This window comes from Carassius auratus, chromosome 1 (genome assembly GCF_003368295.1).
Source record: "Carassius auratus strain Wakin chromosome 1, ASM336829v1, whole genome shotgun sequence".
Classification (NCBI taxonomy): Eukaryota; Metazoa; Chordata; class Actinopteri; order Cypriniformes; family Cyprinidae; genus Carassius; species Carassius auratus.
This window is the reverse complement of record NC_039243.1, coordinates 28,643,871-28,782,759: the sequence shown is the minus strand read 5'-3', so window position 1 is coordinate 28,782,759 and position 138,889 is coordinate 28,643,871. Positions and strand designations below refer to the sequence as shown.

The window sequence follows — 138,889 nt, the reverse complement described above, 5'->3', positions numbered from 1 at the left end:
TGCCTCTTTCACTCTGTCATGCGAGCTGCTGTAATGAGTGGGCTTCACAAGGGAGATCCCAGGGTGTTAACGAGACGCCCGTCCTCCTCCCTACTGGGTTTTATGAAGTAGAGAAGCTTCCTGGTGTTGTGGCAGCTGTGCTGTCAGCAATTTGGATCAAGTGTTTTTATTTTATTTGTATACAGGTTATTCGCAATGGCTTGGTTTAGCAGGCAGAGCTGACATCATGTTTGGAGGCAGGATTCCAAGACAGGAAGGCATCAAGGCACGTTCGAATCCAAATTCTGCTTCACCTCCTGTCTCCGGAGGTACCTTCTTCTAAACGAGTTTTGAAGGCAGCATACACTAACCTGCCACACTCTACACCTGTTTAATTGCTTAGAAACAAAAACTGCTAATCAGCCAATCACATGGCAGCAACTCAATGCATTTAGGAATCCAGATGTGGTGAAGACGACTTGGAGAAGTTCAAACCAAGCGTCAGAATGGGGAAGAAAGGGGATTTAAGAGACTCTGAACATGGAATGGTTGTTGGTGCCAGATGTGCTGGTCTGAGTATTTCAAAAACTGCTGATCTACTGGTATTTTCTCGCACAACCATCTCTAGGGTTTACAGAGAATGGTCCGAAAAAGAGAAAATATCCAGTTTGCGGCAGTTGCCTTGTTGATGTCAGAGGAGAATGGGCAGATTGGATAGAGATGTTAGAAAGGCAAAAGTAACTCAAATAACCACTTGTTACAATCAAGGTATGCAGAATACCATCTCTTAATGCACAACACGTTGAACCCTGAAGCAGATGGGGGGACTACAGCAGCAGAAGACCACACCAGGTGCAGCTACTGTCAGCTAAGAACAGGAAAAGTCTCGATTTCTGCTGCAGCATTCAGATGGTAGGGTCAGAATTTGGCATAAAGAACATGAACGCATGGATCCATCATGCCTTGTCTTAACTGTTCAGGCTTCTGGTGTAATGCCTGAGCCAGTGTAATGGTTTGGGGGATATTTTCTTGGCACACTTTGGGCCCCTTAGTACCAATTGAGCACAGTTTAAACACCACAGCCTACCTGAGTATCATCGCTGACCTTTATGACTACAGTGCACCCATCTTCTGATGGCTACTTCCAGCAGGATAAAGCACCATGTCACAAAGGTCAAATCATCTCAGAATGGTTGTGCTAAAAAAAAAGAAAAAGAAAAAAAACATGGCGTCTAAAAGTTGCATTTGATGTGTACTGTATAATTCTGACTAACTGTTTTGCACTTTGATGTTAGTTCTAGCGAGAAATCAATATCATATTAAATATTTAGTTATCACAAAAACTCTTTTTATTTTCTTGTAGATTGTTGCGCTCATTCAGAAGTCCAAAATCAGTTTCACGAGGTGCATTTGTGCACAAACGCTGCCTACAAAGTCATTGCCTCATACGGCAGCAAGTCAGCTGCTTACGTTTTTGGATGCAGCCTGTGGGTGTGACTCAATCAGCTCTCTAGCTCCCTAGCTAGTAAGTGAATCAGTGCACTGTGTACTGTAGATGAATTTGGACCCTGACTCACTACACGTTAGCTCTGTCTCAAAACCCACACTTGCAATCTTTGACCACATGTCAAATCATATGACTTGTTTCCTGTACTTGGATCAACATAGTGTTGTAAAAATGCAAATAAACTAAGCTTTATTTACACATTTTGATGTTCAATGCTTTGCACTTTAATGAACTTCTAAATGTCTGTTCAATAGTGCCTGTTTAACAGATGACTGAATTTAATAGTCGTGCTACTAATTAAATTATAAAAAGCAGTTGTGCACCAATTTTTAATTAAATACCAAATTATAAGTATTATCTAATTAATTTAATTTGTGCTGAAATGGTTTCCTTGAAATCGTGTGATTCCACGCCAGAACATGAAGAGTGGTGTTTTTTTTTTTTTTTTTTTTTTTTTTTTGTTGAGGTTTTTGACATTTTTCAGACCCGACACAGTTTGGCACACTTGCTCCCTGTCACATGAACATGCTCTCAAGTTGGCAAGAATGCATGCAACCCCGCATCCTAATATTCATACTATTTAGAGTGAAAGTAGTCATAAAACAGTAGGCAAAAAGTACCCAGATGACTTATTACTTCCAGCGAGAGTCTGAGGTATGCATCCAGTGGACACTTTTTTTATTTCCCATGAGGCCACGGGACAGGATTGGAGAATGACAGTGAAATTCTGCAACTGACGTCACAGGTCACATGACAGTGATAACAATGTAGTACATCCAATGATAATGCACACATTCATATTGCATTTTCAAACCAAATGTATTTACTAGTCATTATCCGATTCTGGACATTCAGGCCTCCCAATCCTCTCCTATGGCCTCATGGGATAGAATCGGGACTTTTTACCTAATGTTTTGTGAATACTATGAATTCAAACATAATACTCTTTCTTTGCTTTTTGTTTTTTGCACACTATATAGTAGGGAAGTAAGCATATTAAGATAAAGTGCAATTATTGTCTGAATGGAAGAAATAAATCATTTGGCCGGGCTGGTGCTCCAGGTGGTTGAACCACACACCTTTACATTTAGGAAGTGAGGTGTCACTCCTAAAAATGTCTGCATCAGTCCTTGAACATAAAAAAATAGCTGTCTGTGATGTCTTTGCAGTTTCCTTACAGCTGTGAGTTTCTATGTGTGCTAAGTGTGTGTACGTCAGCAAAATAGTGTGTGTGTGTGTGTGTGTAGCATTGGCAGTTGGTGTGTGTGTACCAAAGAAGAGTAGTGCTGGTGTGGGGCCCTCTTTTTTTTCCTGCAGCCTTATTGAATGGTATTTCCCATACCCCCTTCTGTTTCAGTGCCTTGGTTGTTGAGGAGCCCAGCTCGTAAATATGGAGTGTAGGGAGATCCTCACAGTTTATTTAGGCTTAGTAGGAGAGCACGAGGTAGGTTGATTTTGTCATTTCCCTTTTTTTCTTTAGCATTAGGAAACAACTTGTTAATATGCCTTAACTTTTTTTATTGTGTTATTTTTGGAAAACTGATGATGTCAGTCCACAAATGAGTCAGATTTACCCAGGAGCAAACAATCCATTTCACATTGCCCAAAACTGATATTCAGTAAACAATAAAAATAAACTGCTTTTCTTCTTAAACAGGTCGGAATGAAGAAACTAGTCGACACCTGGCAGGAGAAACCAAGTGATAATTAGGATAAAATCAAAATGGAATAAGTAAGATGAAATAGGAAGAGATTTCATCATCGACACTTTGATTTATTTATATTGATCAAGTATAAATGGAATCTTGGCACTGGCACGAGAAAACTTATTTTGTGCTAAATTTAGACGTTGTCTGCTCAAAAAGGTCTATAAGGCCTGACAGTGAATCCTTGTCGTCTCAGTTTAATAGCTCTGCTGACATCTGCTGGGCATTAAAGCCATTACAGAAGTATATTTGGGGTTTCCCCAAGTGACCAGTTACTGTCTAACTAATGGATGCAATATTAACCATAATGTCTAGGTTTAATTTACCCAAGTCATCTCAGATCATAGAGTCTGCAGATCACTGACATAGTGAAGCCTGGACTTCATAAAGAACTAGACTTTATCTGAAAACATTGCTGTCAGAAACTCACAAAGTATTTAAAATCACTGGGAAGAGCTCCATGTTGATTATGTGGAACTGTATCTCCTTTGTACAAACTTCCAGTCTAGCCGTGTTACGAAACAACAGATTATGGATGTCATATTGTTGTATTGCACGAAGAGATTGAAACATTTGGAAATGACTGATTACATTCCACTTAACTAAAATACAACACAAATTACTGTATTACATTTATTTTCACTCAGTTACCATGGAACCATGATAAACATGCCTGTTTTGTTTTTCATAAGCCATGTTCATGTGCAGCTATACAGACATTTATAAATATATATCTAAAGCCAAAGAGCAAACCAAAGTCAACTGTGGAAAGGAAAAAAAACTCCACAAGATGTTTAGGTAGTGGAAGGAAAAAAAAGTGAAAGGAAGCAGATTTAGCTGGAGGAGCTTGTCCTTTTCTTTCATTACAGTGAATGCACATATGCTAAGCATTATCTAGTTAGGAGTAATACAATCATCTGTTCATTCAATGCAATAAAATGATTTCGTTTTCAATGTGCTAGTGTTCTAGAGAAAGTACAAACTGTAAGCATAAATGGTTCAATTGCAAAACGTTTTTTTGTTCATAAAATCTGTTCTAGACCACAGGAATGCAAACAGATAAAAATATAAAAGGCTTTACACTGTATGCACTGACTGTCACATTTAACAGAAGAGGATGATACCATGGCGAAGCTAATAACACAGACTTATTAATAAGAAGATGGATAGCTGAGATTGAAGCAGATGAGTGGGTACTTCAGTGATTGACGAGGAACTTAACTGAATCATTAAGAGTCCCACAGACTCCGCTCAGGTGGGCATGGCTGAACAACAGGCCGACTTGCTGGTTTAGATGAAGAACAGACTGAAGACTGGGGTGAAGAGAAGTTGTGCATAGGTGAGAACGTAAATCATTTACAACATAAATCAACAGTTCTTAGGTGCAGAAGATCCAGTAATCCTAGCAAAAACAATACCAGACAGAGGATGAGCGTTCGGTGCCTGTTTTATAGAGGATCTGAGAAGGTTGATGGCAAACAGGTGTGAAGACTGAGCTGAGTCTGTGATTTATGGCCAGGGAGGATTATGGTTAAATGTATTATTCTGCAGTGTCAGGCGTGGTGAATGGAGAAGACACTGACATAGCATTTGCAGATTTCACATAAATTATATATGTCTTCATTTTACTTTGCCTACAGTCTTTATGTTTTGTTCAAAATGTAACATAAAAAAAAATCTGTGGAAAAATCATTTCAATACTCCACTGTGCCTAATATTACATAGATCGCATCCTATCTGTCATATTCAGCTCCTTATAGATGCCATGATGAAAGCAGCATCAATAATCACCAGGCTGAATTATTTAGAACAGAAGCCTGTTTGCATTTTCTTGTGGCATTTAGTTATTTTGTTTTTAATTATAATTGATTTGAATCAATCCAGGCGGCTAAATGACTGGGTTGGACTAAAAGAATACTGTTATCTGTCCTCCACACCACACCTGGTTTTATCCATTAGAGGGTAGACAGTAAGCTGGGTTGTGATCTGGATAATAATTCAGATTCATGGCTCATGTTTACTGCTACAACTGATAGTTTTGCAAGATCCACCAACCTATTGTATTTAGATCCTTGACATTGTCTGGAATTTCCATCAGAAATATATTTATTATTATTATTATTATTATTATTATTATTATTATTATTATTATTATTATTATTATTATTATTATTATAATAAAATAATAGCTTGTTATAAAATATGTTATGGAAAATAGCATCATTAATCTATTTTGCAGTATAGTGCATGTTCCAACTGACCAACAGATGGGGTAGTAGTTCAGTTATTGCCATTGAATACTAACGCGACAAATACCGTATTGGAACAACAACAAAAAAGTGTAGCTTAAAAAAGAATATATAATAAAATTATATAATTTAAAATTCTTTGGGGGAATAGGTATAGTGGCTCTGGCAAATTAACTCCCACTGTTACATACAATCAATCACTTTCGAATATATTTGTTAGTTAACCTGTTTTACATTAACATTTACCTTAGCTATTGAAAAAAAAAACTGTAAATATGAAACATATGACAGTATATCAGTATTTTAGAAATAATTTTGTGTATATCAGACTAGTGAATAACTAATTCGTTAGCATTCTTTGTGTTTATGTAAAGAACATCCACTGTCCAGATACGCTTGTCAAAGCCTGCCCTGTTAAGACCGAGCTGGACTTAAGCATTTAACACCATAACTATATCACAGACACAATGATCAGCCTAAATCTGTTAGTTGCAGCTAAATAGTAAGTTGCTGTGACTAATTTAAGGATGAGAGTTTGATGAGATGACTGTGAACGGTGAAGGGTGCGAGAGTTGAATGATGAAAGTCACATATGAGATCTATGTTGGAGAGTCACTCACTGGCGGTGTGTTACATAATAACTGCAGTGCTACTGAAGTGTGAGGGAGAAATAGCAGGCACATATTGCAGTCTGATACCAGGGTATGGTCATTCATGGATTTACTGTCAATACTCTCACCTGGTTCCTTTAAAATGGAAATTCCATTGTTGGATAATACATATGATCAAAGTTATTATTATATAAAAGTCCTGATCATATTTGATATATAAATATGAAACATATATTCACAATTGAAAACACCTGTGGACTAGTGCATATACAGTAGGTTCGAGCACATGTGCATAGGTTTGAGTCTCACAGTAGACCATTATTGATTTTGGATCAATTGCTGTGATTCATTTTTTGATCAATTGCAATTAAAAGGAAGAGTCAGCTATTGGCAGTCTGCAGTCATTACTGCTGCATCTCCCATCTGCCTTTTGTCTACTGCTGACCTGAGATCAGTGCAGCGTCTCTCCCTTGCAATACTTCAAACTGCCCTCCGCAGCTTGTTTTAGTTGAATACTGTGGAAACATGGAAACTGTGGAATGGGAAGGCATGGTTTTTGAAAAGTATTTAGGGGATTGTAAAAAGCATATGCAATAATGATGATCATGTGAAGAATGCTTTATTTAGCACTACTAGACGCACTGATGGTGCTGTGTTTGTGTATGCAGTTTGGGGAAGGTTTTCATTCCCAGTATTTCTTATATTTTTAGATGCATTTAGGATATGTTTTATACATTTAGGATATTCTCTCTCTCTCTGTCTCTCTCTGTCTCTCCTCCTGTGATCAGAGACCTCCTGCGGGGCTGGCAGGGTGTGGCTCCCACTAGCTCAGAATGATTTTGCTAGGCATCATATCACACACATTTTTTTTTTTTTTGTAACACAAGCTACAAAGTTCTTTTGGTCCGGACTAATTAATTAAACTGATCCATTTAAGGCAGCCTTTTCAGGGGTCTCGGTCTGCTTGTTTGGTGAGCACCAAGGTTCGAATGGCAGTGTTCACATTTATTCAAATGAATTGTAATAATCAAACCAAATCTACCACGTGTAAACCCACCCTAAGAGTGAGTACGTTCATTTTTCACTGGAATGTGTTATGCTTTTGTTTACTAATTTAGTTGTGTGAACTTAGCACTGTATATAATGGATATTGTTATCTCTGTGAGAGACTGCTAATAGTCCTCTTTTGTAAGTCACTTTGGAAAGAAGCTTATGCTAAATGCATTAATGTAATCATAAACAAGACGCTTGATAGCGCAACAGTTTATTGCACTTGGTTATTCTTCTAGTCATTTATCTAGTGGCTAATGAATCAGAAGTCTCACTTCTTCACAGGAAGTACCTTACTTAAAAAAATATGGTGGATAGTATGGAATATAGTAGGGAAGCCTAGTTAAATTAGTTGTACATGATATGCAGGCCTACGTATATAATGTCAGGCAATTTAAAGGGATACTCCGCCCCTCAGGACACTTCTGTCATCGTTTGCTCACCTTCATGTGGTCACCGATATGATTTTCTTTTCTTTGTAGAAACTTGAAAGAAGATATCTTGCAGAGTGTTGGGAAACAATCAACACTGGAGCCCACTGACTGTCCCTGTGAACATCAGCTAACTTAATCTTTGTTAAAACGTTTATGAAGTGAATATGTGCATGTTACATGATTGGCTGATGCAAAAGCATTTTAAATCTGTTAGCAATAAGCCGGTTCTTAATGCTATGGCTTCGTTTCATACAGTGGTCTGACTTGTGCTGGGATGTTTTATGACTCTGTATGTGCTAAAACTGTTTCAGTGGCAGTTTTATTCGTGAACATAGATTGGACTGCTGGTGGAAGGAGGTGGAACTTGGAAGGCAGGAGTTTTGTGTGTGTGTGTTACAAGGCAACAGCAGAGGTGACATAGTTTAATTACTGTCAGTCTGAACGCACATTAATCTTTTGTCAGATCAATAGTGCTTCCTCCAAACAATCAAATACAGGCCCTTTCCTATAATGCACTGGGTGATTTTGGTGAAATGTTCCTTATATACTGTAAGTGTGGTGTTTCCCACTGATATGAAAACTTTGGTGTATTAATGTCATATTATGTCAACAGAAATACACATAAATGTATCCAAATACTGAGTTACAAGTTATGCAGTGAGATCCATATATGCACTGAAATCAAAATGAGATAGCAATTGCATTATGAAAAAGACATAGTTTTGGCTAGAGTTATGAATGAGTTGTGGTTTGCGTGTATTCAATTAGCCTGACACATTAAGATGACAAATAGATCCTACCACATATGCATAATTCATTACCTCTATTTAAATGCCTTATGCTGACCTGGCCAATGCTGTTCTTGCAGCACAAGCTACACAGATATGATCAAAATACTGTAAGCCAATGATATCATTTTTTACATTCATTATTTTGCAGATGCTTTTATATTTAGATCTACATTCAAAAAGAGGGTGACATCATGTTTAGTCTGGTTTCTTGAAACAAATATGTAGTCCACTTAAAAAAAAAAAAAAACTCTGCTTCAGTGTATAACCTAATTCCTGTGACATCTATTTTTAGCAAGGAACAATTTTAGATTTTTTTTGGAACACCAATAAAAGAAACATCTTGTCATCTCATATCTCTGTCTCACTGAAGGTGTTTTCAACCTAGCGTGTTAATTATAAACATTTGCATAACGACAGAGAGTGAAACGACTTTACAGTCAACCACAATTCCACTAGTGAGAGAAAATAGATGTGGCACTTGAGAAACATAAATAAATTCGCAATAACCACTTACAGGGGGGAAACAAGCTAGTGCACAACGAGCATTTGTTATTAAAATTATTAAAATGTAAAAAAAAAAAAAGAAAAATACAGAAATACATAAACATCTTGGATGAAATTGGGTGAGTAAATTATCAGGATTAGGGTTAGGGTTCTGGAAGAAAACTAGCCTAAGGGCAGAGATGTCTTTATTTTATTTTATTTTACTTTTTAGATATTTTTCCTTTTTCACTTTAATATTATAAGTGTGCAGATCTTCATCTTTATAACATGTTATATGGATATCAGCACCCACTGAACTAAAAAAACAAAACAAAAAGTATATCCACTTTTGTAGTTCATTTGAGGGGGTTGACGACTGATGTGAGTCTCTCTCCGTTCCTCTCCAGTGAGTTTGGGGGGTGGGGGGGGGGGGCTGTTACATTTAGTCTAGTGAGGCGTTATAATGGCAGACTGATTCTTGCTGGAACACTGGGATCTTGAATCACTGTGTGCTGAGGAAATGTTAGTCTGAATTATTGAACAAGGCCTCTCTGAAATTACGGCGCTGAGCATCACGCAAGTTCCATACAACAGCATCTTTCTGTCCCAAAATAAAGAAGGAGACAGCATGACTGTGTAAAAATGAATCAAAGCACCTACAAAACCTTCAGAGTGTGGCACCAGACAAGGTTGTGTGTGACTGACCAACTGCTCAGTAGAGTTCAGTTAAATTAGTTAAGTGAATTTGTTAAATTCATTTAGACCATTGGTGAGCCTGCAGTTTAATTTGTTGGAAATGGGTTACTTTATATATATATATATATATATATATATATATATATATATATATATATATATATATAGATATATAGATATAGATATATATATATATATGTGTGTGTGTGTGTGTGTGTGTGTGTGTGTGTGTGTGTGTGTGTGTGTGTGTGTGTGTGTGTGTGTGTGCTTCCTTGAGATGTTATATTTATTTAGTTTTACTGAATAATTCAACAGCAGCTGACATTTGCAGACACTTCCAGAAGAACCACAGGCTCACAGTACAGCATTGCATTGTACGCTATGATGGTACAGTGAAGAATATTGCATTGCTTGCATTTACATTTGACTTGGGGTTGTGAGTGCACTGGTGGTAACCTGCAATGATAGCTATGTCTGATTTAACCCATACAAAGTGATATAAATTTAAGTATTTAGGTTGATTCAGTGATATTTAATTTTGATGTTTTTTTGTTGTTTGTTTTTTGTTTTTGTTTGTTTTTTTTGACACATAAAACCATTGAATTAAAATGTTACCATTTTTAAATTACCTTTTTTATAACAAATGTATAACAAATTGGAGATTTCAAAGATTGTAATAGGGACAAATTTTGAGTTTATGGTTTGATTTTTGATTTTGAAGAAGCCACGTTTAATATTCCTTTTCATAATCTTTCAAAGTGCATAATTTATGTGAATAAAATAAATAAAAACATATTAACCCTATGTCAAATCCAAATGGACCCTGTTAACATTTTCAATGCTCCTGTTTGATCATTTTGTGAAGTATTGTACAGTATGTGCATGCTATTCAGAAAGAAAACAAAATCACAACCTCACTGGAAGCTTCCTTTCATACTAACATCACTTGGCATCAGCCCACGTGGACTATTGTGTCATGTAAACTTCTGATCCAGTCAATCAATTATAGATTAAAGGAAACCATGCTCTGCCTTTATTTACTCTGGAATATATCACATTGCAGATATTAAATGGGGGGCAAATCACATTGATTTTAGATTGCAAATACATTTGTAATATTATGATATTTTTCAAGAGAGGTGAGTCTTTGGACAATTTGTTTGAATAAAATATGAGGAAAAAGGTAAAGTTATATTTGTTTGCAGTATTATTGTAATTGAATGTTCATGGAAAAGCATTTTCATTTTCATAATTCTCATTAGTTAGCTTCTGTCAGCTGCAGAAGAAATGTGTGCCATGCACACACACTCAGTGTGTATTGATGGACGAGGGGAGTGTCACTGATGCATAATGGAAGGGGTTAAACAGTCTATATTAACACCAGTTACCCGTGAGGGAGGTTTTTTTTTTCACTAAAGGTTATGTGGATGATGATCTAAGAATATTTTGCTAACGTATACCCATTAAGTTATGAAAAACATTATTTCTGATGTTCCATTCAAAATTCACTTTTTCTTGATTATGCAAGAACATTCCATTTTATCATTTTACAAACAATAGGACAATGTTACCATATGACTTCTGAAGGTTCTGAAATAAGTAGTAAGTATTAAAAAAAAAGAAAGAAAATAAAACTGTATTAATGGTGTATCAAAAATGTTTTAGCGCAGATGTTTTCAGAACATTATTAAAGACCTTGCCAAGAGAGAACGTTCAGAGTTCTCTCAGAAGAATGTTGTATTTTAGTTGTACGTATATTACAATACGCAATATTTTTTTCTTCACTTCATGCATCTCAATTTGCAGTAGAACATTAGAAACTCAGCAGCTGCAAAGATAGAAACAGAAAAAAAGAGCTGAAAAAAATCAAGAATTAATTTCTCCAATAATGTCTCAATTACAGACTGTAGCTGTGTTGATTTATGTTGTGAAAGACAGCAGCTGAACTCTTTGGGGTGTCGTTTTACTTGTATGTCAGCAAAGACCTACTGCAGGGAGTGTTTAAGGACGACTGGCAGAACACAACTTTACAGGCCTGGCGTTGATCCATTACAGTTCATTTAATACACAACCAACTACAGTAGGGTATCCCAAAGTATATTACAAATGCATCATCCTATATACATCCAGTTCTCTTAATAACCTCATTTGATCCTTTATCTGATATTTCATTGAATTCATTTAACCATTTCATTAGATTTGCTGTGACTGTGAGGGTAAAGCTCAGCTGTGGACTCAGATGTATGTTTAGAGAGCTCTGGGGTGTATCACGGGAAAACCCTCCCCTGAGATCCTTTTGTCACAAACTACTTTTCTCTGCTTTCTAGACTACTAATGATCACTAGCTTCCTGTAGGACACAATAGCATAGAAAGGGCCTCATTTTAGAAACACAGGAGTGCAGAATGTACTAAAATTGCTTGTTATTTTAAACAAATAAAGACTGAATTTTAGTTTTAATCTATTCCTTTATATCAGACTGGGCTTCACAACCCAAACTGCAGGGGATTTGTGAGCTGACTGCATGGTAATAATTAAAACACAATTAAAATGTAACCAAAAAAAAAAAAAAAAAATGTATTATGATAAAATAAAATAAATAAATAAAAATAAAACAATTACTGAAAAAGTTTAAATATTTTGTTTACCTGTATGTCAAGATCAGAGAACCACGAATACAGGAATGTGTTGTTAACATTGCTGGCATATTAAAATTTCAGGGGTACTTCTAGTAAATATTTCAGGTAAAAGGAATCCAGCTGACAAAAAGTTTGTGATTCCCTGCTTTATATCACAAACATGTTTGACTATAGAAGTTAGTGCACATGCTTTGAATCATGGTCTTATTTATTGTAGGTAATGCTAGTTTGAACCTGGCTTGTGACATTTCCTGATCAAATTACCCCTCTCCGTCCTTTTCCATAACATTCCTTTCCATTTAACATTATTTGCAGAAATGTATAAATGGAAAAAAAGATAAAAAAGTCATAATGTATTTTTACTTTAGCTTAGTTTTTCAGTGAATAATAATAAAAAAAAGAAAGAAAAAAAATTGTTTTCTCACATGCACAGATGAGCACTCAGGGGGTCACTGAGCTCTAAGAAGACACACTGCAGAAGTGGCATTGGCTTTGCACAACAAACAGGCGCATACTTCTAATGTCCCAATACACTGTTTATTATAGTCAGCCTATTGATTTTCTCACTGCTGTCCGTCGCTAGTGTTGACTCACCACCAAAAAAACTCAGACTTTCCTGACCCCAGCACATTTGTTTGTGTGTGTGTGTGTGTGTGTGTGTGTGTGTGTGTGTGTGGACTGGCAATTTAATCATGCTTCAAGTCCTTGACATGTCATTAAGAAATCAGGGCAGGTGGTTCAGACTGGAGACAGGCTTCTGAACAGCTGTGTGTGTGTGTGTGTGTGTGTGTGTGTGTGTGTGTGTGTGTGTGTGTGTGTGTGTGTTGCTCTACAAATCATACCCCCACCATTAAGCTCCAGAGATGCTGCTTAAAGCCAGACCATCTGACCTCTGTCCGCTTCTGAAAACAGGGATCATCTTAAACAATGAAAAGAGCATCACCATTTATTCACTCAGTAATCTTTAGTCTTTCCATTCATGTTGTTTCTTATATCTTAGAATTTGGGGAACTATTAAATGTTACGTTATACGTAAAAAATTAACAAAAGTAGCATATAAATAAACACCTGCTTTGTCAATACAACTGTATTTATTTATTTTGTTTACTTATTTATCCATCCAAATAGCAAGGTGTTTTTTTTTTTTTTTCATCACAATGAGACATAATAGAGAAATATTCATGAAAAGCTCTTTAAATGTCATCTGTTTAGATTTTGGCAGAATCATTTGAATAGTGTGACAGTTGTCTGTAATGTAGTCTGATTTGAAAGAAAATGTCATGAAATATCTTCTTCTTCTTTTTCAAAATATTTCAAATCGACATCATTTGAACGTAATACTTGCCTTTGAAATTACATTTCTACAAGCTTTGAAAATAATGCCATTGGCTCTGGTGACACTTCTTATTTGCCTGTGGACAGAAAACAGAGAAGAGAATCCAGATCTTGGGTGAAAATGTTTTGTTACAAGTCAAATACAAAAACATTCTGAAAATGAGTAATCAAGCATAAGTACAGTATATGGGGAAGTTGTGGCCTAATGGTTAGAGAGTCGGACTCCCAATCGAAAGGTTGTGAGTTTGAGTCCTGAGCCGGCAGGAATTGTGGGTGGGTGGTGGGGAGTGCATGTACAGTTCTCTCTCCACCTTCAAAACCACGACTTAGGACATTGAACCCCCAACTGCTCCCTGGGCGCCGCAGCATAAATGGCTGCCCACTCCTCCAGGTGTGTGTTCACAGTGTGTGTGTGTGTGTGTGCACTTCGGATGGGTTAAAGGCAGAGCACAAATTCTGAGTATGGGTCACCTGAATGTCATGTCACTTTCACTTTATAAGAAATGACTGAAAGTGCCTTGCCACAGTCAGTAATGTAATTTTCATTAACAAATGGTATTATCAGGGGGCATTTCCTGTTCACCAATTCAACTCGCTGATTAATTATATCATAAATGCATCGCTGGCAAAACAAACCAGCTAGTCACAACAGTTTCTCAAAACCATTATTTGTGGTTATTTTTTTTAAGTCAATTTGCTTTAATTGATGTTTGATTCATCACTGGTTCCCACTTACTCTCATACTCCATTGTTTCTTTATGCATTTATGTACATGTATGTACACTCTAAAAAACATTGATTGATTGGTTAAACATTAAAACATGTAAAAATGTGAAAATGTGATTGTTCACATGCTGAATAAAAAAGACTGAAACATAAAATGTTTCCCCCAAATGGAATCAAATATATAGATTGGCTGCCTGTTATCTTCCTTATTGTGCCCAAGCACATGATCTCTGTAAGTCTATCATACTAACAAGAAACAATGCCTCTAAACACAGGATCACAGAATGAGGCTGAAGTTCAGCATCATAACTTTGTGGTGCCGTTTGTGAATTTGTTGGAACTTTTAAAATATTGAACTTTGTCGGTAACAATAGACCATGGCTGGATAACCATGCCTTTAGGAAACACACTCCAGGTCAGATGTGGAAATATCATGTCTCTTTGGAAAGAATCATAACAAATAATAATCCTGCTCACCACTAAAAAAAAAAAACGTGTCTGCTTCTGTGAAGAACCGGGGTGTTCTTAGATTAAAACTGTTAAAGAAGAAGCACTTTCTCATATGAGAGAAAACATTTGCATTTGAATACACAAATCAGCAAACACTTCAAGTTCCACTGGCATTTTATTGACAATGGCATTATAAGATTGTTTCCTACTTTGCTAGCCTCTGCTTTGGGGAGCTCGGAAGTCTTAGAGCTGTATATTGCTTATTTAATTACGTCTGGTTGTGAAGAAGGTTGCTGGGCTAATCAATGGCTGTTTATGTTCACAAACAATTCTCTCAGCAGCCCTTCGACTGTTGCCAGCTGATCAGCATTGGTGGTGAAGGCGACCTGGTGGGTGTGTGAAAGACAGTGTGATACTAGAACCGCTGAGTGTGAGTGTAGTTGTGTGTGAGTGTAGTTGTGTGTGTGTGTGTGTGTGTGTGTGGGTCAGCTTTAACCAATATTTGGTTCAAACAAAACCTAGAATCACCTGCATGGACGTGCCAGTGGTCCCCTCAAGAATAAAAACAAATGCTTCTCTGAAATGTTTTGCTATGATCCAGAACCCAGTCTAGTTTAGCTAAAGGCAGCATTATATTAATCTTTTACTGAGAAGTATCTCAAAACTTGCACAAATAAATTCAAAATTCTTCATCTTAACAAAGCAAACCTGGAATATGTGATTTGGCATATGAGTATATATATATATATATATATATATATATATATATATATATATATATATATATATATATATATATATATATATGTATGCATGTATGTATATATATATTTATTTATTTATTTATTTATTTTCATAATGTACAAATCTTTTTTAGGATGAAAGTGTATAATGAAACCTGGTGTTGGTGAAATAATATGTGTAATTTGTGTAAGAAATCCAAAATAATAATAATGCAAAGAGCCTTATATGTAATGGAAAGGTTCCATGGATGTTAAAGGATCCTTATGGTGCTGTACCATCAATGCCAATAAAGAAGCTTTCTTTTTAAGAGTGTATATTATGCCTCATATCATAAAAAAATCATAATTTACTCTATAACATTTATGAGCTTACCAAAGTTGTGTTGATTTACTACAGCCATTTGTAAAACAGTCTCATTAATCATGTGTTTAAGCATCGTGGGATGTGTCTGTATATCAGCCACTAAAGGAGACACTCCAAATGTGTTTACTATGCAAACTTGAAAAGTCACATTGTGATTGAGTGAATATTTATAATACACAGGGTCACACATGATAACAACATCCATCATTTTTATTTCTCCCACTGGTTTAAATAGAATGTGACATGTCTGTGTGTCATGTTAAAGCAATAGATGTGATGTAACATTTCTCCAAATCCATGAGGAAACAAACTTATCTACTGTACTGTACTGACCTGTTCCTTTAACATAACATACTGCCCACACACAGTAAATATCCACTGCAGCAAATCAAATGTGAAGGATTCATGTGTGTCTGTGTGCACCTGTGTGTCAGTAGTGCCGCTCTCCCCTTCTTCTCCTCTCCTCCATGTATGCATCAGGGTGTGTGCTAACCCTCTCTGCCCTGCTCCCTTCACGCATCACATCACATCCCCTCTCCACACACACACACACACACACACACATTTCACAGGGTGTGGCACTCCAACACTTTTAACCCCCCTTTACAATTTCAATCTCCTGCTCCTGTTCCTGTCTAGTCCGTGTTGCTTTCCCCCACCTTATCTTTGTCTCTGCCACAGTCTCATTTTCTCACCTTTTCAGAATTCAGACACAGTCCTTACATCATAAAATATGCATACAATGCATAGAATGTAAACAAATGGCCCTTCACCTCTCGTTCACTTATTAATTAGTTTTAGATAGTTAAATTCCAACAATCCATTCTTTTAGTCTGGTGCTTTTGTCATGTTCTGGAATTGTGAATGTGTCAAAACACTTTAGGCTTATCTCTTAGCTGAGCCTGGATGATTTTTGACCCGCCTTTGACCTTTGTGTCTGTGTGTGTATGGGTGTGCATATTCATGTGCTGATTTGTGTTGTTGATTTTGGTTTCATCAGATCGCACAACTACTGCGCGTATCACATTGTGACTATTGCTGTCGGGGGGTTAGAGGATGTGGGGCCGAGCTGCACCACCCAAACAACCATCCTGACTGTTTTCAAATCTAACACTTATTTAAATACACTGAAGATAATAATAACAATAATAATTTTAACCTAAAATGATAACATCTATATTAACAGGTTTTATTCAAGTCAAAAAAACGAATTTGTATGGGTTAAATCAAGTAACTTTGTAAGGCAACCAACAGTGTCATTTTAATACTAATTCTATAATTCTATATTATAATTATGTGTATTAGTATTAGTTTAATTTAGCTCCTTTTTTGTTCATTTCAGTTTAATTTTTTAGTAGTTTTGTATTGTGCTTTTGTAGATTTTAAAAAATGATAATAATAATATTTATTTATAATTGCATTTTATATATATATATATATATTATTAATAAATCTATTAATATAATAATACATTATACTGTATTATATATTATTTCTTGTAAAGCAGTCCACAAAAATGTCAAAGATGTGCTTGAAGGACTTTTTGGTGGGAGACATTTGCATTTATAATTTCAATCTGACATTCAACGCTGCAACATTTGCGAACAACAGAAATTCTACTTCACATTCATCTGCAATTCTACAGAGATTTGCAAGTTTTCTCTTCTGTATCCAAACTATTCTAGTTTTGTTTTGTTGAAACAAGCCTTTGACAGTCAAATCTTTTAGATAACGGCTTTCAAAGGCCTGTGCCTGTTCAGAGGAGGCTCATTATTTCGGCTGCAGTGGCACCAGACACCAGCCTTTTCCTCTGAGACTTCTCCTCAAATGCACTACGGTTGATGGGTGCATCCTTTAGTGAGAACAGTCACTCACAACAGATGGGCTCCATATCCCCGAGCTGCATATATTTTAAGCTATAGAGAAAGTTCACACCTCTACTTCTGCAAATAGCATCTTGCAAGTAGGTGACAATGAACCAGAGAAAGCTACGGTAAAATAAATAAATTAATTAAAGAAATAAATATTGCAAGAACAGTTTTAGACTGTTGACACTGACTCAAACTGACATGTTGCACTGCAGAATCAGGAGTCATTCTCTCTTGTCCTGAATGGTAGTGTCCAAAACCTAAGGCATGTGATGACTTTACAGACTGCATTTCAGTCTGAAGACACTGCTAAAGGAAACCAGTTTCAGACATGCTTCCAAGGCACCATAATGTCATGCCTGATGATCCAGAACAATTTCAAGTGAAGTTTAGATGATAAAATGGAAAGCAACAAACATAATTTTCAAGATCATGGAATATGAAGAACACAACTTTACAATAATGTTCTATTTGAATTACTGCAATAGCTTACATTAAATAACTAGTGTTATTATATTATTAGACTTATTAATTATATATGTATATATATATATATATATATATATATATATATATATATATATATATATATATATATATATATATATATATATATATATATATATATATTATAACAAAACTACTAGAAAATTATACATGAGATAAATTGTGATTCATTTTACTAATTTATTTATTAATACAAAATTATATCATTTACTCCAACAGTGATACAGAATGTGGGTTAGAGTGTGTGTGTGTGTGTGTGTGTGCGTTTGTAAAGTATTTTTGAGGCATCCAGTCGACTGGTGTCAGTGTCTCTCTACAATCGCTATGTCTGTCTCACTCTGTTGTGTCTGTCTGTTCTATTTTTAGCCCAGTTTCTCTCCCGCGAACACACACACACATACACATAAAACCAATCCAGAAAAACTTTTCTCCCAAAGCACAGTACACAGAGGATCAGATTTCCGACACGTTTTCTTCATTACTCCCAGTAACAGTGAATTATAGCCATGCATCTTATCTGTTTTCTCAGTGCTTTTATATACAACAGATATTTCTGTTCAAGAACTCTCATTCCCTCTCTCCCCAGGACACCCATAAGCTGATGACTCACGGTAGACTCTATACACTCGCATTATTTCCCTCAGGAAAGCCCTGCAGGTTACTAATGCTGATGAGAACTTCATTCAGCTGCATCATGGGGCCTGTAATCTTTATCATCCACATATATATATATATATATATATATATATATATATATATATATACCGCTGGTTGGTCAGACTACTTCTTAGCGGCTATGTTAAGGCAACTGGACCATAGTCAAAAATGACTGGCCTACAAAAATATTGCTAATATATTTCTTGTTATGCCATATTGCCAAATATGAGATTTAATCTCTTTGGCAACTTGTTTTCTTTCAGCTAGCACAGGTTTTGTATCGCTCATGACTAGTGACTAGTAAGAAATACGAAACCTGTGCTAACTGCAAGAAGTTGACAAAAACATTGAATCCAAGATTTGGTAATAATATAGCATATTCGGTAAAGGATTTCCAGCACAGAATAAGGTCTAGCTGGACTTGATCTGAATAGATGTTTAATGTACAATAATAGCAATAATATCCACTCTGTGGTCGACAGACAATGGCTTGTAGGAGTAAAACACCTCAGTTTCCTTCACTCTTTATTTAAGACCCATTTCTAACCACATTTGAAACTGTTTTTCGGGGTGACACTGGAACCCATCACTGGAAGCCCTTTAAGTGACTATGATGTACTTGTTTAGGACAACTGAAAGTCTTATTCTGGGCAGAACTTCAGGCTGTTCTTTCATATTAACCAGTTTTCTCTTGATCACAGATTACGGTGTCTGTAGGGTGGGCTTGTGAAGTGTGCGTGCGGCTTCCCACAAGCATCTCTCACTGCTGCAAGGGAACAGTGGGTTGGGGCTTGGCAACAGTATCCATGGCAACAGTTGCTGCAGCAGGCCGGTTAACACTTTACTGACAGGTAACTCAACAGCCTTGTGCTCATCACTGACCTACTGTTTCATCTCTCGGTCATTTTGAGGGACATTTGTAATGATAAAATTGACTGGTTCATTGAGCCTGAGGGCATGACTGAAGATCTGATAAAGTCAATGCTTGTTAATGACTGATGTTTTAGATTGTGTCTTAGCAAATAGATAGTTACTTTTTGTATGTGTGTGTGGTAATTAGGTGGCATCTGCTGTACTGTTATCAGCATGATTGCCATTATCTGTTAATAAAATCTCTTTTGTTTGAGAAAATGGTTCTGGCCATGTGCAAGATGACTAGCCTCTGATAGGAGAAGGTCGTGGTGAGGACACCGGTGAGATTTGTCCTCTGTTGCCTCATCCAGTCATTGTCCGTCCACCAGCACAAACACACCAGGAGAAAAAAAACATGAATAAGTCATGGGCATCTGTGTGCATATTCATACTTGAAGGGATAGTTCATTCAAACTGTAAAAAAACAAAACAGTTTTTACTCACAATTATGTTGTTCAAAACCTGTACAAAGTTCATTTTTTTTCTGTGGAACACAGAAAGAATACATTTTAAGGAATATTCATGACATTCCAAACATTCATGTTATTTTCTGTGGAACACAGAAAAGTTTTTTTGTTTATCGTCCAAAATGTTCTCACTCAGTGATGGTTGACAAAGGATAAAAAAGCACCATAATAGAAATACTTTTATACCACTTTTGCGTAATTGAATAAGGTGCAGATTGGACATCAAATGTATTTGGTTTTCAAGTGGCTTGTGGTAAAGAGTTGCTATTTTTATTTCATTAGAAAGTGAGGAACCTTTAGATTTTGATGCCAGGTATACAGATGGGAATTCAGGTGTTGCTAATTTTTAATAAATCCTTTCTTTATTTCAGTAATGTATTACATGCTCCACAGTGAAAGCGAGTTATTTGATGGACTTCAGTTGCTGTTTTAATAAAAATTGTCTTATCAAATTACTTTGAGTTGGGCTTTGTTTTATAATTAAACACAACAAATACAAGAATCCAAAAATTCACATTAATTGTCATGCACCTCCTTAATTTACCTTTAAACAACAGCATTCTCTTTTTTATACAAAACTAAACATTTCCATTAGACAGTTTAAGTGTAGGTAATAAAACCTGAGCTAATCATATGTTTCATACTAAACACATGCATTCATACAATGTCAAAGGGAGCGTCTCTTACTCATCTTAAATGCCTGGCTGCTCATGTTAACCTGGTCCTTACAGGATAGTTGAACAGTTCATTTAGAGTCTATGTGCACTGAAATGTGGATAATACATCCAAGTAACCAAGTAAGTCCATTTCTACTTTATGTCTGTCACAGAAAAGAACAAAATAAAGAATGGTGAACAAGAAAAACAGTTTTATAGGCTATAGTGTGTGTATGTCTGAGAGACGTGCTGACACTGAACAGTAGGAAGTTAAGCATCAATAGTGAAAGTGAAAAAGTGAAAGTGACGTGACATACAGCCAAGTATGTTGAACCATACTAGGAATTTGTCCTCTGCATTAACCCATCCAAAGTGCACACACACAGCAGTGAACACACACACACACACACTGTGAACACACACCCGGAGCAGTGGGCAGCCATTTATGCTGCAGCACCCGGGGAGCAGTTGGGTGCCTTGCTCAATTGCACCTCAGTTGTGGCATTGAGGGTGGAGAGAGCACACCGTACATTCACTTCCATACCTGCAATCCCTGCTGGCCCGAGACTCAAACTCACAACCTCTGGATTTCGAGACCGAATCTCTAACCATTAGGCCACGATTTCCCCACATTGACAGTCTCTGATGATGTTAGTGAGATGGAGACAGATGTACCAGATGATGCAGAGAATGGCAATGGAATATGAGCTAAATAAAGTCTCTGTTTAGGCTGTTAGGCTGGTTTCTGTGTGTCCTTTGTACTATCAAATTGTTTATAATTATTTTATAATTCATTTTAACACAACATTGTCCTTGTCCTCTTGACTTCTCTTCCCTAAAGACTCGCATAAACTAGAACATGATGGATTATGGGGTCGCTGATTCCCAACAGTCACAGAGTTGAAGGTGGGCTTCCTGCTGTGTTCTGATACTCTATCAAAAAAAAAAAAAAAAAAAAAAATCTATGTAATAAAAATAACAAAAACACAAAAAAAACACTTTTTTTTATTTATTTTTTTACCAAAATTAAAATGGAATCCGAAAATCTAAAAATATAATATCTCAATGGTACAAAAACAGCACTGCTATAGGCTCACTAAACACTGGGCAAATGAGTTTTACATCAAAACCTCTCATTAATTATTGCACTTCGGACTGTTAGCATCCCTCATCCACTCTATAATTATTAGCTGAAAAGATAAGCCATAATCCAGACATAAACATTTAATAAGGTCTGGAAATCAAGCTGAGTATCACGCTTTGCCTTAACTGCTGGCTAAATCAATAAAATTACTTCATCCACACATTGAAAATAGTGATAACCTGCAATTGTTGATACTAAATACTACTTTTTGACTTGAATACAAACAATTAATATAGATTTTTTTTAGTGCACTTAGGTCAAGAAATGTAAGACAGTAATATCTCGTCACCTTTCAGGTAGACTGGAAAGTTGACAGAATTAATTATTTCCCATATTTCAAGTGGCTGACCGTAATATAATAGATATGCATCAGCAGTTTAGTTTTAAACCACACAGTAATATAATGGATATTGACACTTAATGTATTGAGTGCAAAAGTTAATTCATTTTCATAATGCTTGATACAGAAAACAATATCTGTCATCAATTCTGTAACAGTTTCACTAGCCATTTCCTTCGAGCTTTAAGAAATCACATTCAATTTAACAAGGACAGACACATCAAGGTGGGCTTCATAACGTCAAGTCTTTATTGGACATGTGCCATACAGCAGTAGATAATGACTAAATAGAAATTACATCAACTACATTCAGCTTCTAAAGTTTTCAGTCATCGAGTACACAGTGGCCCCTAGACATTAGATAAAGTCACATCCTTAGCAGAAATAACAGGTTAATGCACACCTTGCCAGATTCAGAAAGCTGCTGGTGGCTTAAGGCATTTTGTTTTTAACCGAGAGCGTTCATACATAAATAGTAGCATGTTTTAGACAGATTGTTATTGGTGTAATTGTGGGTTGCCTTTTTTATTGAGGGATGTTGATTGCAAAAGTGTGGCAGTGCAGTTTGAAATTCTCCTTCAGACTACATTGTGTCACTATGATTTCTGCAATCTCCTTTCGCTCTCCCAAAAATAGCAGAGCAAATCCCAAAATGTTCAGATTTTCATGACAAGGTTACCAGGCCTAAGGAGCGTCTGTGAGAATGTAAAAACAAATTTCTAGATTTGCCCTGACATTCCCTTTGCAGCTAAGAAAAACTGATTCCAATAGAGACAGAATTCCATTTACTTTGGTTCCCATCATACAGTCCTTAAAGTGAATTAAGCCCAACTATATCCAACTGTTCAAAGTGTCTACAGAAAGAGTGCAGCAAGTCAGGCTTAACCAAAGTCATGACATAGAGGCAAGTGGTATTAAAACCTGGCAGTGTAGCAGAAGTGTTCTGAAATTATTTCACAAAAATTGTATAAATTTACCAAAGAGATTCATTGTTGACCCATAGTTAATGGAGGTTTGCTGTGACAGTGACTTCTTTGTATGAAAGTACAATAGATTGAAGTATGAAGTATAGGTGTTTGAGATGCATTGTGAAACGTTGTGTTAGTAACTGTGTTTCCATACTGTAAATGTGTTTCAGGCATCCACAAATATACAAGTAAAATGTTGAAATGTTAATGCATTTTCTAAATTCTAAATATAGACTTACTTTCCCTAATAAATTCATAATATTTGTATCATCCGGCCAAACACAACCAATTCTGGATTCAAACTATCTTTATTCTATTATTTCTATCACAATATCTTCCTATTTTCCACCATACCCCTTCATTCTGAAAACTGATATGAATGAGATGCTGTTTACATACATTTAAGTGCCCTGACGTGATTGACTATAAAGTGTTTGTCAGAATTTGTATTAATCACAAGCATTTAGCGCAGGCTTCAGCAGTACTGTGTAATATTTTGTTCTCAGAGTTGGCTGGTGAACTAATGCAGCCTTACGTAAGCACACCGCTATGAATGTGTAGGTAAACTTCTGTAGGACCCACATACTGTACAGTCACCATATAAAGAGCAGATACACCTCATGCAGTGAGGACTCGCTATTAGGCTCAAATCCTTGTCACTTTAAAGGGCAAGTGGGTGAGATACTGTATGTTTAAAATGGAATCGAGAGCAGTCTTGGAGAGGAATTTGATGTATGGAGTGTTTCCAAAACTATGCATGTATAGTTCTGGATTCCTATTTTTACTTGTTTATTTTACTTTTTTGTATTTTTTAGCATTATGAACATACCGAGAAGATAATTGGAGTCAAGAAACTGATGCAATTCTGATGCGATGATATTCCAAGATGCCATTTTTACTAGGGCTGGCATGATGCAAAGACAACAAGCTTATATTGCAAGACAGAAAATATTATTGCAAGTCAAGTTTTGTGCTGTTTTTTTTGGAAAAAATGCAGCACAATAAGCTAAATTCACCTAAGCTAACCACATAGACATTTCCTTAATGCAATGTGCTGAGAAAAGCCTGTTATAGTACAGTTAAATGTGACGATAGAAACAGAGAATATATGCATCAAACAGTCTGTATTGAGTATTTAGTGGTTTGCTACAGAAGAAATGCTGCACCGTGACTGAGTGGGAAGTGAATTAGTGGAGAATAAGTTGAAATTCCTCTCTGAGACCCCCTTTGTGGAGGGGGGTTGCTTGGGAAAAGGAAAAAGAGGGTAATGGAGAAGGCAGAGGGAGGAGAGGAAGAGAGAAAGAGGGTTGAGACATTTAGTTTTTCTGGTTGGTGGGGTTCACATCTCCAGAGTCGATTGTGTCACTCTTCATGGAGTCGTCAGACTGGGAGGAGCCTTTGCCGGGTTTGTTGCTCTGCTGATGTTTGTCGTCATCATCCTTGACCTCCTTCTTTCCACTAGTGCTAGTGCTGCTGTACATACGGGACAGGTAGCTGTAGCTGGACACTGAGGCAGGGGTGGGGTAGGGGATCCCAGTGCTGATACGTGTCTCCTCCCCTTCCAACAGTTTCCTGAGATGGATGAACAAAGAATGAGAAGGTGAACAAAGAAACGGTGGTGAGGAAGGGAGTGGTGGATGTATAGTGTTATACACAATGAAGAGAGAACAATGGAATACAGCTTTTGTTTAATAACATTAAAGCAATCCTCTTGATTTTTAATTCTAGGTCACATGTTGATAAAGAATGGACAGAATACAGATTTCACTATGCATTCACATTCACATATCAATAACAAGTATTGCTTATTACCTGTAAGCAGCTATCTCTATGTCAAGCGCCATCTTGACATTCAGCAGGTCTTGGTACTCCCTGAGGTGACGGGCCATCTCACTCTTAGTGCTCCTCAGATCATTCTCCAGCTGCCCAACTGTATCCTGGATGATGTGACATGATACAGTTATAATACAAAAACTGCTACATTTATACTGAATTCCTTGATTTGACAATAGAAATGTTTCCATACACTTAAAAAAAAAAATAAAGGTTCCAAAGGGAAATTAGCTATGCAACAGAAGAACCATTCTCTGTTCCCCAAAGTTCTTACATCATTTTTCTTTGTGTGAAAAACAAAACATTCTAAAAAAAATTCTAAAAAAAAAAATTCTAAAAAAATTCTACTATTAAGAACCTTTTATGGAATGGAAAGGCTTCATAGATGTTAAAGGCTCTTTATGAAACCAATGATTTCAATAAAGAATCATTAATTTTGAGACTCTGCACATCCATTGCAGAAAGAAAGAAAGAAAGATGCTTGTGGAAAAGTTTTTTTTTTATGGCCTAAAGCACTTATATTAATTATTTAGTGACATTTTGTCATCATTATTGGATGATAATAGTAAATAATTTATATCCGATATAGGCTGTTCGTTTAATTTAGTCTGATAACTGTCTGAAGTCATTTTAGCACCATGGACAGAGAACCAAAGTCAATTGCTTTGGTCACGCCCATTTCACTGGGATCTTTTGTCTGCAGTATAGTTCACAGAAGCATATATGTTTCAAAATATGATGATTATTCGATTTTAAAACAAAATATATAACTATTGGTTGTTTTAAGAGAAGATTAATATTCGCAGCGTTTTTAATGATTAAAAAAAGTGAAAATATTTACCGATATGCGTGAAAGTTAAAATTGATGAAACCAACCTGGAAGCCCATGACCTCAGCGTTGTGCCTGTCCTCCATCTCATGAATCTGTCTTTCCAGCGATTCATTGGTGCCCTTCAGGCTTTCGATCTCGATGGTCTTTGACTGCAGCTGTCTCCTGAACTCGTTGAGCTCTTCCCTGCTAGCACGAATGACCTCGTTGCTCTTGTTGGCCTTTTCGCTGAGGTCGGTGAACTTGGACTTGTACCACTCTTCAGCGGAATGCAAGTTCTTATTCGCCATAGCCTCGTACTGGCCGCGAATCTCCTTGAGGGCGGAGGTGAGGTCGGGTTTGGCCACTTCCATCTCCACGGACACCTGGGCAGCCTGGATCATGTTCATGAGTTCAGTAACCTCCTCGTCGTGCACATTTCTCATAAAGTTGATCTCGTCCAGAAGGGATTCGACCTTTTTCTCCAGGTCTAGGCGCACCATGGTGGCGTTGTCCACGTCCTTCTTGAAAGCTCTAAGCGTTTGCTCAGCCTCCTCGCGCATTCTCATCTCCTCCTCGAACTTCTCCTGGAGTTTCTGAATGTCCTCCTCAATGCTGTCGCGCTCGAACATCATCTGGTTCTTCTCCGCGTTAAGTTCCTCGAGTTGGGAGCGCAGCTCTCGGATCTCCTGCTGGTAAAGTTCGGCCAGACGGGACGGCTCTGTCTGGCGCTGTCGCAGGGTCACGAGCTCGGTTTCTAACACTTTGTTGTGCTGCTCCAAATTGCGAACTTTATCGATGAACATCGCGAAACGGTCATTGAGTCCTTGCATCTGCTCCTTCTCATTGGTACGGATGATTTTGAACTCATTATTAAGTGCTGTGCTCTGGGTGAAGTCGAAGCTTTCCAGAGTCAAAGATGAAGATGGGAAGGCAGATCGGGTGCTGCGCTTGTAGGTGCTGGGGATGCTGGTGCGGGTCGCGGACTGAGACTTAAAGCCGCTCCGGGAGCTGCTCAGCCGGGATGGAGAGGCTGAGAAGCGGGTAGAGTCTCCGAAGATCTTCCGATAGGAAGAGGCAGAGTAGATGTCGGATCCGTAGCTCATCTTGGCGTCTTGAAGACAATGAGCAGAACCCAGGCGGAGTTTCGTTTTTATAGCAGGACCGGCCCAATCAATAATTTACCCGTGCTGCTCCTCGCATTCAACCTTCCCTCCTGCAGATGTTTCAGATGGACAGACTCCGAAAAATACGACAAATAAGCTGATCTGTAGGTTATTTTTAACTTTTAAAGGCACAAAGAGTGATTTTTGTTTGCCAGAGGAAGGTGTGATCAGTGAAAACAATGTCGGCAGCAGCGAGCGGGTGGAACTGTCCTTTTTGGCGCAGTGCTGATGTCACACAAAATAACACACACCCTAAGACATGCCATTATGATAAATTTTGTGTATTATGATTATCATCATCATCATCATCATCATATGATCATTATTATTATATTCTTATTTAGAGTAAAAATAAAAAACAGTATAGGCTAATAAAAGCAGAAATAAAGTGATGGTGTTACAAGCATTACGCATCGCAAATATATTCCAATTATGCACATGTAATTAAAGTGTGTTAATGTATATATTTGTTAAATTCGCTATGAAGATCACTTCATAAAATCGGTTTGTGTGGAATTCCAAATAGGCTCTAATGACGAGTTCATTGAGTTCAACTGCTATAGGTGCAGGGAATTCTGGGAATGCCCCTTTTTCTGTAGTAAAAGTAAAGCGATGATTAAACATCTATTTTAATGGCCAGTGGGTTAATATATATAGCTTTCTCTGTAAATTTGTAGGTAATTCAAACTTTGTACTATACTGCGTTATTATTATAAAAAAAATATATTATTATTATATAATAAAAAAAAAAATATATATATATATATAGCATGTGTACATTGTAGATTAGAGTAAGAATAGTTTACTTTTGACTGTTTTGATCTGTTTTGGCATATAAATGAACGAATTTATCGTCTACACAAACGTCGTGATTATAGGCTATAGATCTTCACATATTAAAGAAAAATCACAAACAGCCTATCGCAGATTTACCCTTTCAATAGTCCCAGAATTCAGCAATAATATGTTATTAATTTGACACTATACTGTAAAATATAGGGCTACAGTACACAGTAAATACTCAAGCAGACAGCAGTTATACAGTGCTGCCACCTGTCTGCCGCTTCGAGATCTCAATAGATTCAAGGCAAACAAACAAGGCAAGGCTTGGCAAACTTTCCAGGACTTGTGTGGCCTTCAGTTGTAGACAGAATTTGACAGTTATTCCTTTTTTTTACTTTTTACTCTCCATAGGAAAGACATTATTCTAAAAAATCCAATATATCTATTCAGTGTGTTTTCAAAAGGTGCACTGAATATGTGACATGGGCTTTGTGTTAAATGAGTTACCATTACAGTAGCCTAGATGTTCTCACTGTGCCATATGACTGAGCTGAGAAGCCTTAATCTGGGCATCTCTGATAAATCTGGACACACATTCATTGATTGTTTCCCCTCCCTTCTACACAGTCTGTCGTGTTGTATGTTCACAAATTGCAAATGTCTCTCTCTCTCTCTCTCTCTCTCTCTCTCTCTCTCTGACTCTCTTTCTATCACACACACACACACACACTTTGAACACTGTGGTTTTCATCTGAGAATTTATCATATTTGGTTATCCATTTCTGAGTTAGTTCTATTCAGAATCTAGAAATAATCATTGATCAACAGTTAAGGTCAGATAGTTTAAATGAAACATATGCTTTAGAGAAGAGACGCAAATGGTACATTTGATAGTAATAGCATTATGAAAGTAATAAAAAATTAATGTAGTTGAAAATAAAATGATATTGATGTTGTGTTTTGCACTAACAATTAAAAATATGCTAACAATTTTGAAAAGAGTGCATTTCTGCATATGTTAAAATAGTAGCTACTTAGATTTGAAGATGTACCACTTGCTTGTGAAAATTATAGGCCTATAAAAAGTTACATTTTCATTAACTAGCATTAACAAAGATGAACAAATTGCTCATTGATAGTTCATGTTAGCTAAAGCATTAACCATTGTTGACAACTGAGACCAAAATTTGTTGAAAAGTGTTACCGAAATTAGTTAGGCTAGTTCTTAAATTAGTCATTAACTAATCAGGAACAATAATTAGTATACAATTTAAATAAAACATTTTATTTCCAAACAGTTGATGGGTAACTTCATCCTAATTTATGCAGAATCTGCGCTATGTATTTTGTTCATGGTGATTTAATTTGATTGTTAATAGCCAACATGGTTTTTCCTCGGATTGAATTTATTGATTCAATTTAAGAATCTGACAAAAGAGGACACATTTAGGCTATGACAATAAATGCTCAGTGTAATTTCAGGGTTTTGATCGCTCAACTGAGAGAACACATCCTGGGCTGTCTTTACCTAAAGCTTTGTAAGCCTAAGAAGTTTGTAAAAATGTTTCCCAAAAGCATTGTAACTTAAAGGGGTCAGTCATATGATGCTACTAAAAAGAACATTATATTGTGTATTTGGTGTAATGCAATGTGTGTATGCGGTTTAAGGTTCAAAAAGCACATTATTTTCCACATACTGTACATTATTGTTTCTCCTCTATGCCCCGCCTTTCTAAAAGAGTCGTGTTTTTACAAAGCTCATCGGTCTGAAAAGTGAGGTGTGCACTGATTGGCCAGCTTTCCAGTGCTTTGTGATTGGCCGAATGCCTCACGCATGTAACGGAAACGTTAAACCCCTTACCATACTTTCTCTCGGTTAGAACACAGAGTGACAAGACAAAAACAATAAATCCCCTTACAAATGAGGCATTTGTTGCATCCAGTGGGGACATAATTACTGATTATAATGACTTATATATATCAAAGCTAAGCCTTCTTTCTTTGCATGAACATTTAGGGGGAGTTGGTCGTGATATATCTTTGTGTTTGAGACTTTAGTCTTTGAAACTTTACAGATCTTTTTATGCACCAAGAGCTTGTAACACTCCAAAGAGAAAGGAAAACTTGACATCACATCATATGACCCCTTTAAGTAGCACTTGAAAATCATTGTAGATTTACGAGTGCTTTGGAATAATCGTGAATCCCTAGTTGCATCGTAAAAAGACAGATTTATGCAGTCACCTGCAGGACAATTGGCAGCTGTACCTTTAACTTTATTCGGAGGGGGGATCTGTCAATGACTTGCATGAAACCGGCAACAGGAAATAACGTCTCTATATAGATATTATACACTATTATATGGATCATACTACAGAAACGTCCACTTTTGGTATGGCAAAATGTCTTAAAATGTATTTATTTTACTAACATATAAACTTAGACCACATTATTAGATTACCTTTTGACTTTATGAATGCATATAAATGACACTTGAAGGATTTTGCTTTTTGTTTTTTTGCAGTTATTTCAAGACCACATGTACCATTTTTTTTTTTTTTTTTTTTTTTACTGGTGTTACCTTCATCAATCTTAAAAGATTTTATCAACTATTTTTTCTAGTTTTTTTTTTTTTTCTGCAAATGTATTTAGAGTCAGAAAAATAATGAAAATGCGAGAAATAAGGAGAATATGTTTTATTTATTTAATGCATAAAAACAGTACAGTAACACAAATCCCCAATTGTGATATACTTTGTATTGTGATAGATCTTTAGAAAACAGGAAGGAGGAAGTAAAATTATGTCATCGGTGTGATTTTTATTTAAAAATAACAGATTTTTGTCAAACAGTAACACTCGTGACACAACTTCAGGGGACCACTGTTTTCATTATATATTTTATAATATTTATTCAGCATTTCGTTTATTATGCCATTTATATCATATATTTGATATTTACGAATAAAATATAATATAAATTGGAAGCCTAATGTGTTTTTCAATTTTAATACTTCTGTAAAGGCTAGGGACAGAAAAATTGACGTTTCTGTAGAATGACCCATATATATATATATATATATATATATATATATATATATATATATATATATATATATATATATTCTAAGGTGACATTTCAGCACTTAGCTAACGTATAGCAATTGCTAGCAATAGTAGCACTTAAAGCCAGTGATGGGCAGTAGCGTCACTAGTTACGTTAGTGACGCTAGTTTAATTACATTTCTCAGTAGTGCTGGTCAAAAACTTCGTATTTAAAGGAGCTGTATATGTAAGAACTCTATTTCAATTAATCATAAAATGGCCCTGATGTGTCAATAGACATTAAGAAATCATGTTCATTTCAAATACTTATATCACTGACAATAGTAGTCCGGCCAGGATATTGTCATTTAAAAAGTGGATTTGCAGCCCTCAACTGATGTTGTTGTTGTCATTTTGTGTTTTGGCCTGATGCGTCTCCCTCCACCTATCTACCAATCACGAAGTCAGTAGTGTTTCGGGATCCGTGTTGCCAGCTTTGCTGTAACCAACCCTAACTCCATTCTATGTCTAATGTTACTAAATCAAAAAGACCTCAGAAATTCGTCGTGACAAAGTCAGAAATAAAACCAGAATTTGTATTGGAGATGCTTTTGAAAGATGGAGAAGGCTGAAAACGGAGAAGAATTTGAACACATTGCTAATTTTCTCCTGGACAGGTAAGCTTGGCTAACTTGTACTTGATGTCAATGGACATTTCATATATTCATGACAGTGGAACAAAGTTATGCATGTTTGTGCAAAGTAACATAACGTTAGCTCACATGGACGTATGCTAACATTAGCAATGCATTACAGGAGCCCGTTTCTCTGTCATTATGCTGAGACGCTGAGGAAAACAACATTACGAGCATAAATCCTTACGATTATACTTTCACATATGAGCATACATCTTTACAATTATATTAAACTAATGACAATTAGCACATTTTTTAAATACATAATTACTTATCAAAATATCTCTCATGAAGCATGAACATAATTAACAGAAAAAGAAAAAAAAACATAATGTGTACGTCTGTTCGTCACTTGCCTACGTTTCTGCTGAATCCTGCAGCTCATCTGGCAACCTCGAGTCAGGGGGTGGGGGAGGGAATACACCGCTCTACAGTATTTTTATAGTGATTCCAGTATCAGTTTAGGCCACAATCCTACATACGGCTCCTTTAAAGTTGATTTTGATGAAACAAATAATATATAAATAATGTGAAATAATATAATGGCACATGCAACAATGCAAACATAGCCTAAGTTATTAGGCCTATATATCTGGTAAAACTATATAGGCATAGTACAGTAAGATTTCATTAATGTTAGCTAATGTATTAACTAACATCAGCATACAATGAACAACACATTTATTACAGTATTTATTCATTTTTGTTAATGTTAGTTAATGAAAATACAGTCGTTCATTTGTAGTTCATGTTAGTTCATAGTGCATTAACTAATGTTAACAAACAGCTTGATTTTAATAATGCATTAGTAAATGTTGAAATTAGCATTAATAAATGCAGAAAAGTATAATAAACAACTAAACTTAACTATTATGCCTGACTATCTGCTTGACTGACAGTTCATATAATGAAGACTAACTGTTAGCTTAGCTCACTACATTTTCCAAGTAGCAATGGAAGTGAAACAGTATACAAACGATCATAAAATGTCTCGTAGAAAATGCTCTTAAGCTCAAAGATCCATTGTTATCTAGAAATGCAGCCCTGTCTGTTGTATTTTAAAGACTATTATATCTAAACCTTGACTATAGACATATGCATACAGTATTAATTATACTACAGGCTATATGAACCTCAAAGCATAGTTAAATATTTTACTATATTTTGTGTTACTCCATAATGATGTTCTAGTTGAGGGCATTTGTAGTGTATAGGTTTAGGGCCCAAACATAACTTCACGACCAGTAGCCCCGGAGTTTGAAAACCACTTATATTTTCAACAGGCTATAGACTAATTATTATTTTAAAAAAAAATGTTGTTTGTTTTAACTATTACATCGAGTAATGTTAACGAATTATTTTGTTTAAAGTGTTACTTTAAAAAGTCGGGCTAAAAAAATAAAAATAAAATCCTGTAAACAATGAGCTGTCAGTAGACCAAGATGCTGACTCTGTCCCGCCTTCACATCGCTCCGTGTCTTATGTGATGACAGATTTTGCTCCGCCTCCTCTGGCCCCGCCCAGTCCTGCCCCTCAACAACTTACAGCTCGGTTATGACGAGCTTTTAATTCACATTAACAGTAAGAGTCGCAGCTTCACTCGAGTACAGCAGTGCATTCTGTCTTACTGATATTTCCCGAAGTGTTTACAGCGCTGCCTGTGCACTTGAGCCTTTGTGTATTGACGGAAGGTAAGTGAACGAATAGGGTTGAACTTATAAGGTTACCGTTAGCTGTTTTTGTTGTTAGTGCCAGTGGTATGTTTGTTTGCGTGTCTGTTTGACTGTCTTCAGCTTGAAAAGGTCGGTGATGTTTGATGTTTTGTGCGAAGCTCACAATGATGTTTACCACAGCGCTGTGTGTATTCAGCCAGTGACTGACGACCTCCAGTGGAAATATATTTGACACGAACGTAAATAAACAAGATATTAGACTCGAGACCGAACACAGTGGATATTGGATGTTAATTCATCCTTTATACATCAAAACTGTCTGAGTCTGCTGGAGTGTCAGTCTCAGTTTGAGCCATTTTCGTGGGAAATTCTGTGGCTGCTTACCAGCCAGCTCTCCAAACGTCCTCGGGTGCTCTGTCCTTGTTTTTCAGCTGCTGAATGTAACTTTTTTTTTATTATGACGTGCAAAAAAGCACTTAAATAGTGCAAGTCAACAAACTGGCACGGGTAAGATGTTTAAAAGAGTTAAGTTTGAGCCTCCACTCCAGTGTCTCCAGTGTAAAATGTTGTAAGGAGGCTATGTCTTGGCACAACATTTTGAAGCTAAATGTGACTCAAACCATGTTTGGATATTTGTTATCTATTTTGCAGTATTTGTGAAATATTGCTAAATATAGAGATACCCGCTGAAAAGTTACCAAAAACCCATCAACCTTCAACTTCTCCCATGACAGCAGAACATCCTGCCAATATAAACAAAAAAAGGTTTTGTTTTTTTTTGTTTTTTTTTTGTGTGTGTGTGTGTCTATTTCGTGTCCAAGGACCAAATGCACTCAAAAGAAAGAAAACTCTTCTTTCTCCTTCTGGTTTTCCCACAAATTTAGATGCAAATCATCCTGATAGACCACAGCGAGCCTTTAAAGCTGCCTGCTTGGAGTATTATTATTTTTTATTTATTTTATTTTTTTGTGGTAGTAGGTGTACTTTTTCTGTTGTTTTTTCTAAGGGGCATGCATTTGAAAAAGATTGAGTGTTTATTATTATTATTATTATTATTATTTATATGTTAGAAAAGAATGATGTCAGCACCACCTAAAGTTCTGTTCAAATCCTACTCTCTCATATCCCTTTTTCTCCTAGTGTAACGATCAAAATAGACAGATGGGTGGTGGGAAAATCTCCTTCCTTTGCCCTTAAGGTCTCCAGCTTGTTTGAGCAAGTCAACCTTTATGAAGGCAGTTTGAATGGTCTTAATGTAATTTCACTTCTTTCCAGAAAGAGAGGGTAGAAAATATCAGGTTATCTGTTTTCTGGTTGCTCGCCTGCATTTTGTTCACGTACTTGAACCCTTTTCATACCAAAAACCAAGTATTTTTAAACGCAGAGGTTGTTTGTGTTGGCAAGCATAGTATCTTTCCCAGAAGTTGTGAAAACGTTATAGAAGACTTAATATTTGTCAATCATTTCAGTCAGCAGTGCTAAATAGATTTCACAACTTATTGGGCTTTTCTTGAATGAGAAACAATCAGTCAAAGTGTTATCTCTTTAAATCACTCAGGTAATCAAATCAAGTCGTTATTCTTGTCTTTCTTGATTCTGATGCAAATAGATTCGAAGCTGGCACATAAACAGGCAGAAGTTGTGCATTGGCTTGTTCAGTAGATGATAACATCTAAAGAAAATAACTAATCCAATCTAAGAAATCTCAGTGCATTCATGCTTTAATGTGATCTTTCGGTACCTAAGACAGATAAAAAAAAAAGTTTTTTTCTCAAAGTGTTTAATTGAGCTTTTAAATCTTTTTACAGACTCTGAGCCGAGATTTAATGATGACGACATCATGGAGCGATCGCCTTCAGGACTATGCAGATCTCCCAGCAAACATGGATGGACTGGCGATGAAGAAATACAGGAGAGAGGCCTATCACAGGTAAATCAGAAGAACAGACTGACTATATACTGACTACGTTTGGGTTGCTAGGCTTAGAAAGGAAGATTTGTCAGTCAGAATACAGAGACATCATCTCCTCAAAAGGAATTTAGTGTGTAATCCTTAATTCTTTCTATTTAGAGAAAGTGTCGTTTGTTTGCAATCCACTCATTTTAGAAGAGCCCATTGATTCTAAGAGTTTATACTAGTTTTCACTAAGCATTCCATACTATGAGACTTTTACATTTTATGTGTCATGTTAAGAATGTAAGCAACTCGTCAAGAAAAGATCCTATTATTTAGACAGCAGCTCCTCTGGTTAATTAAAATAAATTAAAATGTAGACATGAATTACCTAATAATAGGCCAAACAGTGTAGCGCTGTTTTAAACTACATAGTGAAAATGGGCACATGGAACATGTGAGGAACATAGAGAAGCTTGTACAATGCACAAATATGGAATTGGCAATGCAGTGGCATTATGCAATCTTCAGTAGATAATAGGAGTGCCATTTGATTCTTCACAAAAATCTGCCTCTTTAGCACACACCGTCACTTGTGGCATTAGTCCAACCGAAGGTCACATCCGTATTAGAATGTAGTTTACTCTTTGTACTCTACGTGAACTTTGACCTTGCATTTCTCTGCACTGAAGCCAAAAGTTCACTGCCTTGTTCCATTTCACAGATAAGTGGTTTAGATAAGGAAAAGTAAATGTCGTGTGTCATGGCAGGGATTCCTCTGTTCATACGTATGGTCTATTTAAGGTCCAAAGGCAGTGTTTTTTTTTCTGGTTTGTGACATATGCAGTGACACATTTCTTAACTCTGTGGGACATAGTGGTGGAGCTGTAGAAAATGAACAAAAATAATAATAACATACAGGTTCTGATGTTATAATGATGACACAAAATTGCTCAACCCTCATTGCTGTGTAAAAAAAATAAATAATAATAAATCATGTTTCTTTTAAGGTAAGTCTGTTTTGAAAACTTCCAATCTGTTTATCAAGATGACATTTCAACCAGTGATACACAATTTTCACAAAACCAATCCGTTGAACCTGAAAAAAAATAAAAAAATAAAAAAATTGAAAATCTAATATAAAAAATAAAATAAAGAAATGTTAAATATTTAAATATATATATTATATATATAAGGATTCTAAAACAGCAATATTTAAAAAAAAATCAGAAGAAATATCAAGAGACAGAAATATTCAACAATATTGTTGTTGAAGAACTTAACTACAACTGGTTTTTTGGGGTTTGTTGGCTTAGTTTCGGTTTCTGTAAAAAATTAATTTAGGTCCATCCCCATTTTCAACAAAATATCACCAAACAAACATTACTTAATCGTTTTCACATGCATGTTTCTAACTAAACAAACTTAAAGAGGCAAGTGGCTCTTTTAGCTGAAAGGTGGGACTTCCCATTTCTACATTCACCATCATCTCTTCCATTCGTTTTTATATGAGAGGTTCATCTCCTCCCCTTTATTATGCCTCTGGTACAGTATAAGTAGCCTATTACAGAATAGGGCAACAATGAAGATCCATTGGAGATACATGAGTAATCTGTTTACCAGCTCTCTAACTAGTGATGCACACTCTGTCTGAGCCACTGCACATGCCTGGTTCTTCCTGCTGTTGTTGATTGTTCTAGATGTCTTTGAAGGGAAGCAAACAACCTCTAACTCAACAACTGGCACAACAACAGAGAATGAAATAGAACTGGCACAATCATTTTTGCAACAAGTCAGAAATTCAATGACAAGAAAGCAGAGAGAGGGGGCTATTGTTTGCTGTGGGGGTAACAGGGTGAACAGGGAAACTGGCTTGACAGAGCAGCTAGAGCAGTGACATCCACTCAGAATGCAGCGCACAGGTCTTACCTGGAAAAGTGAATCATGGGATATAGTCCAATGTTGTGCCACAACAAGGTAGGATTGATCACGGTAATATATAGTTGAATATCTTTTAAAATGTAATGGGGTGTCCTCTTTTTTTTTTTTTTACACATATTTACAGGGTTGTAAAATGTATCACACAGGCTTGACAATTCTGATGATCATTTCAGATTATTATATATATTTTTTTGAATGTAGTAAAAATATATTACTTTACATTTATTCAGCTGCTATTTAAAAGTTTAGGATTTATTTTAAGTTGTTGAAATTATTTATGACTATAGTATAACTTTGAATCTTTTCATGAATACAGTGGCAGTGTCAGTATCAGATTATATGCATGCACAGAGAGTGATGTTCAAATCGTAGCATTAGATGGCATGACTGAAGCATAGAGCTGTCAGTGTGCAAAATAAATGCAGATCACTCTTAGCATGTTGGCCTCAGCGATGGGAGTTTATTTATTGCTTGGAATGCCATACTGTAGTAGTTTGTAATATTTTTTTCTGAAACTTTCTGTTAACCCTTTTTTTCCCTGAAATGTAACTATCTTGAGAAAAGAGAATGCCAGCATACTTTTTTTCTGTTATTTTATTTAAAAAAATGTTACATTTTCAATCAGAATTGAGAATTGCAGAATATTGCAACCAAATCCACCCTCTGAATGTTTCACGTTCTTCCCCCAGAGTGTTTGTGAACAGAAGTCTGGCCATGGAAAAGATTAAATGTTTCGGCTTTGACATGGACTACACTTTAGCAGGTAAGGTGTTCCCTACTTCCTTTGATGATTACGCTTAAATGTTCACAGTCCAATTCCCCCTTCTACAGCACTAGAAATGTGCCGATTTCTGAAAAATCTCAGGAGATCTGTCTTTATGTCTGGGTGTCTCTTGGATCCAGTAACACTCTTGCTTAGAATCTCAGGGTAAACATACAGTTGGATTCTTTGATATATTTAGCTACTCCTCGTCTAGTTTTGGAATCTGGAAAATCGAGGCGATGTCTCGTGTACACAAAGTGCCTCATTTTATGTGATCTAAACCCTGGAGTTTGTTTTTGGCTAGTGGCTTAGTTTGTTGGAACGACCATTAAAATTAACAAGCAACCATATTTACAGCTTAAACTATTTATGACATTTAAGTCCGCTAAGAACCTGAAATAAGAGAGAGCTTGGTTCTTATGGTCAACATCAGATGCTTTGGGTTCCTGAAATCCCTTTGCTCTCTGTTCTTGGTCCCAGGGACTCAGCTGGTGGATAAGGTTCTCACTAAATCCAGCCTGTGGGCCCTGAGAAAGCAGATCAGTTTTTTGACAGTTAGAATGGATGACTCTTTACATGCATCATAGCCAGCAGCTAATATGTCTTAAGCTAAATTCTGAGGCCACTCAGCTGTTGACATCTTCCACATTACAGCTGGCTGTAACCAAGTGCAAATGTTTACAAGTGTGACGTTACATTGCTTCTTATCCTCTGATCAAGTTGCAACCACAGATTAGAGGTCCAGGAAAATCCACAACAGTCAACGGGAAATATACAACCATACCATAGTCTTACAATCTTAAGATGTCTCTTTAGTAGGGCTGGGCAAGTTAACGCGTTATCGCGTAAATGCATTAATTGATTAACACCGATAATTATTTGATCACTCGTTAAAGCAGTTTTTTATTATTTTAAAAGTGCTTTGCTCTCTGGCTCTAAATCATGGGTCACAAGAGGGGATCCCGATCAAATTATTTAGGCCAAGCATCAGCATTCACAAACCACTGTCCACTGTTATTTTAAATAGAAAAGAATGCAATGAGCTCGTAATCACGACTTCATAAGGAAATAATAAGTTTCCGATAGCAAATGAAGACAGCAGAGAAGCGCTCTCGTTCAGCACAGTAGAGTGCATTGTTTTGTTTACTTTGTGATTTGTTATTTTGAGTCGTATGGGATGCGGTAACACATGGCCCTCTCACAATATATTGCTTTACATATCTATCTCTTTTGCCGCTCAGAAATATTCACGCAATCATGCAGCATGTATCATACTCACACTCACTGGTCTATATATAACTGGACCGCGCTCTTGCTTACCTCTTCTAACAGAGCCAGGGACTGCTAAACAGAATGATCACACTAGTCAAATGAACCAGGCTTTAAGGGGTTAAGAGTGCTTAAGCCCCTTTCACACTGCATGTCGGACCAGGGATATTGCCGGAACATTGCCGGGTTGCCTTCTGTGTGAAAGCAAACACGTCCCGGGATTGATTCCGTCATTGAACCTGGGTCAAGGCACCTAGTAACATTGCCGGGTTCAACCCGGAACGAGTGCTGTGTGAACAAATCTCGATCTAATGCCGTGTCGAAGTGATGATGCGCGTTATCGCGCGACTCTTTTACCGGCTGTTTTGAAGGAAGAGCAACCTTCGCGACGAAAAAATATGTGCAAACTGTAATGAAGCAGAGATCAGTTAGTTCCTCACTTCCACGCTGATGCAGAGATCGTCTGCTTGCTTCAGTGAAAGTATAACGTGCCTAACGTTTTCGACTCGTACAGTACACGTCACGCGCTGATGTCACGTGTCATTACGGGATCTTTACGGGTTGTGTGTGAAAGCACGCAAATATACCGGCTCATCACTGGCAGTGTGAAAGTGTAAAATCTAGCGACCCGGGAACAATTGCCGGAACACTTTACCCATGTATTTGCTGGAATGGCAGTGTGAAAGGGGCTCTAGTGTGAGCCCACCCTAATTATTCTCCCGCACACATGAGTCTCTACCTCCTCATCAAGTGTTGTCCCACACTGCAATCTACTGTGATGGGTCCTGCATTCATGCAGGTCTCTAATAAGAAAGTGTCTGTTATAATGTTTGATCGAGGCTCTGGACTCTGAGCATAGCTTGTTTTTCTTTAACAAACTGTACAATATTTTTTTATAAAAACGTTTACGTCCTGGCAGTGACAAATAGCTTGTTTTATATTTAATTTAATTACGTTAATGTTATAAGTTAAGATTTACAAGAAATATTTTAACCTCTGAAAAGCCCCTTATTTGTTTAAAGTGTTTGCAAACCAAATGTTAGTGCACCTTTGTTCATATAGCAGTACTTTTAAATGAAAAAAGTGCACAATACACTATTTTTGAATGCAGTATTAGTTTTGTGCATAACAATGTGATTACTTGTGATTAATCACAGACAATCATGCGATTAATCACAATTTTTAATCTCAAATGATCGTTGCCCAGCACAACTTTTTTTAACCAAGTAACTTTTGAACATTCTTAGCAAAAGAATGATAGCAAAATTCGAATTTCGTCCTCATTTACTTTCTCTCTCATGACTTTCCAAACCTGTATGAGTTTTTTCTTTAATGCAAAAGAAGAATGTTTTAAAAGTCCTGGGTTTCAAAACTATACCAAATCACAATGACTTTCATTGTATGGTCAAAAAAAATTAAACATGGAGACATTTCTCAAAATATCTTCTTTTATGTTAGAATAATGAAAGCCATACATGTTTGAAATGATATGGTGAGTAAATAATTTTTTTTATTTTTATTTTTGGTCAACTGTCGATTTAAGGTATAATAAATTACATAAAAATTGTTCATTCTCTTTTATTTATTCCATTATGTTATATTCACAATCCTCTTAATACAAATTTACACTCTTTACTCTTGGTGGAGACCAATTTTCTTTTTTTTTGTGTGGCTCTACAATAGAGTATTAATAGATGTTATTATTTATTTTTGATCTTAAATCCAGGCTTTGGAAAGCATTAAACCAAACCATACAGGGTTTTAAGACCATGTTCCAAGCCCTGATTAATATTTCCTGTTGCTTATTCCATTCCATAACCAAATCCCCTTTGTGACTGGGACCAGCATGCAAGATAATACCCTGCACGTGGACAGAGCTGTGGCACAAACCCTCCATCTGAGCTTGGTGTTGACAGCTCTTCAACCTGACAGTCCATTAAATCACAGATGAAACCCACCACCTCCGTATTCTTTGAATACACTAGATGTTTTTTTCACAGGGCAGAGAAATAAAATGCTGTTTAAATGGTATTTCAACTTCAGAATGCTTTAGATTTTATAATAAATTTAGCAAATTAAAGAGTAACACTTTACAAGAAGGTTCCATTAGTTAATGCTTGTTAATGTATTAACTAACAAGAATAAACAATGACCAATACAATTTTTACAGTATTTAATCATCTTTGTTGATGAAAAATAATCCTTAACTTTTAGTTTGTTTATTTACATTGCATTAACTAATGTTAACAAGCACAACTTTTAATTTTCACAATGCATTAGTAGATGCTGAAATTAACATTAAGATTAATAAATGATGTAGGAGTATTGTTCATGCTTAGTTCATGTTATCTAAAGTAGTTTACTAATGAACCGTATTGTAAAGTGTTACCAAATAAAGACTTGGAAAAAGTAAAAAAAAAAAAATTGTTAAATTAAATCAATAAATTAAATTAAATCTTTATATATATATATATATATATATATATATATATATATATATATATATATATATATATATATATATATATATATATATATATATATATATTTAAGGGTGTATTCTAGGGATGCACGATATTGGATTTTTGCCTATATTTTTTAACTCATTTTTTTCGATAACCGATGCCAATACTGATATATTTCCTTTTGCTTAAAAAACAACAACAACAAAAAAAAACTCTCCTGCGCAGAGATTATAAACAAATTATATTTAATTTCAGTTCATTTTCTACAAAAACTTGCTTGTTAGATAAAATAATAATAATAATAATAATAATAATAATAATAATAATAATGAAGTTCTTTTAGAAGAGTTCATTAAAAGCTTTGGAAATAAATATAAAATAATCACTGAATTTTGTTCCCTTCAGACAGATGCAGTGGTAACCTTAACATTTTATTTGAAGATTTAACATTTGTAGATGGTCTAAAGCATTAGAGAATCTGAAAATCTTGCATAAACTATTATAAACTCTTATAAAAAAGTCTGTACATATATACACACACACGTGCCGCTGCTGGTGCACTACATGATGACTCTATCGCACACCAGACTTGCATTCTCAGATTAAATTCAGGGATCCAAAACAGAGAATCTAATCACCATTCAGACAAAAGTTTGTTATTCATTCATTCATTCATTCAAGAATTAACACACTGCTGACGTCATCTTATTGCTAACACCCCCAGAGCACATGTGAGTTATTCATCTTATCGGCAAGGCATATCAGCATAATTTTTCATATCAGGCTGATGTTTACATTTTAAGCCTTTCTGATAACATCATGCATCTCTAGTGTATTTTGTTGTATAAAAACCTGACAAAATCCAAAGTCGACCAGCAGCTTAATGCAGCTAAAGCATGTTAGTTAGGGAGAGCTTTGATGAATGGACTGAGGGGTCGAGGGAGTTTGTTTACCTTGCAAGATGATACAAATTTTATTTTCTTGCTGAAGGTAATCTGAGCTACAGTATGAACTCAAACCTGACATCGTACCCTCATTCTGAACACACATGCATATGTAATAATCTATCCAGGAATGTATGGAGAAAGAAACACGAATCTTCATAATTTTATTGGCCCAAGTTTGGAGCTGCAGAAAATGTAGTATAGTATAGTATAGCATAGTATTTCATGTTTTTTTTTTTTTGTAATTTAATTAGAAAATAAAGTTAACTTTCTTATATTCATTGCACAAAAACTTTGAAATATTTCAAGAGTTTTTTGTTTTAATTCTGATGGTTATGACTTATAGCTTAGGAAAATAAAAAAATCAGTATCTCAAAAAATTTTAATATTTTCTAAAATATCAATCAAAAAAAGATTTACAAAACAGAAATGTTCAAGATCTCCAAAGCAGGTTTAATTATGCACTCAATACTTAGTTGGGGCTCCTTTTACACAAATTACCGCTTCAGTGCGGTGTGGCATGGAGGCGATCAGCCTGTGGCACTGCTGAGGCGTTATTGAAGCCCAGGTTGCTTTGATAGCGGCCTCCAGCTCTTCTGTATTGTCTGTCAGATGCTAATATCTTCCTCTTCACAATACCCCAGAAATTCTTTGTGAGGTTCAGGTCAGGTGAGTTGGCTGGCCAATCAAGCACAGTAATATCATGGTCATCAAACCACTTGGAGCTGGTTTTACCACTCTAGGCAGGTGCTAAAGTTCTGCTGCAAAAAGGAAATCAGCATCTCCATAAAGCTTGTCCGCAGATGAAAGCATAAAGTGCTCCAAAATCTCCTGGGACTGTAGATGGCTGCATTGACTTTGGACTTGATAAAACAAAATGGAGCAACACCAGCAGACGTCACAGCTTCCCAAATCATCAGTGACTTCAGAAACTTCACCTTGGACTTTGGATTATGTGCCTCTCCAGACTTCCTCCATACTTCAGACCTTGATTTCCAAATGAATTGCTAAATTTATTTTCATCTGAAAAGAAGACCGTGGACCACTGAGCAACAGTCCAGTTCTTTTTCTCCTTAGCCCAGGTGAAATGCTTCAGACATTTTTTCTTCTGGTTCAGGAGTGGCTTAGTTTTAGGAATGTGACAGCTGTAGCCCTTTTCCTGAAGACATCTGTATGTGGTGATTCTTGATGCATTGACTCCAGCTTCAGTCCACTCCTTGTGAAGCTGTCCCAAGTGTTTGAATTGGCCTTCCTGACAATCTTCCTGAGGCTGTGGTCATCCCTGTTGATTGTGCACCTTTTCGTACCACACTTTTTTTCCTTCCAGTCAACTTTCTATTAATATATTTTGATACAGCACTCTGTGAACAGCTAGCCCTTTCAGCAGTGACTTTCTGTGGCTTACCCTCATTGATGATTGTCTTCTGGACAACTTTCAAGTCAGTAGTCTTTCCCATATTTGTGGTTTCATGTTCTAAACTAGCCCAAGAGGTACCCAGTATTCATACTCAAAATTAATCAAACTAATCAAGCTTAAAATGGAATATTAAAATTTTTTGAGATACTGAATTTTTTATTTTCGTAACCATCATAATTAAGAAAAATTAATATATAAATGAATGTGCAATGAATCTAGAATAAAAGAAAGTTTTATTATTATTATTATTATTATTACAAAATAAGACCTTTACCATGATTGTAAAAAAAAAAAATTTGATATGCACCTGTAGAGTGGACAAGTAGAACACTAGTTTGTAGTCATACAGAAGACTAAGGCATAATTTAGCTTGTGTCATCTTACTGCCTTCTGTAATATTGGCGATGAAAGCTCTCTGGCGTCAGCTTGAAATTGATGATGATAAAGATTTGTAAAGAGTTGTAAAGGGAGTTTAATGGTCTTATCTGATCACCAGGCAAGGTTTTAGCCACAGAACAGATAAATGAGATACAGGTCTGGAATAAACGGTGCGACCGCACCAGCTGCACCCCAAGGACGGCCCTGGTAAACACCCTTAAAAGTAACTATTTACATTAACTGTAACTGTTCATTAAAATAGTGATATATCAGGAATCTCAAGTAGATATTTTAGGTGTTTTATGTATAAGCGGTATGGACAGTATACTTTTCCCATTTTATATACAAAAATGCTTTATTATGAAAAAGGAGAAACAGATTTATTAATGTTGGCTAGTTGCTGGCTAATTGTTGATCAAATCTAGGTGAGGCTCCATTACTTCACTTGAACTGTAAATGGTCATGTAACCTGAAGTTTGGCCTGTATTTCACAACAATGCATACCTCATAATTATTATTATTTTTTTTTTTTGTCAACTAATTTTACCCCTGAAAAATGTTACCCTTTCTTATTGTAGGCCACATATAATGAGGTATAGACTGTCAGCTGTAAAACTGCCAACAATATTTTATTTTCACCCTAGCAGGAGTTTGCTAGCTCAAGGCCAACATTGTCCAAGGTCAACACTGGTGTATGCAGTTAAGCAAACAGTGATGATGGGAATAGTGACTGAGGGGGAAAAGAGGCTCAAAATAGGTTTCACTGTAGCTTCGTGGAACATCGTAGGGTGGAGAGAGAGAGAGACAGAACTGGAAGGGGCAGTTGGGTTTGTGTACAGCTGCTATCTGGGTGGAAGAATCTGGCCTGAGTTAGTGACTCTGTTGGGGTTTGCTTGCCTGTGTGTGCCTGTAATTCTGGCCTTGGTTCTCTGGGGGATTAATTTCTATCTGCCTCCTACTCCACAGCCTGTCTGTCATACATCTGTAGATTTATAAGCCTGGAACAGATAGTGAAACTCAATGGAGGCAGTCCTACAAACAACTTACTATAATGTCTCATACAACTCAAAGATTGTGATTGTGATGTCATTAGGTTGTAACTGGGAAAACTAGGCTATGATAGTCTGTATGGATTAATAAAATAAAAAAGAAATCAGTAGCTGTGAAAACAAAAAAGAAAAACAGTGCTCAGGCTTATATATAGTATACACAGTATTTTGGTCAAATGTCAACAAAGGTCTACGACGATGTGTGGAACCATTGCTTTTTTTGTTATATCGAATGTGTCACACTTGTCTGTGACCATCAAGGAATTTATTTGAAAGAAGAATTTGGCTTTGAAAGAGGGAAACTGAAAGTGGGAAACTGCACAAAATATAACAACTGCAGACTAAAAGGTGTTCTCAAGGACCGTAACAAAGTAAGGTTTCTCCTTTTTGTGAGCTTATCTTGACAAACAATGTTCAGACTTGCACAAACACAAGCCTATTATAGAAAAACCGCATTCTGGCAACAAAAAAAAAAACAAGCAGGTTGTTGTGGTCAAACGTCTCAGTCTTCATTAGCAATGGACCTAGGAGTTCACCCTGAGGCACTCCTCTTCTCTTCATACCGTACTCTCAAGAGATCCTTCTGGGTTTCTGCCCTTTGACCTGCCTCCTCATTAACAACAAGCATAACACATTTCCAGGTCTTCCATAACAACATGTGACGTGAGCTTAAGTGTGTCTGTGTTCAGTTTAGTAAACCCTATCTTTGCTGAAGCTGTTGTTCTATACATGTCTGTATTATTTTAATTTCTTGTTCAACTGGGTGTCAGGATGGAACAACAGATTTTGTGGTTAGGTCTTGTGAAATGTCTTTTGTTGTTGAAATACTACTCAAATCCTTCTGCAGAGGCTTGGGATCTAGTTGGGTTTAAATATTTTAGGGCAAGTGGGTCCGGTTTCATACTGGATTAGATCACAGGGCATACATGGCCCTGCTAAGCCTTTGTAATGTGAATGTTCTGGTACACTTCGCTTGCTCTGTGAAAGGACAAGGTTGGGGTTGACACGTATCACAGAGAGTGTCTTTAAATACAGCACTTACACTGCCATGTATGCATCTTTGTTTTAGTTTTGGTCAGTTGTTATTGAGATCCCTTTCAGAATAATCTTGGCTTGAAGGGATTTTACAGTAATTTCAGCCAAAAATATGAATCGTTGTGCCAACAGTTATTATTAAATGAGAGAATTATTTGAGCAACTAATACTTTAGCATGTTACAAAATACAAAGCCCCGAACACTTTCAGGAAAATGTATAATACTAGGAGATTACCATTTAAAAGGGTACTAATATACACCTTTAAGGTAATAATATGTACCATTTAGTGGTAAACTAAAATGTACCATTTAGGTTTTGTGCTTTAGAGTACCACCCCAATGACAGCATTGTACTTTGCACATGGCATGCAGGGAAACTTTAGGGATCACAAAAGAGATTATTGATTTAGTTGAACCATGGCCACGTTGTATTAATTTATTCCCTTGTGTACTAATTCATTGTGGCCACAATTTAATTAACCTAGGGAACTAATTAGTACAAAGTGACCATAATATTATGCAAAGGACTGTACAGGATGTAACCAATGGAATTATATAGTAGTCTGTTCATTTTATGTGGCTGCTCAATATATCTTACTGAATATTTCTCTATCAATAGTATACAAATCACCTGAATATGAATCTTTGGGCTTTGATCTGACCGTGGAGCGGCTGGTCTCCATTGGATACCCGCAGGAACTGCTCGGTTTTGTTTACGACCCCACTTTCCCTACAAGGTAATGAACTCTCATTTGCAGACCATATTTGAGACAGTTGTCTGTACCAAGACTATCATTTGATATTATGTTTATAGGATAAATAACATATTTAACCCTTAGTTTTCCTATTGTTTTTACAGAGGCCTGGTGTTTGACACCATGTATGGCAACCTCCTGAAGGTAGATGCTTATGGAAACATCCTGGTTTGTGCCCATGGCTTTAACTTCCTGCGAGGGTGAGTAATCCCGGTCCCCATCAAGCCCTGCCTGGATGGTTTTGGTTACTGAACTCTGATGAAACCTATGGAGTATGTGCTGGTAATGTTTCTGTGTTCACTGCCAGCCCTGACACCCGAGAGCTCTATCCCAACAAGTTTATCCAGCGTGATGACACAGAACGCTTCTACATCCTCAACACACTCTTTAACCTTCCAGGTATGCACTCTATCTTTGTCCCACCCAACCCTGTCACTGGCTGCCATTCAGATACACATTTACAGTGGATGCTTATTAATTAATTATTAATGCTTATGTGTGCATGAGGAACATGTTTTTTTATTTTTTTTATTTCTGAGTTGCTTCCTGAGAACTAACTGACATGTACAGTATATAAAGTCTTCAGAAACAGGTTGTAATTGTATTTGTGTGCAGTTTTATTATTTATAAAAAAATGTTTCATACAGTAGGAGTAATAAAGTGATTAATTCTTGGTGATTCAGAGATTCATGCTTGGATTGAAATTTAAGGTCATAACTGTAACCCGTACATTTAAAGCAGGAAATGTATTTTTTCCAAAGATCCAACTGAAGTTGATCAATAATAATTACACATTATGAGAACTTATGGCAACATTTTGTTTGCCATTTTGTTTGAAAAAAAGGCCATGTTTTTGGAATGACATAATGTAATTAGATTATCAGAATGTTCCATTTGAAGCAAATGATCACTTGAACTGATTAAATTACGTGAGAGTTTTAGACCTTCTTACCTGCAATAAGGTAAGTGCATTTTGTTTCCAAGATAAAATATTATTTGTTGCATTTTCAAAGGCACTTTCATCAAAACTGCTTGTGTAATTTGTATTTGTATTTTTTTATGTTACTAATATAAGTCTCTTATGCTCACTAAGGCTACATTTATTTGATGTAAAAAATAGTAATATAGTGAAATATTACGATTTAAAAGAACTCTATTTGAATATATTTTAGCCAGCTTGCTGAGAAGCTTTTTATTTATATACTATTCTTCTTTTTTTTTTACATTTTGGCATGTAACTCATCCCACACTGTTTTCATAGACCCATGAAAGATGTTAAAGTTGTCAAGTAATGTGGCTTTTTGAGGAGAAGTGTGCACTGAATTTTGTAAGTGACTGGGGCATATGATGCTCTCATAGCATGAAAGAAAATCCATAGACTACATTGCGGGCAACTTTGACGGTTCGTAGCAGAGAGCGAGAATTTAAAAGAAACATGTGGGTCACCACATTTAAAGAGAATGGCAAGCTGTGTGAGAACATACCCTGCAATGGGGTAAAAGTGGCCCCATAGACATACTTTGGTCATGAAACAGGATCTGAGCACACTTTGTTCATACTAAGGTAGCTTGCATAGGATTTTTGCATTGAACATAACTCTACATCACAATGTCAGTGACATGGGGGTGAATCATTTTACTCAGGCAATCAATCAGTCTCTCAGGATCATTGACAAGCTATCAAGCCACACCCTAGCAACCATTTAAAGCACCCTAGCAACTGATCCCATAGATTCCCATTCTAGAAAAAAAGACAAGATGAATATCTTTGTATCACAGTGTCGTAGAGACATGGGGTTGGATTAGTTTGTTTGGGGCCAGCAAGTAGCCATCACTTATTATCTTCACCACTGCCTATCCATGCCTTACAAATTTTTTATCTAAACTTTCAAAATTCAAGCTTTTAAAACTGCTTCAAACTTTAAGTTGAGGCTTTTACAAGCCAACTTCAAAGTTTGTTCGCAAACTCATCTAATGTATACCTGTAATGTAAAGTGGAACTTTCAGCAGCCACTACTTCTGTCTTCAATGTCACAAGATCCTTCAGAAATCATTATACTATGTTGCTTTGCTGTTCAAGAAACATTTCTTATTATTTTCAATTTTGAAAATATAATTTGCTGGTTAATATTTTTTGTACTTTTTTGTATAATTGTTATTATTAATATTATTTAATTCTTTGATGATTAGAAAGTTCAAAAGAACAGCATTTATTTGAAATGGATATCTTTTTTAACATTATAAATGATTTTACTTCCATTGATCTTTCAAAATAATAATAATTTTTAAATAATATTACTGACCCCAAACATGTGAACAGTGATATATAAATTAAATTATATACAAAAATAAACTGGATTTGAGAACTTTTTTTCATATTCTCCTTTTTTCTTTATCTGTTTCTCTCTCTCTGTACAGAAACATACCTTTTAGCCTGCCTGGTTGACTTCTTCTCAAACTGTGATCGATATTCAAGGTAGGAGTTCCAGTGAATTATATTTCTCTGTTGCCTTGGACACTGCATACAGCCTTACCACTGATTCATAATCAGAATTATTTACTGTGGGTGAGGACTATTTGATGCTCTCTATATCAGTTCACCACCTAACATGTTACGTTTTGATAAGAAAATCCTAATACGGCATAACGGACACAAGCAGATTGTAGTCTGTGGTTCATCTTGGAATAATTTTCATGCATTACATAGTGTATCATCCGTTTACTTTAATGTGCTAATGACTAATCATAGTGCATATAAAGCAGGTAAAATATACGTTTAAAATTACAACTTTTAAATGGAATGGAAATAATTCTACTCATGCTCTGAAAAAAAAAAAAGAAAACGCCAGAGCTATTTAGTCTAGATGAAATCTTTTAAACCGTAATAGTCTGTGATTTGTGTTTTGGTATGGATGCATGTCCTCTGAAACACCTGTTGGTCCTTTTAGGGGGAGAGAGCTTTCCTGTTTGGCTCGGACAACCTCAAACAAGGGAAGACTGTCCCATTTAAACATGTCTGACTGTCGATAAAATGTGTCAGAGCTGGAGCTCGGCCTCTTAGTCTGTTGTCCTTCTGTTTTTTTCTAAACCTTTAGCTGTGAAACAGGCTTTAAGGATGGAGACCTCTTCATGTCCTTCAAGAGCATGTTCCAAGATGTTCGAGACGCTGTAGACTGGGTACATTTCAAGGTAAAAAGGTTCTCTCTTTCTCTTTCTGTCAGATTAATATGCCAAAGTACTGTTGCTGTATACATTAATAGCAGACAGCTATGATTAATGGTGAGATGTATAGAAGTAGTACAGGTAGGTACTGGATTCCTAATTTAAGTTTTTGATGCATGTCATAAACTTGTTCTGTTGTTAAAGGTTTTATTTATTTTCTCAGGGAACATTGAAGGATAAAACAGTGGAAAACCTAGAGAAGTATGTTGTGAAAGATGTAAGTTTTTTTGTTATTATTATTATTATTCTTGAAGTTACTGACTTTGTTTTTGTGTTGTATGTTTTAAGAATAACTGTTTTTCTTTTCTAATTTAAAGGCCAAGTTGCCATTGCTGCTGAGCCGCATGAATGAAGTCTCCAAAGTTTTCTTAGCCACCAACAGTGACTACAAATACACAGACGTTAGTTTACTGATGCAAATGCATACATAAGCTCTGTTTCAGAACCTAGTTAGCTGCATATTTTAGCTGCATATTGAAAACATGGTACCTCTAAGGTAACCTCACAAATGAGAGATTTGGATTGCTTTACATTGGCTGATTTACATAAGCTTACAGCTCAGTACTCTAATAACACACCACACACAAATGTTGGTTGAAATTTTAATAGACCTTAATCGGGCTATGTGCCATGCCATTTTCACAACTTTCAACTTTCAAAACAGTTTTTGTCTACTGAAAGGTTTTTTGGAAAGATTCCATCAGCTGAATAATCGATCTGTTTAACAACCCATTAAACTCACTGTACTTCTGTCCCTCACAGCCTGTTTTCATTCCTGTCTTAGCAAGGGCTTTTTATTTATTTATTTATTTTACATCTAGAATATCTCATGCCTGGAAAACGCTCTCAGCCAATCATATTACAAGAACCAGAAAGAACTGCTGTTTATATATAGAAAACATTTCTAGAAAATTATATGTCTAGAAAACAAGAAATAAAATTTCCACTTTAAATAACCGTTGCTTTTCAGAAGGCTTTGTGTCAGAACTGTGCCTTAAAAATCCCTCTGTATGCAGCTTGCTAAGTTTTGAATCAGAACAATAGACTATTTTACATGCAACTGGTTTGTTTCATTCTTGGACACATACAAACCATCATCTTTTTGTTTGGATTTGTTTTACAGAAAATTATGACATACTTGTTTGACTTCTCCCATGGCCCAAAGGTATTTTTTATCCTGTCCTTAAAGGTTTCGAAAGAGTTTCCTATCAAATACAGTATTGTTGCTAATAATAATATTTTGTGTCATAGCATGGCACTCCACACCGTCCTTGGCAGTCATACTTCGACCTTATCCTAGTGGATGCCCGAAAGCCTCTATTTTTTGGAGAGGGAACTGTTCTAAGACAGGTGGATACGGTGAGTATATCAGACAGCTCAGTATTACAAAAACAGAAGCAGAATCTCAAAGTCAGCAGGTGTAGTATTGCACATTCTGGAATGTTTTATCCTGCTGAACGTGATCAAACAGAAGGTTAGTCAGCGCTGAGTAATGAGCATTTATAATGTAGTCTGCTGATAGAACTAATTAAAGAGGAAAATCCTTTTTACAGATTCCTTTTGCAAAATTAAAGAGTTAAAGAGTTCACTGAACAGTCATGCTACTTCTAAGATATTTTAATGCAAATATCTGTCTGTAACTCCCAGAATCCAGTTTAACCAGCCAACAAGATGAAAAACGAGCAGTGCAAAATTGCATCTAAAATTGTCTTTATTTTGTGGGTCTAGTTGCACCATTACCTGATTTGCGTAATTAATTGAGTCAGACAGGCACAATATACATTTTTGTGAGTTATATTTGTGCTGAAAAAAATAAAATAAAATATATATATATATATATATATATATATATATATATATATATATATATATATATATATATATATATATATATATATATATATATACTGTAATATTAATAAAGTTGATCAGTGTTTCTCAGCCTTTTTGAATCCAAGACCCATTTAAGACAATATTCAAAGGCCACCCAAGATATTTCAGTTTTTTTTTTTTTTCTATCCTTTTGTTTTCTCCACAACTCCTTTTTGTTTTAGCTTACTTTAAAGCTTGTTTGTCTTATTTTAAGTCATCTTGTGGACCCCTTTTGAAGTGTGCCGAGGGGGCTCTAGTGAGCCCTGACCCCTGGTTGTGAACCTCTGAAGTGCATGCAATAAATATTCAGACAGTCTGCACATGTAAATATTAATCAGTCTGTTCTCCATCACAGACTACAGGACGGCTGAAAATAGGAACATACACTGGACCTTTACAACATGGCATTGTTTACTCCGGAGGTACATTTAATGATTTGATAAAGATGCAAATGACACACTCATATGGACACACACACACACATTTTACTATGAAAAACATATAACATATCATATTGCTGTTGATTGGACATCAATGCTGAAAGAACAAAGACGTAAAATCACATTGGAAGAGTGACTCTCATGTTAAACAGGGAAAATATTGTAATTAAATAAATGCTTTTTTTTTTTTCAGGGCATTGAAAATACCATAGATATTTTATGTGAAAATGCCACTAATTTCTAAAAAAAAACAAAACATATGTTTTAATCTCTGCCCAGGGTCCTCTGATATTATGTGTGACCTGCTCGGAGCAAAAGGGAAGGATATTTTGTACATCGGAGATCATATTTTTGGAGACATTCTGAAGTCCAAGAAGCGACAGGGTTGGCGGACGTTCCTGGTGATTCCTGAATTGGCTCAGGAGCTGCATGTGTGGACAGACAAAAGCTGTGAGTGTCTCCATATATCAGTAAAAGAAGCCACTGGCCTGTTTCGCAAACATAAGCCGCAGACATTTATTTTAAGTGCCCATAATAATAGGATTCAGCATTGTTGCTGTAAGCACACTGGTGATGTATAACTGCAAGTAAAGTGGGGGCTGAACCCTGCAGAAAACAGGCTGACAATCCCATCTAAACATGTTCATCTGTGCAGTCTTTTGTGGCAGTTTAAAGCATTCTATGTAGATTTTATTACCATTTGGACCATTTGATGATGATCAGTTTTGTATTTATTATCAATGGCCTATTTCTGATAACCATTTTATAAAGAATTGCCATTACTACAAGAAATACTTAACTGTTGTGACCTATAACTAACTTAATATTCTGGATAGAGCTGCAGTTCTGCCACTGTGAAAGCATGCTTATGTGTGTAGTGTGAATCTCAGTAAAGGAAGGCTCACACAGAGAAAGAGAGGGTGACATGAGATGTTGACACTTGAAAGGCTGAGGAAAAAAAGATGTGAAACTCAGTCATGACAGGGTTCTGCCCTCTCATTCACAGCTCTGTTCGAGGAACTGCAGGGCTTGGACGTTTTCTTGGCAGAATTATACAAGTGAGTAAAGCTGCCTCTGTTGCTTCCTCAGCACAGGTGTGTGTGTGTGTATGTGTGTGTGTACAGTGTGTGTGTGTGTACATTCAGAATTTAGAAATGGACTCTCTTTTATTTAATTGGCCATGCCCTGCTAGCTGACAGGAAGTGGACTTGACTGAATTGCAGTTCTAATAGAGTCAAGTAACATTAGCCCAACACAAGATCATCTACACAGCCATCAACACTGGTTTTTATTTTACTATTCACAAAATGTCCATTGTGTTGTTTTTAGATGACTTCAGAATTTGAGTAAATTGATTATATTAAAGGTTCAGCAGTAAAAGCTGGTTAAGTAGTTATCTCGTAATATGACTGTAAAATGGTCACATCTGATGATTTAATAACGAAAGATTAAAATGAAAGTAAAACTCATAACATAGGGTTTATAATGGCTAGAACAGAGTTGGATAACTAATGCATAATGTCCTGCTAAATAAACGAATAAAACTAAATAAAAAGTTGACCAACAAGGCACTTCCATATTGACTGTTACTTGATGTATTGTGGTTTTGTCAGTTGATTATTCAAATTAAACTGATTCTTATTGGCATTAACTTCATAATAAGTATTCAGTAAATTAGAGGATTCTGGGAAATTAAGTGTCCTTCTGACAAATTGAACAGCAAAATTTTTTAATAAAAAATATTAAAAAGCTTCTATAGGTGTTTATAGATATATATTGATTATTAATCTAATGTTTCTAGAAATAACCCATATGTTCTGTGTGAGTGTGAGGTATATGGAAAATGTACATTTATTATTAAAATCACTTATGCTTACAGAAGTTGTATTCTTTTCAGTCCATTTTAATACTCCTTTTACGTTTTGATAAGCAAAGACTTTAACTCAGTGACTCCTTTTCTGACCCTTCTCAACTTCTTTTTCTCTTTACATCCGTCAAATCTATTTTTCTCTCACTCACATTCTTTCTTCCTTTAGGCATTTGGACAGCAGCAGCAATGAGAGGCCAGATATCAGTACCATCCAGAGAAGAGTGAAGGTACACAGACTAAATCACACACTCTCATTCCTAACATTTCAGTTCTATCTTGATTGTACTAGATGTGAACCTGCTGAACTTTAAGTTTAGTTTACAGCACAGACCTACCAAGTATCAATACGTTTTAAAGAGTTTAAAGTTTAGAAATAGTCTGGTTTATTTGGTTTTTATAAACGGCATCCATGACATTCTCTAAAGAAATATGTTTACACTAAATTAGCTTGTAATGGTAGTTTACTGTATAAGTCTTGTAAGTTTAATTGCATGGTAATCGACAGCCTATCACATATGCTGTTCGTAGGCAACATTAATAAGCTACAAGAGTGATGTTATATATTAAATGTTACTGGGTCATTATTGTCAACTAAAACCCCCCAAAAAATAACACCTTAAATTTTTTTTTTTTTTTTTGAAAATAAACATTAACTGGAATAAACTCATAAAAAAATAACATTTTATTTCAGCTAGTTGTCAATATCTAATTTTAATTTAGTTTAAGTTGATGTACTAAAATAACAAAAACTAGTACTTTATACAAAACTTTATAGACTATATATATAATATACACTATATATCTATTTAAGATACTAAAATGACACTGAGGTATTAATTTAGTGATTTTCTCTTCATCGTCAGAAAGTGACTCATGACATGGACATGTGCTACGGGATGATGGGAAGTCTGTTCCGCAGTGGCTCTCGGCAGACTCTGTTTGCGTCTCAGGTGATGCGTTACGCTGACCTGTACGCTGCCTCTTTCATCAACCTGCTGTACTACCCCTTCAGCTACCTGTTCAGAGCCGCCCACGTGCTGGTGAGGAGCCCTTCACAATAGCTGATACCAGTTTCAATTACCCAGAAACAACTCATTTATTTCAAAAGTTACAAATAATTGTGTGTGTGTGTGGGGGGGGGGGTGTATGTAGCTTTAATGTATATTTAAAACATGGCTAGATATTTTGACATTTTTTAATACAATTAATTAATAAAAACATGGCCAGACAGGAATAGGACATAGGAATTTTTTTTTATTTCAGTGATTTTTATTTTGTTTTAGTTTCTGTTTACATTCACCAGATCAACTGTTTACGTGAATGTCCTTTGCAATTTTGAACATGAAAAGTGCATTTTGAGGATTTTTTTTTTTTTTCTGAAAGAAAATTAATTCCTTTATTAAGCAAGGATGCATCAAACAGTGGCAGCAGAAACTTTTACATTGTTACAATCTTTTTAATCCCTTTTGAACATTGGCAATCACAAAATGTTTTTTTTCCCACAAAAATCTGAAGCAGCACAGCTGTTTTCAACATTGATAGTAATAAGAAATGTTTCTTGAGCAGCAAATCAGCATATTAGACTGATTTCTGAAGGATCATGTGACACTGAAGCCTGGAGAAATCAATTACATTTTTACAAATATATTCACATAGAAAACAGTTATTTTATGCAGTCCTTCTTTCAAAAACAAAGAGATCTTACCGCACCCGGGCACAAGGCATATAACTGCAAGTGCCAAAACAAGTACTTGGTGCTAATAATAGAAAAGCCCTGAATGGAAAGACTAGTATTGTTACATTTTTCTAAGTTGAGTAGCAAAATACCGCCTACTGGACACACACCCATACACTCCCACACTACTCTTCTGTGCCCAGCGGCCTATTTAACATACCTGTTATACACATTTTTAACAGTTTCTGTCTCCTCTTCTCTCCTTCCCAGATGCCCCATGAGTCCACAGTGGAGCACACTCACGTAGACATAGAGATCGAGTCTCCTCTGGCCACACGCAACCGCCACTGTGTGGACTGCAAGGACACCGACTGCAAAAGAAACCAGCTCGCACGCTCCATCAGCGAAATCAAACCGCCCCACCTGTTCGCTCAGCCGCCGCAGGAGATCACCCACTGCCACGACGAAGATGATGATGAAGAAGAGGAGGAAGAATAGATGTGTTTGACCTGTTCTAGGGTAAAGATCTGTAGGATGATGATGATAGAGTGATGAGGATGTCGTGTGAGGTAGAAAAGGAAGAGTGAATGTATGAAGGAGACTATAATTGCCAAACCAAGCTCAAAAGCCGATGTTTGTTCACAGTACCAGACTTCAGTTCAGCCTTACTGACAGTTTCCTCCGTTAAAGAATACGTAAGTTTGTTTAAAAAACGTTGGGATCTGAAATAGTTTATCAGTCATTATAAAAGCACACAATGTCATGTGATAAACATCCAATGGAAACAGCACTCTACATGCATCATACAGCCAGCGTTCTGGTGAAGACTCAAAAGCCTGTTAGGACGAGGGTTAAAGTCGGTGATTGGATCTTATTTTTAGGTATGTTCTAATCATTTTTTACTATTGTTTTATAGTTTTTAACAGTTTAGACATAACTTCCGAGTAGCCAGTCCATCCAGCTTGGTTACTACCTCCTGCAATAACTGTTCCTTTAAAAAAAAAAAACTCTGTGTGTGTGTTAAAGCGGTGTATGATGGCAGGGTGTGTGTGTTGAGAATCTGAATGAAGCACAGAAAAGCGAAGCACGATTCATGGTTACGTGCATAAGGAAGTGCAGCCAACACAAGAATCCAGTTACTTGGCAACAGCATGCAGCTGCCTTTTTTCTTTTTAAAGGTTTGTTGTTAACCTCTTGGTTTTCGTCTTTTTTTTTTAAGCAGACATTTTGGCTAGCACTAATGCTACAGAGTAGCAAACAGATGCCTCGTATATGCCTCACAAAATGAGTCCGAAAACACACACAGACACATTTCAGTACCTGCTCTAATGTTGGCAGCGATGTCACATTGAACAATGACTTACTGTATTTTTATACTCTTATATAAGCTAAACAGAACGGTCTAGTGTTGTCTCAAACATTACGTGCCATTAATATCTGCCTCGCACAAGACAGATACAAACTATTCAAATAGCATACGTACAAGTAAGTGACCTTGTTATGCAAAGAAAATAGTTATAAAACTGTTTTATGGCCCGAGCAGCTTGTTATTACACATGAGTAAAGGAAAAGTCATTGAGAGAAGCTGAGATGTTGAGAAAGATCAGTTTAAGTGCTGTTGCTCTGGTGACTGTTTCTATGGAAATGAATGTAGCTCTGTTGATGGTTTACTGTCATGTGGACCAAAACGCTGTAGACAAATTAGCTTCAAGGGACCCATCAGACACTTTTAGGTGTCCCCACAGCGAGTATGTGGAGTTTTTAAAGAAATAAACGTTGTTCTTGAGTATAATGGTGGTTCACGGTTTAGAGAGGAAGCGGTTTTAGCTGTGGGAAGTGTTCCCGTGCATGAAACCGGTAGATTGGGACGGTTAGTGTCACACTTATATGCATTAATCAGAGATGGTATGTCGGATCTGATTGAATGAGGCTACCCAATCCATAGTGTAACGTATTACTCATGCATATTGTAATGCTATTATTTTTATTTTATGAGAATGTCGTTTTTGTTTAGTTTTTTTCTCTTCACGAGTTGTACTTGTCCTTGTACACAGTATAGAGAAAGAACGAAAAAAGATCCAGCACCTTTCCTCTGTTTCCATTAGCTTTTAGTACAAACTCAGTATTGTGGAGATGTGTATATATACATCATACGGCCGGTTCCCTGGACTTTCATTAAAACTAGCCCTGGGCTAATTTGCACTGGTGTTGGTAGTCGTCCTTTTTAGATGTCTATGCAAGGGAAACTGGCTTATGTGTGTATATATATATATATATAGTAATATATATATAGAGAGAGAGAGAGAGAGAGAGAGAGATAATATACTTTTTTTTTTTTCATCGAGTTCATCCAATTTTCCCAATATTATATTCTAGATACCTCTTTAATTGGGTGAAGGTGTCATCCATATAGTCACAGGTAGCATTGAATACAACTCTGTTTGAACCAATGTTTTCATATTACATTTTGGCATAGTTTAGTGTAGTTGCGTGTTAAACGTGCCAATACCTTACTAATATACAGAGTATTTTTTACTTTCTATTTCTTACCTTGTTAATTTCTGATCTTATTTTTTATTTTGTTCATGTTTAATACAAATCATATTTTTGTGACTTCACTAGCTTTCACTTTAGCAAAAGTAAAAGGTGAAAAACTTCTGTCTGTAGAGGAGATCGAGCAAAATAGACATGGCATTTATTAATCCAGGTTTTTTTTTTTTGTTTTTTTTTTTAGGGCATGCGATTTCATGTCTCCAAAATGTAGTTGTGTTCCCTGAATTATGATAGCATTTGATTTCTAGAGTTCTAAACTTATGCATATAGGAGATTGCATTGCAATGTAAAATAAAAAAATAATTTTCTATAAAAACTCACTATTGGTCTCCTGTCTTGTTTTTTAGGGCATGTAATTTCATGTCTCCAAAATGTAGTTGTGTTCCCTGAATTATGATAGCGTTTGATTTCTAGAGTTCTAAACTTATGCATATAGAAGATTGCATTGCAAGAAAATAACTATTGGTCTCCTGTCTTCTTTACTTCTAACTTCATTAGCATTTAACTACATTTATATGCTATAGCAAGCTTTCTGTTTTAGAATAATAAAGAACACCTTGACATTCTAACTAGATCCCCAGTTTCTTGAGCAACAAGAGCCTTGCACAATCTTAACCAGTCCTGAAAGATCATCTGTCGTAACAAAGCAAAATATAATTGATGTTTAGATGTTTAAAATGCAGATATATAAATTAAATAATGGACAGAATTAGCAGTGTGATGTGACAACCAAAATATCCTGGTTTCCATCTGTAGTTAGAACACACTGTTTGCAGCTAGGATTTCTTCAAATAAACTGTAAATGAAAGAACAAGCATAAAGAACACAGTACCAAAGTGAAACTGATGAATGTTTAATAGCACTTTCTAGAACTGTCTTCCTCCCCTAGGGTTTACATTTTAGTTACAGAGTAGCTACAATTCATTAACAAAGAAAATTAGAAAAAAAGCCAGAACCTTTATTTAACCCCATAAGAGCATCTGTCTGGGAAAAAAATAATCAATATTGGCTTTAATTTACTAAATAAAGCCCAACAATCTCTGATCTCACTTCTTAAGTAAAATCTTTGGTATAAAGAGCGCATCGGTTTGAAGATTACAACCTTGTCGAGGTTTAGTTTGGCTAAATTGTTAAGACCATAGTGCCAAGCAGTGGCTGTCTGTGGTAGTGACCCATGTATAAATAATGCAAGTCGTGCATTACTGTAAATAACCATTTGAACACATGAGAACATCTAGGGCAAAGTCTTAAAAGCTGCCTGAATCAGATTTACCACAAAGTCTAACATTGTAGAAAGAGGCTCATGCAGCTGCCACCTATAACAACATACAGGGATGGTTATAGGAACAAGATGTGTGAGGTTTGGTGATAGGCAGTTCGGGTCTCTGATAAAAAGGGATTTCAAAACAAATACAAATAATAATAATAATAATAATAATAATAATAATAATGTGCCATGGGAGAAAATGTAAGTGGTTCATCAGTAAATGAATAGTTAACCAAAAAAAAAAAAAAAAAAATGCTGAAAATGTTGTCACCCTCAGGCCATCCAAGATGAGTTCATTTCTTCATGAGAACATATTTGGAGAAATGTAGCATTACATCGCTTGCTCACCAATGGATCCTCTGTAGTGAATGGGTGCCGTCAGAATGAGAGTCCAAACATTTGCTAAAAACATCACAATAATCCAGTCCATCAATTAATGTCTGAAAATGACATTTTTTGTTACAAAAAAATTAAAGTTTAAAGTTTTGTTTTAGTTTTTTATTTTTAGTTTTTTACTTATAATGCATAATGCATAATATTGCTACCTCCAATAAAATTCACCCCCATCGAAAATCCACCTACATAAAAAAAAAAAAAACAAAAAAAAAAAAAAAACACACATGGACACTGTGCTTGATCTATGCATATTTCTCTTCTGACTCAGACACACACAATAAAAACTTTCACTGCATAAAGCAATATATAGGACATAATAATATTGCAGTTTTTCGCTTCCCAAGATGTTAACTGATGTACTGGACTTGTGTATTTCTTGAGGATTATAATGATGTTTTTATCAGCTGTTTGGACTCTCATTCTGACGGCACCCATCCACTGCAGAGCATCCATTGTTAAATTTCTCCAACTCTATTTCCACGAAGAAACAAACTCATTTACATCTTGGATGGCCTGAGCGTGAGTACATTTTCAGCAAATGTTCATTTTAAGTGAACTATTATGTACGTGTGTACATAATACAATGTGTATACTTCTAAATACCGATGTATGCATAGCAGGAGTTTCCAGTGTTCATATAAATAAAGTCAACATTATATACATAAAGGTAATACACACAAGTACAGCCATTTTAACACTATGGCACCTTTCTTACAGATGTATGATGGGTACAACAATTTAATGTAGTAGTTGTTTTAATGACGTGGTAAAGACTCACTTTGTTACTGCCTTGATTCAGTTAGGAATCGCATAAATGCATATTGATTCTCCCTTGCATAATGTCCTGACAGGTCTATGGTTTCATTTAAATAAGACTTCCTTCAGCTTTAAATGTCAAGTTATTGTGCCTCTGATAGAACTAACACTTTAAAGCAGACAAATAGGACCTGTTCATCCTTTGAAGTGAATGCAAAATGTCTCGGAACAAATATACAAATGCGATACTATAAATGCATACAAATAGACCTATAATTTACAATACAGTAATCATGATAAATCATCTTTTAAATAAAATGTGTGTTCATTGCACTTGTTAAAAATTAATATGATTTTTTTTTAAAGGCAATATAACAATTCATTTTTTAAAAAGGTGTAAAAGGTACGGTGGGATATACCAGATTTAGAACAATAAAAATAATCATTTCTGAAATATACATGTAAAAGACCCTCACCGGTACATATACAGTGATGTACAGTACAGACCAAAAGTTTGGACACACCTTCTCATTCAAAGAGTTTTCTTTATTTTCATGACTATGAAAATTGTAATGGGCCCGACTGAAGGCATCAAGGGCTATTTGACCAAGAAGGAGAGATGACCTGGCCTCCACAGTCACCAGACCTGAACCCAATCCAGATGGTTTAGGGGTGAGCTGGACTGCAGACTGAAGGCAAAAGGGCCAACAAGTGCTGAGCATCTCTCTGGGAACTCCTTCAAGACTGTTGGAAGACCATTTTGTTTCACACTTTTTTGTATTGTATATAATTCCACATGTGTTAATTCATAGTTTTGAGGCCTTCAGTGTGAATCTACAATTTTCATAGTCATGAAAATAAAGAAAACTCTTTGAATGAGAAGGTGTGTCCAAACTTTTGGTCTGTACTGTATATATAGCATGTGCATGATATCAGTGACACTCATAGAGGCACACACATACACATGCACAATTTACAGACAGGTGTTTGCAATGTGCCGACAATTATATCCTCAGACATGCATGTATGTACAAACGCATACAAAATAAATAAATATGTGAGTAGAATACTCTTGATTCACGGTTCACGGTTTCCTTCAAAGCAGTATATGGAACAGTCTTTGATTTACCCTATTACAGCATCTGCCTGGAGTATTTCTTTTTGTGTTGGTGAACATCACGGGGCAGTTTGAGTGTAGCTGGAGAAAAACCGTCCATCCTCCAAACTCTTTGGTCTGGGGGACATAAACGCTGTGGTTTATCTGAATGAATGGGACTGGATCGGGTCACTGGACTGTCCCATTTTGCCTTGGGTCAACCCAACCCAAGCTCAGGCCGTGGTAGTACTGCACTACCAGATTACAGAGGTTTGGGGTGGTGAGCAACTCCAGGGTTCTGTTATCTGCTTCGCTCCACCACCCCACTGAGGGCTAGATGGTCCCCTCGCTGTGGCCTGTGTGGTTCGTCTTGTTGTGGGCCACGCAGTTCTGTGTCTGGTTGAACAGAGTGGCGGTTTCATCAGTCACTCCGTCATGGAGCTCTGTCAAAGTCATTTCGATTTTGGTGTACTCGCTCTCTGAGGACTGTGGCGTCTTGTCCATGCGTGATGCCATGACGGCGTTCTGATACTGCTGGCGCGTTACCTGTCAATAAGACACAGAAAAGTGGGTAACGAAAAAACTAAATAGGTAAAGACAAAAGTAAATAATCAAAACGAGGTGAATAAACTGGTTTTAACCATTTTTCATTGTTTAGTAGAACTTTTATCTTGAAATTTTGTCTCATTTATGGATTGTCCCTTTTCACAGATGTATCACTAAGCGCGTTTCCATTATAAATTTGCAAAAAACTTTGGCGATATTTTATAAATGACAATAAAAAAGTAATGCGAAATGACGTTGTTTCCATTAACCGATGTTATGCAACTAAAATGTATTTTTTGCCTATTCAACAGATTTTGATGGGATTTTGACAGGGTTTTGACTAGACTAGCAATTATATATAAATGAAGGAGGTGTATGTGTGTATCTTGACTAATGCAGTGCGGAGAACAGGTCACACGAGCATTAACTATAGAGGCCGCGATCAGCTCCTGTGGCAATTTCGGAGCTGTAACGTGCTGCAGACGTGCAGTGTAAATAGTCTAAGCATTAATGGCAGGGAAAACCTCTTATACTTGAGAGCAGCCACATTTGAAATCTTTCAGTACATTGAGGAATGATCATATGACTTTTTACGTACGCCATGTGACCTGTTAATAATTTAAAAAAAAAACGTTTCCATTGTAGTTTTGCGAATTATTCCTTTTTCGCATTGCCTGAAAAACCACCTCATGCGAGCGTAAAAAAATTTTTTTTGCGACATATGGTTTTCGCAATTTAAATTTGCGCAATTTGAAGGGTAATGACTTTCTAATACATTGGCTGAGGGAGTAGCAGCGAATTTGACACCTTTCTCTCTGCTGACCAATGTGGTCATAAAAATAATATTTGTTGTAGTTTCCATTCACTGCTACAGATGTTTACCCAACTATGATAACTTCCACTTCGGAGAACATGGAAATGAGAAATAGGTCCATTGTTTCTGTTGTCTTTTATTTTAGAATTTTAAATCGATTTGTTCATCGTCCATTCTTCTCTCTTACCCTTAAAAAGAAACATGCCCATTGTAGTTTTTACTGCTTCATAAACACATAAAGTGTTTTACTTTACATCAGTCTGAAATTATAAAGGACCTTGTTAATCCTGCCTCTATAAAGCCACTTTACCATGATCGAGTATACCATGTTTCTGATCCAACCAAACATTTAAATATAGTCTTTCTAAGATATTATTGGGAGATATCGAGTGACAACTGATATTTCTATCATTTTTTTAAGCAAACAGTTTGGATTAAGACAGCAGATGTAAATAGGAATGTATCTCCCTCATCAACCAAAGTCCATCTTAATATCCGGTGTAAACGGGGACTATGTTTCCATGAAGATCTTTGAACATCCATGGAAACTTTCCATTGCACAAAAGGTTCTATAGAGGAAAAGAGTTCTTCCGATTATTATAATGTTTTCTATACTGAGAAAAAAAATGTCCATGACCACCAACAACCCATGTCTCCATCTGCCACAGACCCTACCCAGTGCCCTAGTCCACGTCTGTCCCAGAGCCAACACTCAAATCCACATTCGCCATTGAAACACAGCCACTGTTTTGGAACGGAGCCCTAGTCAATATGTTTGCCACTGAGCCACAGCCAGTAGGCCACACTTTGAGCCCCCGAGCCCCACAATGGGCACCACAAGGGTATCAAAAAAAGCTTCTGAAGAATTACACAGATTTTGTTTTGGGTGTCTCGGTTGTAATGACAAGAATATGTACAGAAACTTCAAGTGAGTGTGTGGGTTCTGTTTACCTTAATATACTGTACGTCTGACAAAGCTCTGACAGAATAGTCCGGCACATATATCTGCAAGAAGGCATTGAGCTGGTGGTTACTGCTGCCAAGTGACGGTGTGATGGCTTCAATCCGCTCGCTACGATTTAAGGAGTCAGAATGGTTCATTCCAAATGACCGAGGGGGCGATTTGTTTTCTGCACAGGAAAAAGGACAGCATCATTATTTTTTTAATCATGAAAAAACATACAAACGCATACAATCAGGGGTGCAGAAATAATCTCAAAAGGGAGGGGGGAACACTGTAAAACTTATCAGCCTTGCTCATGAATATTAATTGTCTGACTTGTTGTTTGACCAGCCTGGTGTACAAACAATTGCTCAACCAATGGCGTGAGTTGGGGGCGGGACTATCTGTTTGTCTGACCTATCACACAACAGGTGTATGTTTCAAACCTGTTTAAAAGTAAACTATTTTGTCTAAAAGTTTGGCTGTCTTTTTTTTTAAGAAAGAAATACTTCTATTCAGCACATATGCACTTAATTGATCATTTATAATGTTACACATGCACAAAAATCCTTCATCCTGCATTCAGCATTGATAATAAGAAATGTTTCTTCATCGACAAACCAGCATCTTAAAATATATTCACATACAAATGACATATTTTAAACGAATAATATTCAACAACAGTACTTCTTTCAAAAACATAAAAATATATTACTGACCCAAAACATGTGAACAGCAGTCCATATTTGTAAAATCGTTTAGTGACAAGTCACTCAAATCCAACTTTATAGAGACACATGGTATATTATTATTTTATGATAGCTTGTAACAGCCTTTTATGAAGGGGTGTTTCATGTATGTAAAGTGTTGCCGCTGGCAAGAGTATCACAAAAAGCCCAAGAGCTTTCAAAGTGAAAACTGGCCTGATTTTAATTAAACACAGCTTATGTTTTCCACTTCATAAAGAGCGGGGACATTTACAACAGCACACACATACAAACATTCTCCTCCCTCGCCCACACTTACACCAGCTAACAGACACTGAAATATGCACACTTTCGCACTGCAGAACATACATTTACTCTTTCTTTCTTGCTCTAACACATGAACACACACACACACACACGTATACACACACAAAGGTTTCAACAGCAGGGGTGTGTTAATTCCACAATTTGGTTGGAATGTATGTAATCCGTGTTGGGATGTGTGAGTGGAGTGAGGGAGCCACCACGTCTTTAGTTCAAGGCTCCAATGCTGGCCTGAAGGGGCCCGACTCTGAACCCGACATGCTGGCAGTCAGCATGAGGTATGTGAGAGCAGGGAACAGTATGTGTGTGTGTGTGTGTGTGTGTGTGTGCGTATGGCCCCGCTGTCGCCCTTTACTCTAGGAGGCCTGTGAAGTAAAAATGTGTGGGAGGGATTCTGTGGGTTTACTGTAACAAACGGCATGATTTAGAATGAGTCACAGACAGATGTCTGACCTTTCCATAGTTTGATTAGTCAAAAATGATTCTGATATTAACTGGACAAAAAGCATCCAAAACTGAATTTAGGCCGTAACAAGGATACCATGACTTGTCAAGTATGTTGGTTTAACTGTACCTGGAGATCCAGCAACAGACTGGGCCCTACTGACCACAAAGGTACGAGACAGGGAGAGAGGAACTACAGAGAAGAATAAAGAGGAGGAGGAAGAAAAAAGCATCACAAGAAGGTTGGAAACAAAACTACAAGGTGACTGAAAGGTGGAACTAAAGGGAACAGGACTGAAAGATCAAGGAGTGGAGAAAATCACAAAAAACACTTATTTTAATCTGAAAAAAAGATTCTCCTTTCTTTATAACGAAGTACTTTAAGTATTAATGCAGGCCTATTTTGTCACCACCAGAGGTCCCCTATGTTCTGTGCTACTCCCCTAAACTTCTAACACATGGTACACAACTCCTACAAATCTCTGACGGATCTAAAACTGTTCAACATAATTCGTTGAGATGGTGCATGCTTTCCCAAAAAAACTTTTATGTACTTTTTATGTTCAGTTGGATCAATAAAATATAAAGTAGAAGAATATAATAGTGAATGAACCATGATTTATATAAGCAAAATTCACCAGTCACAGGACCACTGGAATAATTGTATATCATGACAATGTGTGTGTGTGTGTGTGTGTGTTAATCTGGATATAATCCAGTGTTTTAAAATACTTCAAAATTAAAGTCGCTTCATTTTATTTGATTAGCCAAAACCGAAAGCTGTTATTATTCATATCAAATGAATTATAATGCTGACATAAACATCTTGCTTACAAAATGACTAAAACAGTTCGCTAACATTATAAAATGCACAAGATGGGTCACATCTGATAGACAAATGCTGCATATCAGTGGAAGTATGCTGTGGTTGCTAAGTTGCTTGACTATATGGAGTCAACTAAACTATAGTAGTTGGCAAAATAACTGTTTATTATGATTTACAAAAATAACAGTTCCACCCATCCATCTTGTCACATCACATAAAAAAAAGCATTTTAACATAAGACACATCCCACTCTGTATTGCTCTCATATGTAAAAACATAAAGCAATCCTGCGAACTGACAGCTGCACAAATATGTGTACTGTGAAATACGATTATAGCAGAATCTTGATCATTTCACAGATTTCTTCTGCCACCAATGTACTATTTTAACATCATTTAGCCTGTCATTAAATATTACAGAATCAGTACTTACAAAAAAAAAAAAAAAAAAAAAAAAAACAATGACAGACAAATTCTCTTGCCATTTGACCTCTGGAAAGAGACCTTTTCAGACTCTTCTGAATTTCTGATTTATTCTGATATAGTGTCTGAAACACAGTCTTCATACAAAAATGTCTGACTGGGATTAGTGAGTTTCAAATCATGCTAGATTGAAAACAGTATGTCAAAGGTGCCAGAATGAGGCTCCGCTTCCTGTGGATCTTCAAAGTATGCATCCCCGCATACTTTTTGGACTAATACAGCCCACAACCTTCTGCACTATTGCAGGGTATGTGGGTGTATGCTGCGGTATCAAGACAATTTTGCATTGCAGTATTATTCCTTAAAGGAACAGTTCACCCACAAATTAAAATTAGCTGAAAATGTACTCAAGATGTGGATAAGTTTGTTGCTCACCAGTTGATCCTCTGTAGTGGTGAATGGGTGTCGTCAGAATGAGAAAACTTGCAGCTTTTCACTTCACAAGACATGTTGGACTGGCACAACTGACGGACTAGAGTTGTGTGGAATTGTAATGTTTTTATCAGCTGTTCAGACTATCGTTCTGACGGCACCCATTCACTGCTGAGCAAGTGATGTAATGCTAAATTCTCCAACTTTGGTCCCATGAAGAAACAAACTCATCTACATCCCGGATGGCCTGAAGATCTGTACTTTTTTATTTTGGGGTGAACTATTCTTTTAAAACCACCATAAAACCACTTGAATCTTTGGGTGATGTAAAGTTTGACGTTTGAGTATATACTTTTCGTTCTTAGTATACTGTAAGTATTCAAACTGGTATTCAGCCATTTAGTTGTGCTTACCTGGAGTAGCGGTGAGAGCCATCATCCCATACGAGGAGAAAGCCCCAGCTTCAAACTTCATTCCCTCCTTCCCCGCCTCCACCTCCACCTTCCCCTTAGAGAACAGATCACACTGAAAATCAGACACTCAGTATAGCTAGGAACTGTTTTTTTAAGCCACTTCAAGTAGATACTGTCAATACTGAAGGATTAGTTTCAGAGGCATGGCGGTCTTTAACAATACTCACTACAATATTCTTCTTTCACACAGGTACATTAGTTGAAACTTTTCATACTGTGCGTGTTGAATACTTGCTAAAATCCCAGCAGGCTCTAGGCTAATAACCTCAATCCCTTCTCTCTATGCCTTCTGCAACCCTGGACCAAACAACCAAGCTGACCTGCAGAATGAGGATGAAATAGTCCACGGGCTTGTTGCGGTGGAAGAGGTAATGTTCGATGGCCTTCTTATTCTTCTCATTATATTTGAGCTCCTGGATGACGTTGGGGTGCTTGAGGAGACGTAGAAGGATCTTTTCAGACATCTGGCTTGGACTAAATGCTTCTACTTCTGTAAAGCAAAAGTAGACATGGCATGATCATCATCTTCCTATTCTTGTGGGTTTTGCACTTAAAATTTTTAACTCAGGGCCATTCTAAACCATGGGTAAAGGTAAAATCACATTTCCAGGTTGCAAAACATCTCACGGTACATAAGTAAACCTTGGGTAAAGCTAATTCTTTTTTTGTTATTCTAGTTAACACTTTCAATTGTGTGCAGGAAAGTTTCTCTGAATATTTAATTTTCATATATGTAATAGTTGTCCTTTATGATGGTCTTTTGCTAAATAACTCATTGTAACATTGTTCTGTTTACAGTATCTGTGTAAACTGGCAGCTGGTCCCTCCTTGAACAGGGAATGCGATTGTAGTATTGTAGGTATTGTATTTGTTAATCAATGATTAGCGTAAGCCACAACAGCAAATTTCTCTCCAAATCCTGGCATTAGGTTTAAAGGGGAACACCAGTCAGAAAATGTTTGGCATTATCTCTATTATACACAACCACCCTTGGGACCTTTTAACAGCGGTTTGATCAACAATAAAGCAAAGGGACTTGTAGGAGGTTGTGCCAAATGCCTGAACAGTTCTGCAAGAATGCAAGAATCAGCAATTATACAAAAACATAATGTACATTACCACTCATAGGTTTTTGCTTATGCTCTGCAAAGTTGCATTTAGTTAACACAATTAAAACATTTTTGTCAATGATGAAAACAGTCGTGCTGCTTCATATTTTTGTGGAAATATTTTTAGATTTTTTAGATTCTTTGATGACAAAAGTCGTAAAGATAGAATTTATTTGAAATAGAAATCTGCTGTCACATAATAAATGGCTTTACTGTCACTTTTGAACAGTTAAATCATTCTGAAAACAATTAAATGAACTGCAGGGAAATCATTTTATTTACTTTAAATATATTTGAGAATTTTATTTTAAAAATAAAAAGTTTTACATGTAATATTCATTTATTTTATAAAAACTAGCATTCAAATGCCAGTAAGATATATTAAAAAAAATAATTTTATTTAGTAAGAAATTCAAAAGTGACATTAAATGGAAAGAAAATGCATTAAATTGACCAAAAGTGACAGTAAAGACGTTTTTTTTTCTATTTTCAAATAAAAATGTATTTTCTAAACATTCTATTCATTAAATGTAAATGTAAAATCATGAAAAAAAAAAAATATTAAGCAGCATCAACCCTGATAACCCGCTTGTTAGGGCGAATGCTCCATCAGCAAAAAATTGGGCTAATATACATTTATAATGGTACAAATATACATATTTTTACATGCTTAGCTTAAATGTGTAAGATGAATAAACAATGGCTGATGAGATAGAATTCTCAAGTGAAACAATCAGAGGCTTGGGTCAAAAACCAATATTTCTTACCTCATGACTTAACAAGCAGATGGTAATAAAAGTTTACTAAGCAACACATTACATATTAGAATGATTTCTGAAGGATCGTGTGATACTGGAGTAAGACTGGAGTAACGGCTGCTGAAGATGCAGCTTTGCTTCGGAGGTATAAATTGCATTTTACAATATAGAAAACAGTATTTTAATTAAGTTGGCTTCAAAAAGGGTTGGGTTGCATTATCTTTTCTAAATGATCTGGCTAATGGTTTTCGTAAACCAGACTTTCAAAACCACCTAAAATTCCATATACTTTCATTGAGGGGGTGAAAACTTTTATACAATAAGACTTATGGTGTATTTAAGGTGTCTATTGATATAGCAAAGCTTAACAACTCCCTACTGAAAAAAAAAAAAAAAAAAAAAAAAAAAATAGGCTTAAACCAGCGTAAGCTGATTGACTGCTTTGGCTGGTACCCCAAGATGGTTTTAAAGTGTTTTTGGCCACTTTTTTAGCAGGCCATGCAGGTCTTAGCTGTTTTTTTTTACTGTATCAACTGGTTTTAGCTTAATTAGCATGTGATATGCTAGTAACTTGCTAATCATGCTAGTAGCATGCTAATCATACTAGAAACATGCAAGCAACTTGTTAAACATGCTAAAAAGGCTAACACTGTGCTAGTAACATGCTAATCATGCTAGCAACATGCAGGTAATGTTCTAATTATGCTAACAACATGCTAATCATGCTAGAAACATGCCAGTAACATGCTAATCATGCTAAAACATGTTATACCTATATATAATTTTTTTTTTTTTTTTTGCTGATAGACTGTATATTGCCTTGAAAACATTCAAACTTTAACTTTCAGACTGCAAGCTTTTAAAACTTTTTCTAACTTTCTAGCTAGGCTTTTTCAAACCAACTTAAGTTTGTCTACAAACTTTTTAATCTAGTTCGGAAATAAAAAATTTGTAAAAAAAAGTTGTTCAGTGCTTTGTTCAGTGCTTTGACGCAATGTATTTTGTTTAAAGCACTATATAAATAAAGGTGATTGATTGATTGATTGATTGATTGATATATGTATATATATATATGTATATGTATGCATGTATGTATGTATGTATGTATGTATGTATGTATGTATATATATATATATATATATATATATATATATATATATATATATATATATATATATATATATGTCAAAGCAGTGTGGCTTGTAGACTAAATTCTTTTTTTTTTCCTTTCTTAAAGAAACACAAAAAAGTGATAGGGAAATCTCTTTTGCCAGTGTTAAATATGTTATTAATTCTTTCTCTTAGCTCCTTGCTGAAATGTATTAATGTATACTCTAACCCAAACAAGCTGCTCCTCTTTAAATGCAAAAAAAATAAATAAACACATCAACATCATTGCACGACTTTCACCAAAACCCAGTGGCCAAGCTCCTCCTCTGCTGTGAGCAGCCCCTCCAGACTACAGTCACAGGACACACTGGGGTAAATCAAGCAGCAATGCAGTACACTTGCCTGTTGCTAGGAAACGCAGAGTAGCCAGTAGAAGCTGAGGTGATATTTTAACCTTCATTTCATTGTCCATGTGCTTGAAAGCCGAGAAATCCTGCTTCCTCTCTCGATGGGTGATTTTCTTTTTTGTTTTGTTATCGGCTGTCGGAAAAATGGGATGACGGGAAGAAAGTTCAATGCTGTGTAAAATGCCTTGCCTTGTACATGTATATTTACAATGACACCTAAAAAAGTTTTTGTAATGTTAAGCCAGTTAGAAGTGAAAGCTAAAACAATCCGTTGAAGTTGTACTATATAAAACGATTCCACAGCAAGAGACATTGCAAGGTATTTTAACAATGTATTCATACGTACGTCAATAGATAGAGGACAAAATCCATGCTGCTGTTATTGTACTTAATTTTACTATGTACTATTTAAACTGCTTTACAAAGAAAACACAAGACTTTCATGACACATACTATATAAGTCTGTCTCATCCAGGATTTCAGACTTGATGATTTCTTCAATGACGTCCTCCAGGGTGACAATGCCAAGCACTTCATAGAATGGGTCGCCTTCTCCTTCGTTGTTAACCCGATGGACTATTGCCAGGTGAGATTTACCTAAGAAGTAATAAGAGTTGTTTAGATGTCAGTGAAGATGCAAATCATTCTTATTTTAAAAATGTAAGCCGTTTATGTACAAAACAATATTTACACATATATTTACAATGTGTTTTGTAATTATGTCTAAATGCCCATACGGAAATTTTATATAAATTACTATACATAAAATACAATACAGATCTCCATACAGATATTGCCTCATATCAGGGGTGTCCTGCAGAGTTTAGCTCCAACCCCAATTAAACACACCTGAACCAACTCATCAAGCTCTTACTAGGCATACTAAAAACTTCCAGACAGGTGTGTAGAGGCAAGTTGGAGATAAACGCCCTCCAGAACCAAGATTGGACACCCCTACCTTACATGTTACCTATAAGGCAGTGTATCATTTTTAAATTCTCTGGGTAGATGAAGACTTAAGCTTTATGGGGACACTTAATTTTCAGCGATTTCGTCGACTTGTGCGCACAGATACTATTTAAACTGAGCTGAGCTGGATGATGACATCACTGAATTCAATGATGAACTGCCTTTTTGCACTACTGACACACTATTTTCATATTTAATGCTTTTCAGTTGCGTTTTTACAATCTGAATTGTTAAAAGCACTATATAAATAAAGGTGACTTGACTTCACTTTATCACCTATACAAAATCCCCATAGTAAAATTTGAATGATGATTTTTATATTATTGCATGTTTGTATGTGGCAACCATATGTCAACAATATATATTTTATTTATATATGCAGCTTTATTAAAACAATTTTAATTCAATACTTCAATACAATTTTATCTTTCATATTTGTTTATATAATATCAACATGAATTGGTGGGTTTTAAGATGGATTTACATATACATGACATATATGTCCAAAAATGTATTAAATATACATAAACATACATATATGCATGGATATATGTATATAAAATATATGAAAATGTTTCAATTTCCAATAGGTTTCATAAATGTTTTTACTTCATGTCAATTTTCATATATGCATATATTTCATATATGGAAATTTTATATATGTACATTTTTTACATTTACATGTGAGTATACAGGAATATTTACATACTGTATACACAATGTGTTTTCTAATTGTTTAATTTTTTATTAATTCTTTTCAAAATTAAAGGTATAGTTCACTCCAAAAAGAAAACTGTCATAAGTTATTCTTACCAATTAGTGTTTATTTTGTCAGCTTTTTTTTATTTAGTCTTAGTCCTGTGTCAAATTTAACTTTTAGTTATTATTATATTTTGTCAACTTCTCCAATGATTGTTGTCATTCAGGCAATTTATTTTTACATTTCATCAGAAGTTGCTCTTACACCAGTAAGCACAAATCAACAGAATATCAAATCATTTGCATGGTTTATTTACCTCATCTAATGTTAGTGTACATATTCATAACAGGATATAAATCAGAGGCTAAATAAACACCAAAGACTTCAGATATACACTCGCCCTGACTACGTTATGAAAAATGGCGTAACAAAAACCTACTATCGAATATTATAACAGAGAAATACCTAATAGTACTTCCAATTATTCCAAATTGCATTAATGTTTCTCTTTTAAAACAAAGGCAAACAGACTTACTGCTGCACATTGGTTGCGCAAGTAACGTTACAATCCGCAACCATTATCGCAAACAATACAGTCGAGATTCATGACAGAACACAGACTGACTGAATGACACTTTCATTTAAGCAGAATACTTCAAATGGAGATCGCTGAACTCCAGTTTACTTGTAAAGTACTATATGTCTGTGTTTACAGAGAGAGCAGGTGTGAATGGTTACCAGACTGCATCAAGCAAAAAGCTAGGAGGAGTACGTATCGGTTAAACAGAAAAGCTCTGATTGGGGGATTTGAGGTCTTGATAGCTGGCAACCGCAAATAGTCTAAAATGTTTTTGCTCCACTTTTCCCAACAAAAATAAAAAGGTTTTGCTAAAGGTTTTGAACTTTTAACTACATTTTTGTCTCGTCTTTTTTCGTCAATGATATTGCCTGTTCAATTAGTCTCATTTATCGTTAAATTACCTTATTATTGTCTCGTTTTCGTCAGGGGAAAACTCGTTGACGAAATTAAGACTATAACCCACTTACCCTCATGTCATTTAAACCTGTATTACTATTTTCTCTTCAAAACACAAAATAAATCATAGACCCCATTTCCTTTCAAACGCTGAGGTACTTTATTGTGTTCCACAGAAGAAAGTCAGTCAAACAGGTTCGGAACGGCATGAGGGGGGGTGAATGATGACACACACACACACACACACACACACACACACATACACACAAACACAGATCCTGCAGTGTGGAACTGCTGATGGCAAGCTAATAATGGTATTAGCATCCAAACGTTTGACAACAGCAACAATCCTACTGTGTTTTCTACACCAAATCTTAACAAATTATCCTTCATACACTTGCTAATTATTTTATTACACTCTGTCCCTGTACAATCAACACTCTAGAGTGTCTCAGAGTGTCTCTGGCATGAAGCCACGCTCTCTCTCTCTCTACGAAGTTCAAAAGTCTGACCCTGTTTCCCAAAACACTGAAGTGTTTTGTCTTTGATATTGAAGGTCTAAAGGTCTAGAGTAACTGGGTTCAGTCTCAAAACATTGTCAATTGTGTCTCTGAACAAAAGTAGTCAAGTCTTGGTGAGAAACCTCCTCTGGGGTGGACAAACATGTCATAAGCCTTGTGCTTTCTAAAAAGACTTTCGAAGAAGGATCAAATGATCTCCTGTTTCTGATAACTGGTGTTTATTTCAACTAAATAAACACGAAAGCATGTAAAAGGACAAGGGTGAACCTTTCAAGTTTCTCCTGAATACATATCCCAAAGACAAAATCGAAAACTCATCTTGTATATATTGTCAAGCAAAACACCAAACAAATGCTTTGCCTTTTCTCAGCTTGTGAACTTTCAGAAGGAATTTTCCAACGACCCAGGCTAATATTAGCCCTGAAATGAAGTTTCCATTCAACTTGGGCAATATTCTCACCAAAGCGACTGCTGAGTGATCTGATCTGTCTCAGAGCTGGTCGTTTACATGCAGATGGCCATTTGCTGAAATACTAGGAAGCCTGGGACGCACTTGTGGCAAACCCTATGACAACACACAAACAATGATTGGGTATAAATCTCTGCTGAAGGAGTGTGGCATTAACTTGAGTGTGTGTACCTTCTTTTCCTCTGCTATGATTTCAGTGAACATAAAAGCATGTAGCTTGTTATAAACTGACTGAACAGCGAGGGATATGTTGGAACAAGTGTAAACAATATTTATCACTTCACCAAAGTTTGGAATAAATTGGCTTAAATGACTGCAGTATCTTATTATCCAAGACATTATATATATTTTCCGCATACCTATATTCTCTGGGTAGATAAAGATGTTAGTTTATAACATAGTACAATTTGTATATGTACATATGTTAATAAAATCTACACCATGATTTGTGTATGCTATTATAGGTGACAACCATATATGTCAACAATATTTCAATAATGTCAACTCTAGGAATTAATTTTACCAGCATTTATTAATAAGCATTGAATGTGCATAGACCTGGTCTTGGCAGACTAGATCTGCTACATTGCTGGGGCTGGAGTTAGGATACATTTGAAATGCACGTGAAATGGTGACTTGAATTCAGTCTGCTGCAAGGAAAATAGGAGGACCCCCCGAGCAGGTCTAGACAGGTGGTGCTGGGGAAGGTGGAGGGTTAGCGAAATCCCATAGCGAGCTGATATGAACCTATTTGATGCAAGTCAGGAGTTTAAAGAGCCACACAGATGGGAAATCAAAAATAACCTGTATTACAGTGTATGATGTAGCTGTCCATCTGTGTAAACAATGTGCAAATAATTAAACCAAAAAGTACACGATTTATAAAGTTATTGGCTTTTAAAATAAGGAGTCGACTCTGAATCGCTGAAACGAGTCGTTATAGATTTCAAATCTTTTGCCCATCTCTATGTACGTCACTAAGAGCACTTTGCATAATAATCTCCGCCTACCGTGTTAGGAGAAACTGAACTCTGACCTGCCCCACCCCACACACACAGACGCTCTCTTTGGTGTGAGAGCATCATGTCGAGGAGACCGTTCGTTTTATTTTCACTGCCAAAGAATGAAGATCAGAAGAACCAATGGCTAAAATTCATTTTCACCACAATACCAGAGCAGTACAACAAATCCCTTTTGTTGTGTTCACAACATTTCACTGATGACTGCTTTTCTAATCTTGGTGAGTACAGCAGGATTTTCAAAGCGTTTGGCCATAAAAGATGGTTCATTACCAAATTTATTTAGAACAACGAGCATCTCCGAATCACAACGCGAAGTATGATTATGAAGTTATGTGTTTGTTTTCTCCCTAGCGTCTTATCAGTATGTGTGCTGTCTGCAGCCTTTGTTTGTGCTGATCGTCATGTACAAACACGTCATTAAAATGAAGTGTAACTCCGTGAATACTCAACGAAGAGACATGAGAGAGATATCTATAGAAAGCTTGACATGTCTACTTTAAAACTAAACAAGTGCTGCTAACAGATATTCTGTGATAAAGTAATTCAAATGAAAACAACGCGATGTCTGTTTTTCATGTCTCCCTTCGTTATATCCAATGTGACCGCGCTGAACGCGCTATTCAGATTCAAACTGAAGCGCGCGGCTTGAATACACCCACACAGAAGAAAAAGCAGCGAGACTCTTCAAGTTTTTTATTTTACTGTTTGCTTCGCGATGAGAGGAATAAGACATAATTCACCCCAAACAGATGCTAACGCATAGTTTACCGTGGAGGAGTGTGCGGAACAACCAATCCAAACTGGTTATGTTAGTTGACCAATCAGAACACAGTATGCTACCGAAAGGTGGGGTTTAAGGAAATTGAATCTTTTGAACAGCTCCGCGCGAACCGTTTGGGGATCTCTGAGAATTGAGGTAATTTTAAAATGATATTTTGACAAAATGACAATGTTTTTGGATGGATTTAAACCTAATGTACAGGACTTATAAACAGCGATAGGAAGCTTAGAATTTTCATCTTACTGGCTCTTTAATACGCTATGTAGATATGAACGAACAAATGATTGGATGAACAATCAGCTTTAAGTAAACCAATCAGCTGCTCAGAAAGGTTTCATTACTGAACTATATATTTAGTTCATTTATATATGCAATATTAATTAAACAACATACAGTATTTATAAAAAAAAAAAAAAAAATCTGCATTTGTGTGTATATTTTATGTCTATGTTTATATTTATTTATATAATATCAACATATATTGATGAGTTTTAGAATAGATATAATAAGTATTACACATACATAAAGATATATATTTGAATAGGCTAGGTAGATACACGTCAATATATGAAATTGTTCCAGTTATGAACATTTTTCAATTTTTTTTTTTTACTTCCTATAACTATTGGATACCTGTAACTATATAATATATTTCAAACATCTAAATGTTAAATATGTGTACGAATATTACATTTGCCTATGGGTTAGACCAATGACATCTTGTCTGATCTAGATTCTTGTCCAAACAACCCATCTGCACAACACTATAATCTAAATCTACAGATCTCATTCAAGGTCAGATAAACCTAAACAACTAAATCTGAAAAGGAACCTGAGTTACACTAGTTCTGAATGGTTACTATGTGATATGTGACGATGAATTTACTTGATAGCAAGGGTTACCAGTGTTACCACAGAAAACAACTCCACAAGATAGTGTTTTAATAACATCAGTCAACCCTTTGTATGCAAGTGGAAATTAATCACCCTTGAAGAGAGGACGTAAGGGCAAGGGTCAAGGGGTAGTAGAAGCCACAAGACTAAATAAATAAGTGCTCAAGCATTAAATCTCTGCACAAAAAGAGGGGTTTATTCAGGCCACAGTGGAAAGAAAAAAAAGCATGTTTACTTTATGTATTTTCCTTCATAAGTTCCCTTGAGTAAACCATATCTCACCCCTTCAAGGAAACAAGGATATTAGCTTCTCCTCTGTTCTCTGAGAGGATTATTTCAATCCCAAGGTAGAGAAAAAAGGAAAATATTACAATTTGGATTTATTATTTGTGAAGTCACAGCTTGAATAAAAGAAAACGATGACCATTTTTAGAAACATGATGCATTGTATAGATGTGCTTTCCCAGTAAACTACTTCAATGGTTTCAGGGGAAACTTTTACTTCGCTACATTCCAAAGCATAATATCATACGTTTTACACTACATTTCCTAATTATATTCATACTTTGTCTCTCCTTGTCGTTTTGAAATCATTCTAAGACACAAGAGTGATATGCGATTCATGCACAAACTGATTCTTTCCAATGAAACTGCTGAATTGGCTCCAAATCTGAATGATTCATTTGGCGATTCAGACAGATCCAATAGTAGCATCACACCATGTAGCCACACTCGCTGTAAAATCTTAAATTATCGCTCCTCATAAACCATGCATCAAGTATCAAACAGCCTAATTCACTAAACTGACATTTTAAACTTAATTTGCTTACATTCTTTACTAGCATTTCATCTTCAGCACTATCATCGTCAACATCATCGCCAACCTCATAAAGACAATTACACATGTATTGTGAAAAATCTGGAATGGGCAATAGCTCAACAGTGATGTGTGGATGTGAGATGGCCCCACAGCCCAGCATGAGAACATCTACCGCTCCCCCTCCGCTCTTCTGAGACTCGCTGTGTGCTCTTTTCCACCATTTCCAGTTTAAGTCTTGGAATGCAGTTTGTCATATTTTTCCATAGCGTAATTCCCACCATAAATAGTCACATAAGGCAACAGGGACACTGTCTCAGACAGACAGCGATCAGTCTTCTCAGAAAATAGTTTAGTACTAGTGGGACCCTGGAAATGAGCGGTGGGATATCACAGAATAAGTGACATGTTTCATAAGAGGACTTTCTGTTTTGCTCTCCAAATGTTTGACCCTGAGTTTCATTTGTAGCCATAACCTATAAATAGCTCTAATTTATAGTGTAATCAAATAAATGACAAAAATATCTAGGTCACATTCAATCATATAAGAATAACTGTAACTACACGTACGTATAAGTAATTTTTGATTTTTTTTTTTTTTTTGGACAGAGTTTGGGAAAATATTTTATTATTTTGTAGAAAATAGTAAACATTTATTTCAGAAACATAAGAATAATAAAAAAAAAACTGTTCCATGTCCACTGATTTTTGCTTTCATCTGCTAAATCACAGTCATGTGTTGCTTCAAATATGCAGAAAAAATGTACTATGATACCTTAGAGTGTGTGTCAAGTGTCAAGGTCAGTAAATAATATTAGATAAATTAAATAACCATCTTAGATAAATAAATATCAGGCAATTTGATCTTTTTTATGACAAGCCAGATTATAATCAGTACAGGTCAGTACAGATTATAATATATAATGTGGTGCAACCCCCAAAAAACTCATATTTATAAATTAATAATTGATGATGCTGTTTAAATAAAAAATACAAAAAAATAAATAAAAATAAACCTTAAATATGTTGCCATATAAAAATACTCAAAAAATAAAAAATACTAAAGTAATTTTACCTTAAAATAATAATATATATGATATGGATGTTTACACAAATATATTGTATATCAAATATATGATTATCTTTTACTTATAGGTTTTTCCTTGCATCATTCAATTTTCAAAATATGAAACTAACATAAATGTAAAAAGTACATTTTACAAACTTAGAACGTGTTTTAAACTACAATTCTATCATGGGCCCTTTTTGTCCACAAGATATGATATAATTCTGAAAGACATAGTGCAGCACCTAAAATCATCAACCTGCTATCTTGACACACTCTCCACATCTTTTCGAAAGTGTGCTTAATTGCTTAGAAGCAGATCTCTTAAAAGTGGTGAACACATCACTTCTTTCTGGGACATTTCCAAACTCCCTAAAAACTGCAGTTGTTAAGCCCCTCCTGAAAAAGAGCAATCTTGATAACACCATTTTGAGCAATTTCAGACCAATATCTAATCTTCCTTTTATAGGCAAAATTATAGAAAAGGTAGTTTTTAATCAGATGAACAAATACTTAAACTCAAATGGACAATTTTCAATCTGGTTTTTGACCGCATCACAGCACAGAGACAGCTCTCATTTTATATAATAAATGATATTCGCTTAAATTCTGACTCTGGCAAAATATCGGTGCTGGTATTGCTAGATCTCAGTGCTGCGTTTGACACTGTTGATCATAACATACTACTAGAGAGACTGGAAAACTGGGTCGGGCTTTCTGGGATGGTACTCAAATGGTTCAGGTCACACTTAGAAGGGAGAGGCGATTATGTGAGTATAGGAGAGCATAAGTCTAAGTGGACGTCCATGACATGTGGAGTCCCACAAGGCTCAATTCTTGCACCGCTCTTGTTTAGCCTGTATATGCTTCCACTAAGTCAAATAATGAGAAAGAACCAAATTGCCTATCACAGCTATGCTGATGATACCCAGATTTACCTAGCCTTATCTCCAAATGACTACAGTCCCATTGACTCCCTCTGCCAATGCATTGATGAAATTAATAGTTGGATGTGCCAGAACTATCTTCAGTTAAATAAGGAAAAAAACTCTCAAGTCATTGCATTTGGAAACAAAGATGAAGTTTTCAAAGTGAATGCATACCTTGACTCTAGGGGTCAAACAACTAAAAATCAAGTCAGGAATCTTGTTGTGATTCTGGAGACCGGTCTGAGTTTCAGTAGTCATGTCAAAGCAGTAACTAAATCAGCATACTATCATTTAAAAAACATTGCAAGAATTAGATGTTTTGTTTCAAGTCAAGCCTTGGAGAAACTTGTTCATGCCTTTATCACCAGCAGGGTGGACTATTGTAATGGGCTCCTCACTGGCCTTCCCAAAAAGACCATTAGACAGCTACAGCTCATCCAGAACGCTGCTGCCAGGATTCTGACTAGAACCAGAAAATCTGAGCAGATCACACCAGTCCTCAGGTCCTTACACTGGCTTCCAGTTACATTTAGGATTGATTTTAAAGTACTTTTACTCGTACATAAGTCACTAAATGACCTAGGACTGAAATATATTGCAGATATGTTCACTGAATATAAACCTAACAGAGCACTCAGATCACTAGGATTGAGTCAGTTAGAAATACCAAGGGTTCACACAAAACAAGGGGAGTCTGCCTTTAGTTACTATGCTGCCCGCAGTTGGAATCAGCTTCCAGAAGAGATCAGATGTGCTAAAACACTAGTCACATTTAAATCTAGACTAAAAACCCATCTGTTTAGCTGTGCATTTATTGAATTAGCACTGTGCAATGTCCGAACTGATTGCACTATATTTTCACTGTTTTTTTTTTTTTTTATTATTTTATTTTAAAATCATTTTCTAACTGTTTTTAAATTCATTTTAAAGTAAATGTTTTAATCATTTTAAAGTTTTAAAATTGCTTGTTTTCATATTGTTATTATTTTTCTTCATGATTATTTTACTTTCTTTTATGCAAAGCACTTTGCATTACCATTGTGTACGAAATGTGCTATATAAATAAACTCGCCTTGCCTTGCCTATAACTCACACACTGGGAAGAACCGAGGTGCACAAACTACAAAACATTTAGTTAAGAGGCAAATAAGTTTTCTCACAAGAAATTTCAGCAATTAGGACATTTCTTCATGAATGGATGGTCAACTCAAAGTTCAAGTGGTCTGTGCAATCATTTTATCTGAAAAAAAAAAGCATGAAAAAAGAATATGGCAGAAAAGGTTTGAAATTAGTGGACAACAATGGCTATCCATACTGCAGAAAGAGCTGTACTGTAGGTAGTTAAACAGTAAAAAAATTATACATTGTAATACACAATATATGCATATATATATATATATATATATATATATATATATATATATATATATATATATATATATATATATATATATACTTAATTGACCTTTCTCCGTTTCTATACCAACTGCACTGTGATTGGCTGGACTAGTTCCACCTTGTCATTGCATCGCTCACACTACAAGATCAGATGGTGATAATATGCAACAGGTTTGAACATATCATAGCGTGTGTGACTGCTCGAGGTTCGGATCACATTGCTGACCTGCTCATACGAGCTTCAGCAACCACATTGAGCACCAATTTGGCTGCGATCCAGGGGTTCAGCAAAATCCAGCCAAAAGACTTGTAGTGCGAACTTCCCGCAAGTCTAATTTGTGTAGAAATGACTTCTATGATAAGTTTGTGTCATAAATCACTCAAATATACTTAGTTTCAAGCGTTAACTTTTTAAGTGTACTGAAGGTGCAGGTTTAGTGTAATTACTGACCATGGTTTTGTTCATTTATTGTTGAAGCTTGAGAATTGCTGTTTTAGCAGATGGATGTGCACTGCTTTTTGGATACCAACATTCTTCAAAACACCTTTTTGTGTGTGTACTCAGCAGTAGAAAGAGAAAGTAAATTCAGAGAAATTGAAAGTGAAAGACATTCAGCCAAGAATGGTGACCCATACTCAGAATTCGTGCTTTGCATTTAACCCATCCGAAGTGCACACACACACACACACACACACACACACACCCAGAGCAGTGGGCAGACATTTATGCTGTGGTGCCCATGGAGCAGTTGTGGGATCGGTGCCTTGCTCAAGGGCACATCATTTGTGGTATTGCCAGCCGAGACTCGAACCCACAACCCTAGGGTTAGGGGTTAAACTCTCTAACTAGGCCATGACTTCCCCTAGAAAGAAGTGCATACACATTTGGAACTACATGGAACAAAATTTTATTTTTTTGGTGTATTACCCCTTTAATATGTTATATGCTGTATCTGTAGTTGTATCTCTCAATTATCTTAAACATTTTCTTCCTGTAAACAATAAAAAAAAAACTCACTTTTTTTTTTTACCTCATTCAACCTTTTCAACCTCATCCACACAGCATATTAAATAGTTCACATATGTTATTTGTAGCAACTTTGCACCATCTTCATTCGCTTTGCCAGTTTAATCTGTACCTCCTTCCCGTTCTTCATTCTGACACACTGCTGTTAGATAAGTGCTCCAAGGACACCTAGGCTGATGCTTCATGAATTAAACTATCCAAAGTCCTCCGAATCCTGGGAATGGAATGAGGGAGTCAAACCTACGCTGATAAAAAAGTTAAGGGAGTAGTATTGTTCTTTTCTATGCCATGAAAAGCACCTGATGAAACCATCCAGTGTCGTTTGAAAACGCTGCTTTGTTAGAGTTATCTTAAACAATCGTATGCCATTGTTCATTGCTTGGCTTTGCTGATCAATCCAGTAAATGTTGAGGAGAAATGAACTGAATTAAGCATTATCTAAAATATTTGCAGAAAAAAACTCACTTGTGGTGTAGTGCACTGCTTGCTGGTTAACAATACTATGTTGAGTGTTTAAAATAGTGGAGAGGTCTTGTGACTGTGTCCGTCTGTGCTCAAATAGGCCCTTAATGATGCTGAATCTGTAAGCACCATTAACCCGGAGCTCAGGCACCAGTAACACAATGAACGCTCACAGACAAATCACTGTTATTCATTGTGCACCTAAAACAAAGATATCAGTTGGTTTAGTTACAAAGTGAAGAAATGAGTCATTTTTAACAAGTGTCCTTGGAGGTCAGTGTAGACTGTTGCACTCAGTAGTTTGGTTTATGTCAACAAAGCCATGAGATGAAATTGCTGCATTTGTTTTCTTCAGATGATATCGGTCTTATTTGAAGTCCATTTATATTTGTCAGGAAGAAAGGAAGAAGTTTAGCGACGTGCTCTGAGGAGCTTATATTTAGAAATGGGGCTGATTTGCACCAGTGTTATCTGGAAGTTGTTTGGGCTGAAGTTTATATACCCTGGGGTTTGAACTGGGACTTTAAAATTATTTTAAAAAGAATCTATAATAGACTTCACCTGATTTCAGCAGCATTTTGGTGTTATGTAGTAATAGTAATCAACAGCAGTGAACAGTTAGAAGAAGTTTGTTTGTTTTTGTTTTTCATCCAGAACAGAAGTATAACAGTTGCAAAGTGCTATTTTGGGGCCTGCTTTTTTCAATCTGTGTTTAAGTGTAAGGATCAGCAAATAAATATCAAGTATGACTCATTGTAGTGGTAAATTGTTTCAAGTTCTGCCTTGATATAACTTCAAATTTTTATCTGCAGCAGGGTCATTTTTGCTTGATTTTTTTTTTTTTTTACTATAACAGAAAGCAAGCCACATCTGAAGGGATGTCTGTATTAGACAGAGCATTGCAGTTGTCTCTTTTCATCAAGTACACAGCAAAACAGAAAGACTAATTCCAGCACTGATGCACCATTCATTATAATGCACACCAACGAAATGAAAACTTCTGCTCAACAAAATACCTCTTCTTTTTTTAGAGATAAACAAAGCAATGGCTTTGGTCCAACTGTAAATGACCCCTGTATTGGAAATGTGCAGCCTGGACACTTTGCAAGATAATTCCTTGCTACTTAACAAAAAACAAAGCTGCAAATAACAACTGTTATGACCAGGATTTGGAATTAACACCTGCCAGCCTGCCAAATGTGGGTAAAAATCAGCTGTGGCGGGTAACACTGTCAAATTACTAGCCAATTTGGCAGGTTACTTTTCTTCACTCTTTAAAATCTTGTGTAGGGCTTTGGCAATATGGCAAAAAATATATACATAAAATCTAGTTTTTTTTTCAGAATTCTCGATTTTTACGTTTTTGAAGTTTTTATCAACTTGAAAATGTAACCACAACATGATTTAAGTAACTTTTTTCTTTATTAATCCTTTAATTAAAAAAGCCTATTCCTATGTTTTATATCTTTGGCAACGCAAAAGCGCATTCTTTGCGAATGGCACTAGTGATATATTCTACTTATGGTCCTTCACAGAGCGCGTGTCACACATGAACAGTTAATCTCATGCGCCGACATTATTTTATCTTTACTGTTAACATTGGCATATTGTCAAAAGTGTCTAACTCTAACACTTGGTAATATTTCTATTCAAAATGGTGAGTCCTTGATTTATAAAAAATTAAATTGTGGCAAAAAATTTAATTCTAATTAATCGATAAAATACTGATCTTGTGAGTTATCATGGTATATTAAGTACAGCCTAATTGTAATGCGAATACTCAAAAAATCACTGAAGAGACTGAAGATTTTCTTACTGTCCAGCTGAACCCTCCTGACATCAAGCATTTTGATCACACCAATGTTTTACATTTATTTGCATCAAATTTAAGGCCATAAAAGTCTAAAATTTCATAACAAAGTTTTAATTATGATCTGAAGTGTTCTTAAATTTGGGGACGGAAAGACAAGCATTTTGATATAGCTTAAAGTTATGTTATAGCTTAATATGAGCTAATTTGGCACTCCAAAAGCGCATCCTGCTGGCAGAGGATGAATTAGCATTTTCAATAAACCTTTCTGCTGTTTTTGTGCAGACCACTGAGAAAAACTACCCATAACAACTGAGAAGCAAAGCCTCAGTAGAAAATGTGAACCGGTGGATAGATAAAAAGTAAATGTGATTTATTACGTTTATTTATTTTTTTATTTATTTGTATTTTTTTTGGGGGGGGGGGGGGGGGGTAGTAGAAGTTATCAATGTCTGGTAACTTAAAAATGTTGTAGTTAATTTCTTAAAGGTGTTTTTTTATGTACTTAATAAGTGTGTATATATTGTTAAGTGAGTAGATGACATGGAATTTCAAGCAAGTCATGGAATCTCAAGTTAAATTTGAGTTAAATGTAAACCATTTCTATAATAAAATAATATAAAAGCATATTTTATTTGGAATATATATATGTGCATTCAGAGCCAGCCTACCACAACAACCATGCTTTTTTGGACTTCACATGATAACTGCTTAGCCGGAAGTTATTTAAGTTTAGTCATGTCTTGAGCTGACACGCTGTATTTTATAAAATACCATGGCAGCACCCGTTTGGCATGGCAGTTTTTCCTCTCACTAAGAGAGGGAGAGTGAACTGCTTACCGTAATCAATGATGCCTGCCCAGAGCTCCTCTGGTTGGAAGACTTCCATGCCAGAGCATTAGGCAAGAGTTTGTGTCGCTTGTAATTTACGACATTGAGGGAAACGGGCAAAAGGACAATATGGGGGGAGGGGGCATGGCACGGAAGGCTTGGGAATGCCAGGGGGCAGTTTTGAAACCTAAGTGGCTTCTGCAGCAATGACTGTGTTGTGAAGTAGATGGCAACAAAAAAAAAGAAGAAGAAAGGCAGAGGACCCAGAGTTAATGCTTGGAAGTGAAGTAGTATGCTGAATTTGCTTGATATTTGATTACAGTTAAGAGGGAGAGCTGGATCCACATTTTCTTTCCAAAAATTTAAGTCAAAAGGCAGACCTGAGGCTTTCAGTCAGTGATGACTGAATTCAAGCAAAAGCTTAAAGGAAGTCTTAAAATACTGCATTAAAATACAGTGGCATAATATTCCTCTGATATTCACTATAATGAATGATGTGTGAAAACTAAACTAAAATTAGTCAAAATAGCTCAAAATAGCTACATAACATCATTTTGACCTAAAACCATAAAATTTTGAACAATTTGTCCAGTCTGTGTCCCAAAATAACACAACTGTCTGTTTGCAAATACTAACATCCAAAATGGAATTTCTGGAAAGCTTTCGATTCTGGAGGGATTCCAGTTTCCAAACGGAGACAGAATAATGAGCGACGATACGGACAGACGTCTGAATCAGAGAACAATCCGATTGCATAACAGCCAGGAAACATAAAAGGCCATTACTCAGCACTCAGTCTTTGATTTGCCCAAGACTACAGACCAAATTCTATTAGAAATGATTTTGCCAAGCAACTTCTAAATAAACATTTATTTGGAAACACTCATCCATTGAGTAGAACATCGATGTAAGCTTGTTATCTTTGTTGAAATGAACAAGACCCAGCAAAGGCTAGAAATGTTAGATCAGACAGACTTTGTGGAGGTACTCTAGCTGCACTGGCATTACTCACTTGTTTTACTAATCGGTTTTAAGGCCATTTCATGTTCATGTACCAGAATTTGAGGAATGTAGGCCATTTGAAAAGCCACGTCTTAGCATGCACTTTGCGCTGCACACATGGAATGACAATGGTGTGTATGCTCACTCACATTTAACCCTGACAGAACTGACTTCTACTGCCGACAGCCTGACACAATCAAAATAATCCATCACAACAGCAATTCAATTCTTTCATATTTAATTCTAGCACTCGCATAAGAATGTAACAGTCAAAACATTTGCATACATCAGTCAAAACTTTCATTTATATATATATATATATGGTAGAAATGAAAGTTTTGACTGATATATGAAAATACACACACACACACCTATAATGACTGACCTTATTGGCCAATATAGTATGAATAAAATCATAATATTTCACTCTTTAAAAAATTAATGATTCTGCTTTGCTAAAAATACAGAATTACATTAGATACAAATGTTTGCACTCTGTCCCTGACAACGTACATTTAAAAAGTTTTAAAGGTTGTATTTTATTAAATAATGTCTTTTAATTTATTCATAAAAAAAATAAAATTAAACACGGAAGTTCATGGAAGGTGACCTTCTGAGTTTATCATATTTTATCCGCCACTATACCATATTTGATGTTGAATTAAAACTGTCTAAACTTTAATTTTGGCTGAACTGCACACAATGCATTTTGTTGCCAAGATGATACCTACTGTTGCATTTCTATATTGCAATATATTTTGACACAATATTATTAATAGTATTCTAATATTGTAACTACCCTAATAACAGTGTATGTCTGTAAGAGTCTAAGTGTGGAATCACAGTGTGCACACAGGGGGATCCCACACACTGCATCCAGCACAGTTCCTGCCAATATGATGCCACTTAAACCCTACCAGCATAAGCAAGTCCTACCAAGTATACGTTTCAACATCTCAGCAGAAATCAGTTTGCGTACTGGTCGACTGCTTATCAGATGCTTATAAAAACTGAAGATGCAGGATGCCACAAAAATGAAACCTCTTTCATTCAAGAGGATTGAGCTTAACAGAAAAAGAAGCAGGGATGTCATCTGTTATGAGACAGAATGCAGCCTTAACTAGGCCAAGCGAAGTGAAAAAAGAATTCCCACGTTACAACAAGAAGGAAAGGAGGTTGCTGAATCTGAATTAAGCATAGATTGGCCTACATTAGCGGGTGGATTGGTTCAATACGTGCAAGAACTCATGTGGAGGGCAATCACCTTTAGTGGCCCTCCGTTACAAAAATACAGCAGTTGCTGTACTGTAAATGAATTACAGTGGATTGTGACATCTATAGATGTCACTACTGATAACGTGCCCACTGCATACTGATGCGCAGGATGACTTTTATCTTTTTATGGAGTATTCGTGGAGCATGGAACATTTGTGGAATGTTTTGAATATATAACGATGTAACTGTGATCAGATGAAGTCGTTCTTTATTATAGAATCCTATAACCATAATGACAAAAACATGATGGCAAAACAGATGGAGATGCAGATGAACGTGGAGTCTCTTGCTGAGAAAGAACTGAACTGAGAACTGAGTTCATCTGCATGATTTAAGAAGATAAGAGATCTCCCTATCTCGCATAAATTAACAGATCTCAAGAGGGTGATAACGAGGCAGGCACTGAACTATGAGTCATACTGAAGAGTTAGTGAGTTCAGGAGAATTAGGCTCTAATTTCATGACCTTTGTCCTTATGTACTTTGTTCTGTCTGTTTGCAGTTTCTACATCCTTCTGCAGCTAAATGAGTTTGATGAGGAGAAGATAGTAACCCGTTCCTGTACTAGATTAAGCACTAAAGTAATCGACGGGATACTTGATGAAATCTGATAAAGAATGACAAAAGCATTAAAAGTGCTGGTCATTCAGGAGAATGCGGTTTTGCTTATGGACATACCAACCCAATCTCACGGCAATTCGTACCTTTTTCACAAGGTGGCTTATTCGTGCGAATTCGTACGACCACACTCGTACAAATTCATACGATTGTTGCCAAATCGTACGTATTTTACGAGTTGCACAATTCGTATGAATTTGTACGAATGACCCACACCTAACCCCGCCCCTAAACCTAACCGTCACTGGGGTCGTACAAATTCGTACGAATAAGCCATCTCATAAAATAGGTACGAATTTGTCGTGAGATAGCGCTGGACATACTTGACCTCTTATTTAATTCCGCTTTTGGAGCACGTCAAAGGCTAAAAAATCTAAATAATAATTATCTTGTTTTAATCGCATTATTTCTATTGTTTTAGCAGTCAATTTGACAAACCTATTTGTACATTTAAAATAACTGCACAGACACAAAATTAAATTAATTAATTAATAACTAATATTTAAATAGATTAATTGTAATATAGTATACTATAAGTAGTATTTATCGCTACTGGTACTTCATTTTGTGTCAAACTTGTGTGGGTAAAATAGGTTTCTCATATATTTTATATTTTAGTATTAGAAGTAACAAAGTTTTTTTAACCTGACTCAACTTTTTCAAAGGGTTCATTTTTAGCGAATTGCATGAAAAAAAAAAAAAAAGTCAGAAATCACATTTAGTAATAATATATATTTTTAGGTTGGCTGATTGGGCCATTAGTTTTTACTCGGCCTGTCAACTCAGTGGCCTCACTCTAAAAATATATTATATAAGTATTTTTATTGCAGTTTTGTTCTCTGTCTCAGACTGATTTAGCAGGCCATCCTTATTGTTTAGCCCTTAATTTACTTAAAATTTACTTAGTATACTTAAAGAGCATAAATTCGACTTAACATGTACAGTAAGAATCATTGCAGCAACAAATGCTTCCTGAACTACACCGTTTTGAATTAAGCGCAGACAATAAACAATGCCATTCTCATTAAAACTGCTGTTTGGCAGGGGTCCCGTCACGACACACTAATTATCTCAATCAATAAGGAACTAGACTGTTGCACCAGGAATTTTAAGGCTGACATTAAAGGTCATGATTGCAGTCAGAAGCCCTTCTCATTTGGACACCCATTTAGTTGATTATTACGAGTCATTTTCCTCTGTCACTGTTGAGTTTCATCTGCCTAACGCTTCAAAGTTACCATTAAAGTCGGCTGCGGAAATAACAAAAGCAACTTTTGCCACTCAAAAAGCAATATCAAAGAGAAACAAATTACAGTTGGAAGGTGTGCTTGGCAGGAGTGATGTATTTTGTTCATACTTTGGACGGCTGTGCGGCTCCGCAAGAGGCATTAGATTAATTAACACTGACTTACAATACAAAGCACTTTGAACTGAGAGAGTGCTCGAACCACAGCCAGACTGACGTGAAACTTTGTGCTCACTCCCCTAATCGGTCAATAGAATACCAACAGCCAGTGGTGAGTTTCCTCTGGAGAGCAGCCAAGAACAAGAGTCACAATCATAGCAGAGGCTGCTAAAATTCTTATAATGAACATGTAGTTTTGTAGTGGCCAAGTTATGAACAACTAGAACAGAACTGAACTGAAATAGAAATTTTTTAATATATATATGATATGATAAAATACACTAAAATAGTTCATTTTGATATTAATTGCAAGCTGGTTAGACTTATGAGGCCATGTATAACACAAAATGATCATGTAAGTGGCTATTACATTGTCTGATTTACACCATAAACTGTAAATCTACTCTTATTTACATGTTTTTGGGGAATATGCTGTTAAATGCAATTTCCCTTACAGTTTATTTTCTTTAAACCAAAATAACTTTGACCTTTTAAAACTATTTTCTAAACTCTAAGGACTTTTTTTTTTTAACTAAGAAAATTCTCATCACGATTGTCACCATACAGAACACAAAATTCAGATTGTTGAAGTGGCATGTTATTTCGTGCATTATAAAGTATTACATCTAATAGCCCCCCGGAGTCAACCTTAAGCAACTGTGAGTACACTCGCAGTGTATTTCCATTGCATCACTAAATTCTCACCTCTGCTGCAAGCATTAACCTTTGGCTATGTGAGGGCACATCAAAATACTGCATTTAGTGCAAGCACTTCCCTGCACTCGGGCGTCCTATAAAACCTTTGCAGGGTCCTGAGGGTGAGCAAGCAAGGGTCAAATAAAGCTCCTAGTAAATTTAAATCATGTACGAACACTCAAGAAGGAGCAAACAAAGGGTATGGAGAGGAAGTATTTAGCAAACTCTGAAACAGGATTGACCATGCATGATAAACTAGACCCTGCCTCTTTCTTCCCACATACAATGTGAAAAAAAAGGTTCGCGTTATTTTGATATAACAAATTATTTATTTCAGTTTGCCACAATAATATGTGTCTTAAGAGTTTATTCCAAAGAAAAGGTCTAAAAAGTGTAATGCAGGCCTATGCAGTACTTTAAGTTCTATCTTTGGCATGCATGCTTTTACTAAAAAATTGAAAGCAGCATTTAAACTTAAGTCCAGTTTTAGTGGGTTTAAATAATTATAATTGATAACAAGCGGGAAGACGGGTTTTAAATGATAACAATGGATGATTGGGAACATTTGATATGTATACTTTGTATTGCATTATTATTTTAATGTACAAACATTAATATAAGAGTATACCTTCCTTTACTAGCTGAATGAATGAATTACACAGGTTGTCAGCCAAATCAGTATTTAAATATCTGAGTAAGCATAACTTGGAGAAAAACAGCTAAAATGCACTTTTTTTTTTTTTTTTGAAAACCAGTAAATGTAGTATCTGTAAATCTGAATGAAATCGAACTGCTTTATCCCTGCGTGAAATAGCCATTTAGTAAAAACGATGCTTAACTTTCAAATAACCATAAAACTTGTGCAAAGTTGCCTAATACTGTAAGGAAACATCCAATGCAAGCAACATTGTCAGCCGGCGCAAACCAAAGCCTCATGTCTGGCATCCACGCGAGCGCGCTCTCACCTTTCTTGAACTCCTCCAGCATCGCGTCGAGTTTAGTGTCGTTGAAGACGAAGTGTAAGGGATGGCTGTAGAACTTCGTTATCGTCTTCAGCGGGGTACAGTCGTCGGGATCCACAAACGCAAGGTCCTTGACGAACAGCAGGTCCACGATGTTAGACCTGTCGCCCTCGAAGACCGGGATGCGCGTGTAGCCGCTCTCCATGATCTCGCTCATGCTGTTGAAATCGAGCGAGGCGTCGCCGGCGATCATGAAGCAGTCGCGCAAAGGGGTCATCACATCTTCCACGGTCTTAGTCCTGAGCTCCAGCGCGCCCTGAATGATGTTCAGCTCCTCTTTCACCAAGTCATTATAGGGATCCGTGACCCTCAACATCTCCAAGAGCTTCTCTCGGTTGTACACCGTGCCAATCTCCTGTCCGAGGAGATAATCGAGCAGTTTACTTACCGGATAGGACGCGGGGAAAGTGAGCAGCATGAAGAATTTGGTCAAGAAGATTGTATTCGCACCCACAGCAAGACCGTGTCGTGAACATATCGCTTGAGGCACAATCTCTCCAAATATGACGATGCCGATGGTGGACATCACTACAGCTATCAATCCAGACCCGGCGATATCATCCAGCAGGATGGTCAAGGTGGTGTTGACCAGAACATTCCCCAGGAGAAGCGAGCAAAGCAGGTAGTTTCCTTGGCTCCTGACGGGCTCGATCTTCCGGGCGTAGTTCTTCTCCTTCTCCGTCCCGCAGTTCTGGACGATCTGCAGCTCCATGGGATCCAGCGCCATCAGACCCAGGTTCAAGCCGCTGAACATGCCCGAGAGGCAGAGCAACATGGAAATGAAGATGACCTGGAGCCAGAAAGGGAGCAGGAACCTCTTCTCCTCCACCACGATCACGTTGGTGTCCTCTCCATCGTGATAGATCCACGTGTTCTCCGTCCACGGGTCGTGCGCGCCCGTCGCGGCAGGTGTGGAGGTGGCGATGCACAGGTAGTACGCTTTGCTCCTCTCAGTCTTTCGCAGAGGCTTGACGTCGATTTCCACGATGCCAGACGTCTTGCGATTTAAAATGATATTGGGCAAGATGAGAATATCCGAAGTCCTGATGCCGCAGGGGTGCAAGCCCGACGTGTCCTCCTGACTCTTGTTGTCCCCTGAGGAGATGCTGCCAATCACTCGACTCCTCTCGTGTTCCGTAAAGGCGATTTTGGACCACGTCTCGTTGTTAATGTTTTGCCCGTACACCCTCAGTCTCACCCGAGACCTCTCACTGATGCGCAGATAGCCTCTGTCCATGAAGGAAATGTCGTCCGTGTCCTCCAGTCTCAGCCCGATGATGACCGTCTCCTCTCCCCCTCCTTCCTTGCCACTTGTGGGAGTAATTAAATAACTGCTTGCAGTTAAGAAAATCAGAGTAAAGGCTCGGACCCGGCTAAGTGACGCCATTTTTCGAGGGGGTACTGGAACCGACGGTTCTGCCATGTTGAGAACGGACAGCCTCTTGAATGAAAGGGCTTTTAAAAGTCAGAGCCAATCCGGCTTCATGTTCGCTGCGCGTCGCCTTGACTTGTGCATCAGGTCTCGCTGAGTCCCGCTACGCGGCTGAAACTGTTCACACTTCAGCGAGAGCAGAGCGAACTCGTGCCTCTACTGATGTCTCGGTGACAGGCAACCGAGGCACCCAATCCAGAGGCGCAGCTGGGAGGGGGGGCGGGGCTTTCGCGTCCGTAACAGCCAATGAGATTCGTAAACAGTCGCACTTAATGCAAATACGCGCAAACAGAAGTTTCCTCGTGACTGTTTTTTTGGTGTTTTGAGAAGGGTCTTTGCTGACAGCATTTTTGAATAGTGCCAAGATACACTCAAAAAGTGTAGCAAATAACTTACAAGATTGTAGAGCGGGGACGACCTGTACGTGGTCTTTTAGAAAAGAAATATACATGCGTCTCAGGAGAATTTCTGTCAATTTTCTGCAACGTCTTTTTGTATCTGATGGCACTGATGGTACAAAAGGCACTGGTGAAAATGACTGGTGATCGATTATTAATTGTTATCATTTAATCACTTTTTTATGTCACACAGCATAATGTATCCTAAATCTCATCACTTGAAAAATAAATACAAACTTCCTTTTTTTTCCTTCCTGTTTTTTCTTTGACCATCTCAAAACACGCTTTACTGTTCCCCCCGTAGTAAACAATAGACTAACTATTAAAAAACCTTGTAAGGACAGTATTGTTTGTTTTGCTGGGAATGTTGCCACACTGCACTTTTTATTTCTTTGAATGGTAATAGTTTCACAAAAGCAATGTGTAGACAGAAATGTAAGAGTAAGAGGGGAAAGCGGGATCACAACATGTCCCAGGTTGGGCCCCGATCTCTGGGGATTCAGGGACCCATATGTCCAAAACATGTGCACAGCCCACAGCAAGACATATTCATGTTGGTTTATAATAGTTTGTGATTGAACGTTTGGGTCTGGGACAAAGTAGCATGAATAGATGACAAAATCATGATAAAAGGTTAGAGTGACCTTCATATACTGTAACTATAAGAAAATGAAGTTTGTTATCAACAAATGAGACATAAAAGTGCTGAACACCCAGAAACTAAGCCCTCATTCATCCTAAAGAAATGAACAAAGCTATCAATTTATTTTGATCCTCATTGGTAACTATATGCCTCACATAGATAAGACAGAGATTAAAGCAATCTTTAAAAAATGCAAGAGGTGCTAAATTTATGCAAGGATGTAAAAAATAATCATAGAGTCTGATCTCCATAGAGTGAACCTTTGATCATTATCAGGGATCAGAGATCAGAAAGTTGATTGATTAGGAACTATTTCACAATCCTACAATCTTCACAGTTAGTGGAAATTCACGTTCAGTAAATTAAATCTAAGTTGAAAACACTTTTTTACTGGAATTCTGTACATGTAACCCCAAATGCTGTCCTTTCAAAAAAGAACACTGGTCTCGATGAGTTCCCCTTCCCACCTGAAAGTCCTGTTGTTAAAATCTAACAGATGGGGCTAGACTACATCTTATAAACGGTGATTTGCATCTCAGTATCATTAAAAGACTCATTTATAGGTAAATCACATCTGAATGTCCTACTGCTGATAGTAATACTCAGGCAGTCAGCTCAAACATATTTTTATTACAGCAATGGGAAAAGTGATTTGATTACAAAAGTTCAATAAACCGTTTGTGTTTTCAGTTATCTTATGTTTGGCAAAACAATAAAGATTACAATAAAGATTAAACCAGCCAGGAAAACGCTTTAGATTATGCAACTAGACCTGTGTGAGGTACTGGTCAATGCTATTCATTTATCAGTATGATAAAAGATTTATTTAAAACCTTTCACAAATGTTAAGTAATAATGAATTATAGTATGATTAAACTGTCACAATTAACAACAGATAATGTGTTCTTTTCAAGTAGAAATCAAACAGTACTGTTAAATTAGCTGGGGTCACTGGCAGGATGATTGCCGGCCTCCACAGCACCCCCCAGTGGAAGCACTTACACTTGCACTGCCCAACTGCTGGACCTGCTCAGAGGGATTCACTGACACTGCCTGAAGAGAGACAGAGATTCTCAGTGGATGCAAGTACAGTATACTCATAATTTACACCGATTTGGTTCCATAGTACTTCAGTATTCATTGACACATAGCCATTCACTGACACTCATTCATTATGCAGCCATCCCATTATATCATCGGTATGTTAAAGTTCATTGCATTCAGGATAACATGATAGAATCAATTTTGAACCAAAACTTAAAGGCAGATCTCTTTGATCAACAAAACCATAACATAGTTGTCTATAACAAGGATTTTCATATGATAATGTATGTGTGTGTCAATGTGTGTGTGTGTGTGTACACTGCCTATAGCCAAAGAAAACAAAGTTGCCATCTAGATTTAAATAAGCAAATATGTATGATTTCAATATTTAATCAATATTGCAGTGATTGTTATGTATCTTGCATGTTGTATGTTTGGCAACAATTCTTTAAACACTTACATGATTTTGTGTCTGCTCGTCTGGACTACTGTAAATCCCTGTGTGTATGGATTGGTCAGTCCACTCTGTCACGACTACGGATTGCCCAGAATGCCGCAATAAGGTTATTTAGAGGTTCTAGAAAAAGGGTCCATATCACTCCCACTTTGTCATCTTTACACTGGTTGCTGGTACGTTATAGAATTGATTTCAAAATCTTGCTGTTTGTTTGTAAATCATAAAATGGCCTTGCTCCATCTCTTATATTTACGATTTGTTGCAACTGTACTCTCCAACAAGATCTCTTAGGTCCCCTGACCAGAAACTCTTTATTGTTCCTAGGTCAAGACGCATACAGCTGAGGGAACGTGCTTTTGCAGGCTTTTGACAAGGCTTTGGAACAGTTTGCGTTTACACATAAGAACTAGCTCCACTTTGGTGTCATTTAAGTCCCTTTTAAAGACTAATTTTTTCCTCCCAGGCTTTTTTGCAAAATGCTATTCAGTGAAATTATGTTGGAAAATGTATATATATATTTTATATTTTAAATCTTGCTTTAGAAATATATTGCCTTGCCTTGCCTTGCCTATTTACAGGCTTTTGTGTAAAGTAAAAAATCAGCCGAAACATATCAGGAATCTTTTTAGATCTAAAACTTTGAGAGCAAAACCAAAACTATATCTTCTAAAATTGTACTTCACTGTTGTAAGTAAATTCTGAATAGTCCTGTCTTGTGTTTGAAGGGACTGAATCACCAACAGCGATGATAAGATGGCGCTCTTTGTTTGAAAGGAGTGGCCAAGGCTTGTGTGTCTGTAACTGACAACTTAGTGACCTATGAGAAATATTTTGAATGCTAGTTGTTATTTTGAAAGCTGATTAGTCTAAAATTGTAACAAAATTGGTTTTACACCTGAAACTCATTGGAACACTATGCACAGATGAGATGTACTATTAAGTGCATTACTGAACAACCAAGGCATGTTAACACACTGGTAGGAGTCACTTATGGGTTTAGCTCAGCATCTGCCAGAGCCGGAGGTGTTCAACACCTGAGGATGAAATGTGAATTCTTCAGAAAATCTAGAGATGTTCAAGATGCCGGCCACATCACCATTCACTTCCATCTGTACCTAGAGAGAAGTGCCTTGATCATGCTTGCTGACAACAGACACTACTGTTCAATGCTTTGGGCTCAGTAACAATTTAAAATGTTTTTGAAAGGAGTCTCTTATTCTCACCAAAGCTTCATATATTTGTTCTAAAATACAATAAAAATAATATTGTTACAGTTTAAAATAACTGTCTTCTATTGTGATAAATTAAAAAAATATTCTTATAATGCAGCTGAATTTTTGGCAACCATTATTCAGGATTATTCACGATTCTTTGATGAAGTTTTAAATAATAATAATTATTATTATTATTTGAAATATTAATCTTTTGTAACATTATAATTGTCTTTACTATTACTTTTGATCAATGTATGCATCCTTTCTAAATAAAAGCATTCAATTCTTAGGAGAAAAATTATTATAATCTAACTGACCCCAAACTTATCAAGAGCTATGTGTTATGTATTTTATGTCACACATTTAAATTAAACATGTGGCATTTATTACATATGCATATTATTTTTAATATCACCATGTGACCAGCAGAAAAAAGCAAAAGCTCAGAACACAAGGTATAGTTATTAAGATAAAGTTAGTTATGATTCAAATACCGCTAAGCCTTTTAGATTTTATTCTTATATATCAATTCATTTATTCAAAACATTAATTATAAATATTGGCACAAATAATAGAAACATGTGCTGGACCTGATATGCAATATTAGCTCTACTGGAGTAATGCAGATCTGATAAACTGGATGTAGCTACACACCTTAAAGTTATACTGGGCATCAAACTCGAAGCTTTCCTCCAAACCTGTAATTTCTCCACTGTGCATGACCAGCACAATTTATAAACAAATGTTCAGATTTGGTGCATATTCTCAAAATCGATGCAACAGGGTTTCATATTTTTTAATACAATTTCAGTATGGTAATGAAATTTGAATTAGCAGTGGAGCTTTATCTTTTTTTCCGGTGGCAATAACGCCATAGTTTTTTAGATACAAAACCCCACATGTGGTGCATATGTGCAAATGTACTCAGTTACTATTTGTAACCTCGGTTTACTAAGATATGGGAACAAGTACTGCGTCTTGCTAGACGCATATGGGGAAAAGCCTTTTTTTTCTCCTGAACTGAAACCTGAGTTGGGGGGCACACCCTGTTCCATCCACACCCTTTTCCATCCAAAGAGAGTTCTTCCAGGGGGCCAGGGCTGTTACACAGGCCTGACTCACCCTGGTCTGCAGACGTCCGTGATGCCAAGCATAGGATGGAACTTGTGGGGGCGCATATGAAGCTGACCCAACTGTAGCACTGAGGATACTGCTGCCATGAGGCCAGCATCCTTTGAAACATTTTGAGAGGGCGAGTGGTACAAATCTTGAAGGAGGTCCCCTGCCTCTTTATGGCCAGAGCTGTTACGGTGCAACTACAGCTCTCATCATAATCATCTGTCCGAGGTTCTCCGTGAACATCTGTGCTAGAGACTCAGACTTTGACCTCAGTGTGTATCAGTCTCTCCTCTCTTCCTTCTCTGCAAATGTCTTCACGGCTAAAACATCCTACTACCACAACAAAATTAACTGCTCTTGTGTCGCTCGGACACTCTTCAAGACTTTCCCTGCTCTTCTTAATCTGCCGCCACCACCTCCTCCATCGACTCTTACAGCGGACGACTTTGAAGTTTTCTTCACAAATAAGACAAAAACCATCTCTAAATCCAGCGCTTCTTGAAAACTAGACCGGTGTCCCTTCTTCCATTCATTGCAAAGACACTTGAGCGTGCTGTGTTCAACAAGCTTTCTATGTTCCTTGTACGGAACAACCTCCTTGACAGCAACCAATCTGGCTTCAAAAGTGGCCACTCAACTGAGACTGCTCTGATTTCGGTTAGTGAAGCCCTGCGACTAGCAAGAGCAGCTTCAAAATCCTCAGTACTCATCTTACTGGACCTGTCTGCTGCTTTTGACACCTTTAATCACCAGATGCTCCTGTCCACCCTCAGAAAGATGGGCATCTCTGGAACCGCACTCCTGTGGGTTAAGTCCTACCTCTCTGACAGATCCTTCAGTGTGTCTTGGAGGGGTGATGTTTCTAAGTCACAACACCTTGCTACTGGGGTTCCTCAAGGCTCAGTACTTGGACCACTTCTCTTCTCCATCTACATGACGTCATTAGGATCTGTCATTCAGAAGGATGGCTTTTCTTATCACTGCTACGCTGATGACACCCAACTCTACTTCTCATTCCAGCCTGATGACCCGACGGTAGCTGCTCGCATTTCAGCCTGTCTGAGTGACATTTCTAGCTGGATGAATGGCCATCAGCTTCAGCTTAACCTTACGAAGACTGAACTACTGGTGATTCCAGCTAACCCATTGCTTCATCACAACTTCTCTATACAGCTGGGTTCATCAACCATTACTCCTTCGAGGACAGCCAGAAACCTAGGAGTTGTGATGGATCATCAGTTAAGCTTTACAGACCACATTGCTACAACGACCCGGTCCTGCAGGTTTGCCTTATAAAACATTAGGAAGATTTGACCCTTCCTGTCAGAGCAAGCCACCCAACTTCTTGTCCAAGCTCTTATTTTCTCAAGACTTGACTATTGTAATGCTCTCCTGGCGGGCCTTCCTGCATGTACTGTCAAGCCTCTGCAATTGATCCAGAATGCAGCAGCAAGTGTTGTCTTCAATGAGCCAAAAAAAGCTCACGTTACTCCTCTCCTCATCAGGTTACACTGGCTACCAGTAGCTGCTCGCATCAAATTCAAGGTACTGATGCTTGCCTACAAGACGACCACTGGCACGGCACCAACATACCTAAACTCACTGGTTAAATCTTATGTGCCCTCCAGAAGTTTATGCTCTGCAAGTGAACGACGCCTTGTGGTGCCATCCCAAAGAAGTTCAAAATCACTCTCACAGACCTTTTCCTGGACTGGGCCCAGCTGGTGGAATCTCAATTCGTACAGTCTTTACTCATTTTCAAGAAACATCTAAAGACTCATCTTTTTCGCCAGCACTTAACCAACTAATACTAGCACTTTTCCTTTTCTTGTCTTTTCATTTATTTAAAAAAAAAAAAAAAAAAAAACTGGCAATGCGTTCTATACTAGACTAACTGAGACTTGTCATGGCACTTGTATACTGTTGTTGTTCTCTTGTTGACCTGACTGCTTCTATTTTTCTCATTTGTAAGTCGCTTGGGATAAAAGCGTCTGCTAAATGATTAAATTACCTTTTCATGAGGGCGCAATTCTGGTGTTTGAGATCTAGGATGGGCCAAAGGCCACCATTTTTTGGGGGGAAGAGGAAGTAACGGCTGTAAAAGCCTTACTCGATCTGGGCTGGAGAAACTCCTTTTGCCAGCAGATTCATCCCCTCTGAATGCAGGACATGAGCGTCCTCTTGCACTGAGGTTGGGACCACGCAACTGAATGGTGGGGGTTTTTGAGCGAATTGGAGTGAAAATCCTCATTTTATTATCCCCTTAACCCATCTCGACACCCCAAGGATGACTGCAGGCTTCGGAACGTGTTATAAGGGTATGTATTAACTCGAGTGACTGCCCACATGGGGGCGGAACACTTGAGAGTAATGGAAGAGGAATGTTGCTCTCTTTTTGAAAATGTTTGTGTTTTATTTTTCCCACTATAACAATGGGTGCTTGGGAAAACTTTTCATTTTCCGTCAGTCATAGTAGTGACGTGACATTCAGCCAAGTGGTGACCCGTACTCAGAATTCGTGCTCTGCATTTAACTAGGGTGACCACCTGCTAATAAGCCCAAGGGGGGACAAGGGGTATGTTTCTGAGGGACAATGTGGGACACTGCCTTGCTTGGCGGTGCCCCCACTCCATGGGCAGACTCACTGATAGTGGTTTACCCATTTCTAACACATACCACCTTACATGGTATATTAATAATGCCCTATTCCCCTAAACATGTGTAATTGCTGATGTACTGTATGCTTATGACAGAATAGACAAATGCACTTCCACTTACGATTTACTTTAGCTAGTTTTATTTATTTTTCATTACAATTTATTCACTTTAAGAATAAATTACTGCTCATACATTCGCGTTGAACAAGAGTGAATGATTTGTCCAGGGTTTTTTTTTCTCTCTCTCTCGTGTTTTTGTAATTTTTTAGTAAGCCATAATGCGCATGCATCAACAGAAACGTTTTTTTTTTTTTTTTTTTTTTTTTAGCGAACCGTGCCATCCCTATTACCTCAATAATCAATCAATTACAGGCCTAAAACAATCATGCCCGAGCAGACGGATATTAGTACATCTCATCACACCGGCACCCGCGTCTAAATCAGTTGTATGGTCTGGTTTTCAGTCTAAAACAGTTGCGTCAAGTATAAATGTCTCGTCTGTTTCGGGAGGTGCGCGCGCAGTCAGTGGAGGCTTGTACCTCCCAACTCGCACCAAAGTCTCGCACCTTTTTTTCTCAGACTTTGAAAAATCTTCCCGATCGACTTAAAATGCTCCCAAGATCGATGGGTTGATGACTCCAGATATAGATGAGCGACCAACTTTTTTTGAGAAAGCATTGATTATGCATGACACAGTCTCAATTTGTGGGACGCATGAATTTGGCTTCAAACACTGTGCGCGCACGCGCTACGCGGGACGGGTGGTTACCCTACATTTAACCCATCCAAAGTGCACACACACAGAGCAGTGAACACACACACACACACACACACACGGAGCAGTGGGCAGCTATTTATGCTGTGGCACCCGGGGAGCATTTGGGGGTTCAGTGCCTTGCTCAAGTCGTGGTATTTCCGGCCCAAGATTCAAACCCACAACCCTAGGGTTAGGAGTCAAACTCTCTAACCACTAGACCACGACACCTCACGATGTAACTTCAGAAGAGTCAAGTTTTAAATAGAAAAATAAAGAAACTAAATAAAGACCCAGAAATCAGCTGAATTGATTAGTACTTTCCTGTACTGTTCAAATGGCCACTGAATCGATCATGTTAGTGAACTGATTCAAAGATTCGAGTCACTGGAATGAATCAGAATCCCTGCCTCTATTTCATTTAATCATTTAAAAAACAAGGAACAAATGAAAACACTTATACATGTTGTTTTGATTCGCATTTAATGGACAGTGTCACGATTAGGTTTTTTTTTTGCATAACACAAGATAAATATGATCTGCATCACAACTCATATCATTACATAGATTATTGCAATGTAAGACAAAACTACAGTTTTTACAATCACATTTTAAGTCTTACGTGAGATGCGCGGGATGATTCAGAGTATTCAAGATTTCGAAAATCAGCAGCTTTTTAATATATCAGAGAAGAGATTGATTCATAGGTAAATGTCTCCAAGCTACAATAATAATAATAATAGATTGTCATCACAGAGAAAGAGCAGCGAATCTCTTTAATAATAACATTTGTTAGGGCAGTGAAATAAATTAACTTGTTAACATGGAGAGCTTTGAAAGAGTGCTTCAGTGGTCATGGAGGAACTGAAGCTACTTTGATGCAGAAATTCAAAAATAAACCATTTTATTAAGTACATATGTATGGCTCATTAGTTTGCATATGACCTGAAAATCAAAAGCAAAGCTTTTGTATAAAACTATATATTGTATGAAGCTGTTCAAGATGATGACAACTGGCATGTGAAACTGTATTTAGAGTGGTAACAATGTTAAAATGATATAAAAGGCACTTGAAAATCACATTACCACAATAAAGCTTGATCAAATCTGTACCCATATGTGTAATTTAACATCAAGTTCAACAATATATGTTTTACACATAATTATGTGTATATAATTTTAAAAACATATAAATGTTTCTGTTTACTTGACAGCCTATATCAATGGTTAATACTGACTTTAAGCCATGCTCAGGTACTAAAGACAACTCCTTTTGGCAAGGCTTTTATTCCTACAGGTTCAAAGGAATATACACTTTGTAGTGTTTGCATGTAACCAAATTAGAAGCAGCACTTATAAACTTCATGAATAATTCATCAAAGCATACAGCAGCCAAAAAAAAAAAAAAAAAGACAATATAAACAAACAAAATATTAAGACTATATGTATATACTTTGTATTTGAAATTATCATGAATATGATTCATTCAGAAGAATGTGATTGTGCAAAACAATAACCTTATACACAGCAGTAAGATTTGTCCCATTACATTAGGGAAAGTCAACATGGAAATTAAAAGCACATGGTGTTTTTGTTTTTTTGGTGTTCATTCAGCACATCGGTGTTTACATTTAGAATCTCAGTCCGAAGACTGCACAGTTAAAGTCTGGTCACATTATAAAATTCCAGCAAGATTTCAAAGGTAAAAAAGGGCCATCCTCAATAATGTAGCAATGCATGGAGCACTGCTCACACAGAGGTCAATTTCAAACCAAGCAGCTTTCTGTTAGCGAATGCAACAAATTCATATTACCAACTTGAACACCAGCGAAATCTCATGTTCACATGGATTGCAATTGAAATTACTTCACTCACATGATTTTGCAGAGTAAATGTGGATGTCTTGTGGTGCCTCATGTCTGAAAGATTGTTTTTATTAGTTGAACACAGGATTGCCATTACAAAATTGTAATTACAAAGTGGCAAACTATGGATATTGGAGTTTCTGAGTTATAGACATTGATAGTAAATTAGTTTTAATCTTCCTATTTTTTGTTTATTTATTTTACAATAAAACTAGCTATGTTGCATGTACAAAAGTATTGTACAATTACAACAGAACATGATTCAATTTACAGCACCTTGGAATAAATGAAATAAAAATATTAAAGTGCCCCTATTATACCATTTCCAATATTGCCTTTCATGCAGTGTGTAATGTAGCTGTATGTGAATGTAAATGATCTGCAAAGTTGTGAAGCTGAAAGTTATTGTCTCCCAAAATAAGCAATCGACTATGTACAGCTGAAACGAGTTGTGAGTAACTTGAATCCCACTTCCGTGACTGCTGCACGTCATGGGGTAACACATTTGCACAATGCAAACCTATGTTCTACATTAGCTGGCCGTGAACAACTTGACTCCACCCACAAACACGTCATTCTGCTGACGACTGATCCTCTAATCTCGGGAAGTTCAACGCAGGATTCACAAAACGCTTATGTTGAAAGATGGATCAGTATCCTGTTTATTTGGACCAGCTGCTCCACTGAATCACAACTAGTAAGTATGATGAATAACAGATCTTTATATTTTCTAAAGAGCATTCAAAATACAGAGCCATTGAAATAGGCGTATCGTTTCCGACATGAGCTGTACGCTATAGACCAATCACAATCTTTCGCTCTCTCAAACTTTGTTTGTTTGTTTGTTTGTTTTTTCAGTAATATCATTCATTTAGCTTTATGATTCTATGTTGCTATGTTGTGGACTCTCTTGTTCATTAATAGTATGCAAACAGAGGCAGACAGGATGAGGTTGAGATTGAGGCACAGGAGATGCTCCACGCTCCACTTTGTTTTCTGGGGACAGAAGTCCCTGACGTTCCTCTCCGTAGGAATGAAGGCCACATTCATCGCAGAAATCTTCGGAGTCCTCTTCACTCAAAAGCCCCTCGAATTCTTTGGGCTCAGGGCTCTCCAAGCCTTGCCCACAAACACACACTTCAATCCCAGAGTCCCCCGTAAATCTGCGGTGCCTTCCCAGAATCCTCTCTTTCTGTTCAGGCACTGCCTCATTCCTGAGTGGCTCCTTCCTGCACTCTTTCTGTTTGTCCATGCTGGGAGGCTGCTCTAAAGGCAGAGTGCTCTGTGCGGATCTGCCCCCCTCTAACTCCATCTCGCCCTTGCGGTCTTCTTTCTGGTGGTACTCAGAGGTATGGATGTCCTCTATGTTGGATCTGGAACAGAGCATGTCAGATGCAGGGGGCAATGGAGTGGTCTGTCTGGGTACGCATTGCACATCCTGCTGGTCAGTGGTTAAAGCGCTTGTGTAGGCCGGAGGGTCGGCGTTTAAGGCACTGTATGGAGGAGGTGGCGTAGCGGGCCGATGCACTACCTCCTCATAGTCTGGAAGGAGATTGTTGGGTAGGAATCCTGAAAGAGAAAGAATGGAGAGAAAATGTAGAGAATACCGAAGAGAATTTTATGCATTCAAAATTCAGACTTCGTTTTTGGTTTAAGAACTACATTTGTACAAATTTTAAAGGGATAATCTCATATTGTTCCAAAGTTGTAAAACTTTCTTATGGAAGCCAATTTCTGCCAAAATAACAATAAGAAACATGCTTTGGTAAATCATAATGACATAAATAGGGTGTACTAAACCCTTTAAGATTTCCATTAAGAAGTGAAATATCACTTTAACAAGACAATATATAGCACCTCATCACAAAATGTTCAGTTTTGACAATTTGTCAAAAAGGACATTTGTTACATTAAACATATCTGATCTCTCTCTGGTTTTGGCTAAATGTTAACCTAAATGACGAAGACTGAATGCACATTTCATCATCGCTGTAAGGTCGGGTGACTGTACCAATAATTATGAAATACAAACTGTATAAGTCTTGTATTTTTAAAATATGTAATTAACACGATTTGATGCTTTCAGCATCTGGCTGAAGACTGATAAATATAGTTTAATAAGGATTCATTTAAAATATTTGAAAAAAATATGGGTCACTGCAGTTTGTTTCACTCTGAAGGTATGCTATATTCATAACCTCATAAACCCACTTACAAGGTGAAAGGTGAAAACCACCAGACCAAAATCCACTCTTTCAACATCACATGGTTTATGATCTCACTGAGATTCACTGTGGACTAATGGTCACAGATCAGTAAAGAACAGTAAAAATCTACAATGGTCTCTGATCAGATGGTCGACCATTCTCAAGAACCACCTTAAAAAACACAACAACAACAACAACAACAACAACATGAAACCAAGAAAATGCAGTTACGGTATTTAACAGCCGCAGTAATGAGTGAAGCTCAATATATCTTCAATAGGGAAGCTAATGCATCTTCAAATAGGTTTAGAACGGTGTACACTTCAGTTTCAGTTACTGAAAACTATTGTGAGCAAGCATTTTTTTTAATGCGCTATTTCAAGATTAAATAATAAAAAGCAGTAATATGTTAAGGAAAATAACTTATGTAGCGATCATAATGTGACATGCTCTCAGAATGACCTGCAGTTCTTTAGTTTTAAACTATCTGGATTAGATTAGATTACAACTATGTCTGTACAACTCTAAAAGCTGCCAGGGCTGAGCATATCCACAAACTCATAGAAAATAACCAGAATAATCCCTCACAGTTAAATAGTAATGACTTGATGAATTTCTTCACTTATAAAATAGATCAGAAATTCAATAACGATTGCAGATTCTACAGCGTCAAATACTTCATCTTCTTTCATCGCATCCAAAGAGAAACTTCTGCACTTTAAAACTATAGAACAGGAAGAGCTAAATAAACTTATCACTGTATCTAAACCAACAACATGTTTATTAGATCCTGTACCCATTAAATTACTGAAAGAGTTGTTACCTGTAGCAGAAGAAACGCTTCTCAATATTATTAACTCATCGTTATCTTTAGGTCACGTCCCAAAACTGCCATTCAAGCTGGCGGTTATTAAGTCTCTTATTACGAAATCACAACTAGATCCTAGTGAACTGGCAAATTACAGACCCATTTCAAATCTTCCGTTTGAGTCGAAAATGTTAGAAGAAATGTGTCTGCTCAACTGTGCTCTTTACTTCAAAAAAATAATAATCTCTATGAAGAATTTTAGTCAGGTTTCAGGGCCCATAATAGGACAGAAACTGCAAATCAGCAAATCAGAATGATTTCTGAAGGATCGTAAGAAATATAACGGCTGCTGAAACTCAGCTTTGCATCACAGGAATAAATTACATTTAAAAAAAGAAAAAGAAAACTGAAAAAGTTTTTAATTTGTTAGAAAAAAAAAAACGTATTGCAAAGTTTTTCTTGTATTATAATAATAATAATAATAATAATAATAATAATAATAATAATTCATTACATTTATATAGCGCTTTTCTAGGCAATCAAAGTGCTTACATTGTCAGGGGGGTATCTCCTCATCCACCACCAATGACCAAATAAATGCAGCAACGGTGAGCAGAAGAGAATTTATTAATACTAATACTTTACCTTACTAATCCCAAACCTTGAACAGAAGTGTATATACAATTTTAATATAATTTGCATAATAAATAATAAATGTATTAATAATAAATCTGCATCTAGAGTAGGAGATATGAAGTGAGGTGTATGTGAATCTTCTCATCTTTCAGCACAACCAGGTCAAGACCATCAGAGACAAACTTTCACACTCAATCCAAACACATACTAAGTCGCTATATTTACAGGACATTTTGTTAGTCCGGTTGAAAAAGACATGAACAATTACACAGAGATATACTAATATTAACTGTTAATATTAAGTCATATCAACGGAGTCATATCAATTAAGTCACATCTGTATTTAATTAGTTTAAATGTTTTTACTGACAACCCCAATTTTTACAAACCATTTGATTGCTACTCTAAATATACATCCTATCTAGCAAGTCAAATGTTTATTCTTATTGCCATAGGTTTTAAATTCCCTTATTTTCCAGAAATGACAAACTTTGAATAAGAAGGATGACATTACTGAAGTAGAAGGGCAGTGAGGGGTAGTTGTGAACCTCTCTGTAGGCAATGAGGTTGATCTCGCGCTGTCGTTGATGTTGCTGCAGTCTGTGTTTGGTGCGACGATGATGACCGACACAACAGCAGCTCAGGATGAAGATAATGGCCCACACCAGCCAGAACCCTGAAGAAAAACAAACCACATGGAGAAAATCCTGCACACAAATCGACAACGTATTTAAAATATGTCTTTGTACACCATACAGCTACTTAAAGCCGGACTAATTCCTCTTAGACTAAAACCACAGCTAATGCACAAATACAGATCATTTTTACTCCACAGTTTGCAGAAGGTCAAGCATCTTAAGCTTTTCTCCTCATTTCAGCATATATTTTTTTTAGTTCTTCTGAGCTTCTTAAGGCTTGGTCTCATTTATTCCTGTACAGCAAAATTCCACAGGCAAAATAAATCCATCTCAATGGCAATCAGCACATTCAGGAAATTAACCTGATACTGAAGAAATGTCACGTTTGATTTTTGGAAGTTTGATTTCATCATCATTCCTCCTTTGCCACGCTTCTAAGGTAAATGTGACCGAGCCTTTATGAATTCCTATCAAACATTGTGAACCTGATATTAAACCCAATGATGCACTTACACCAGAGTTCATAGTAGTAGCTACAGCACTGGGACTCTCCACAACAGTGTCCCGTCTCACATATGTAGCTTTTATTATTCACACCCTCACAGTGAAGTACCTGCTGGGGAAAACAAACAAAAATACAATAAAAGCAGAATGCAAGATACATTTCTTGTTGATTGATAAAGCAATAGTTCACCCTGAAATGAATATCTGCTGAAAATGAACTCCGATCCAAGATGTAGGAGTTAATTTCATGTGTACAGTTTTAAAGAAATTTAAAGAAACTGATGGATCCTCTGCAGTGAATGGGTGCCGTCAGAATGAAAGTCCAAACAGCTGGTAAAAAGATTTCAATAATCCACACGACTTCAGCCCATCAATTAACATTAAAAAAAGAAGTGAAAAGCTGTATGTTTGTAAGAAACGAATCCATTATGGAGACGTTTCTAACTTAAAACCACTGCTTCCAGCTAAAATCAGAGTCCTCTAGCCATAATATCAAAACCTGTTCCCATGAAGAAACAAACTCATCTACATCTTGGATGGTCTGAGGGAAAGCAAATTGTTAGCAAATTTCCATTTTCCGAAACACTTAAAAATTGAAAATCTTTGGATAAATGGTATGGTGTATGGTAAAATTGTGTTTTTTGGACTGAAACACCTTATGCCTATGACAACTACCTTATGCCTATATGGATCTTATTAAGCAACTATACATGTACCATGGTATATAAACACTCAATTCTACTGTATTTACATCTTATACTATCACTGTACTATTTTACCACCAAAGTACATGCAACGGTTTATAAATAAAATAATGAATCCGTTCAGCTCATTTTAAGCAGTATAATCCAGTGATAAACTATTCCCGCACAAGCACAAAGCCATATTTGGGTGCGATTTGAGTTTTACAGTAAATAGGTTAATCATCTGTGTGAAAAAAAACAACAACAAATTTGTTGGGTAAAACCCTGAATCAAACATTATACCAGAAAAGCTGGTCAGTGACAAATAAGAATGTCCAGAAATTAAGAGATTTTTTACTAAACCTTTTTTGTTGTTTCCAAACAGCTTATATACCATTCTCAAAAAAATGTCATGGAGAACTAATTTAAAACATAAAACACATTATTCTAGATAAAAAAACATACCATTTTACTAAGATCTTCACATCTTATGATGTTTACCACTTAAAATAACCCATATAGATGGGTCAATGTCAGTAAACAATGCACCAAAGCTCCAAAATCCAAAAACTCTTGTTCCATGTCAAATCCAAACATAAAAGAACAAAAGATGTCTGAACATCTCATTATTTGATAGTGTCACACTGTCAATGTTGTGAACAGCTAAATTAGCAATTACTTAACGATTTCAGTCAGCTTTCTTTCTCTTTTTAAAGCAAAACAAGTTACACATTAAGCATAGCAAGAATACTACAGGTAGATCCAAACAAAACAAGCAGAAACCTTCAAATAGGCATGTTATTTTCATTTCATGAATCAGTTAATGATTAAATAAGATAGTTAGTTGATCCAGTTATCTACCATTCTTGTCTTCAGGTGTAGTATAGACATGAGACTCCACAGTCCTTCAGCCTTGTGAAAGTCCGTTCAGCGCAACAGTCATGATATAGGAGAAGAACAGGGACGCGTGCACACAAACACACACACACACACACACACAACTCAAGGGCCAGGGACTACGGAAAATTAAAGGCAGCAGGGCACTGTAAGATGGTCTGCATTATAATGAGATGCTCCTGCACTATGGGAGGAGACCGCTCAAAATAAAAGAAAGAGGTGTAAGAACATTGCCCAGTGTCATACACTTTTGTTCTGTCCTAGTTTGTGAGATCCTACATACCCAAATTTCCTTCACTTTTTTGCTGTTTAGTCTGCCTATAAATGTAAATAAATAAATAAATGTAATGGGCTGCTATAATAAAAATAAGGGATGAACTAAAAAAAAAAAAAAAAGAAAGAAAAATTCCATTACTTGAAATAATTGTTCACGAAAATATGTGTTTTTATAGATATTTTATTAATAATTTCTATTTCATATAGTCTCCAAGGCAACATTTCTCAATTTCATTAAGTTTAACTTGATGTACTAAAGTAACTAAACTAAAACTTAAATAGAAAACTTATAAAAAATAAAAATGTTATGCCAAAAATAAATAAATAAATACAACACTACTAACACTAGTACTACTACTAATTCACAGTTTTTTGGTCCTGACTAGTGTTGTCACGGTACAAAAATTTCAGTATTCAGTACCGATACCAGTGAAAATCCAATTTCGTTACCAAAGCAAAAAGACTTTTTAAAAAAAATAACTTTTAAGCACTAAAAATAAAAACCAATGCCATTCTTTATACTTATTTACAATTGTGTTTAAAGTTTTTCAACAAGTTATATAACAGTAAACAAGTTTCACCCAAATTTAATTTGTCTTTTAATTTATGAAATTTAAACATTTATTTTTGGTAAATAAAGGGGATTTGCTATTAAAATTAAAACGTGAAAGAAATATTGTGATTTATGTCTTTAAAAAATAAATGGTTTTATAAATTTTTTCAACAGTAGTAGCAATATCACATACATTTTACTAAATAATAGTAATATTTCTAGCACAATGCCTTTATGTAAACATTAACTTTTAGGCCTAATGAGGGTTTCTGTAAAAAAAAAAAAAAAAAAAAAATAGATCATAATAATTGTTATTAAAAGATAATACTTCTAATTCTACTATCATACTAATGTATATACAATGCACTATGAATTGATGAGCTGCTGGGTTCATGAATATTAATCACGTTGTCTGTGTTCGGTCAAACTGATTTGCTGGAATCAAAACAGAGACGGTACTAGATCAGCGCCAGCCAATGAAATTGCCCTTTGCGCATTAGCTCCACCCACTACTGGAGAAACCGGTATGTCTTCTGCTTGTTCGATAATGAATATGAATAATTCTAAATTAACTCCATTATTTTGACAGGAGAAGACAACAAAGAATAGTTTACATATAGCGTGTCGATTCAGCGTGGTAAGACTCTTGCTTTCTCTCTCTCTTTGCATGTGTGAGAAACAGCGCTATCAGTAAAGCGACGGTGAGTCGTGCACCTTCACATAGAGTTTACAGAGCATCAAATACAGGTGCACTGTGTGTCCATTGAGATGAACTGAAAAGTTCAGATCGCTTGATGGAGAGAGAAAACTCTGAAGCTCAGATGCTGAAATTAATGCAAGCGTCATGCGCTTCAGTCTATGTAGTAAACAAACCCTCACGTCTCTGCCATTCATTAATTCCCACAGAAACGCGCAGAACACGGATTCATATTTCAAACAACTTTTGCGGCTTATCATTTACAGATACGGGTCCATATGGAGATTTGATTTGATTAATTTATGCTAACTTTGACAAATTCCATGTCTGCCCATATTAAAATGTAAGTTTAATTTTCATGGCTGGATTTTGAGATTCCGTCCTCGTTTTCTGCTTCGTGGAAATCATAGCGTTGAACCGGGTTTGAACGGGACCTCGGTACTACTGGTACTTAAAGAAACCTGGTACAGTCACATTTAAAAAATTTTAGTACCGACTTGGTACCGAAGTACCAGTGCTTTTGACAACACTAGTCTTGACACAAAATGACTTAATTTAACTGACTAATATAAGCAGCACGTGTGAAAGTGTGAAAGTACTAGTACTAGAAAGTGTGAAATCTCTATCATACTAATTAGATTGTAAGAGCAGATTGATTTGTTATAAAAGGAGGGAAGAAGCTCTTCCAATCATTGTGTTCTTCTTGTTAGCAATGGTTACCTCCAAAGAAACACGTGCAGCCATCATCACTTTGCATCAAAATGGCCTCACGTGTAAGGAAATTGCTACAAAGAATATTGCACCTGAAAGAACCATTTACCGGATCATCAATAACTTCAAGGAGAGTGGTTCGACTGCAGAGAAGAAGTCTTCAGGACATCCCAGAGTGTCCAGCAAGCGTCAGGACCATCTCCTCCTGAGAAGTCCGCTACAGAATCATGTCTCCAGCAGTGCAGAGCTTGCTCAGGAATGGCAGCAGGTTGGTGTGAGACGTCTGCATGCACAGAGAGGACAAGACTTTTGGACAATAGCCTGGTGTCAAGAGGAGCATCAAAGAAGCCACTTCTTTCTAAGAAAAATGTCAAGGACAAACTGAAATTCAGAAGGAAGTACAAGGATTGGACAGCAGAAGACTGGTGCAAAGTTGTTTTCTCTGGAAGCTTCCTTCCAACTGTTTGGGACATCTGTAAAATTCATTGTTTGGAGAAGAATAGGTGAATGCTACCATGAGTCCTGTGTTGAGCCAACAATGAAGCATCCTGAGACCATCCATGTGTGGGGTTGCTTTTCATCCAAGGGAGAGGGCTCGCTCATAATTCTGCCATGAATAAAGAGTGGCATTAAAACGTCCTGCAAGAGCAACTTCTTCCAATGATCCATGAGCAGTTTGGTGATTATCTGTGCATGATGGAGCACCATGTCACAAAGCAAGAGTGATGAAGAAGTGGATGGAAGATTTTTAAATTTTGGATCCGTGACCAGGCAACTCTCTGTATCTCAATCCCATAAAGAAACTGTGGTCAGTCCTCGAAAGGCAAGTGGACAAGCAGAAAACATCATTGATTTCCAGTATACCATAGAAACATGTGGAAAAATCTACAAACACTGAAGAAGCAAACTTTGCAAAACACAAAATTTGCCACTGCAAAAACTTTTGGCCACGACTGTATGTGTAAGTGATTTTCTTCTTTCAGACGAATCCAGTTGGAGGCCTCAAAGCCTTTCAATGGGGGTAAGCTGGACTTGGTTGTCAACAGTTCAGAAGACATGAAATAAAGCACGTGCATCTGTAATAAAATGTCCCTCACACGGCTCCAGGGGGTGAATAAAAGGCCTCCTGTAGCGAATCCATTTTTCTAAGATAGATTTCCATATTTCAAACGTAATAAACACTTTGACCGACTGTGTTATGCAGAAGATGTGTGTCTATGTATACACAGACACACACACACACACACACACACACACACACACACAGCTGCCAGTTTTTACCACACAGTTTACACATTGCAGCTATTACCAAGCCATCATAAATTCAAGACCAGATAGATTTTCAGAAATGTCTCCAATCTGCTTAGCAGGTCAAGTTTAGCCCCATGACCCTGTGCCCTTTCCTCGAGAACATTCTTTTCAAGGACTGTCACAGCTTTTTGCGGGTCTCATTTATCACAAACCACAAATATCTGCAATTAACCAATGCTGATTCTGCAATATGAAACTGGACATACTTGTTCACATAGTGACCCAAAAAACATTTAATTTGGACATTTAAGCCAGACATAATGAATCACATTCCATTGAATACTAAATATCGTGCCATGTGGAAACTGCAAACAAATGACGCAATAATTTTTCTCCGAATGAATTCTGCTTATTACTCTCAACCAAATGGTGTCAAGGTCATTTTAAGTCAATGTATGAAGTCTCAAGTTCACACAAGTGTCCTAGCAGATTAACCAGATGGACACTCTTAAAAACAAAGATTCCAAAAGTGCGTTTTCACACTGATGCCACAAAAGAAGCATTTTGGGTTCTCCAAACATTCAGTGAATAATTTTTAAAATACCTTTTGTTTTTCAGTTCATGTGAATTAACAATCTAAAGAACCTTGAAGAACTTCAGGAATTAAATCTACTTGGTTTAACTATAAAAAAAAATAAAAAAAATAAAAAATAAAAAAAAACTTGGTTTTTATGGAGTGATTTTTATTTTTTTCCTAAGTGTCCAAAAGCATGCGAATAACATGTGAGAGATGCATGTAGACCATGGCAGTTTGACTTTATTCTTTGCAGCTTTGGAGACTCTGTCCATATCCGGTTTCGGTGCCAGAAAACATTATATTAGAAAAGTAATTTAAGTTTAACAGGTTATAATGAGAAGCTGCTGAAAGCAGCAGATAATGTTGGCCAGTCTAATAATGATACTTCACTAGCCAACATTGTCTTCCACAGCTTTAGTGAGAAGCAGAGTATCAGCAACAGCATATGATCTGGTCTTATATGATAATCCTGTGCGGCCACTTACAGCAGTTGATTGACTTGGCCACTGGTGTGTAATGTTAATCATATTCTCTTCAGCAATGTCAAATATATTAATAGCTCAAGAGATGAATGCTTACACAGAGTCAGCTAAAACTCAAGAGTCTTTTTGGGTAAACATTAGGTTTTAATGGGTTTTAATAGGCTATAGGGCTGAGCGATATAGCCCAAAAAATGATCATGATAAAATTTTGCATTTTAAGTTGATATCAATAATTATCAAGATACATTTCAAATCTTTATTCCTTTTGAGTTTAAAGTAGGCTTGTTGCGATAGTCGTTGTTGACGGTGTTAATCCGCAACACCAGATATGGCACATGCCACCGCGGCACCGCCCCACACTGTTCATTTATTCTTGGTTGGGGATTTAATTGTACGGTGTCAAATTTGTACAGGAATCACCTTGAACCCCATTTATCATCTCGTAATTTGATCATCCAGCTTGTTAAAAAGGATTACTTTTGGAGACATTTTCACAAGAAACCAGTGTTAATTTCGTTGACGAAGACTATGACGAAAAATATTCGTCAACTAACCTTTTTCACGGACGAAAACTAAATAAAAACTAAATAAAAAGTCAGATATGATGACGAAAAACGTGACGAAATATAACTGACACTTTAGTCAACGAATAAAAATGAGACGAAAATATATGGGAGGGACGAATGGAGAAGAGATCCAATCAGAGCGAATCTTTGAGGGTACGTTGATCTATGCAGAAGCAGTCGAGCCATTTAAAAAAGCTGCGGCAAATGCAAGCGCAACAGCTAAACAAAGCAGCAGTTACACAGAAAAGAGAACAAAGATGAGTTTGCAGAAATTCGCACAGTTTCGAGGACGTTTTCATAACAGTTTAGTTGTTTACACAGGGAACTACACTGCGACCTTTTGAAATGCCATTGCGACCCAAATTATTATGGGTTCGTAAATGTATCACTGATTATTTTTGTACCTACTTATGTGTAATGCTATGTTTTAATATGAGCATTTATTAAAACAGAAATGTGTATTTCAAGAATACGTTTTATAACGTGCTCCGAGCATTCAACACATCAAGTTTGCTTCAGCCCCGCGATGCGGGACAGTTGAACTGAGCAGAGCAGCTGGTTACTCGCGTAACACTGAACCGAGCTCTCTTTCAGGACGTTTGCGTCCTCCTGCACCCTGAACGAACAAATACAAATCGCATTTTAAATAAACATAAGAAAAATAGCGAAAAGTGAAAGAGCTCAATTCAGCAGCGCGGTGTTCTGGTGTTCAGGGAGCAAGCAGAGACGCGTCTCAAAGTCTTCTTGCTTTTGTACCGACAACAAATACATACTAAATATGTCGAAATACCCGTCTTGGAAAGTGTGTTCGAAAAAGTCTGTAGTTATGTCTTCAGTGAAAGTAAAGAGTTGGAAAGAAATCGGATGCGTATCTTTATAATGGATGCATTTGTCTCTTAAAGGGACCGCGCCTAATTTACTAGCTCTACTGTCAGTGTCTTTATGTTTGAAAATGAAAGTAAATCACTCACTGCTCTTGATTGAATTACTTTGTAGTTTTAACAAGAATTTATCCAAAGTCAATCCAAAAATCAGATAGAATAGATTATATTGTTTTACTAGTGTCTAAAAAATACAAAAAATAAAAATAAAATGATTAGGGACCTGAGCATGTTTTGCTTAAGTGTTTCTTTCTTTAATTGCTAATGCAACCTTTTCACACCACAGACTGAACCAAATTAAGCATTGCATCCGACATTATCAAGATGAATTTGTTGTTCTGACACAGTTTAACCCTGAGTTATTGTCATATTTTATTACCAATTTCTAAACTACAGCAAATAAACTGTGATATTGTAAGAAACGTTGAAGGTGTCTGAATACATTTTGTTTTGATTGTGTATTTTATTTTACAGTGAAGACTATGCAGTGCTATTTTAAATGAACAAAAACAAACTTGTGAAAATGTAAACTTTGTGCAAATAGCACAAATAAAGAATGAACATACAATATAAATATAATATAGGTGGTTGTCTATTTCAATAATACTGTACTTCATCTTGAAAGAATGTCATATGCATTGCATATCATTCAGGACGAATGCATATCTTTTTCAGAGAGCATGTATATTTTTCATTGAGAGCAGGCCTTATGTTTATTTTATAAATACCATTCCATAACAGACTGATGGAAACATTTAGTCAAGTCAACTAAGTTGACTTTGTTCTACTAAAAAAAAACTAGACTAAGACTAAAAGACTTAAGACTAGACTAAGACTAAAACTCTTATGATATTTAGTCGACTAAAACTAGACTAAGACTAAAACATTTCAGATGACTAAAATGTGACTAAAACTAAATGGTGTGTTATTCAAAAGACTAAGACTAAATCCGAATTTGCTGTAAAAATTAACACTGCAAGAAACAGAGATGATATACTTGGACTCAGATTCGTGACAGTGTTATTTCTCTGGCTATCTATATAAGTAGAAAGAAAAAAATGTAAGCAGAATGTGGATACACTGGTTTCAAACATGGTGTAAGCAAGAATACTGATAGATTTTAAATATTATAAACAAGGATGAACTTGCTTCTTTTGAGGAAACTTGGTGTTATAATGAGGCTTTGTGCCCTGTTTCCAAAGGCGATTTGGCTTTTACACATTTTTGAGTTGGGTTTGTTTTCTTTATAAATGAATATTGTAATTTAATTGTGTGGTGAATTATATTTGTAATAAAGAATTGTTAAAATTCTCTCTCTCTCTCTCTCTCTCTCTCTCTCTCTCTCTCTCTCTCTCTCTCTCTCTCTCTCTCTCTCTTAGAAAGCTTGAGTTAGAATGCAGATGTAAATTTATGTTCATAAAAAAAAAAAAATTAACAAGCAATAAAATATATGGTGAAAATTAATTATTCTGATTGTTTGAGTTTTTTTTTTTTTTTTTAATATTAATCAACAGTCTTCCACAGTGGCATATGTTTAGATTACGATAGCCAGCCACAGTTAAAAACACACCTCAGTACCATGGAAAAATGTAACTATTGTTTAAATACATTTAGTATAAACGCACAAACACTTAAACCCCAAAATATCATAATTATATCCCATTACTACTCTTATTACATTTAATCATTTAGCAGACGCTTATATCCAAAGCGACTTACAAATTAGGATAATGGAAGCAATCAAAAACAACAGAAGAGCAATGATATATACCGTAAGTGCTATAACAAGTCTCAGTAAGCTTCTTTAAAACAAGTCTGCGGTAATGATTTAATTAAATTCAACATGAATAGCCCACATTTCTGCTAATACCATGGTGCCTTTAGTGTTACTACAGTAAATTTGTGGTTAATGATGGCAATCAGTTAACTGAATAGCCTTCTGACTGCAATGTTGGGCAGTGTTTCTCCTGTTTGTCAGCGCTGTTTCATCTGGTTTTAAACTAGTTTATCACAGAGTTATTTGTGTTCTTTTCTGAATCTTCAAGTTATCATGTGGTCGTCTGATAGAACTACAGTCTGTAGTTAACCTACTTCAGTTAACTTCAAACGGACAAGATCATCGTTTACTTATTTCAATAATAATAATAAATATTTGTACTAAATGGAAAAGAAAGTGCTCTAGACATCTTGCTACAAGTATAATATATTATTTCATATATTTGAACAAAACTGAGTATAGTTAAAATGTAAGTTTGCTATAACAGGGAGGAAAAAACACTGCTAACTCTGATTAAAAAATATCCCTCAAAGAAAAAAAAAAGAAAAAGAAAATAATAATAATAATATATCTCACTCTGCAGTTAAATGATGAATTCACTTCTTTGAATACTGACAAAGAGGTCAGCACTATCTTTAGTGATAACGAAATCCATAGACCTTTGTAAAGCAGAAAGACATCATAGGCTACGCCACACACGTATATGCTTTACAGGACGTATTTACATTGGTAGATTAATAACTGCTTCAAAATAATTGTTGACTCACCAGATATGTTGAACTTATCTTGTTATTATGTGCTTGTTACTGATTTATTTATATTTACAACACAACTGGTGATAGTATAGCCTATTTCTAGTTTAAAATGAGCCTATTTAATCTCGAAATCTGCGACACTTGGTTTGTTAGCCACTGGCTATATCTGGCTCGCGAGATCCACTTTCCTGCAGAGTTTAGCTCTAACCCTAATTAAACACGCCCAAGTTTGCAAATCAATGTCTTCAGGATAAAAAAAATCACAGGTAGTTTTGTTTGATTAGGGTTGGAGCTAAACTCTGCAGGAAAGTGCACCTCGCGAACCAGATTTGAGGATCACTGCTGTAGACTTTTGTTTACTGAACTTGACCCAGACTTAGTCTCCTAGGCCGTGTCTCAAAACCTAGGGAGTTGTCTGACTAGACAGCATTTTGGCCATTATGTGTTTTCCCAAAAATGCGGTAAGGTAAGCAGCTAACTACGATTTGAGAAACAGCCCTACACTTCCGTGAACGGACGCACGTCTATCGGTAAGCAGTAAGCACACAAGACTTTTAACAAACAGATGTATCCGATTTCAAAAGAAGCAAAACGTTGATTGAACGCTGTTAAGAACCCCAGGCTGTTAACATGCACTACAAAATGTGGATAAAGGGTGCATACTGTTCAGTCGGCTCTTGTCAACAAGTGGCAGAGCCTACAGCGTGCATTCACAGCCCAAGTATGACACAAACAACCGGCTCAAGACATTTAAACAAGCTGAACGAGACACAAGACTTTTCTCACCTCATAGACACTGGCCTCGGTGGGGTTATCAGATCCAGCGATATATAAAAACAAGCCCATTTTAAACAGGCTTATAGGACATTACAATGTATCAGTGTTGACTTTGGTCACCGCGCAAGTGTTGTAAATACTACTACGAAAGGCTGAACGGCTCTCTCGCTCATGCACCGCCCGCCTTCTGCTGTTATTGAGACATGAGGGGAGGCACAGCAGTGGAGCAGCAGCATGAGCTCCGTGCCACTGGCGGCCCCCGACTACACAAGCGAGTCCCTGCGAACTGCGGTCCAGGAACAGCTGGGAGTTGCGCAGTCACATCCTATATGGGGTGCCCAACGTGATGATGGGACAAAACTGTGCTTAAATCCTCCCGCGGAGCGTTTAAAGCAGTACTTGGGCTTAGAATGATCTCAGTGACTCGACTCATTTGAAGCGGTTTACGCCAAAGATTCACTCACTGAGACGTTGACCCTTTCTTTAGATTATATTGAAACGCCAATAGGAGGCGGCAAGGTGTTTGTTTATGTTTTTAATCCTAATTTTCATTGTAAATTGATTTAAAATTCAAGAGTTGAACGGCAGCAATAACACTACAAAGAATTAGAACAAGGTTTTATTATTTATTTTAATAATAAGGATATTTTGTTGAGGAAATACGATATGTTAATAGTAAATACAAGGGCAGGTACTTTATAATTAGGTTTAAATTTAAAATGTTTTGTGAATGTGGTATCTGTCCACCAGACGATCTTTAAAGGGGTTACATGATGCTGTTGATCCTTAGATTATGATTCAAAACCACCTTAGTGTGAATATCCTCCAATGTGCGACATCCCTTTGATAGTAAATAAATCAAATCATCTGTTTAAACTAAAATATTGTGGTTGCTGCTTAAAGAGCCAGTAAGATGAAAATTCTAAACTTCCTATCACTGTTTATAAGTCCTGTACATTAGGTTTAAATCCATCCAAGGTTAAAAAAAACATTGTCATTTTGTCAAAATATCATTTTAAAATTACCTCAATTCGATCCCCAAACGGTTCGCGCGAAGCTGTTCAAAAGATTCTGTTTCCTTAAACCCCACCTTTTGGTAGCATACTGTGTTCTGATTGGCCAACTAACATAGTCAGGTTTGATTGGTTGTTCCGCACACACCTCCACGGTAAACTATGCATTAGCATCTGTTTGGGGTGAATTATGTCTTATTCCTCTCATCGCGAAGCAAACAGTAAAATAAAAAACTTGAACAGTCTCGCTGCTTTTTCTTCTGTGTGTGTGTATTCAAGCCGCGCGCTTCAGTTTGAATCTGAATAGCACATTTAGCGCGGGGGCGTGGTCACATTGGATATAAGGAAGGGAGACGTGAGACATCGCATTGTTTTCATATGGATTACTTTATCACAGAATATCTTGTTAATAACTTGTTTAGTCTTAAAGTAGACATGTCAAGCTTTCTATAGATATCTCTCTCATGTCTCTTCGTTGAGTATTCACGGAGTTACACTTCATTTTAATGACGTGTTTGTACATGACGATCAGCACAAACAAAGGCTGCAGACAGCACACATACTGATAAGACGCTCGGGAGAAAACAGACACATAACTTCATAATTATACTTCGCGTTGTGATTCGGAGATGCTCGTTGTTCTAAATAGTTGGTAATGAACCATCTTTTATGGCCAAACGCTTTGGAAATCCCGCTGTACTCACCGAGATTAGAAAAGCAGTCATCGGTGAAATGTTGTGAACACAACAAAAGGGATTTGTTGTAACTTACTGCTCTGGTATTGTGGTGAAAATGAATTTTAGCCATTGTTTCTTCTGATCTTCATTCTTTGGCAGTGAAAATAAAACACACTGTCTCCTTGACATGATGCTATCACACCAAACAGAGCGTCTGTGTGTGGGGGGAGTGGGGCAGGTCAGAGTTCCGTTTCTCCCAAGACGGTAGGCAGAGATTATTATGCAAAGTGCTCCTAGTGACGTACATAGAGATGGGCAAAAGATTTGAAATCTATAACGACTCGTTTCAGCGATTCAGAGTCGACTCCTTACTTTAGAAGCCAATAACTTTATAAATCGTGTACTTTTTGGTTTAATTATTTGCACATTGTTTAGACAGATGGACAGCTACATCATACACTGTAATAAAGGTAATTTTTGATTTCCCATCTGTGTTGCTCTTTAATATTACTGAATATGTTCCACGGAGTTTAAAGCTGCTGTAAATGTTCCGCACCACTAATATCGAAAAAGAAAAAAAAAAGTTTCCCAAACATTTCCCATATAGGATGTTAGATTGAACACCTATTTTAGACTTTAGATTAATTGAGATTAATTGATTAAGTGAGCATGTTTTCACTACTTCTTTCCCTCATTTTAGTCGAGTTGTGTCCAAGATATACCAATTCTTCATCTTGTTGAGCTCATCAATTGGCATGTTAAACTAATTTGTTTTAGGTAAATTGTGGCCACGTTGTACTAATTCACTTCCTTCGTTTTTGTTCAATCTCATTCCCTAAAACAATAAAACTGCTTCTTAATTTGTGGCCACAATATCTTTGTTTTTTCCCCCAACATGTCATGTGTGAGATTCTGTATAGTTTAATAAATCACATTGTATTAAAGTGACACCCAACAAATGTGAATGTCTGTTAATAAAATAAGTATTTATTATTCACTGATGTATGCTTGAAACTAGTTGTAAAATGCAAACTGCCATTGCAACGTGTTCTTAACACAAATAAGCACCTCAATGAACCGCAAAACCCCTGTGGACTCATATCTGTGTCTGAACTGACCTTATATGAAGTGATGGGCTTGTGTTAGCTCTTAAGGGCGTTGATTGCTTTAGAGTTGCCCAGAGCTCTCCATTTATCGCCCGTGTGCGTATAGGCTTTGGCCACCAGCTCCATTTTGTCAGTAGTGTGCTTATGGTTCTCCCCTTTAATTGTGGATGGTTATGAACAGACCCACTTGCCAGACAAAACTGGATTTCCCCCCAAACTCTGGCTGGGGTTGCTCTTAGATGGATGAACGCCACTGATCAAGGCCTCCAGATCATTTCAAAAACACAATCTTCCTCATGGTGCTCCTCCTGAATCTCTGTCACCTGTGAGTCATATTAAAAGCACTGCATGAGGGGAAAAACAACTGATGGATCTTACAGATCGAGACAATTACATCCAATTCTTACCTGACTCTTCAGCAAGCAACTTAACGTTCATTAAGTATTTATTTCTATGCACTTAAGCCCTGAATAAACATTTACAAATGTATTCAAAATCAAAAAAGTGTCTAAATATCAATGCAGTTTAACACAGATTCCATTGCCTTACCTCTCAGGAGGAAGAAGGCTGTAGTCTTCAGGGTCTGGTAAACTCTTCTCACTGATGCAGACACTCAAGCAAGTGCATTTGACCAGATGAACAGCAGAGGGCAGTCTTTCCACTTTCAGACGTCTCAAAGCTCTTTACGGTCAACCGAATGTAAAGATTAAAAGAAATAAACATTTGAAATATATCAATCTGTTTGTAATGAATTAATATAATAGACAAGTTTCACTTTTCGAGTGGAATTAGTGAAATAAATCAACGTTTTGATGATATTCTAATTATATGACCAGCACCTGACTCTATTTTGGGTTTTTGGCGATGGTTTAAAATTAAAACATCTTTTTGGTGGATGTGTTTCTTACAAACACGTAGCTTGTCACATCACAAGGTGTTGTACAATGATTTTAAAATTGGACAAATACAATAAACATCAAAAATCAAATTAGTCTAAAAAGGCATCTTCTGCTTATAAATAATCTTTGTTTCCAGTCATACCTAGTGAAAAGTGTGTTGATGAAGAAACTGTTTCGTTCCAGTAGCCCTGCAGTAACCCAATAGATGGCACTGTTTATCTACAGTAGATGAAGATGGATGGCCGGCCACGAGGAACGTTCTCTCCTTCTTCATCTCCTCATTTTCAAGGTACTATAAGAAGTTCAGTATTCCAGATCTCGACCGTTGCCAGCTGCCTTGAGTTTAACCCATGCCAACAACTCTTTAATCATCACCGCTAGTCTCACTTAATCACTTTCTCTAAGCTCTTTCTGTAGTGTAAGCTAGTCACAGTTTTTTCCACACAATGTAGAGGAACTTTCCTCTTTGTATGGATCTTGGACCAGTTTGCCAAAGCCCTAATCCTCACTAAGAGTGCACACAAATCTGATCTCAGATCATCAAAAGGGCAACTATGCCTTCACTTTTTATTGGTAGAGAAGTAGAGAAGGTTGGTCTGAACTGCTCTCACCTCTGTCGTCTGCTCCAGTACTCAGCTATTTCATCCAGCAACGGATTTTACATGGAGTTTCTCTCACTTTTGTTTTAGTACAAGAAGCCCAAGGAGATTTTAGCACTGGAACAGGAGCTGCTTGGGGAACTGAAGAAACTGAAAGGGACAAGTGAAGGAGATACTGACTGTAAAACACAGTGAACTGCTGTGAACCCAGAGCCTTTTTTTGCATAATTGTATTTATCTGGCTGTTCATTTATGCTTAGTCTCACTTTGGTATGTTTCTATGACATGTTCCTGTCTGCCTTGTGTGTCCATGCAACTCACTTTCACTTTGTTATTTTTATTTTATTTTTTATTTTTCAAATCTAATGCTAATTCATGCTCCAACTGTACACTTGTTCTTTGAGTCTAAATTATACATTTCACTGGCTAAAATTAATTAGGATTATTTTTTATTATTACTATTATTATATATTAACATTATAGTAAGAAGTTTGCTTTATTCCAGCTATTTCCACACCACAGCTTAAATATCTAAAGACTTCATCATTAAATAATGATAGCACATGCATAAGAAATAAATGAAAAAAACATGTAAGAAATAACAAGTAATCTATAAAACAAAAACATGAAAAGAGAATGCATAAATACAATTCTGCAGTGCAGTCATCAGTAGCATGCAACACAGTACTCGTTCAGCAAATGTACAGCTAAAGAGATGTTTAATTGAAGCAGATTCATAAATTGACAACTTTTATAACATATAACAGTTGTACAGTTGAATTATTATTAGAGATTCATCATCAAATTTCTATTAGCATGAAAGTCACTGAACTTGCGCCATGATATGCTGTCAATACTGCCATCCTGAATAATCAGTTTTCTTTTAGTTCATCATGGGAAAATTAAATATTTCCTTCATCTGGGTTCCTTGATTTTATCTGTATGCACCTCATGTTTATGCACAATGTTTGGCATGGACATCAGTGCTGTTGTTTGTGTTTCTAATGTAAATATAAGTAGAGCAGGGACTTCATTTAATTCATCAGTTGTTAACTGGATTTTTAAATTATTTTAATTATTATTATTTATAATACATTTCCATTTAATTTCAAATTTAACTTGCATTAAACCATAAAATATAGCGCATTGGAGCTAAAATCTGTAGGATATTGGCCCGCAAGGAGCAGGATTAGACACGCTTGCTATATATATTATAAATATATTAATACTATCAAAGGCTAAACATAGGCCTATAAAGCTAGTTTCCATTTCAGTATATGCACAGGACCAACAGAGAGACTAATTTAGCCTATTTAACATGTATCTGTGCATCATTTTGTCATTCTGTATATACTGATCAAGGTCAATCTTTTGACTAAAGAGCCTGCCTTAAATTAACTAATTGTAGAAGCAGGTAAAAATGAATATCTGAAGATTTGAGGTTTTTAAAACAGTAAACTCTGACCTGCTTGATTTATACAACATCCTGTGACACAACTTGGAGCCTAAATCCTGGCATCGGTTTTCTTGCTCTAGTGATGGTAGCAACTGCAAGGACATGCAATCAAAATGATTAGATGCACTACTGTTCACAAGAATCTGCAGATTTTGCAGTGTGGCAACCTCTCATCGCCTCGTACTGACCACAGAGTGTGCATCATTACACTCATGTGTTGACAATCAGTGCTGAGAGCCAAACATCTGCACACATCATTGAATCCTTCTAGGAGCAGAGCAAGAGTCCTGGCGCTGTCTTCACCCATTCCCAAACTGCCCAAAGATGGTACGCTCCAGTCCACATCAATATGTGTTTCCAGATTCAACCAATACCTAATGTCCAAGGGAGATTGTTGGCCTGAGGTCTGGGAAAAAAATATTTAGATATGGCTTACATGGAAAGAATCAGATGTCTATGGGTTAACTGCTACCGAGAGAGATTCCTATAGTGTCTCCAGTCCTTGTTTCTTTAGAGATACCGGCTCTTCTGACAGACTGGTGACCACTGGTTTTGACTTTCTGGCAGATGTTTACTGTTATCTGTTGGTTATGTCCTACAGGAGTGATCTGTTGCTAATTCTATTAGCATTTTAGAGTGAGCTGTTAATGTCTGATATTTTTTTTCTTTCTTTTTTTTTTAATGGGTGGTGGTCAACATTTGTTTTGTTTTTACATTGTCTAAATTATGGATCTCTGGTCCATATTACATCTTATTCTGGTAAAGAATGGCCTGCTTAGACAGAAAGAGTGATCAATCACAGGTTGAATTGATTGTTAAAACAGTTCTGCAGGAATGATTCCCATAACCTGGAAACAAGTTAGCATGTTTGAACGTCATCCTTCCATCGTCCTGAAGTCAATAGGTTTTTTGAATGGATTTTTTTTTTTTGTTATTTTTTTTTTTTTTGTTAGATGACTAAATTAAGGTTTGCATTTAACACAAGCTCAGAATATATTCAGGCTTCATTCTACAACATAAAATACATAAGTAGCAATCAAGATTTTTTAAAGCTTTTATGTGTTTTGAAAACAACTGTCTAAATGGGATTACAGAGGTTGTTTGCATTGGACAATTAACATCATCACTCCAAACAGGTAAACGCATCTACTCAAACTTTCCAACTTGTAGATTTTATATGAAGGTCTGTCAGAAGTTTAGTGAAGCTGTGCAGCTGTGCTGTAGTTCTTTTATAGCCTAATTTAGCTACTTCTGGCATTTTGAATTTAACTTATAAGTTCATAAAAGTTGTGAAGATTATCTTGATGCACAAACCGTGTGAGAATCATCTACTTTTGTTGATCACAAAGCTTATTTTCTACAATGATCTAAAAGCCAATGGAAAAAAACACTGAACAGAGTAACCATTAAAAGTTCTTTCATTTGACCAGATGAACCATTTGTTCATGACACCAGTTGTAGTTTAAAATCTGCCAATCAGATTGGGTCTTCTTACTATTTGTTGGAATTAATAATATCAGTCAGAATTATATCATTCAGAAACGTGTGTGTATATATACCTATATACTGTATATATTTTTACAAATTTTGAAAGGATCAAATTAACAATACAATATATATAGTATTTTAAAAACATTGGTATTGCTAATTTGATCTGTGATCAGTTTGCATATACAAAAACCCTTTTAAGATACAAAGACAAAGTTTAATTTATTGAATGATGCAAGCATAGTGTTAGCCAGGCCGTCTTTTGACATGAAGAGAACAACGCACCAATTTAAAGAGAGATTTAGTGAGTCAACCAAATGCTTTTCTACAAATCAGAAGTCCTGGGAAAAAGGCGACAGGGGAAGAGCTCAGGGCTGTGATTTTTGTTCAGCGTCTCTTCTTCCCTTTCTCTCTCCCCATCCTGAGGCCTCAGTGGTCATGCTCAACTGCCTCGACAGAGAGACACTCTTTTTTGGCCCTTTTCATTCCTCTGTGCCCCTCTCTTTGCCTCTTCCCAGTCATTTGCGCTCTTTCAGCCCCTCTCGCCCACATCTCAACCCATAACCCCCCCCCAACAAACATTTCTCTTCCCCCGAGACGCTCTTGGTTTCTCTCTTTCGCCGACCCTCACCCCCTCTGTGTGACTGGGCTTCCTTTTCTGATAGCTGACCCCTCCTTGTGTTATTATTCAGGTCCACCATTGTATAACATGTTTCTTTTCTGCGGTACCTACAAAGGGAGCATTTGATCAGAGGGTTACGGTGCGCGGGTCGCAGAAATGCAACTACACGGTGGTAAGCTTTGTTTGGGACAGCAATGGTGGGTTGACCTCATCTCTTCTAAGCGAAAGGCCCGAGTTTTTCAAAAGGCCCAGTCTCACTTGCTGAGCACATTCAATCGAGACCGGCCTGTCACAGATATTGCTTCACAGTTATCTGAGGCTAAGGCCTCTTTTTCTGGGAGTTCGACTGCTGGGCCAAAAACATAACAACAGCTATATGGTTCTGGAAGTATACATCTTGAATAGACGCGATCATGCCCTTGAGGTTTCTCTCAGGCTGCTGCTGTTGTTGTCAACTGAATAAGCCTGACTCTGAAAGAAACTGGCTGACAATTTGGCCGACTTGTTCCTGGAGGCCTTCGACTTTAACCCACACTTGTCGTGCTCGTGTTCTTGATGCGCCCACACACATACAGCGTGATCTATGAGAGAGTGAGGATTCGACCTGTCAACTAATGACCACCGACTCCTTCAAAGCAAATTCAGCGTAGAAGCGCATCTCAAAGGAGTCAAATCAATCACACGTTCTCACAAGAGGCGTTAGGGAGTCAATAAATCACACATCCCAAGACCCTGTTATATCAATACTTTTACATGAATTTAATACGCACTCTAAAATAAATAGTTCCATTTGTAAGTATTTTACAATCTTCCAATAAAAATATATAGTCATGTACAAACAATAAAGATGCTTTTTGATAACATCATGGAAGCGGTGTGCATCTGCATATGTTTGGGATCTTCAGTAGGTAGCTGCCATGTTCACTGTCAGAATAAAATGTGCAAAAATTATACAATAGCTTTTACAACCCACTGTTAAAGGTGCACATACGTGCCTTAGAGTAGCAATATATACCCTTTGGCTACTACTATGAATATTTTAGGGGTAAAGAGGTAATATATATATCTATAAATTCAATATCACCATTCATTCGCCAGTTGATTTATCATAGTATATTAAGGCATTACATTAAGGCATTCATTGTTTAGCATTACAAGTTTGTTTTTAAATGTTATGTTATATACACAAATGCGTCACTATCCAATTAATTATGCACTAATTGCACACATTTCTGAACACTGGATAAAGCCAGGTTTAAAAGTTTCATTTTAAATATTCAAGGTTTTTTAGAGAGGACTTTGGATATCTTTTTTTAATCACTTTATAAATTAGAAAAAACTTTCAACAGTCAAAAAATAAAATAAAATAAAAACTACTTTTTAAACATATATTTTGCATATAAATCAGAAGAATGATGTGTAAACAACCCCTCTATTAAAACTTTCAAAATAGAAATAGTACAAAGTAAAGTATAGCTAATATAATTCAATATATGAGAAAAGCAGCTTTAAATATATGTATTGTAATTGTATATGCAGATGCAAATGCATGGAATGTAAATTTGCAGTTTTTTAGGAAACTGGAAAAAAAAATGAAATAAAAAATGTTATGGAAAATTACAATGGTTTTGCCTGTGGTGTCTTGACTTGAAGGCTCTACCCCAGTGACAAGCCACTGTACCCCTTAAGATACAATTTTTGCAAATTTTTCTGACAGTGTACTGGGGCTTCTCAATAAATTATGTTGGGAAAAGTTAATTTATTTCAGTAATTCAACTCAAATTGAAACTTGTGTATTAAATAAATTTAATGCACACAAACTGAAGTAGTTTAAGTCTTTGGTACTTTTAATTGTGACGATTTTGGCTCAATAAATTAGAATATGGTGACATGTCAATCAGCTAATGAACTCAAAACACATGTAAAGCTTTCCTGAGCCTTCAAAATGGTATCTCAGTTTGGTTCATTAGGCTACACAATCACGGGGAAGACTGCTGATCTGACAGTTGTCCAGAAGACAATCATTGACACCCTTCACAAGGAGGGTAAGCCACAAACATTAATTGCCAAAGAAGCTGGCTGTTCACAGAGTGCTGTATCCAGGCATGTTAACATAAAGTTGAGTGTAAGGAAAAAGTGTGGAAGAAAAAGATGCACAACCAACCGATAGAACCGCAGCCTTATGAGGATTTTCAAGAAAAATCGATTCAAGAATTTGAGTAAACTTCACAAGGAATGGAAGGAGGCTGGGGTAAAGGCATCAAGAGCAACCACACACAGACGTGTGGGAATTTGGCTACAGTTTTCAAATTCCTCTTGTTAAGCCACTCCTGAGGCATTTTATCTGGGCTAAGGAGAAGAACTGGACTGTTACCCAGTGGTCCAAAGTCCTCTTTTGAGATGAGAACAGGATTTGTATTTCATTTGGAAACCAAGGTCTGGAGGAAGGGTGGAGAAGCTCATAGCCCAAGTTGAAGTCCAGTGTTAAGTATTCACAGTCTGTGATGATTTGGGGTGCAATGTCATCTGCTGGTTTTGGTCCATTGTGTTTTTTTGAAAACCAAAGTCACTGCATCCGTTTACCAAAAATTTTGGAACACTTTATGCTTCCTTCTGCTGACCAGCTTTTTGAAGATGCTGATTTAATTTTCCAGCTGGATTTGGCACCTGCCCACACTGCCAAATGCACCAAATTGAATTGATTGAATGACCATGGTGTTGGTGTGCTTGACTGGCCAGCAAACTCACCAGACCTAAACCAAATAGAGAATCTATGGGATATTGTCAAGAGGAATTATTATTAATTTTTTTTTATGAGAAACAAGAGACCAAAAAAATGCAGATGAGCTGAAGGCCACTGTCAAAGAAACCTGGGCTTTCATACCACCTCAGTAGTGCCACAAACTGATAACCTCCACACAGAATTGATGCAGTAATTAAAGCAAAAAGAGCTCTACCAAGTACTGAGTACATGTACAGTAAATGAACATACTTTCCAGATGGCCAACAGTTAACTAAAAATGATTTTTCTAGTTAGTTGAGATAGTGAATTGGTGGGTTTTTGTTAAATGTGAGCCAAAATCATCACAATTAAATGAACCGAAGACTTAAACTACTTCAGTCTGTGTGCACTGAATTTATTTATCACAAGTTTCACAATTTGAGTTGAATTACTGAAATAAATTAACTTTTCCACGACATTCTAATTTATTGAGAAGCACCTGAATATGTGTTGTGTGTTCTGTTGTCTTCCTTCATTCCCAGAAATGTGTTGCTCATTACTACAAGGCTTACAGTGTCCTCTGTTCAGTCAACAGTTCAGTAATTATCCCAGAACAAACTGTCTTTCATACTGTGATTCATCTCAGATCTGAGCCTGTGTAGACTCCTACATTTTTACACATCATCAGTTCGGCGTGATGTCCAGTAACTCTGGATGCACATAGATTAGATATACTCAAATTAAGATAGCACTCTGATGTATGTTACAATTCTGCCCTCAATTCACGCGTGTGCGCTGATGGTGCTTAGTCCTCTTGTTTGAAGGATATGGGATTAAATCAAAAGCCTTCTGTTCTGTCAACAGGTGTCCTCGAGGAAGACGTTTCATGAAATGGGTCTCTCGTTGATGCTGCCGGGTCTGCGTGGCTTTCCTAGGTTGACCCTTGCGTGTGAAGGCCATGTACCAGCCTTTGTACTTAGCGTTCTGCAAAGCCGTGTAGTTATTTTCCAGAACAATCTCGGTGAATATACAGTCCCTGCCACGGCCCTTCCTCTGGCAACATAAAGAGACAGAAAGCAGAGGACTGAAATGACTAACTCGGAAATCTGCTATTCAAGCCTGAGAGTTTTATTAGGTTAAATTTTGTTCTCAGGATATGATTGGTTTACCTGCGACTCCATTAGTACCATTCGAACCAATTTAATTGTCTATACTTTAGCATGATTTCAACAACATAATTTCACAGAATAATTAAAGATAAACACACCAGATGTTTCATTCCTTGAACTTACCCGTCCAATAAGCTTGCCTCTCTTGTTCATGCAAATGTAGTAGGCTGTTTTTGCTCCTCTGATTCGAACCCGGCTTCCAAATGTGTCGGTTTCCACAACGAGTTTAGCTGGAATTGTTAAACCATAGAAAAGTCTGTTAATTTTTTTTACTTTCAGGTGATATGTACAAATGAATGATGCTTTTGGTTACATATAGGGGAGTTTTGAGATTGGCATTGTCGTCTAGGTTGAAATGTTAGTTTAAAAAAGCCAATATTTAGCCTAGATGTGTCAATGTGCTTGTGTGTGTGTGTGTGTGTGTGTGTGTGTGTGTGTGTGTGTGTGTTAGGCCAAGACTACAAAGAGTAAGATTAAAAGAAACAGAAGGATATTAACCGATGCAGCTGACCTCACCTCTCTACATAAACTGACTCGTACGTTAAGTTGTAAAGCTACGAAAATTCCTCGTAAAATGACCCTCCAAAAAAGTGGGCAATGTACTGTATGGACTGCACGAGTGGAAAGATGGCTAGACACACAGAAATACTTTGGTGACAGGAATTTGTTCCCAGCGGACAGGATCCTAACCAATGTTTTGTTTGGAGAAGAAGTGCTGCAGCTCACTTAAAACAGGTGCTTTACTGTATAACTACAACTATTGTATAAGTACAGTAAGTTCAAATAAAAGCAAGATTGGCTTCTCATTGCCTATTTGCAGCATCAATGCACACTATGAATCATAGGGCAACCGCACATTAAGCAAAGTAAAAAAAAAATACACATGGAGCGAAAAACTTGGTAAGTGAATGAGACTAGATAATGTAGGATCATTTGCAATAAATATAGTTATTTTGGAAGACATGAAGGATGAAAACTGAAAAATTGAATGTCACATTTCTGTTCTACAACTCTTTATCATTCAGGAAATGTTAAGACAGCAGAAGTAAGATGAGCACTGATGTGTTTTCCAGAACCAAAACAGGTTTCTCTTGAGATTCCCAAACTCTACAATATAGAATCCATTTCAAACTATGCAGGTTACTGACATTTGCTGGATATTCTGAAATAATAGCTTGAACTGACTTGTTTTGTCCTATTGGTTTCGAGCTGACAAAGTAAAACAATGTAGAACAGCATGCCTGCAAAGACTGTGACTTGCCATGAATATCTCCATCCTCGCCGTTGGCGTTTACTCTCTTATTGCCCAGGACTTGTACATGTTTACCACTAGTTCGGCTATAGAGCTGATAAGTCCTTGTTAGTCTCCGACTCATCCTGTCCGACAGACGACTCTGCTCTGTTACATGGTGCTTAAAATTGGGTAAAGAGATGGACTGCATCGTCATCTATAAAAATGAAACAGAAGAACATGCAGATTTGTTGTGTATAAACAGAAGAACTATATTCTGATTATTTAATGTGTGGCATACAACATAAGAACAATGATATGATCTACACTCTTTTCAGGGACAATAAACGTGACACTGTTTCTCATCGGATTCAAATAATTATTTTTGCAGTGGAGGACACAAGATGATGGCACTCTGAGGGCCACACTCTTGACGACATGCCAATAGGAGTCCAACACTGATCTTTCACCCCGTCTCTTTCGGGCCGTTCTCATAATGATTTTCTTTTGTAAGTCAGCTATGTGCTGTCCTCACATGTTAGAGCCATTACCTTTAAAGCCAGGGGTTTACGTCTTTTCAAGATGTTTGACAATTTGCCAATGACTCTATTAATAATGAGTTGTTTGCATGGTTATAACACATTAACTGCCCACATATAACATCACAAGATTAAAGTGAGTCAAAATTTTATCACTTTCAGTGTGTCCTGCGGATGCTTGACTGGAAAATATTAAAATGGGGAGACTGAGTAACACTGTAACATTTTTGTTTCAGTGACTGTTTTGTTTTGACTTAATTGCACTATTCTTATATATTTACAGATTAAAGAATTTTATCTATGAATTATTCCTAAACTATAAATATTATTGTCAGATTAAAAAAAAAAAAGTGCTGTTTTATCAACTTGAACCACAACTGGGTGGGATGTAACACTAAAAAATTATGCATGGAAACTTGAATACTATTTGAAAATGTTCAACATAAAAGAAACATTTAATTGAAAACAGCCCATAAAATATACGATAACAACTCGTGAGATCTGTGTGTTCGTCACTCTCACAGTTGTCGCACCTGTACACTGTTCTATTTTGTGCAGTTTTCATACACTGGAAAGTCTTGTGACATAATCACAATCCCTCTCTGGTCAGAGATGATATGCTAATTTTTTTATATGAAGGTAAAAGGTTGGGGAAGATAAAGGCCTATATAAATTAATTGCTGATTCAGATGAAAACACTTCTGTCCTTTAACATCCAATGACACTATCACTAAAATTATAAGACAGATGATTGATTGATTGCTTGATCTGAAACCAATATTACACACTATTACACATGTTCCCATAGTTTGAGATGCTTGTTTGCAAACACAAAATGCAGAAGACTTACTTGGGTGTAAAAACACAGGGTGATAAATTGAAGTAATCTGAAGAAATAAAGAAAGACAAATTTAAAAAAAAAAAGTTAATTATGGAACTATTCTTTTAAACATTAAAAAAAAAAAAAACTCTTCAGCAAAAGCCAATATTAGTGTACTTACATGTAGCGTAACCTCGATGATTTCAGCCTCATTGTGAGATTTCCAAGCCCTGTCTAAATTATCCGAAACAATAAGCTATTCATTCATTCCTCTGTGCGTGTATATTATTGGGTAAAAATGCTCAGTCCATCGGACTTTTACCAAAAAATAACAATAAACTGAGTGACAGGAAAAAATATCGCTATCGACTGTGATTTATTCATCCACTGAGTCCATGTCCAATGACTCCGTCAAGTCCTTAGAGTTCAAGCACCTTGCAGGCGACTGTTCCTGCAAACATAATTCATGATCGATGTCCGATAACAGTGAAGATGCGACAAATAAAACATTCTTTACAGAAAATCAGCGACAACGTCTGGCAGCGTGCGCGCGCCCGTAATGAGACTTTGCATTATGTTTCGTCACGGTATCTCCAGTACTGATGTAAATGTCACTGGAACATTCTGAAGTCAGATTAAGGTTGATAAACTGTGATGTTTCCCTGGCGAGAGACTGCGAGCAGGAGCCTCACTGTGTCTCTCTCTCCACTTTCAAACTCCCAAAGTCAAACCCACTCTTCACGTGCAGTGTGACTCCCGTTACCCCCGCAGAAGCCTCACCCCTCCTTAACATTTAAACTTCTTCAATGAGGGAGAAATACTTTTCGTTTAACCTGAACAATTACTAAGAAGCGTTTATGCACTCATATAACTGACTCAGTTTAACCCTTTATATATATAAAAAAAAAAATTAACCCATTAATCCAGCCTGTTACATTTGTGCTCAAACTTTACATTTTTAAGTATATTCTAAAAATAGTTTATTTATTTTAAACAGCTTGTAAAACCACAATGCACACACAACTATTAGACATAGGTTACTTAGTGATATTAAAATACTTAAATTAGCTATTATTAGTGTATTGTTACGTTTATTCTGTCTTGAATGGCTACTGTATACATCATGAAATCAAACCCAGAGCCCAATTTTAATTAAGTGATTAATCCAAATAAAAATGGTAGTTTTCAAATTAATAAATAAAACAAAAATGTTTAGGCTATTCATGGAAATATTGCCAAAGTGATCAAAAATATTAATGCTAGGCCTACTTAAATTGCATTTAGTTTTCAGTTACAATGCAGAAATTAACATAGGCTACTTTTATTTTCTGTCCCTTAATTAGAAAAGACATACAATTTGTACTGAAATATTTAACAATTAACAAGCATTTGCTCACTAAAAGAGTGATATAAAGTGTTAACAGCACCTGCAAAAATAATCTTCACCACTGAAAACATGCACTTTTTATTTATTTATTTATTATTCTTTTTTTTCCCCCACAAGGAAAAGGGGAAATTTGCAAATATTCTGATATCCATTTCAGAATATATATAGCTACATTTAGCTATTCCCTGGCTACCTGTTAGATTTTGCTTCACTGTGCCTTTGTGGTGACCCCAGTTTTTTTTTTTTTTCTTTTTTTCATACACATACTGCATGTGTAAGTAATATATGCTCTATGAGAGTTCTTACAATGGCTAGACATGCTGTCAAGTACTCCTAACAGCTTAGTTAATTTTGATACATTAGATCTACCAGAAAACAAAACATATAAACTGTTCAGATGTTACCTGTAGCCTTTATTGTGCTTGATAATGTAACCGGTAAGTTTCATATCATGATCCCAACTGCATGCAATAAATTCACCATGTCTTAATGCAATGCTGATCTGTCACAAAGCTGTAAAGGTCCTGGATCAATGGACTGGAATCCTGTGGGGTATCTCAATTGCATATTGAGATGTCTTCATCTGCTAGTGGGGGTTTATTCTTCTTCACATTCTGGCAAATAAGGGTTTTACCCCAGCCTTCAATATGCTTCAATGACCATAACATGGATCACTGCAAGTACCACCAAACTCAGACTGAGACTATAATTCCCATGCATGACTCAAAATCAACTTTCACACCTTAGGAGCAATAAACCAGCTGCTAGGCAGCATAGAAAATGGGTATTGGTATTGGTTTAAATCCATCCCATAAATTACTTATATCAGTCTGTGCTGGCTTAGAGGGTGATAATGTAGGTATAAACCTGACTGATTATATCCAGAGGGAGATGGCCAGAGTGATTTTGCCACCTGGAATGATTCAGTGCACCAGTTAGTCAGGTCCTATCTCAGACATTATACTGAATTTGTGTATTGAAAACATTGATTCAGGTTATTTCTTGAATTTTTATGTTTTTATGCAATAAATTATGTTAAGGTAAAGAACACTGACGGTGCTCATTTGAGAAACTTTTGAAACAGGCTCTTTGGTACTGATTTATTAACTTTATTTAACTCATGGAAAGATTACTCAAATGACGAATGTCACAACTAATTTCCAATAACATTTTACAACACTTACTACATTAATTATTGACAATATAACAGGCATGGCATCATTAGCAGCTTTGACTTCCCAGCTTACAACTCAACAGTTTTGACAAGGCTTAGATAAGCTATGCGTAATGACATTGCACTGTACTACTTCCACTTCCTTCCTCCTTTAATATAATAAAAAATGTATGTATTGTTTTGTCACAAAATAATTAATGTGAAAAAGTCACCTCATAAGACCTATTTCTTACTACTTAGCACCAATTTATTTTACAATACATTCACTGACTTGACCGGATAGTACTTTAATAATATCTTAATGTATTCTTGACTTTTGAGACCTCACCTTAAAACATGACTTAAATTCTTTATTACACACAGTACAGTATATGTTAATTTTATTGTTAGTCACTTTTACAGGACATAAAAGCAAATCTGCCTCCTTCAAAGGCTACGTTTACACAACAATGATGTAGTCAGTTTTTACAAAGTTTCACGTATATGCGACAACATTTTCAAAATGATTCGCGTTTACACATATCTGTGAAAATGGCCAAAAACGCTGTATTATGTAAGCCAGGCCAGTAGTTGGCACTGTCACCTTTTTAGTAGACAGTACCTGTAGGGAAGTCATGATTACTGTATATGCTGTAACAGCTCCGCTGTTGGTTGTAATATTGGTGAAGTAAATCCACACTTTGCTGAAGAAGCGTTAGCAAACTCTTACAGCAACAACAGTACAGCCATTGTTTTTATGTTTGTTTGCACTTGCCTTTAAAATGTACTAAGATGTACTACGCACACGCACCGTGCACTACGTTATTATTTTCAAAGATTCCTGTATTGAGTGTTTTCACGGAAATAATAATGGTGGCATTTTCAAAAACTTGCACTTTGAGACCTGTTTTCAAAAAATATGCATTTTCAGTCCCCAAAACGCCATTGTCATGTAAACAAGTTCATGAAAAAGTTGTCATGTTTAATGACACCTAAATGTTCTGGAATCCATCATTTGTATGTATAACAGAACACAGTGTCTCCTTTATTTGACCCTGTCTTTTTCATAGCTTTTAAACACCTTCTACAACAACGTAATATGTTTGGGGTGAGGAGCTTGCTTTTTCTTTCTTGTTCTCCCTCACTATAACTCTTTGTGGTTAAACAGCTAAAATGATTCAGCAGTGGTTAACCAAGAGTCATGCTTTTGTCAGGCTCGAGGAAACCCAAGGGTGCATTTTAATATCATGACCATGTTTTAATCCAGAAAAAATTTCCTGCATAGATTTTCTTTATGCCATAGTTGTATTTCACCTCTTGCTTAAACCAGTTCTGGTCCAGGTCTGCCATCTGACGTCTGGTCATTGAGTGGCCGGTGCTCTACCAAACATTGTCCCTGTTCTTCTAAACAGCAGCAGGAAAATAAAAAGTGAGAGAAAGAGAGAAACAAGAACTCTGGTACAGGGATCTATGGTTTTTCTTAGAGGAAGAGGGGAATGACTAAATGTCTGAAATAGCTTATATGAGCACACTCCATTAAATAAAGTAGTATTCACTTCAGTTGATGCCAAGCACAAATCTAAGTGAACTCACTTAAGAAAAAAAAAAAAGAAAAAAAAGAAAAAAAAATTCCAATGAGGTTCAATGAGAGTGAAAAAAGTGTTCAAACACTTGTTTGGTGCTATGAGGAAATTTAAACCAACCCAAAAGTTTGTACGACTCTGGTTCCCTTGACAAAAACCCAATAGGATTTTTTCTATTGGCTTTTGGATTATTGCAAAAAAAAAAAAAAAAAAAACCTCTGTGATCAATAAACGTTTGTTTCTTACACATAATGTTCATCATGATTATCTTCACAAATAAACACAACATTTCTAAAAAATGTTATCTTAAATGCAAATGCCAGAAGTAGAAAGAATAAACAGGGTATAAACGAACAACACCATGTTGACTTCAACAGCTTTGTCAGTCTTTATTTAATAATATAGTTTGAGTTAGAATAGTTTGCAAGAGCACGATTATAAACACAACCTTTGTTCCCTTCATAGGGCTGCCATAGACTTCCATTGGCCAAGAAGAAGAAAAAGAAGAAAACATATAGATACAGCCCTTGGGCTTGGCCCCTAATGAGGATGTGAAAGCGGCTATTGTGGCCCATGTTGGTTCTGGAGAGCCACAGTCCTGCCGAGTTTTTCTCCAACCTTGATTAAAACTCACCTGCCTGTAGCTTTAGTAACCCTTAGACCTTGATTGGCTTGTTCAGTTGTGTTTTATTAGGGCTGGAAACTCTACAGGACTGTGGCTCTCCAGGACCAACGATGGCCACCCCTGGACTAGTAAGTAGATGAATGTTTCTCTTGAGTGTGATAATGTTTAATGTCCCTGACAACCTCTGTAGTCCAATCT

The 138,889-nt window shown here is 36.5% G+C and overlaps 5 protein-coding genes and 1 long non-coding RNA gene across 9 annotated transcripts; 2 read left to right on the top strand and 4 right to left on the bottom strand.

Annotated features, from left to right (window-relative positions):
• Nucleotides 1-22,548: 22,548 nt before the first annotated feature.
• Nucleotides 22,549-27,305, bottom strand: LOC113106451 (alpha-internexin-like). The gene is made up of 3 exons (XM_026268386.1): nucleotides 25,991-27,305; nucleotides 25,094-25,218; nucleotides 22,549-24,853 (listed from the first exon to the last, which is right to left on the bottom strand). Exons 1-3 carry the CDS (start codon nucleotides 27,026-27,028, stop codon nucleotides 24,598-24,600), a joined length of 1,419 nt encoding a protein of 472 aa, XP_026124171.1. The 5' UTR covers nucleotides 27,029-27,305; the 3' UTR covers nucleotides 22,549-24,597.
• Nucleotides 27,306-33,119: 5,814 nt separating this feature from the next.
• LOC113106439 (cytosolic purine 5'-nucleotidase-like) lies at nucleotides 33,120-59,144 on the top strand. Of its 2 annotated transcripts, XM_026268371.1 has the most exons (19): nucleotides 33,120-33,300; nucleotides 35,091-35,212; nucleotides 37,807-37,880; nucleotides 47,058-47,175; nucleotides 47,298-47,393; nucleotides 47,501-47,592; nucleotides 49,611-49,668; nucleotides 50,141-50,191; nucleotides 50,288-50,381; nucleotides 50,578-50,631; nucleotides 50,732-50,815; nucleotides 51,538-51,579; nucleotides 51,666-51,773; nucleotides 52,642-52,708; nucleotides 53,006-53,176; nucleotides 53,733-53,784; nucleotides 54,763-54,823; nucleotides 55,460-55,636; nucleotides 56,542-59,144. In XM_026268371.1, the coding sequence occupies exons 2-19, from the start codon at nucleotides 35,109-35,111 to the stop codon at nucleotides 56,767-56,769; spliced, it is 1,731 nt and encodes a 576-aa protein (XP_026124156.1). In that variant the 5' UTR covers nucleotides 33,120-33,300; nucleotides 35,091-35,108; the 3' UTR covers nucleotides 56,770-59,144. The 2 variants fall into 2 exon arrangements, with proteins under 2 accessions (XP_026124156.1, XP_026124148.1); XM_026268363.1 differs by lacking the exon at nucleotides 50,141-50,191.
• Nucleotides 59,145-62,042: 2,898 nt separating this feature from the next.
• LOC113106431 (metal transporter CNNM2-like) lies at nucleotides 62,043-93,940 on the bottom strand. Its single transcript, XM_026268351.1, has 7 exons — nucleotides 92,287-93,940; nucleotides 72,108-72,251; nucleotides 71,650-71,787; nucleotides 68,591-68,760; nucleotides 68,211-68,304; nucleotides 64,651-64,829; nucleotides 62,043-62,885 (listed from the first exon to the last, which is right to left on the bottom strand). The coding sequence occupies exons 1-7, from the start codon at nucleotides 93,764-93,766 to the stop codon at nucleotides 62,673-62,675; spliced, it is 2,418 nt and encodes an 805-aa protein (XP_026124136.1). The 5' UTR covers nucleotides 93,767-93,940; the 3' UTR covers nucleotides 62,043-62,672.
• An 8,279-nt stretch (nucleotides 93,941-102,219) lies between these two features.
• Nucleotides 102,220-121,445, bottom strand: LOC113106412 (WW domain binding protein 1-like). 3 transcript variants are annotated; one of them, XM_026268330.1, is made up of 4 exons: nucleotides 121,387-121,445; nucleotides 108,729-108,831; nucleotides 108,092-108,253; nucleotides 102,220-105,495 (listed from the first exon to the last, which is right to left on the bottom strand). In XM_026268330.1, exons 1-4 carry the CDS (start codon nucleotides 121,420-121,422, stop codon nucleotides 104,804-104,806), a joined length of 993 nt encoding a protein of 330 aa, XP_026124115.1. In that variant the 5' UTR covers nucleotides 121,423-121,445; the 3' UTR covers nucleotides 102,220-104,803. The 3 variants fall into 3 exon arrangements, with proteins under 3 accessions (XP_026124115.1, XP_026124096.1, XP_026124105.1); XM_026268311.1 differs by lacking the exon at nucleotides 121,387-121,445 and adding an exon at nucleotides 119,612-120,019 and having other exon boundaries at nucleotides 102,221-105,495; XM_026268320.1 differs by lacking the exon at nucleotides 121,387-121,445 and adding an exon at nucleotides 119,612-120,019 and having other exon boundaries at nucleotides 102,221-105,495; nucleotides 108,729-108,828.
• LOC113106425 (uncharacterized) lies at nucleotides 118,230-124,770 on the top strand. Its single transcript, XR_003292482.1, has 3 exons — nucleotides 118,230-119,355; nucleotides 123,481-123,586; nucleotides 123,987-124,770. It is a non-coding gene; the product is annotated as an uncharacterized LOC113106425 (long non-coding RNA).
• A 5,570-nt stretch (nucleotides 124,771-130,340) lies between these two features.
• Nucleotides 130,341-134,635, bottom strand: LOC113069937 (fibroblast growth factor 8b-like). The gene is made up of 5 exons (XM_026243434.1): nucleotides 134,125-134,635; nucleotides 133,974-134,010; nucleotides 132,615-132,801; nucleotides 131,477-131,583; nucleotides 130,341-131,237 (listed from the first exon to the last, which is right to left on the bottom strand). Exons 1-5 carry the CDS (start codon nucleotides 134,154-134,156, stop codon nucleotides 130,962-130,964), a joined length of 639 nt encoding a protein of 212 aa, XP_026099219.1. The 5' UTR covers nucleotides 134,157-134,635; the 3' UTR covers nucleotides 130,341-130,961.
• Nucleotides 134,636-138,889: the final 4,254 nt, after the last annotated feature.

Excerpts from the sequence above, each read along its gene's own strand:
- LOC113106451 (XM_026268386.1), bottom strand. The coding sequence starts at position 27,028 with ATGAGCTACGGATCCGACATCTACTCTGCCTCTTCCTATCGGAAGATC. Across the intron at positions 25,219-25,990 it reads CTGAGGTCATGGGCTTCCAG|GATACAGTTGGGCAGCTGGA; the intron begins GTTGGTTTCATC and ends CACATCATCCAG. Across the intron at positions 24,854-25,093 it reads ATAGAGATAGCTGCTTACAG|GAAACTGTTGGAAGGGGAGG; the intron begins GTAATAAGCAAT and ends CATCCATCTCAG.
- LOC113106439 (XM_026268371.1), top strand. The coding sequence starts at position 35,109 with ATGATGACGACATCATGGAGCGATCGCCTTCAGGACTATGCAGATCTC. Across the intron at positions 47,394-47,500 it reads GGCTTTAACTTCCTGCGAGG|CCCTGACACCCGAGAGCTCT; the intron begins GTGAGTAATCCC and ends GTTCACTGCCAG. Across the intron at positions 50,632-50,731 it reads AGAAGTATGTTGTGAAAGAT|GCCAAGTTGCCATTGCTGCT; the intron begins GTAAGTTTTTTT and ends TCTAATTTAAAG.
- LOC113106431 (XM_026268351.1), bottom strand. The coding sequence starts at position 93,766 with ATGGCAGAACCGTCGGTTCCAGTACCCCCTCGAAAAATGGCGTCACTT. Across the intron at positions 71,788-72,107 it reads GGATGAGACAGACTTATATA|CCGATAACAAAACAAAAAAG; the intron begins GTATGTGTCATG and ends TTTTTCCGACAG. Across the intron at positions 64,830-68,210 it reads GGCTCTCACCGCTACTCCAG|AAAACAAATCGCCCCCTCGG; the intron begins GTAAGCACAACT and ends TTTCCTGTGCAG.
- LOC113106412 (XM_026268311.1), bottom strand. The coding sequence starts at position 119,671 with ATGGGCTTGTTTTTATATATCGCTGGATCTGATAACCCCACCGAGGCC. Across the intron at positions 108,832-119,611 it reads CCGAGGCCAGTGTCTATGAG|CAGGTACTTCACTGTGAGGG; the intron begins GTGAGAAAAGTC and ends TGTTTTCCCCAG. Across the intron at positions 108,254-108,728 it reads CTACTACTATGAACTCTGGT|GGTTCTGGCTGGTGTGGGCC; the intron begins GTAAGTGCATCA and ends GTTTTTCTTCAG.
- LOC113069937 (XM_026243434.1), bottom strand. The coding sequence starts at position 134,156 with ATGAGGCTGAAATCATCGAGGTTACGCTACAT. Across the intron at positions 134,011-134,124 it reads TCATCGAGGTTACGCTACAT|ATTACTTCAATTTATCACCC; the intron begins GTAAGTACACTA and ends TTATTTCTTCAG. Across the intron at positions 132,802-133,973 it reads CCCTGTGTTTTTACACCCAA|ATGACGATGCAGTCCATCTC; the intron begins GTAAGTCTTCTG and ends TCATTTTTATAG.